Source organism: Budorcas taxicolor, chromosome 22, assembly GCF_023091745.1.
Source record: "Budorcas taxicolor isolate Tak-1 chromosome 22, Takin1.1, whole genome shotgun sequence".
Classification (NCBI taxonomy): Eukaryota; Metazoa; Chordata; class Mammalia; order Artiodactyla; family Bovidae; genus Budorcas; species Budorcas taxicolor.
The window spans coordinates 2,598,758-2,721,361 of NC_068931.1; the positions used below are offsets into that span (position 1 = coordinate 2,598,758).

At 52.7% G+C, this 122,604-nt stretch overlaps 1 protein-coding gene across 4 annotated transcripts; it reads left to right on the forward strand.

Annotated features, from left to right (window-relative positions):
• The first annotated feature begins 33,986 nt into the window (after positions 1-33,986).
• MBP (myelin basic protein) lies at positions 33,987-116,743 on the forward strand. 4 transcript variants are annotated; one of them, XM_052660308.1, is made up of 9 exons: positions 33,987-34,044; positions 54,979-55,063; positions 82,889-83,319; positions 89,665-89,742; positions 105,563-105,670; positions 106,642-106,677; positions 107,104-107,136; positions 110,764-110,883; positions 115,379-116,743. In XM_052660308.1, exons 1-9 carry the CDS (start codon positions 33,994-33,996, stop codon positions 115,421-115,423), a joined length of 987 nt encoding a protein of 328 aa, XP_052516268.1. In that variant the 5' UTR covers positions 33,987-33,993; the 3' UTR covers positions 115,424-116,743. The 4 variants fall into 4 exon arrangements, with proteins under 4 accessions (XP_052516268.1, XP_052516269.1, XP_052516270.1 ...); XM_052660309.1 differs by lacking the exon at positions 107,104-107,136; XM_052660310.1 differs by lacking the exon at positions 89,665-89,742.
• Positions 116,744-122,604: the final 5,861 nt, after the last annotated feature.

The following is a 122,604-nucleotide window of genomic DNA, read 5'->3' on the forward strand; positions in this document are numbered from 1 at the left end:
TCCAGTCATTTAGGAGCCTTCAGATCAAAAACTGAGGTTTATTGGAGAAAAATGAATTTTGTCTCCAGACCATCAGCTTTTGTCTGCTGGCCTGGAGACTTACCAGCGCCCACAGTCTTGTGACCCAGTCCTTGAAAGAAATCTCTTTATAGCTGACAGATGGATCCATCCATTGATAAATATCTCCATCTCTTACTGATTAGGTTTCTCTGGAGAACCCTGACTAATACACTTTTCCACGCTCTTTTGTTGTTCAGTCACTTAGTACTGTCCGACTCGTTGAGACCCCATGGACTGCAGCACGGCAGGCTTCCCTGTTCTTCACCATCTCCTGGAGTTTGCTCAAACTCCTGTCCATTGAGTCGGTGATGCCATCCAACCATCTCATCCTCTGTCGTCCCCTTCTCTTCCTGCCTTCAATCTTTCCCAGCATCAGGGTCTTTTTCAACGAGTCAGCTCTTCGCATCAGGTGGACAAAGTATTGCAGCTTCAGCTTCAACATCAGTCCTTCCAATGAGTATTCAGGATTGATTTCCATTAAGAGTGACTGGTTTGATCTCCTTCCAATCCAATCGACTCTCAAGAGTCTTCTCCAGCACCGCAGTTCAAAAGCATCCATTCTTCAGCACTCAGTCTTCTTTATGGTCCAGCTCTCACATCCATACATGACCACTAGAAAGCATAGCTTTGACTATGCAGACATTTGCCAATAAAGTAATGTCTCTGCATTTTAATATGCTGTCTAGGTGGGTCATGGATTTTCTTCTAAGGAGCAAGGGTCTTTTAATTTTATGGCTGCAGTCACCATCTACAGTGATTTTGGAGCCCCCAAAAATGAAGTTTGTCCATGTTTTCATTGTTTCCCCATCTATTTCCCATGAAGTGATGGGACCAGATGCCATGATCTTCGTTTTCTGAATGTTGAGCTTTAAGCCAACTTTTTCACTCTCCTCTTTTACTTTCATCAAGAGGCTCTTTTGTTCCTCTTCACTTTCTGCCATAAGGGTGATGTCATCTGCATATCTGAGGTTATTGATATTTCTCCCTGCAATCTTGATTCCAGCTTGTGTTTCATCCAGCCTGGTATTTCTCATGATGTACTCTGCATATAAATTAAATAAGCAGGGTGACAGTATACAGCCTTGACATACTCCTTTCCCAATTTGGAACCAGTCCATTGCTCCATGTCCAGTTCTAATTCTGGCTTCTTGACCTTGAAGTGAAAATATCTCCTGCCATAGCAATAAACAAGAAATGTCACAGCCATCAGCTATTTCTGTCCTCCAAACGTGACTGTGGGCTCCCCAAAATGCAATCCAGAGGATGCCGCTAACCCCCACAATGATTGCTGAGGAGCTGGGGGAATGCAGACCACTACCTCTGACAGTCCTCAAGCTGAGCAAGGAGACGGGATTGGTCCCAGATAGCTGAGGTGCATTTGAAAGGAGCGAATTCAGTGAGCCCAGAGGCTTGCACCTTCCCATGCACAGAATGCTAAACTCCTTAATTTGGTATCCGATCTTTGATGTTCAGACTGCCTGCTCCTTTTGTTGCAAACTTGCATATAGCCTGACTCCCTCTCCTGCCTTCTTGGAGCAGTTTTCTCAGCGCTGCTGAGACACTGTCTCCCGGGCTCAGAGTCCTAAACATTCCCACCAAATAAAGTAACTCTCTACTTTCAGGTTGTAACTATACTTTTTAGGAGACACCAACTAGCGTCACGAACTTTAAGAGGTGGCAGAGTTGAAAGCCAGAAGGAACCCTCATTCAGTAAATTCTCCTGGATTCCACTTATCTTGCACAACTGAGCCAGAAGCTCCAAATACAACATCTTTTCCCCATAACTGGTGGGGTGGCGCGTGTTTTATAAAACACGCCCAGAAGCAGCGGTTTTCCCTGGAGCCTGATGGGGTATCTAACGTGTCTCGTAAGCCCTAGTCCCTAGTCACTTGGTCTCTGAAGACTGAGGTCGTAGGAACACTAGACTCTGGGTCCAAGGAGACACAGAAACGTGCAGAGGAGGACCGACAGGAGGGGTTGGGGCCTCGTTTTCCATCAGGGCTTTACCTGCCGGGACCCCAAAGCTGTCAGGGGCAGGTGCCCGGGAGTGATGGGGCCAAACTCCCTCCTGATCGCAGAGAGGCAGCTCTGAGCGGTGGGTGAGGTGAGATCTTAATTCCCTGCCCAGGAATGGAGCCTGGGAAGCCTGGGTGAAAGCCAAGATTCTGACCTCCAGACCCGCAAGGGCTAGAGGCTAGCTTGCCCCCAGTGACAAATGCAAGTTTCATGGAGGCAAAAGCTGTAAATGCAGGTACAGTTTATTATTAGAGACCCAGCCTAACAACAAGCAGAAGCGCACGCAGTTTGTTTAGACGAGACAGTGGCAAGGCAGAGAGGACATTGGAGAGGAAGGGCGTGGCTGTGCTTCTCCACCCTGGGGAGGAGCACACCTCCCCAGTGCCGAGGAGCACGGAGAGGAGGCGGTTAGGCCATTTATATTCATCAGTTCTTCCAGGTCTTTGTTGACCTTTTGCCAATTATTTGGTTTCTTTTTCCACACCTGATCTAACCTGGAACCCTCCGCAACATGTGTGCACACCTTTTTTCAAACATGGGTTCCTGCCCAGAGGCCTGTGGGATCACGGATGGAGTGGTGTCCCCTCCGTTTTGACCCCTAAGGAGCCTTCCTGTGCATGTGAAACGTCTCTGCTGCCCCAGTGATGGGAGATACAGGACCTCCTGATCCTTTTCTCAAAGCTTAGCCTCTCTCTGTTCCTACCATGTTGTTCAGTCGTTCAGTCGTGTCTGACTCTAACCCCGTGAACTGAAGCATGCCAGGCTTCCCTGTCCTTCACCATCTCCTGGAGCTTGCTCAAACTCATGTCCATTGACTCGGTGATGCCACCCAACAGTCTCATCCTCTGTCATCCCTTTCTCCTCCTGCCCTCAATCTCTTCCATCATCCTACCACTGTTCCCTTCAAAGTGTCCTCAGGAGACCTTTCCCATGAGCAGACAGGAGGCTGATTGTAAATACCTATCCTGGAGCCCACCTAGCCCATTTCAGGAAATGCAAACAGGAGGCTGGCCGTAACTGTCCAGCCCGTCTTTTCTTGCCCCGGGAGACGTGAGCAGGAGGCCAGCTGCGAGCGCCTGGCCCGCGTCTGTCTCTGGCCTCACTCCTGCCTGCGCCTCACTGCACATTCCTGGTCCAGTGCTCTGTTTTAAAAAAGTGAAAGTCTCTCAGTCGTGTCTGACTCTCTGTGACCCCATGGACTATACAGTCCATGGAATTCTCCAGGACGGGATTGCCTTTCCCTTCTCTAGGGGATCTTCCCAACCCAGGGATCGAACCCAGGTCTCCCGCATTGCAGGCGGATTCCTTACCAGCTGAGCCACAGGGAAGCCCTTCTTAAAAAGGACTGGCAAATTTTATAGGCTTTGGGTCCCATCGACCTTGGGGACACCCTTGTGCCCATAAGCACCAAAGAATGTTAAAGGGTAGATGTTAATTTTAGAAGCTTACTGTCTTTGGTTGGTGGTGATTTAGCTGATCAGTCGTGTCTGACTCTGTAACCCTGTGAACTGTAGCCCACCAGGTTCCTCTGTCTATGGGATTTCCCAGGGAGCAATACTGGAATGGGTTGTCATTTCTTCCTCCAAAGGATCTTCCCAACCCAGAGATCGAAACTGCATCTCCTGATTTACAGGCAGTCTCCTGAATTACAAGCAGATCCTTTAACAATTGAGTCAGCAGGGAAGCCAAGAAACACTTTCAAATGTGAACATAGATAACAAGGGATCCTTCTTTCTGAACGATTCCAACCAGTGTTCAAGTATGCTGTCCATTCTCTCATCCTAAAATATGACCCTTTCTTTCTTCCCCTTTACACAAACTCCCAGAGGGAGTGCCAGCCCCCACTGTGGCCAGGCTGTCAGCGCTGGGTTTGGGGAAGGTGCAGCGACCCTCTCCCTGCCCTAAAGGCCTATCCCCCAGGCAGCTCTCCACCACCCCTTCTGCAGAGTCCCCTCCCAGACATCCTTCCCACCCCTGGCTGGTCCCTGCTCAGCCTGGTCTTCGTCCTGGTGGGGTGAGTCCTCAAATCCTTTGTTCTCCAGCTTATTCCCTCCCCAAGCGACCTCAGTCAGCCATTCTCCAGATTCATGAGGCACCCATAGAAGAGACAATCCCCACCCCACAAACCGTATTTCCCACCCTGACCACTGCCTCAAACACAAGCACCCACATCTGCTTGGACACCTAAGAAGCAAGACTGAAAGACAGTGTCTGACCTCCCCCTTGTCGGGGCGACATCACCCTTTCCGCTGCTCGGACCAGTCATCCTGGCCCTCCATGTGCCCCCCGATGCACAGTGAGGCCAGACAAACCGAAGCATCAGAGTCTGGAGTGGAGAGAGGGTTACTGCAGGGTCATGCAAGGAGATGGGTGGCTCAAGCCCTAAAGAGCCTCCAGCTCCCCAAAGGGTTTCAGCAACGCATTTTTAAAAGCCAGTAAAGTGTGGGGCGGGGGGCGGGAGGTGTGGTCTCAGGGTTTGTGATCAGATAGGCACAAACCTCTACTTGGCTGATGGTGAGGGAGCAGGGTGTGATCACAAGGATTGAGCTCAGTCCTCAGGCTCCAGGAGGCCTGGGGCTGTGTGCTCACTGTCATTGAGCAGTTACGATCTCCTTTGGTGGGGGGTTTTCATGTCTGGGAAACCACTCAGGAGATGTGCCTCAGATATTATTATCGTCCCTCGGAGGGGAGCTGAACAGAGGCCGTAGGGGAGGGTCTGACCCCGGAAGGCCCACCAGGTCCTGCTCCTCCCTTGCCCTCACCCCACCGCCTTTCAGCCTGTCCCTGCTCTGCCTGAAGGAACACCCCGCACCCAGCATCTCTCAGCACCGGCTGGTCTCCACCCTGGACCACCGCACTGGTTTCTAACTGGCTTCCTGCTTCTGCTTCTCCCCACTCCAGTCTCCCTCCAAACGTCATCTCCCAGAGTGGCCACAGTGGATGGTAAGGCCCTCTGTGTGCCCCCCCGCCGCCCCCCGCCTGACTCAACCTCTAACCTGTTTCCTAACATGCTCCCCCTATTCTCGTCCCTGCAGCCCAGTGGCTCCCACGGTTCTCCGAACACACAGGCATCCGGCCACCCCAGGGCCTTTGCACTTGCCACTGAGTGTCCTGGAAGGCACGCCCCCTCCCTCGAGACAGGCACAGCAGCTCCCTTCCTTCCAGGTTGAACTGCACGCCTTCCCCTCCAACACTTGCTGCCCTGGTCCCCGCCTCCTCACCCTGTCACCCCTTACCTGTACTTCCTGTCTCCTTCTGTGCCTGCTCCCACTGGCTGTTATTAACTGAGACAGAGGCAAGGCCTTATCTCCAGGCAGACCTCGCTCCTGCAGTGTTTCTATCTGGCTCCCCACCCATCCTGGCACGCACACAGCAGTGAACAACGGGCACTAAGGAGACGAGTCCTCGCAGGGGGATTGGGGTGGGAGGGAGCTGGCACTGTGCAGGGGATCCCGGAGCTCCACTGAGTCCCCACAGCCAGCAGCTGGAGCAGGGAGGATGAGGGCGGAGGCTGTGCCCCGCTGGAGAACGTGGCTGTTATCTGGGACTTCCAGAACCCTGCATGCAGCCTGACCTCCCTGCTGTCCCCATCAGACCCGCACATCATCTGCCGCCCCTCATCTTGGTCAGCAGCCACCAGCCACCCTGCCAGAGGTCTGAGTGTCCCCCAGAGCCCTCCCTCTTCCTCAGCGCCCCTCCCTGCCTTCCCAGTCCAATGGGCACTGCCTGCCCTCTGCGGTCAGCAAAGAGGGAAGTACGTGGGGTCTGCAACTTCCGAATTCTGACTCCAGCCCTTTCGACAATGGCAGCAAATATTAATCAGGGGCCCACCAGCCGGGCACCCCTCCAAGTGCTTGACAGGCAGGCAGTCATTCGTGGTAACAGGGGTGCAGGGCAGGTGCCCTGCCGCGTCCACTCCAGCTGGCGCCTCGGGCCGCCAAGAACCTGGGGGCTGCGGGGATCGGGGTCTCATCCCAGAGCTGCCCTGAGGCTGGGGCTAAGGCAGGAGCTCCCTGCATGCTGCTGGCGGCACCAGGACCAGCGGCCTCGCCGCCCCGCCCCCGGCGCCGCCCCGCCCCCCGGCGCGGGCCCCGCTGGACCCGCCTCTGCTCCGGGGCAGGCTGCATTGTCCCCTCGGGCTCGGGGCGAACACGTGGCACACGTGCGTGTTCGGCACACGCTGCCCCGTCCTGGCTCCTCCGTCCTCACCCCTCTGTCAGACCAAGCCCTACAGCCACCAGGCCGCTCCCTTCAGAAAGCCCCCCAGACCCCCACCGCCCTGCCTCATCTGGGGGCGCTGCCCTCCTCCGGCGCTCAGCCCCTCTGATCTCCTCCTTTGTCTGGCTTTAAGGGCACAGCTGATATAAGTGCATCGTAAATAGTCCTGAAAACGTAAAAGCGAATGAAGGGGTGAAACACTTGATCCGTAACTGTTGCTCAGTGAGACCCTGGCCTTCCTTGAGAAGGAGCCGGTGTTCATCTCCTAGAGGCGAAGTAAGCTGCAGGCTGGCTGGTGGCCCCCACGCCTCACCCCCTCACCCCTCATCACCCCGGGGCCCCGCCTTCCGTCTGTCATTCTGACCAGCCTTCCAGGCACCACCAAGGCACCCGACTTCCCAACCCAGTGGAGCAAGGCCACAGTGTCTCTGAGCTCCCTGATTCAGGGTAAGGAGTTTGGGGAGCACTCGGGGAGGATGGCTGCTTTCTGCTCCTTGAGGCCTGGGAGCTCGACCAGGGGGACCCAGAGGCCAAGGAGATCCAGGCTAGTTCCCTGCTGAAGGCGCTGGCGTGTCACTAGGCCGCCCTTGCAGGACAGGGGCTGGGCTCTGAGAACGCTGGCCTGGAAGAGGGGTGCACATGGGCTCAGCATTGCTGGGACCTCACTGCAGAGGTGCAGAGCCTGACTCCTAGGGCAGGACATCACAGGGGTGCACCAGGGTCAAGGACAGGGACACACATCCCCTCTTCTCCATGGCACTGGCAATAAAGTTACAATGGAAGGAGAACGTGGGTTTTGTGGGTTTGCAATGGCTGGGGGCCATCTGTGGAAAATACACCTGCCACACGGACACACAGCTCATAAAGCGTCTGCCTGTCAGTGCGAATGAGCCCAAGAGCTCAACATGGTGTTGAAAACACGCCATTCAAGGTTGAGATCTCACCGGAGAACAGAAACTCTAGACGCAATTAGAGTGGGAGGATGATACCTATTGTGTGTGTACACATTTCCTTCAAAAATATGCTGAATCCAGAATATCCTTCTGTAGTTTAAGAGTGACTGGGTCTTATGGAAAGCAGTTTGCTTTTATTTTTATTAATAAAATTAAGCTATACTTAAAGAAAAATGCTAGATACATATGTATATATACACACACTTTTTGTATAAATACAAAAGCAACAAATTGACGGTAGAAAAAGGCATGAAAGATGTTTTTTGTTTGTTTTTTCCCACACAACGAAAGTTGTACAAATCTCCTTGCCTTTTTATTTCTTGGATAAAAAGAAGTGACAGGTGGCTTGTGTGTGTGTGTGTGTGTGTGTGTGTGTGTGCACGCATGTAGTCAAGAGATCTCTCTCAGATGTTTTCCTTGTTTACATAACTTTTTATGTTACACGTTATGGAATTCATGCACCTAATTTTCTGGCACTCACATCTACAGTGGAGTCTGTTCGGTTATTAACTGGAATTTATGGCAGAACCGTCAAGCCTCAATAGTGTACAAGTAGATTATCTACTTTGTGGGTATCGCCAGCAACTATTCATCACAAACCAGAGATGAAAGTGATTCTAGGTCTAAGCAAGAATATAATTCCAAAGATACATCCCTTGATGAAGGGATTTTTTAACTCACGCAGTCTGGTCTCCTGGACATTATTTAGATTAATTTCCTGACTTCCTTCAGTCTGGGTAATTTGGAGATTTAACTGGACTGAATAAAAATGTACTGAGTGTATGCCATGCAGGAAACTTTGTGCTCCCTGCTCCAACATGAAATGCGGAAGGCTCCTTCCTCTCATCGTATGAAGAGCAGTGGGGGATAGGGGGAGTGGTCATATGACTTGCTCAGAAATATCAGAGACAATGAGGTTTGGATAGTTTATCTTTTACCTGTCAAAAGACCCATTTCAACTTTATTGAAATTAGTAACATAAACCTCTGTCACTGTGCTCACAGACGCAAGACCATCTTCATGTGAAGTGTGACCCCACAGCCCCAAGGGGAAGCGGCCCCCTCTGCCTCCTTCACGCTGGTTCCTCCCACCAGCACAAGGGGCCCTCCAAACACCCATTCATCACTTTATCGTGTTCCTTGCTCCCTCATGTACACTGTCCTTGAAGTTCCCGTGAATCAGGGGGCATTACATCCCCCAAAACATGCATGGTGGGATTTTATAAACACTATAAGGACAATGTTAACTGGAACTTGGCAGGACTGCCATTTGCAGAGATGGCTGCTGGCATCTGTGAAGTTTCTACAAGCAGGAAGCAGGGCAAACATTGCTGTTTCCCTGTGGCCTGGAGTCCCCAGTATTCAGCCCTCACTGACCTGTGCAGGTCAGAAGGCCATCCTCCTGTTTCCTGGTCACTCCAGGAAGACATCTGGGGGAAGAAGATGAGATGTGGTTTGTGATGCTAAAGTGAAAGTCACTCAGTCATGTCCAACTCTTTGCAACCCCATGGACTGTAGCCCAGCCAGGTTCCTCTGTCCGTGGGATTTACCAGGCAAGAATACTGGAGTGGGTTGCCATTCCCTTCTCCAGGGGATCTTCCAGATCCAGGGATTGAACTGGGGTCTCCTGCATTGCAGGTGGATTCTTCACTATCTGAGCCACCTAAAACTGACTTCCATGTGGAACCTAGTATATATGGGGGGAGGGGGGTGGGTTGCATTTTAAGAGTGACTGGAGTCAGGGACCTGGGAGTCAGGGAGCTTCTGGGGTCTGTCAGTGCCCTGAGCATCCTTGGATTCCTCCGGGTCCCCTACCCGCACCCAGCCACCCTCTACTGCAAGGAGGGAAGGCCCCACAGAAAACCGGGAAACAGGTAAACTTCACCTTCTGCACAGCCCGCGTCGCTGCTCGGTTGTCTTCCTGACCTCCCATCTCCAACTCCAGAAACCCCCAGACGAATTTTTTCCGAGGAAAGAAGCAAATGTTTCTGCGATGGTGGACACCGTTCTGGTGGCATTACCAGCCCTGGAACGTGGTTCACAGACCCCCGGTTTGTGAGGGCTGGCTGGGACAGGTGGCCCTGAAGCCACACTGGGCGCTGGCTCTCCTCGCGCGCTCTGCCGCCCAGGAGACCCGGGTTGAGCCTTGCCAGGGGTCAGACTTCCGCTCCCCCGGGTAAACAGTGAGGGTCCCCGCCGGCTCCCGGGAAGTATCAGATCAGACCCCTGACCTGGAATCTAAGTCGTGAGGACTCCAGTGTCTCCCCCAACGCCACCTACTTTTCCACCATCAGGAGGTCGAGAATCCGGGGTGGGGGTCGGGGGAAGGGCCATCTGACCGTGTGCAGGTGACTGACGTCCAAAGGACAGTCTTCCTTCGGACCAAGAACGCGACACTGACCGCAAGCCAACAGATGCTCAGGCCGCAGACCCCGGGGCGCGCCCTCCCCCTGTGGCGCCGCTCTCCGGCGGAGCACCTGTCTGTAGGCTGGATGCACGAGGACCTCCGGGAGTTCTCAAGGGGCCAGTCTTGCGGCGGCCCTGAACCCCGAGCCGGTGCAGCAGAGTCAGCCGGGCGGCCGCGCTTGGCCCCTCGCCGCCCGCGGAATGGGGCGTGGAGCCGATGCTATCGCAGGTCCCTCCCCGCGCTCGGGCGGGGTGGTTCGGAGGCTCAGCCGCGAGCGGAGGCTCTAGAGCCGCAGTTCAGCCCGGGTCGGAGTCCGCGCCGCCCAGGGCAGCCCCGCGCGGGGCCCGCGTGCGCCCGGAGCCCGCGAGGCGGAGCCGCGGAGAGGTGGTCGGCGCGCGGGCGGCAGGTGGGAGGCCCGGCTCCCGTCCGCAGTGTTTACCTGGCTCGCAGGAAGCCCGGGAGGCGGGGGAGGAGCGGCGGGCGCGCCCGGCCCTCGGAGCAGCAGCCAGACTGCGCCGCCGCGCCAGCGAGGACGAGCCTGCGGCCCCGGCGACCGCGGCCCCGACCCCGAAGGCGGCGCCGGAGCCCCGGGACCCCGCGCGCTTGCGGCCCGGGAGGCGGGAGGCGGCCCGGACCCCGCGGCGCCCTCGGCCTGGAGAGACGATCGCCGCGCGGTGGGTGACCTCGCCGGGGGCGGGCGGGTGCCTTTGTCTGCGCCCTCGGAGCGGGGACGCGGGAACGGGGCGCGGGGCTTCCCCGGGCGGCCGCGCAGGTGGCGGCAGGTGGCACCCGGGCGGCCACTCTGCGAGGGGTGAGCGCGGGTGTAGACGCCGACCCGGAGCGGCGGGGCTGTCCCCGACGGGTGTCCAGGTGTGGGCAAGGCCGGGTCGGGGGCCGGGGTCGCGGGCAGAGCGTAGGAGGCGCTCGGGGTGGAGTTTTGGGTGGGAGGTGGCAAAGGTCAAGGAGGCCACCCTGGGCGGTGCGGGACCGCTGCCTGGGCGAGCTTCAGGGCAGGCCGGGGTACCCGCCGCTTAACGTGCCCCGTAAGGATACGTCTGGAGCCTACCGCTCCTGCCTGCCCCCTCCCCCAGCCCGGGCGAAAACCAGTTTCCCTTTGAGCGCCGAGGGCGGCGACAGGCGACGCTCCGGGCTTCCGCCTTCCGGAGGCCTGGCCTGGCTCCGCCGCGCCGCCGCGTCCACCTGCGCCCACCTGCGCGCCTGGCGCCCGGGTGTGAAGCCCCCCTGGGCCCGGGACTGGCCGGCGTCCCGAGGGTGCCGCGTGCTCTGCACGATTCCCAGGCACCCGGTGGCTCTGGCTCCTCTGGACTGCTGGGGGCACTGTCTCGTTTCTCCCAGGCTCTCCTTTCTCCTCTCCTTTCAGAAGGCAGAGGGGGGTTTGGAGAAGCCTTAGAGTTTCTCTGGGGATCTCAGTAGGACTCTGGCAGGAAACAAGCGCCTTTGGGTTCCTGGTTCTCTGTTTTCCAGTCGCGACAAGGTGAGGGAGTCCATACCGTGAGTTCACAGCCTCTGCAGCGCAGCTGGAGTGTGTCTGGGGAGACCCAGACCCGGTTGGGGGCGCTGGCTGTTCTGACAGGGACTCCACACCTGGGCTGGAGAGATGCTCAGAGGAAGGGCGCTTTAGGGTGTGTCCCATTTAAGACCTGTGGCTTTTGGACAAGACCCCCCAGCTCAGGGAAACGGTTTGCAGAGTATGGCCCAGGAGTCTGGGACACCCCGAGAGCCGGGCTCCATCCTGCCCCCGGCTCCCTGGCAGAGTCACACTGGAGTGCTGGGGGCCTTCGTGGACGTGGGGAGCTGAGTGGGGTGCAGACCCAGCCGGAGCTAGGCCGGAGCAGCCCTTCAGGAAGGGATGGTCAGCACTGGATCGCAGCCTCACAGGTGTTTCTCCCAGTTCAGGGGAGGGGCCGTCTGTCCTCCAACTTTCTTTTTTTTTTCTGAATGGGATAAACCAAAACCTGAAAGGAGGGAATCCAGTTAAATATTACGTAAAATGGTGGCTGATAGTAGCTCCCAATGGTTTACCTGTTCCGAAATGACTACCTTTACTAACTCAGGGTTAAACAAAAGCTATTTGGTTCAAATTCACTTTAAAAACTTTCCAAACTATCCCATTTCTGCCCAAAGACAAGAACACTTTGAGTCACTTGTGCTGTGATTTGGTGTTGAACCGCTCCAGCCTGGTTTGGGCTGGGAATGGCTCTGGCCACTTGCTCTGAGGAAAGGCATCCGTGAAGGCGGAAAAGGGCAGAGACCAAGGTTTCTGGCGATTCTTCCTTTTTCCTCCTGAATTTTTAAACATTAATGGGAGGTTACGTTGTTTGACTTTTAGTTTCTCTCTCGAGTCTTTAAAAATCTGACACTGGATCACAGCTGTCCCCGGGCCTTTTCTCCCCAGGTATCCAGGTAGCGTTTCTGACCACTTCGCAGTGGCCAGGCCATCTTCTGAGAGCTGCATATCATTGCATTAACAGGTGTAACACCCTAGGATGCCCTCATTTGATGTAACTAGCCTATTAGAACCCTCATTTTCACTGAGTAGGAAACCAAGGCACAGAGACTCCCCGGGGGCGCCCAGGGTTCAGTTCCAGAAATCTGACACCAGCCCCTGTTGCTGCCCTGCAGGGCGAAGAGGGCAACTTGCAACACCCACCGAGCTGCCTTCTTCTTCTCTGGCTTCCCTGGTGGCTCAGAGGTTAAAGCCCCTGCCTGCAGTGCGGGAGACCTGGGTGTGATCCCTGGATCGGGAAGATTCCCTGGAGAAGGAAATGGCAATCCACTCCAGTATTGTTGCCTGGAGAATCCCATGGATGGAGGAGCCTGGTGGGTGATAGTCCACGGGGTCGCAAAGAGTCGGACACGACTGAGCCTCACTTCACTTCACTTCTCTTTAAAATCCCACCGCTAACGGGTGGCTACACCCAGCAAAGCGTGCTTCCTCTTCAGGGTGGTGGGACTGGAAGGCTGCTGTCTCATCTCTGTTAGTCACCTCTTCCCTAACTTCCTCAGCAAAGTTGTCAATAAAGAGGTAAAGACAGGTCTCTAATGCCTCAGCACGGTTTTTAGTAAGTCATCACAAGCAGTGAATCACTTCCACTGGTCCTTTAGAGCCACTGAAGGAGGCTTAAATCAGCCTGAGCTTGGGGGCCCCAGGAGGTGGGTTTAATCAACACTAAGTGTACAGTAATTTAACCGACAGTAATTATAATGATGCTGAAGCTCCAGTATTTGGGTCATCTGATGAGAAGAGCTGACTCATTGTAAGAGACCCTGATGCTGGGAAAGACTGAGGGTAGGAGGAGAAGGGGACGACAGAGGATGAGATGGCTGGATGGAACCATTGACTTAATGGACAGGAGTTTGAGCAAGCTCCAGGAGATGGTGAAGGACAGGGAAGCCTGGTGTGCTGCAGTCCATGGGCTCGAAAAGAGTCTGACACGACTGAGCGACTGCGCAACAGCAGCAGTTATACGTGGGGAGGCCCTGCTGGTCAAACGTCCTCCTAAACACGTGGCCTCAGGCTTCAGCCACAGAAGCAGAACCAGCAGAGACGCACACGCATGACTTAACGTGAGAGGCCTGCAGGCCTCAGGCCGGAGCTCTCGGGCGTGAGCTGAAGCTGCCTCCAGAGAAAGAGCCAACCTCACGTTACAGCCGGGAAAAGATAACCAGTAATGCATATTATGAAGCTCTTAGCAATGTCTGAGAGTCAATAACTGTTAAAAATTCATAAATATGGGTCGGAACTCTGAGCATCACTGAGTAAGTGTGAGGCTCTATTATAATAATAATAAAAAAGATGGATGCCCGGAGAGTGAGGATAGACAGACTCGGGTGAAGTATCTGGAATGTACCAAACATTCTAAGACTCAGCAAATAAAACAAACCACCCAAGAGGAGAAGTAACTGAGCAGGCTGGCCCAGAAGAGAAAGCCCAGGGGGGCTAGGAAAATGGGAAGGGATGTTTAACCCACCAGTTCTCAGAAGCAGAAATCACATCAATGGGATAATTTTTCATACCCATTTGTAAAGATCTTACCGTCTGTGCCAAGTATTGAGGAAGATAAGGAGAACTGAGAACGCCCATGGTGGTGAGTATAAATAAAAGCAGACACTTTAGACAAGAGCCCAGAAAAGCTGAAGACAGATGTTCCTGTGACCCAGTGCTTTCAGTTCTAACTGCGCCCTCTAGGGAGAACCTGGGCTCAGCTACAGGGCACATACAAAGGTTACTCCCAGAAGCAATTTTTTAAAATATATATTTATTTACTTTTATTTATTTGGCTGTGCTGAGTCTTAGTTGCAACCGCTGGGTCTTTTAGCTGTGGCATGTGGGATCTAGTTCCCTGATCAGGAATCGAACCTGGGCCTCCTGCATTGAGCGTGCAGAGTCTCAGCCACTGGACTGCCAGCGAGGTCACCTGGAAGCACTTTTAAAAACCTTGTATTTTGAGATCGTTGTAGATTCACATGCAACTGTGAAAAATAATAGAGCTCCTCATGTGCTTCATAACATCTTGCAAAACTATAGAAGATATCGTAACCAGGAAATTAACGTTGGTACGACCAATCAGAGGGGTTGAGATGTCAGATTTCACCAGGTGACATGCTCCTATGCATCTGTGTGTGGTCTGTGTAATTTTATCGCACGTGGATCATCACGTGACCACCCACGCAGGTGGGACCATTCCATCACGAGGTCTGCAGGCTGCCCGTTGTGGCCACAGCCAACTTCCCCTTCCTGCAGCCTATGCCCTTCGCAGCCACTGCTTTGTTCCCCATTTTCTGTAATTCATCACTTTGACAATGCTGTTTAGGCGGAGTCATACAATATTCCCCCTTCTTTTTCACTGGCTTTTTTCACTAAGTGCAGTTCTCTCGAGATGTCTCCAAGTTGTTCAGTGTCCAGACAGCTCGTTCTTTTTTTTATCACTGAGTAGCATTCTGTGGAACAGATGCCCCCCACCCCCTGCTCCTCTAGTTTCTTTGGTTTTAACCATCCACCCTTCGAGGGTTTCCAGCTTGTGGCTATTTGAGGGCACCTACTATGACGTACAGGTTTTTGTGAGAACACGGTTTTTGGTTTTCACTTCTCTGGGATAAATGCCATTGCTGAGTCATAAAGCAAACGCGTGCTCCAGTTCACAAGACTTTGCGCTCTGTTTTCCCAGAAAGTTTGCAGCGTTTACATCCCACCAGCCAGGTGTGCGTGGTCCTGGGTCTCCACGACAGCATTTGGCCCTGTCTTTGCTGGGTATCTGAGCTGTTCTGACAGGTATGCGCTGAGACTTCACCGTGACTGCGGTCTGCGTCTCCATCACAGACAGCGATGCCCGTCTTTCCACGAGCATGTCTGCCATCTGCGCATGCTCCCATGTGCTTCCATGCTCCCATGTGCTCCCATGCTCCCATGTGCATGCACATGCTCCTGGGGAGCAGCCTGGTCTTGCCTTTGCCTGCTGTCTGATTGGCTTGTTTGGTCTCTCTAGTTCCTTGTAGATACGCTCTGGAGACGGGACTGGTGGTCTGCAGTTCCTCAAGCAGTGTATCTTGTCTTCAGCCTAACCACGGGTGCTTTTGCAGGGAGAAACTTTTTCATTTTGAAGAGATCCATTTGTTGATTTTTTTCTTTGTGTCTTGTGCAGAATCTCAGGCTACTGAGCCCCACTGAACTGAAATCTGCATTGCTTATTTATCTAGTCTTGGCTGTGATGGTTCTTTGTTGCTGCGAGATCTTCCTCTAGCTGTAGTGAACGGGGCCTACTCTCTTAGGCGCAGGGTTCAGCTTCTCACTTTGGGGGTTTCTCTTGTTGCGGAGCATGAACTCCAGAGCATAGACTCAGTAGCTGTGTTACACAGTTTAGTGTAAGCCTAAGTTACACAACTCAGGCTTAGTCGCTCCGCATGTGGAATCTTCTTGGACCAGGGGTCAAACCCATGGCCCCTGCTTTGGCAGGCAGATTCTTAACCACTGGACCACCAGGGAAGTCCTAATTTTTTTTTCTTTTATGGATTGTGATTTGGGTGAACCCTTTGCCTAGTCTGGAAGATTTTCTCCTGGCTTCTTTTTTTCCTACAAGTTTTATACTTACAGTCTACACTGAAGTCAGTTGTCCATTTCCAGTTTTTGTATGATGAGTGAGGTTTAGGTGGAGGGTTTTGGTTTTGGTTGGTTTTTGTTCCTACCACGGAATGCCACCTTGCCCAATACTGTTTGTTGAAAAGATGATCCTTCCTCCATTGACTTGGTTTTCCATCTTCATCATAAATTGTGTCCACATTTTTGTGTGGGTTGATTTCTGGGCTCCCTGCTCTGTTGCCGTGATCGAGATGTCTGTCCAGCCACCCGGATCACACTGTCCTGCTTGCCAGGGCTGAAGGGTGAGCCTGACCGTCAGGTAGTGTGAGCCCTCTCACTTCCTTCTTCTTCATCAGAATCCTGTTAGCTGGGCTGGCTCCTGTACCGTTCTGCACATTTTAGAGTAGGCTTTATCGTGTCTACAGAACCCCTGCTGGAATATTTATAGTGTGTGTGTGTGTGTGTGTGTGTGTGTGTGCGCGCGCGCACGCGCGCCTAGTCGTATCAAACTCTTTGTGACCCTTTGGACTGTAGCCCGCCAGACTCCTCTGTCCATGGCATTTCCCAGGCAAGGATACTGGAGTGGGTTGCCATTTCTTTCTCCAGGGAATCTTCCCAACCCAGGGATGGAACCCACGTCTTCTGCATTGACAGGTGGATTCTTTACCATCTGAGCCACCAGGGAAGCCCCTGCTGTTTCATACGTGCATGCGTGCTCACGCATGTGTGTGTGTGTATACTCTTATGACGTATCTAAAAACCACTGAGTGTTAATTGCTCAGTCGTGCCCGACTCTTTGTGACCCCATGAACTGTAATTCTCCAGGCTCCTCTGTCCATAAGATTCTCCAGGCAGGAATACTGCAGTGGGTTGCCATGCCCTTCTCCGGGGGATCTTCCCAACCCAGAGGCTGAACCTGGGTCTCCTGCATGGCAGACAGATTCCGTCTGAGCCACCAGGGAAGCCCCCAAACCACTGAGAAGCCTAACTAATCTGCCCTGCCACCCAGACAGACTGTCCTTCTTTCTGTTTTTATAGTTTTCAGTTTTGTTTTTTTTGTTTTAATTGAAGTATAGTTGATTTACAGTGTTATGTTCATTTCCGGTGTACTGCAAAGCAATTTCCTTACACTTATATTCTGTTCCATGTTCTTTTCCGTTATAGTTTATCACAGGATATTGAATGTCATTCTTGGTGCCATACAGTAGGACCTTGTTTATCTGTTTTATATACAGCAGTTTGTATCTGCTAATCCCAGGCTCCTAATTTATTTCCCCTCTCCCTTCCCCCTTGGGAACCATGAGTTTGTTCTCCGTGTCTGTGAGTCTGTTTCTAGACAGACTTATTTTCTGAAAGGACACAGGAAAATGAAGTGATAGTGTCCAGACAGGCTCCGTCAGCATCCTGGGGTCAGACCATCCCCCAGGGGGTGGGGGCCCTCCTGCCCCCTCTGCCCCCCGCTGGGGAGCCAGGTGTAGTCTGTGGCTCATCGCTGTCCCTCAGCGACACTCTGAATGAGTGGCGTCTTCCTCTCATTACAGGAGAGGAGACATGAATTCTCAGGGGTCAGCAGACCTGGGAGGTCCTGTGACGCCCAGGGCCTCCTCTGCTCTGTCCGGTGACCGTGTGATAGCCAGCGACGCTGCGCTATGCTCCTGAGGGCTCAGGAGCACATTCCCAAACCCAGGCGTCCCTACACCCACATCTAACCACGTGGACCCGAGTCACTGTCCCCAGGGAGGGAGGGACGGTGGGCCACCTCCTGGCCCCCGTCAGCCCCAGGCCCCGTCCCCACGCTGCTCACGAGTGCTGGGAACCAACCAGAAACCAGGGGCTGCTGTTTTAAAAGGGGCCCACTTTTGAAGGAAAGAGTCGGTATGAAAACATGCAAGAGCAGCGTCTCTCAGTGGGGATGTGACGCCCATACCAGAACTGCTACCGGTTTTGAAAAGCGGTCAGTGGTTGAGAGCTGGCGACACGGGGGTGCCGCCCTCCAGGGTGCGAGGCAGCATCTCCGAGGCCCAAAGCCACAGCCTTTCACAGGAAACGAGCTTCTGCTCAGAGCCCCGGGCGTTGCTCTTGGGGAGTGACGCTTCTCCGGGGTGCTGTGAATTTCAAGACCCAGGACACAGGAGCTGTTTGGCGTGTTTTAGTGAACACACTGGATTTTAGTGTTGTGCTAATGCTAATTACATGGTAACTAGGCTTGGATTTGGTTTATACCTCTGAGGTGTTAAAAATCTAGAAAACGGTGAGTGGTGGTGATGCTTCTTCTGAAAGTTGACTTGGTGGCTTATTGCGTCAGGTTTTGCTTTGATCGGTGGCCGACGTTCATTGCAGACCACCCCGTGGGCAGCTCTGAGGGACACTCCGGGATGCCAGGTCCCGCCCTGGGCCCTGCAGATGACGGCTGAGCACCGAGGTCCCAGCTGCCGGGAGCCCCTCAGCCAGCGGCCCCCCAGCGGGAATGAGACTTCCTGTATGTGGAGGTCAAAAAGGCAGGCAGAGCCGCTAGGTGACATGCCCCGCTGTCATGGGGTTTTCCGAAATGTTTATTTCAGAGCATGACTCCTGCAGTCAATTTCCCCTTGTTTCATGGGACGAGGGGGTTGGGAGGTGGAAGCTGGCAAGGGTTTGACTTGTCAGAGTGTGAGGAGCCTGGTGGCCCCATCCTCGAGGTTTTCAGTCAAGAACGGGCTCCCGCTGGCGCCCTCACCACTAATAACTGCGCCCACAAGTGTGGGCCTCGCCTTTGGGGTGTGTCAGTGACAGAGGGTCTCACCCAGACACATCCGGCACCCTCTCCTGCAGTTTGTGGCTCCCCCTGGCAGGAGCAAAGAGCCAGGGGCAGACAGCTCCTCCAGCAAAGATGCCAGAACCTCAGCCTCCCCCACAGCGGCCGCCAGCCTCCCCAGAGACGGAGGACCTCCCCCCGGAGTCTGATCAGAAACCTGCCGGAGCAGAGACGGCGGGCGGGGACCGAGACTGGCTGGGAACAGGTTAGGAGCACCCCAGCAGAGCACCTGCAGCGGCCAGAGCCGGACCCCGAGTCTCCTCGGAGGCTGTGGACGAGGATGACACCCAGCGACCACGCCCGACCCGGCAGCCACCTGTTGGCATGTCGGCCAGAGTGCTCATTAAATGCAGAGTCCTAGGCCCTGGTGCCTGGACACCACCTCCAGTCTTGGGGTCTCGGCCCAGGAACGTGTGTTTCTAGTAGTCACGAGGCCCACTGCCCAGTGAGAGGCAGAAACGGGTGAGGAGGGCCCCAGGGGCGTCTCGGCGACACAGGTTCACCTGAACACACCTGCACGAGCTCCCGCTCATCCACTTCAGCACGATTGAGAAATTCTATTTCCTGGTAAATGACTTTCTGTTCAAAGAATGATTCACGGAAAATCACACCCTGTACTGGCGGTGTGTTCCTGTGCGTATCGCTTATTTTTGATACTCTCTCCATTTAGGGGGTGACATTCTCTTTCGTGCCTCTGAGCGCTGGCGTATCTGACAAGGAATATTTATGGATATTCATCCTCTCCATCCGGTTTCCTGGAGAGTTGGAACCTAACATTTTTGCTAAATTGCTCTGAGACGAAAGCTCCAGAGCTGCATTATAGGCGCCCAGATGGGGCAGCTGCACAGTTTAAATTCCCTGATTCTCCAGGACACTCAGAGGCCACCCCAAGCCCTTCCAGAGGCCCTGCATGAAGGAGACATGGCTCTGGCCCTGAAGACTGAATCGTAGTGTGTCATCAGGGAGCTTGGGGTCCTAAGATAGGTTCCCCAAGGCACTGCGTTTGCGGAGCACCTCACAAGATAAACAAAACCTGTACAGGATTCCTGACGAGGGGCTGTGCCAGCAGAGGGCCGCTTCTGACCCTCCTAGCAGCCCTGCACCCCCCTGCCTGCAGCCTAGCTGGGGGTGAGTTAGGATGAGGGCTGGGGTGAGGATCTGCAGCTTCTTCAGGGCTCTTTCTAGGATGCCCACCTTCCCTGGACAGCTGTTCACAGCAGCAGCTCCGTCCCCTGGTTCTGATCACATTTAGTTTATAAGGGGCTCAGCACTCCACCCCGCACTTACTTTCTGGGAAATTTAGAAGTTTTTCTCATCTCCCACTGTCCACGTAGAGGTCAGGTTGGTGTCTGCTTCATCTCCGATGGCTGGTTCCACTAACCCTGATCATCACCATCCAGCTGACACCCAGAAGGGTCTGAATTCTGCACAAGTCACCTCCAGTCCTTTGGCAACCTGATGCAAAGAGCTGAGTGACTGGAAAAGACCCTGATGCTGGGAACGATTGAGGGCAGGAGAAGGGGATGAGAGAGGATGAGATGGTTGGATGGCATCACCAGCTCGATGGACATGAGCTTGAGCAAACTCCTGGAGACAGTAGAGGGCAGGAAGCCTGGCGTGCTGCAGTCCATGGGGTCGCAGGGAGTTGGACACAATTTAATGACTGAACAACAGCAACAACCACCACTGTCCAAGTCCTCTATGCCAGCCAGGACGTGGGACATCCTGTGGGACATCAGCTCACTGTGTTGCCTTAAAGGACCACGTCAAGCAGGAACCTAGACACAAATGATTCTCGTATTTTAGGGGCTAGGTTTCTCAGAGTGTGGTGGGGGTCAGGGTGTGCTTCAGTTGTTTTTATTCTGGTCCTTTTGGATATCTGAAAACAAAATAACCCTGGACTGACAAGCTAAGACCAGGGGTTTACGAGGTGGGGTCCCATCTGGCGCCGTCTTGCTGGAAACAGAGGATAAATTATATTTCAGACTCAAGCCCAAAGCATCACTGGTTTTGAAGGATCGTTTATACTGCTGTATGGAAGATGCTGTCTGTTTTAAAAGGCAGGTGATGATTACTTTATTCTGTCATTATCTCTGTATGTCAAGATTCATTTTTAAAGAGAGAAGGATTTGAACCAGGTATTAAAAGCTAGCCTTGTTGATTTCAGACAGTGTTTGGAAATTGTTATGTGAAGAGAAAAAGGACATAGCAGTACTGACTTGGCAGATGGCCTTCCTGAAAAGGCAGTGAAGGGTCATGTTTAAAGCCACATTAAGTAACAGTCCTAACAGTAAAATATGTGTATTTATATGGAAATTTTTACATAGGATTAGCAACACCAAAGTAAAGTGTGTGATGGGAACTTAAAGCAGATTTTAATGTGAAGGTAGATGAAAACCCGTACAAATATTTATACTCTTTTTTAATAAAACTTCATTCGTTCATGAAGACAGGAAAAGCCCCAGGTGTCATTTCTGTGGGCTTCTGTGGCAGAATCACCTCAGAGCCTGGAACCTCTGAGACTTAACTTCATTGCTTTCACAACATGTGGGCTTCCCAGGTGACTCAGGGGTAGAGCATCCGCCTGCCAATGCAGGAGACACAGGAGATGCAGGTTCGATCCTCGGGTCGGGAAGATCCCCTGGAGAAGGGAGTGGTACCCCACTCCAGTATTCTTGCCTGGAGAATCCCATGGATAGGGGAGCCTGGAAGGCTACAGTCTATGGGGTCGCAAAGAGTCGGACACGGGTTAGTTGGACACCAGGCCTTCCCTGGTGGCTCAGCTGGTAAAGAATCTGCCTGCAGTGCTGGAGACCTGGGTTCGATCCCTGGGTTGGGAAGATCCCCTGGAGAAGGGAAAGGCTGCCTACTCCAGTATTCTGGCCTGGATAATTCCATGGACTGTATAGTTCATGGGGTTGCAAAGAGTCAGACACGACTGAGCGACTTTCACTTCACTAACATACGTATACACACACACACACAACATGTGTTGAAGAAGAATTTGACAAATGTACCCTGGACTCAATGCCGCGTTTGTTCCTGGCTTTTTCTGCCTGGAACCGCCGTCGGTGACTGTGAGGTCTGTGACCTGTCGGAGCTCTGCAGGGTGGCGGTCCCAAACCCCACTGTTTCCCCATCCGTTTTTCAGGTTAGCCTGCCCATTATGGAGTTTTCTGCAGGCAGCTCATGTGGGTTTCATGACTAATTACAGGTGTTCCGGGGTGCGTGATGCAGAGCCTGGGAGGCAAGTGTAAACGCAGAGAGGAAGGAGACGGGGGGTGTCACTCACCCCTCACAGCAGGTGAACCCGGACCCAAATGGGTGCCGTGGGCGCCGTGAGAGAGAGACCACTAGGCTGTCTCTGGACTGCATAGGCCTGGCTGCCTGTTGAGACCCCGTGTGTGTAGCCTGTCTGCACAGCTAACCAGGCTGGAAATCAGTAACCGAAAGGCCAGGCACTGCACCAGATGCAGTGTGGACTGCCCTGGGCTCAGCGGTTTCTATTCCACCCTTCAGTCGCCTCTCCCATTAGAGTGTGGTTCACAGTTAGCCCTTTGGAAAGGTGAGTGGCAGCCAGGAGACACTCGGGTGACAGCTTGTCCTGTCTCGTTTGGACCCGGCCCCCAGCTTCGGGAACCCAGCCGTCTGCGTGTCCGACGTGGTGCAACAGCTTCACTCAAACCTTGTCTGGAAAGGCTCAGTTTTCAAAGCTTCCGGGGTTACCGGGCAGACGTGTGGTACCATCCTGGAGCAAGTCGGTGCAGCCCCGCCCCCAGCCCGCCGCCTCGCTTCCCCAGGACAGCAGAGCCGGTGACCTGTCCAGGGCTGCCCGCTGCTGCTGGCAGAGGGGACTAGACTCAGGCTTCCTGCCCCACACGCCCTGCTTCAGTCACCCTCTTGAGCCCTTCAAGTAGGTCCTGAGCTGTCTTTGGACGTTACCCCCTTTTTACCCCCTCTTGGCATCAAAAACCATGCTTTGGGGGGAGTGTGAGTGATTAAGACCCTCGAGTACAGTGTCAGCGTGGTCACGGTTGATCAGATAAACACAGTATTGTAAGTGCTCTCTGCCAAGATGCTTTCAGTTTTCATTTATTTCCTGTAAAAGGCTTCTGAATAATCGTAATCGTGATGGAGAAACAAAACCATAAGGCCTCCACCTTGTGGTAATAAAGCATCCTTCTTAAAAGAAATGGCAACCCACTCCAGTGTTCTTGCCTGGAAAATGCCACGGACAGAGGAGCCTGGTGGGCTGCAGTCCATAGGATCGTAAAGAGTCGGACACGACTGAGCACACACACACACACACACACACACTCACGCACTCTGAAAGGATACTGATCCTTTTAGACCTTAAAGAGGACACTTAGAAACTAAAAGGCAGGCAGAGCCAGGTGAGAAGTTCAGGTTCAAACCACAAGCTTGTTGGCAGCCTCATATTCGTCGCATCTGTTGTGCTCTGTAGATACTTGTTATTTATTCATACAATTTAGTTAATACGATTTTTCGGTAACAGAGTTTTTTTAAAAAGATTCACTTGTGGGCTTCCCTGGTGGTTCAGTGACGGAGAATCCACCTGCCAGTGTAGGAGACACATCTTCCCTCTTGGGGGAGATCCCGCATGCGGCGGGGCAGCCATGCCCGGCGCCACAACTGCTGAGCCGAGCTCGAGCCCTGAGCACGCGCTTTGCAGCCAGAGAAGGCCGAACTCCGCAGTGAAGAGCAGGCCCCCCTCGCTGAAACTAGAGCAAGCCCACGCTCAGCGACAAAGGCCCAGCGCAACTGAAAGTAAATAACTGATTTTAAAGAAAGATTCACTTGTAGGATATATTCCTATAATGCTCCACCGTTCACTGCTGTCTGCAGCGGGGAGTGACATCGTGGGGAACAACGGTCAAGGCTCTGCCCAGGTTGCTGTTAATGAGCTTTGAGCTGTCAGAACATACATTAAAACATGTGAAGTAAAGAAAAAAGCTGTGCCTCTGTCCCCCAGGCAGCTCTGATTCCCTAATAAACCGGAGGCTGCACGCATCAAGGGTCCTTTTCCTGCAGAAATTCAGCGCCCTGCCCAAGTCGCTGGGTCAGCCTTGAACCTGTGACTGTGAACTTGTGTCACCCAGACTTTCCAAACCTCGTGAGCCTCATCGTCTGTGAAAGGAGGAGCTTTGGAACAGCACCCACCTCTGCTTAGACGGAAGCAGGTTGGGAGGATGGACGTCTGGAGAGGTCCCTCCCGCCCGGCACGCGGGCAGCACCATCTCACGGGCCGTCCTCTCGAGCCTCCCGCCTTGGTCGAGCCCTGTCCACTGAGTCCCGCTCTCCCAGAACGTCTCCCTCCCTTTGCTTTATCTGTACCTGCCGCCAGCCCAAGTCCCTCACCCTCTGCAGTCCCGCACACCCCAGTGACCAGGCGGAGCCCTGACATCAGCTCTGAGCCCTGTGCCTGTGGGGCCTGATGGGGTGATGACCACACCTGCCTTCTTTTCCCTGCTCAGCATCTGGAAGCTTGTGGGAGGAGCTCACCTGGGAAGAAGGTGCCAGGTGGGAGACTGACTCTCTCCCTGGGACCGCCGTGGGGCTGCTGGTCTGAAGCTGGAGGGGTGAGATCGGCAGTCCCAGGATTCACGTGTCCTCTGTGTTTTCAGGAAGATGAGGACTCGGGCTGTAGGTTTCTTGACCGCAGACCTCACACCAACCTGGGCCCGAGCAATATGTTCCCTCCCCACGCACAGTTATCAGGAGCCGTCACGTCTGACGCCAGAGAACATGAGTGGTTCTGGAGGTGGATTAAATACACGAGTTCCTTCCCATGCAGTTATCAGGAGCCGTCACGTCTGACGCCAGGGAACATGTGAGCTGTTCTGGAGGTGGATTAAGTGCACGAGTTTGGCACGCCCCCTGCCCTTTGCTCGCTGGCTCTGGCCTTGTGCAAGGCCCACGATGTCCGTGCTTCCTGTCTCCAGCGCCAGCGTCCTGGTCATGGGCACGCCGGTGCCTGTAACAGCAGCACGCACGTGGCCCCCACTGCACTCGGCTAGTAAAATATTAACTGGTCATTTCCACAGCCCTCCTGGAGTAAACATGTACCCTCCGGGACCAAAGCCTCAGAGCAGGCGGCAGAGAGCCTACAGGAAGGGGCACCCCAGGGACTTGAGCTCTGGGACTGTTTCTCTGGAAGCCCCACCTGCTGGCCTCCAGGTGGGCAGCCCGGGCACAGCCTGACCCAGGGGGGTCAGCCGGGCCCGGCCTCCATGCCCACGACTGAGTTAGGCCCCTGGACGGGACTGTTTGCCGACGCCCCACCTACTGCGGAAGGTGTGTGTCCTGCATCTGCCTGAGTCCACTTCCCGACCATCAGAGAGCCTGTGACTGCAGGCCTGGCGGGCCGGGGCCCCAGCAGCCCAGCTTCCTGGGAGCTGCTGTTTTCACACGGAATTTCCTATCTTCCTGTTGTTGTCGTTATTCACTCAGTCATGTCTAACTCTTTGTGGCCCCATGGACTGCAGCACGCCAGGCTTCCCTGTCCTTCACCAGCTCCCGGAGCTTGCTCAGACTCATGTCCGTTGAGTCAATGATGCCGTCCAAACATCTCATCTTCGGTCGCCCCCTTCTTCTGCCCTCAGTCTTTCCCAGCATCAGGGTTTTTTCCAACCAGTTGGCTCTTCACATCATGTGGCCAAAGTATTGTAAGAGCTACAGAAAGCTAAACATGCTGGCTAACCATATATGTGTGAATATATTTATAAGGCTTTCTAAAAGTCACCCTAACTTAAGCATTGATGAACTACTGTTTGGTTTGCTGCTTTTTTTCCTTCAAGGAGATGCTTTGTTGCCACTGAGAAAGGTGATGTTATGGTAGCACCTGGAGCCGGGGGCTCCAGGATGTCACTTGCATCCTGTTCTGGTGACGACTTTCCTGCAGAGTCAGCTGATACCCGGGACCAGGCACAAGGAACCACAGTCAGACTCCACAGCGCCGTCCTTTTGCCGTTCTGTGATTTCTTTTTTTAAAAAATGGTTTTTGAGAACTTTCAGGCAGTGTTCGTCCATGGTGTAAATCTGATAAGCCTGGAGAAGATAGAGAGTTAGTTGCTCAGTCATGTCCAACTCTTTGCAACCCCATGGACTGTAGCCCGCCAGGTTCCTCTGTCCGTGGGATTTCCCAGGCAAAAATACTGGAGTGGGTTGCCACTTCCTTCTCCAGGGGATCTTCCCAACCCAGGGATCGAACCTGGGTCTCCTGCATTGCAGGCAGATTCTTTACCAGCTCTGGGACTGTGAACAGTAGCTGTGGATATTATGTGATAACCCAGCACAAAGTGTCCCATCCTCTCAAATCTAGAAGCTGCTTTCTTCTGATACTTCCTATGCGAGACCAGAGGTGGTCTCGTGCTGGAAGCTTGAGGGTGCGAGGGAGTTTGGGGGGAGCCCGAGGATCTCAGAGGTCAACATCACACGCGTTCCTGAAAGCAGGGTGGCTTCTTGGGCATCCCGCCCCGGTTCCCATCCTAAAATGGGCTTTCGTTTCGTCTCGTTCACAGGAGTGTGTGGGGGTTTATTTGGGGTGGTTGTTCTGGTGATGGCGGTAACTGTTTACTGTGTTCTGAGCACAGGGTGTTACAGGAATGTTTTTGACCTGGGAAATAAAAATTATTGTCTGCAGAAAGCTGGCATGAGCCCAGGGGTCCTGGTGGAGGGAGGAGGCAGAGGGATGGGGGTGGGAGGGGAGGAGGAGGACAGCCCCCAGCGGGGTAGGAGTCCTCAATTCGTCTCACTCTTCTCTGTTGGGCCCTTTGGTTTTCTACGTGAGCTCCTTGCTCTTTCACACGTGCTCTCTGGGTTCTCCTTTAAAGGTCAAAGGAGCAGGCCTACTGTCTGTCGTTCAGTCTCCTTGCAGCCCCCGCCCACCTCTTAGGGGGCTGGGATCTGTGCGGTCTGTCAGGGTCCACATCCCAAGACAGGCTGTGCCCAGCACAGAAGGGCGGCTGGGAGCAAGCCAGCAGCTGCCGCTTGTGGGGTGCCAGGCGGGTGCAGGGGGTGTGGGGGAGGCGGAGGGCCCCCCTTCAGCTCCGCATCACGTTCACCCCGCCTCGCATCAGCGGCTCCCAGAAAGGAAGCGCGGTGCCCCTTGGGCACCTCGAAGCCCCTTCAGCGTGTAGTTCACAGGAACTCGGGGCTGCGAGTCATCTGGATCAGCTCAGAGGTTAGGCACACAGCGTGACGGTAGCGAGAGCAGTGAAGTTATCACTTTACAGTAAGCCTGAAAGCCTAATAGGAAGCTGAGGCTCTGATACTTTGGCCATCTGATGCAAAGAGCCAGCTCACTGGGAAAGACCCTGATGCTGGGAAGATTGAAAGTGAAGGGGTGGGGGGTGACACAGGATGAGATGGTTGGATGGCATCATTGACTCAGTGAACATGAATTTGAGCAAACTCCGGGAGATAGTGGAGGACAGAGAAGCCTGGCATGCTGCAGTCCACGGGGTCACAGAGAGTCAGACACGACTGAGCAACCGAACAGCAAAAATGCTAGGGCTCCACTAAGGGTTAATACCAAAGGACATGGAATTTTGAAAGCGTTGCTTTAATGATGTTGAAAAGCAGAGAGAGCAGAAGTTAGCCCCCTGGTGGGGTTTTAATCCTGCTGCCAAAGCCCATGTGAATCCTCTCCCGGCTGGGACGGCTGTGCGCGGATTCCAGTGGGTAGATGTTAAAACACGGACTGTGGATTCGGTGCTTCTGCGGTTTCACACCTGACCCACGTCTGTGATCCCAGGTGACCTCAGCCTCTGGGTCCTTCGCAGCCCCTCCCTGCAGACGACATCCTGCTGTTGCTTGTACCGTCAGTATTCACACATATGCAGGTGCAGACAGGACAGAGAAAAGCTATGAATACTCTGAGCTACTGTACGTGAAAAATTGCACCCAAGTCAGTTGAGAAAGATGAATGGGCTTTGGCTCTCTCCTGATTATGAGGCAATGTATTCACTGAACATCTTTATTACAAGCAAGTTGAACTTTGACAGTTAAAATATCTGCGGATGATTGGCCCTTCGGGGTCATAATTAACTCCTTATTTGTCTCATTCTGCTGCCGGCGTCTTATGTAACATACACGCCATTCTCTAAGGGAGGGAAGAGAGGTGATTATGTTGCCAATGGACTGTCAGGGGCCCAGGGAATCTGAGTCTGTTACCTTATTGAATCCTCTGCAGATGGACTGCAGGTATTATGATCTGATTTGACAGATGAGAAATCGGGAGCTCAGAGAACCAAATTTCTAAGCTCTGCAGTAAATAGTAATTGGTGGGCATGGAGTTAAAACCCAAATAATTCTTTGCACATACTTTTCACCAGCTGTTGTTGCAAGATATTGGGCAGGAAATTAAAAAGGTGCCCTCATTTTCCTCATTAAGCTTGAGGATCCACGTACAGGTGTTCATGAGGACCACGAACAGGTGTTGTGTAATGCAGCCGTTTTCTCAAGGTGACTTGTTAGAACAAAGTCTTCTCTTTATCGCGTTGATGAACAGTCTAGAAATGGATGAACACTTTGGATTGAGACCTTGTCTCTCCCACAGTGAATCTATGGAGACGATGATTTCATGACAATCCCATCGCCTATGAAAATGCACTCAGTTACTTCAGAAACAGCGAGCTCAGCCTTTTGGTGTCCGCAGCCTCCCCTGGGTCTCAGTCTCCCCTGCTTCTCTCTTCTTGCCGCCCCACCCTTCACCCCCCAGTCTGGTCTGGACCTAGGAGAAGTCGCGCCGTGTCCTGCGCGGAGCCATCTTTGATGGAGAAGAGTCAGGGTTAGGACCGAGCAGGAGCGTCGCTTCTGGGTTCCTGAGCTTCTCACCCTTTTCTCCTCCCCTGACCTCAAAGTTTCAGCGCGGATGTCCACAAGTGCGAGAGCCCATGTCAAGGGCTCTACGGAAGGTGTGCGATTGTAGACAGCTAGACGGCTGGAAGATGTTTCCTCAACCAGTGAACACCCACCCTGGGGGTCATGCCACCACTCCCACCACGATGACACAAGCGTGCGTGATCATGAAAACAATATGGAAATTCTCAGTCATCCCAGCGGCTGCTTAGAAATCTCACGTGGGCCTGAATTTGCACCTAAGGAGTACGGGCAGCCGCTGTCACCTGGAATACACCCTGCTCCCAGCACCGACCCTCCTCTTCCCCTCCCACCGTGTTCCTTTCATATTATTTCACAAAAAGCTTCCTAATAACCCAGTGATGCTTCCGGCCTGAGTTCCAAGCGCATTCCACATGAATTTTCCTCTTTCTCTCTGTTTGATTAATTACAAAAATGGAATGGAATAGAGATGACCTCACACGTCCAGCTCTTCTGCCTGCAGATGGCTCTTTGCAGCATGTTACAGAGACCAGCTGCGGGGCGCCTCCGTAAGCCCACCTCCTTCTGTCCCTGGCGGGTGGGGCCCGGTCACCCAGAGTCAGGTCCAGGACCCGCCGTCGGGGCGACACCGCACGCCTCACGTCCTGATGGCACCGCTGGTGAGGGGCCCTGAGCTGAGAATGGTCACGAGGCTTTTCCTGTCTTTCTTTTCCTGCCAGTGTGAAATGTGCATTTAAGGCTAGAATCTGCCTACTGGAAATGATGCATAAATGCTCTTTCTGTTCATCTGAGACCGAGGAAGAAGTTTGTACACGCTTAGAAGTCTGACCTGGAACGTTTGTTTCTATCTATTCTGTGCCCAGTAGTCTTGAGTTTTAAAAGTACTGATTAATGTATTTCGCAGACAGTCCTCTGAAGGACAACCTAAAGTTATGCTCCGAGGGGTGATGAAGCTCTGGTCAGAACACACGGCCTGGAGGCGGCCTCCCGTCCACAAGGGGCAGTGCGGGGGTCTCGTGCCTGGATCAGCTGTGCTTCAGAGCATTTGGTCCAAAGACAGCACCTCTGTGTCCAGAAGCAACGCTCTCCCCGCCCCCCGATACTGACACGTCACACAGTATCCTGTTAGGTTAAATCCTGAGGTTTGTGTTCTGGAAGGAGGGGACAGGGAGTCAGGATTTGCCTAATACCTGCAGGGGAGGTGACTGAGGAGGCGAGAGAAAGACGGAGGCCAGAGGAGGTGCTGCCAGGGGAGACCATGGATGCCAGTGGGCGGTTCTCTATGCCAGGGCGGGGAACCCCAAAGTCCAGGCTGCCAACTGGAGAAGAAGTTAACTATTTTGCCTGTGATTAATTTCAAATACAACAACTCTGTTCTTTTTTTTTATTTTGGAAATAGCTATTTATATGTAATTGAAAAAGTTTTTATAATTTTATCACTTTTATATTTGTATAAATTGAATAGTTGCAAATATATAACTATTTATATATAATTAGATATAATTCAAGTATAGTTGTTTACAATGTTTTAGTTTCAGGTAATACAGCACAATGATTCAGATATATAGATATAGACAGATTCCTTTTCAGATGCTTTTTCCTGGTAGGTTATTACAGAATTTTAAGGGCACTCCCTGGCAGCCTCTGCACTTTTACTACTGAGGGCCCAGGTGCCACACCAGGTCAGGGAACAAAGATCCCACAAGCTGCATGATGTAGCCAAAAAATATATATTGAATAAAGTCATCCGTGCTATACAGCAGGCCCTTGCCCTCTGTCTACTTTGTATGTAGCAGTGAGTATCTGTTAATGCCAGCCTCCTAATTTATCCATCTCCCATCAGATACACCAGTTGTTATTTGTTAAACAGAGAAATGGATGCGCAGATGTTCGATGCATTGTATTTTATGTATTACATACACCACGCTGGTTATCAATACTCACGACCCCGCGTGGGGGCACAGAGAGCTGGAAGTCCAGAATGACCCCGGCTCCGCCCCTGCGGTTCAGACTGCCACCCTGCACAGAGAACACACAGTTCTGTGCTTCAACTGCAGTTCAGGCCCCAAGGGGACAAAGGCAAGTCCCCTCCTCCCCGTCTGTGCCCGTCTCATGGAGCAAACCACCGTGGGTGCCTCAGACCTCCATTTCCCCAGTGAGACGACCCCCATAGAGGCATTTTGGGGAGTGATCCGTGTGAGTGAATTGGGAGGGTGGATGATAGAATACTGCAATTATCTGCAAAGGTCAACTTGCATTTTTAAAAGCATCCATTTTATTTATTTTTTAAAAGCATCATTTTTTAAATTTAAAAATACTTCGTTGCTAAAAAATGTCAGCCATCATCTGACAATGCAGAGTTTCCACAAACCTTCAATTTGTAAAAAAGGCATCAGCGACAAAGAGCAATAAAGCAAAGCACAATAAAACGAAGTCCGCCTGTCTACATTGCAGTGCTCTTAACTGTAGCCACCATGTAAACTCACACATTGAAAGCACAGGTTTTTCCACGCGCATGTCTTCTTACGTGATGCATTCGTGTGGTTCCCCTAAGTCAGCAGTGTTTTTATCGCCACTAGGGCCCTGGCTTTGATTTACCAGAGCATGCTGTCCCCACTTGGATCTACGTTCAGCACTTAATCTGAAATTCAGATCTTGAAAGATCTACCCTGGGTTCCACCTAAAAAATATGAAGACAGGAAGAGTTTCCACTCTGCAGGGACTTGGCTGTGTGTGGTCTCCCGCGGCAACAACCCACTGCTCCCCACACATAGGAGGTGACACTGTCAGATGCTATTGCCCCCTTTCTCACCAGTCGACCTGGGGAAGAGCATCCAACAACCTTCACAGTCACCGAGGAGACACTCAGAAACACGGGAGGCTTTGGGGAAGTTCAGATACTGATACTGACACGCTTCTCTAAAGAGTGTCTTTGCACAAACGAAACTTGCCTTTCATTGGGTGTATGAAATATTTTAGAAACCCTCCCCATGTTTAGAGGACAATTCATTTTGTTGCTTTTCAAGGGGCGTTGTTCCTTGTTCAGCTAGAAGCTGGTCCTCACATGTTCTTTGAATCATCACAGGATGCGGGTGACAGAGGGTGAGATGGCTGGGTGGCACCACTGACACAATGGACATGAGTTTGAGCAAACTCCGGGAGATGGTGAAAGACAGGGAAGCCTGGCAGGCTGCAGTCTGTGGGGTCCCAAAGAGTCAGACACAACTTAGCGACCAAACAAAGCAATGTGATGAGTGAACTTTGCAATGGTCTTTCAAGACTGGTCACCTGAGCCAGGGGACAGGTCTAAGGTGATGGTGCAAATGGTCCTCATGGTTCCTACGGGTCCAGGGATGTGAGTAGGTCGAGGAACCTGTGTGGAATGAGTTTGGCTGAATTCTTCAGTTGTGTACCTTTCTGGGGGAGAAAAACAGTACATTTGCTGCTAGAAAAGTTTGGGCTAGAAAATACACATGAGGCACATGGGCTTTTTTTTTTTAAGACAATTTTATCTTCCAAGTTTCAAGGCAAGTGTTTGCTTTTGCAGCACGGGGATTGTTGGATAAGGTCTGTGTGCGTTCTTTTCATGTTCCAAAGCTGTGACCTTCATTTCGTATTGTTTTTGGTTGATGTTGATTCAGTGAATCATGTCACTCCTGAATGTGGACTGTTGGGCTTCAAGGTTGAAACTCCGTGTCTTTGAGATCCTAGATGATTCAACCAAGCCCTCATCAATCAGATTTCTAAATGAAGAAGTCATTATTTGTAGAAAACCTAAGATTCCCTCTCCTTTCTGTACTTTGATGTATCTTAACCTCCACAGTTTCTAAAGAAAAATTCAAGAACCAGGCAAAGAAATATCATTGGAGTTTCATACCAAGAACTGCCTGAGCGAGCATCAAAGCTCATTCAGGTATCTAATCTGAGTCCTAATTTTACCATTGGCCAGCTAGGGGAATATAGGAAAGCTACACTCTGCAGGGTGTTTTGTATACTCATTTCATTTTGGTTTTTGGTTGACTCAGGACCTTAGAAGGAAAACCAACCATAGCAGCTAGTAATCTTTCAAGCCTGTTGCTGCTTATAAAGCATTCTCAGGAACAATAAGCAGAAACCCACCAGACTTGGAAAAGATACGATTTATTTTATCTGAAATTTTTACAATATATGTGTTGGGTGCTTTTGGTTTGGAATCTGTGGTGGCTTCATTTTAAGTGGTCTCTAGTGGTGAAGAGAAGTACATGGGGGGCAGACAGCTGTGGGGTTCCTGAACAAAGGGGGCTTTAGATCAGGGCTCCTTTGGATCAGGGGCTAGTGGAGAGGCCCCTTTCTGGATACCAAACAAGCACAGGAAATCAAGGAAAGGATGACCCAGGTTTTGCTACTTGGCTTCATGACTGTCTCCATCGGCCTTCCTTGCTCACCTGCGTGTCCTGGCAGCCCTCTCACAGAGCCCCTGTACACAGGTTTGCAGAGACCCCTGGCAGATAGGGTAGAACCAAGACTTTCTGGGCCAGGTATCCTTTCAGAGAAAACTCAGCCTCCTGCCAGCTCTTCCTGGGCGGTGTTTCTGTGCTGCTTTATTTGAGGTTGCAAGTACCTGGAAAAGAGAAGCAGATGTTTTTCAAGAATGTTTATGAAACTTCTGTTTTTAAGGTGCACATTAATGGGGCCCAAACTCTTGCATTTGCAGCTCACTTCGTGAGATTATGTATATGTCCTCTAGAATTTGCTTGGGCAAATCTTTATCCATGGGCATTGGAAACCCCTTGGTTTCTGCACTGAAGCCATTCTAGTCTTGCCAATGGCCCCACTCCAGTACTCTTGCCTGGAAAATCCCAAGGACAGGGGACCCTGGTAGGCTGCAGTCCATGGAGTCACTAAGAGTCAGACATGACTGAGTAACTTCACTTTCACTTTTCACTTTTATGCATTGGAGAAGGAAATGGCAACTCACTCCAGTGTTCTCGCCTGGAGAATCCCAGGGACGAGGGAGCCTGGTGGGCTGCTGTCTATGGGGTCGCACAGAGTCGGACACGACTGAAGCGACTTAGCCACAGCAGCAGCAGTATCTTCCTACAAATTCTGCCGATCCTTGGGATGCCTGTCTGATAAGCGGCCCTTGGTCGGGTCTGCTCTTTCTGTGCTCGCGGGATTCTCAACACTGCAAGCGTCCTGTGTGTGTCTGTGCAGCGTCCACAGCTCCTCCCCATGTCTGTCCGTCTCCTTACGTCATCGGGCATGAAGTATGACTCTGTCCGTTGGTTGGGACTTGCGCCGGGTCTGTGAGCGCACTAGAGATGGGCTGATCTTCCTGGACGAGGAAACTCGCTGAACCGTGCGTGTCCCTGGACAGAATCCGGGTCTGGATTTTTGCCAGAGATTAGAGGACAGAGACGCTGCCTCAGAGACTTCAGGTGCCCCTTGAGTTTGGGGGCTTTCGTTTTCTCTCTTCAGAAACAGATGTCGCATTCAGAACGGGATCATTGTTCTGATTGAAAAACCATGTTGGAAACTCTGGAAGTACCACTTCCAAGGCTAACGGCCTCTCTTTCCTTTCAGCATCTGAAGACTCGGGGCTCAGGATGGGGAACCATGCAGGGAAGCGGGACTTCGGTGCCGAGAAGGGCAATAAGGTAAGGAATGAGCCACCCCCAATCCTTCAGGTGCTCGTATGCCCTGTGGCTGCCAGAGTTTTCCCCTAAAGCCACTGGCTTGTTACTTTCCTTCCCTGGAAACTTCTAGGGCTGAGAATGCTAGTCCTGCACACAGACCAAGACCCGAATTCCTCGGCCAGGACGCCAAGCCCACTGCAGTCTCACTGTGGCTGGTCGTCCGGTGGCACCTGCCCCCACGTCCCTTTCCGCACTGATGGTTACGGTGTTTGGAAGATGCAGGAGAACAAATGGGAAAAAAATGCAAGTAAAAACCATCGGAATCCCTCCAGCGACTCAGAATGAATCCTCTGTGGATTTTTAGGCTCGGATTTCCCATTCTCCACCTCATTCCACAGGCATTGGCTTCCCTGTGTGGTGAGGAGCCTCTAGGGATGACCTCTGGGTCCCCAGAGTGTCTGAGCCCCTTAAACTGATGACCCATCACCGGGGCACCTCTGTCCACCGAGGAGTCATTTCAGATCATGAGGAAACAGCCCTGATGTGTGTGTGTTTCCGCTGTCCTTTGTAGGAGGGAAAGCTTACTTATCCGTTGTCTTTGGTCCTTTAACTCAAGACTAGGGGAGAGTTCACAGAATGTCATGATGCTGAGGATGGACCTGCATGTGCACAGAAGCATTTCATAAATGTCCACTGGATTGAGTTACGTCATGCTGCAAACCCCAGCCCTCTTTGTCAAGAATCTGTAGTCAGGTTTCATTTAAGAATAATGAACTTTCTGCCATGGGTGCTTCTCTGATCTATATTTGGACTCAAACATTTCTGTATCAGCCAAGTGGGTAATTTTCCATAATCTGCCTCCATGCCATTCATGTAAATACATGATTACATAACTGGTTTTGTTCATATTTCATCAAGTGTTTCAAACACTTGAGAGAAAACATTGCTTTACCTAAAACAAAGTCATGGCGTTTCTTTCCTAATGATTTCAGGCCCAAGGCAACTAGAAGGGGTTTACGTTTCTACAGTGTTGTTGGTTTGGAATTCTCCCCTCCCTGTTGAAAGGAGGACCCGTGTTCTCAGTGTGTAAACGGTCCGAGTAGATACTGACTGGGGACTCCTGGTATTTCGTGTAACTCGCGTGAGAACTGCCTTACTGATGCTCTCCCTGTGAAGATAGTGGTGACTCTGAATGTTCAGTTACTGTGAAGACGGCTCTGGGCGGTGTCTGCCCCAGGAGCACAGAGGCCCCACTGAGAGTGAAAGTAGAAAAGCAGCTCTTCTCAAGAGAGCCCCATCCTGTTAACACTTGGTATTTTAAGGCTCAGAGCAACTGATTTGCAAGTCTGCTTCTAAAAACCTCAGTGGCTTGCAGTTTCTTTCCTGTTGTTGGACATTGTAAAACATCAAAACATCCTTCTCATTGATTTAATTTTTACCAAAGTCAGATTTCTGACCAACAGGAGAGCCCATACTTAGGCTTTTGTTATCTGAAAGCTAAACTTTAACATTCTGATGATTTTTTAAAATGGTCGTTTTGGACCCATGGCTTCTATGGGACGTTGTTACATGTAACAGCCCTCTTCTTTGTGGTTGTTTAGTCGCTAAGTCGGGTTGGACTCTGCGACCCCATAGACTGCAGCATGCCAGGCTTCCCTGTCCTTCACCATCTCCCAGAGCTTGCTCAAGCTCATGCCCATTGAGTCGGTGATGCCATCCAACCATCTCATCCTCTGCTGTCCCCTTCTCCTCCTGCCCTCAATCTTTCCCAGCATCAGGGTCTTTTCAAATGAGTCAGCTCTTCGCATCAGGTGGCCAAAGTATTGGAGTTTCAGCTTCAACATCAGTCCTTCCAATGAACACCCAGGACTGATCTCCCTTAGAATGGATTGGTTGGATCTCCTTGCAGTTCAAGGGACTCTAAGAGTCTTCTCCAACACCACAGTTCGAAAGCATCAATTCTTTGATGCTCAGCTTTCTTTATGGTCCGGCTCTCACATCTGTACATGACTCTTCCTTTAATTTTTTGTAACTTGATGGAAAATGCCTCAGGCCTTTTAGGTGGAGTGGTCTGTGGTGTTACTTAGCATTTCAGCTTAGAAAAGAAAAGATCACACGCGCTCATGCCCTGCTGTTTACCGTTCTGCATGTTTCTGCAGTCATTCTGGGAGGCTTTCTTTTCACTTACGAGACAGTGGACGGATGAGAGCTTGTCCTGGGAGCAGTTGTTGACCCGTCAACAGGCAGGGGCTGCAGGGAGAGTCAGCCCGTGCATCCTCCCAGCTCTGGTTCTTTGCCACCCCCTCTCCCCACCAGCGCCGCCACCACCATCAGCTCCGTGTCCGCAGGCCCCCTTGGGCTGCTTTCGTGGCCCGCAGGCCTGTGCTGGGCGCGGGAGGCAGGGGCTCCGTGTGACAACCCCTCCCATATCAGGCACCCACTGCCACCCCCAGGGGCTCCCTGCCAGGAGCATGCGACCTCTGCCCCCAGGCTCCTCCCCGTGACAGCCCACTCTTGGCTCACTGGTTCCTCTCGCCTGACGAAGCTGCACCAGGATGCAGGGAGGAGCTCAGGAAGGAAGGGGCTGCGGCCTTTCTCTCCCTGTTTCAGCCTCGCGTGTCTGCGTGTGGCAGGGTCCCCTCTGGCAGCGAGGCGGCTGTGAGCGCCCTCCTGGCCCGTCAGGAGCAGAGTGAAGCTGGCAGGGGGAGACCTGTCCTCCAGGGGGACCAGAGGCCTTCAGGCAGGAAGGCCGCCTGCTCGCTTTGGGGTCCTTGTTTTCCTGCGTGTCCTGGGGGACTTGGTTTCCAGAAAGCTCCCCTCACTAACCCTTACTAACTCACCGGCTCTTTCTCGGGCAGAGCGCGGAGTGTATTTACAAGGTCGTTTGGCAGAACTGGGGAAGCACTCAGCCGGGTGACCTGTCCCTGGGGACACACAGTTCTCAGCGGCCCTGCCTGCAGAGACTCCAGGAGGAAAAACCGGTTCCTCAAGCTAAAAATAGCACCGCCTACCCCTTGAGAAGGCTGTGCGGGGCAGCCCAGGGCCGGAGCGCAGGTGGACGTGACTCTGGGCCCCTCTGGGCCCTGGGGAACGGGCATGATCAGAGCCAGCCTGCTTGACCCTCGGCAGAGCCCACCAGTGCTCAGGTCCAGGCCGGTCCCTGAGGCTGCTCTGCCGTCTCGTCTAGGGTCGCTCTGACCGCAGGCAGTCTCTCCCCGGTGGGTCTTAAGATTTGTTTAACTCTCTGTTTTGAACATTAGCCCCAGTCACGTGGGGATCAACTTGAAGAAGGAGCTCTAAAATCGCATTATGTCTTTTTTCTCGTATGAAACTAGTGAGGCTGTTCGCTGGTTTACAAGCATTGATGTTCTTCAGTCGCTAAGTCGCATCCAACTCTTGTGACCCCATGGAATGCAGGGTCCTCTGTCCATGGGATTTCCCAGGCAAGAATACTGCAGTGGGTTGCCATTTCCTCCTCCAGGGGATTTTCCCGACCCAGAGATCAAACCTGAGTCTCCTGAATTGGCAGGTGGATTCTTTACCCCTGAGCCACCAGGGAGGCCCAGTTAGAAGCATTACAACCAGGAAATGTGAGAAATAAAGAGCACTTTATCTTGGCATTCCCACATTTTTTCCAAAATGATGAAATCAAGAGTTGATCCATTCCAACTCTGGAAAATCTTACACTAATAATTTTGAAAGCCTGTTCTTCACCTGTGGGATCTCCATACTATTCCTGGCAGTGGTATCTGGCCCACAAAATTTCCCCAAAGGTTCCTGGCCATGTTTCTGGATTTTTCCATTTAATCAACTTAAGAAAAAAGATACCATGCTGAGAAACAAGGTCGAGAGCAATTGCAGAATTCAGATGCCTGTCGGAATTTTACAGCAGGGAGTAACTGGTTAGTCTGTTTTGTGTTTCCAATTAAACTGATTAGCTCTTTGAGCTATTCCTCCAAGCCCAGAGCGTGCTGGCCGCCCCTCCAGGGATAATCATAGCCCTGGGGAAGCTGTTCGGTATTTAATCATCAAACCCCACTGTCTGATGAGCCCTTGGGATGCTGTGCCAGCGACACTCTGAGAAGTGAGAGACGGAGTTTGCAAATACATACAGAAGCACCAAGCAGCTCAGCCCTCCCCACCAGGGCAGAGATGAACATGTAAATTTGCCAGGAAAATAACTTTCCTGCAAACCTGCCACATCCCTGCTGTGGGACGGGTTCTCCCCCCGGGGGTTTGTGCCTCAGTGTATTCCTTTACAGAACCGTGATCCAGCATCATCTTGCCCCAAATGTGGGGTGCCGTCAGTGGTCTCTCTGATGCAGGAGGCCCCATACTTGCCACCCCGGCCTCCAGAGGAAGCTTTCTACTTGAAGCCGTCACTTGCTGCTGGGTCCCCGCCGTCCTTTCTCCACCCACACGGAAACTAAGAGCCCTGAGGCTTCACTCGCAGATGTGTGTGTCCTTGCCCCAGCGGGTGCTGCTCTTGGGGGGATCCAGTGCGCCACACACCCCCCACCCACACTGCCAGCTCCAGGCCAGCACTGTTCACCTGAGGGTCCCAGCCCCGGGGCAGGATATCGTCCCCGCCACCTGCCCTGAGGATAGCACAAGTGGGGCCTTTAAACCCCAAAGCCAGGGTGTTTTCTCCCCACGTCAGGCTTCCTCCTGCGGTTCCTCCTGAACCAACCACTATCGCCATGACTACCACACTGCACGGGAAGCGGGTTTGCTAAGAGACTCTCCCATCGGGTCGGGTCGCCCAGACCCACACAACAGGGCTGCCGTGCCTTCGAGCAGGGAGCCATTGTTCTGTGCTGGCAACTGTCAGCCATATTCGGGTAATTCCATTGTCTCAGGTGAGAACTGAATAACTATTTTTGGAAAACTCAAGTAGTTACTAAGCTAAATAAGAGATGTTTTAAAATTTAGAGGGCAGAAAAATAGAAAGTATTTCCCTGAAGACACTTACCAATCTAGTCTGATACTCAGATATGCGGAAACACCTAGTCAGCGTCTGAGAAAGCCCTAGATCGTGAGATACGGGCACAGTTGCACTCGGATCTGTCCGCACCGGTCCCAGAGTCCTCCGTCTGCCTATCTCCCTCCATCTCCGCTCGTGTGCCCATCTGTGTCACACACACATGCACCTATCAGGAATCCCCCTTCACCGCAACGGTGGGGCATTAAACCACCTTCCAGGCTCTGCTGGGGGCTCACGTGGTTGGGAATCTGCCGGCAATGCGGGAGACCCAGGTTCGATCTCTGGATTGGAAGGATCCCCTGGAGAAGAGAATGGCTACCCACTCCAGTATTCTTGCCTGGAGAATCCCATGGACAGAGGACCCTGGCAGGCTACAGTCCAGGAGGTTGCAAAGAGTCGGACATGACTGAGCGACCAACACTTCGCTTCACAAACCACCTCCTGGTGGGCAGACGGCACGCCATCCAGTAGCTGCCTTGCGTCAGTTCCTCACCATGCAGACCTGCAGGAGCTGCTGCCCTGCGCCCCAGCCACCCGGTGGGCAGTCACATGACACGCATGGCTGAGAAGCACATGGTACAACCCAAGAACCAAATCTTCAATGTTACTGATTTTGAAAGGACTTAGATTTTAAGATCCGCATGTCTCAAGGGGCAGTGTGGTCCCACTGTGCTTGACGCGCCTACCCTTTGTTCCAGCATCCCCAGAACCTGGCAGGCTCACATCAGCTCCTTCTTGTCAATGGCGAACACCGGGGCCTCTCTCAAAGTCATACGATTTTGTACAGCAGTGAATATGGAGTTCAGAAGGTAAAGTCCTCCGAAAACACACCCTCATAAGTACCAGCAGCTGCAGAGGTCAGCGCCGTGAGCTCCAGCCTCAGACCTCGGCCATGAAGGTCCCCCGTCCCCACCCAAGGGGGCCACCTGCTGCAGGACTGGGAGACGCACGTGGCAAACAGCATCCATGCGTCTAACTGCTTCCGGGTTTCCTGCACTTCCTGTAGAAGGCTGCCCGCCTGACTTGCTTGGTGCTAGAACTTCAGTGAGCTCTTGAAAAGAGAAATAAAATCATGTAGAAAATGCGCCCTTTCAAGGAGGCCTTCCAAAATCTGTGAGTGATCAATAGTCTCTGATTCGAGTCGTGGAGAAATCAGCATGGGATCTGTATCTGACTTGAGGAGGACCCACAGGGGTATAAAATGAACGACCTCGTCCAGGCCGAACTTGTGAAATCGGCACTGAAGGACCCAGGGCCGCCTCTGAAGGGGGTGTAGTCTCCCAGCTGTCCTCTGGGCCCCAAGGGACGGCAGTATCCCCAGGGAGGGTGAGGAACGTCGCGTTTGAGAAGCAGCGCTTCTCAGCAGCAGGAGAGCGCAGCCTTGCTGAGACTTCTGAGCTCTCACTTCACAGCCGGGCCTGGACGTGCGGGGTCAGCACCCGCCTGCGCTCCAAGGGGAAGGAAGACAGTCTGTCGTCGCAGTCTTGGGTGCCGAGCACAAGCCTACGCTTGATTCTGATTTGTAAGGACTGTGAGGGGGCATTTTGTTGCCTCTGAAAAGCTCAGAACATGTACACGAACAACCAACCTTTGTTGTTTGGGCAGCCATGGGCCTCACAAACAGACCTGAGTGAGGCGTGAGACACGGGTGTCATTAGTGAGCAAACCGCCCCCTCAACAGCCCTCATAAAAATAATGAGGCAGTGACGAAGTGGTGCCCCAGGGAGCATAAACCCGCAGAAGGCAGCTCAGCAGCCCTGATTCATGACCCCACCTGGCTGCGTTCCACCCGAGCTCGGCCCCAGGCCAGCCCCACCCCTCCCAGGATGGCCTCATGGACCCCTGCCCAGGGGCCCTCCCTGCAGTTCACTTCAGTTCAGTTCAGTCACTCAGTCATGTCCGACTCTTTGCTATCCCATGAATTACAGCACCCCAGGCCTCCCTGTCCATCACCAACTCCCAGAGTTTACTCAAACTCATGACCATCGAGTCAGTGATGCCATCCAGCCATCTCATCCTCTGTCATCCCCTTCTCCTCCTGCCTTCAATCTTTCCCAGCATCAGGGTCTTTTCAAATGAGTCAGCTCTTCGCATGAGGTGGCCAGAGTACTGGAGTTTCAGCTTCAGCATCAGTCCTTCCAAAGAACACCCAGGGCTGATCTCCTTTAGGATGGACTGGTTGGATCTCCTTGCAGTCCAAGGGACTCTCAAGAGTCTTCTCCAACACCACAGTTCAAAAGCATCAATTCTTCGGTGCTCAGCTTTCTTTATAGTCCAACTTTCACATCCATACATGACCACTGGAAAAACCATAGCCTTGACTAAACGGACCTTTGCTGACAAAGTAATGTCTCTGCTCACCTGCTAAGCACAGGCCCTGAGGGGACCTGCAGCCCCCAGCTGAGGGTTTAGGGCTTGAAACCCCAGGGGCGTGGAGTCCCCTGCAGTGCACATCTTTTGTGTCCTGTCACCCTACCGTAGGGCTTATTAGGGTTGAGCACACTTAGCTTTTATCAGAAACCACGAACACATTTGCAAAGAGCTGACTTTGGGCCGCAAGAGTCGTTCAGTAGAAGTGACACACTGTCAGACATTTCTGAGATGGATCATAGATTCTGTATTGCACGTCCTCCACCTTGCCCTGCCCTCAACACACACGCACACACAGACACACACACACACACCTAAATGGAAACAAACAAACTGGGAAACTATTTTAAAGAAAAGTGACACACTGAACACCAGTCATTAACTATAAACAACGTGACAATAAACTTGTCCTCTGGATGAAACTACAGCAGAGCAGCCCACCCCCGAATGGCTCTCGGATGTCCAGCCCCACCCCTCCCACCCCGCCATGAGCCTTCTCTCCTCACAGTCACGTTCTTGGGCGCCCAGCAGCTGATCACACAGGTCAGGAGCCCGGTGACCTACGAGGCACCTGTTTATCTTCTTGTTTTCAGCTGGCCTCATAGGCGTTCCTTCTGCATTCCTTCGCTCCCTGTCCCAGCCCCTGACTCCTGTGTTCCTGCGTCTATGACACTGAATCATTTCTGAGAGTTGACGGGACAGGGCAAGGAGGCCAGAGACGTTGGCCCGTCATCAGACACGCAGCACGGAACAAGCTGAGGCAATGCTGACTTCAGTGAATAGTTTGTTTTCTTTCAAGTTGGGGAAGTATTTGAGCTCGAGATGGATACACTTGGCCTGAAAATCGTATTCAGGTTCAGTTCAGGGTTTGCATTGGATTGAGAATATAGTTGCAAGCGTGGCACCGCAGACAAGATTTCGTGAATTGTTAGGGACTTGAATTTAAGCAGGAAGAGGGCAGAAGAGTTAGATTGCCCAGGAATGGAGAGTGTACTGAGCGCCCTCCTTTAGGGGGTCCGGGTGGACTGGCTGGGGAGAGGGCGTGGGTGGTACATGTTTTTAATCCCCAGTCTCTTTTGGGCTCGCCACTTGGGGTGCCCACGGGCAGCTCCCGAGCTGCTGTTTCTGACCCTCTGCCAGGTAATTTCAGAAAGGCCACCGTGTCATTTTATCTTTGAGGACAAGTTTATTTCCAACTCTGACAGTGAAAAGTGTGTCCTTTCGTATCAAAAACTCTGCACTTGCTTTGTTATTAAGGAAAAGCTTTTTAAAAAATTAATCAAACACTCTTACAATGTTTTAAATGAAGCAAAACCTAAAAATCTAGATTTTAAAGTGATGCTTCCTGTCCTTTTCACTCATGACTAAAGCAATGTGGCTTTAAAGTTTAAATCTGAGAGATTTTAGAGACCGGAATACATTAATGAAAATTTATCTTTCTGTGTGTGTGTGTGAGGGTGGGGGACATTTTCTCGTCCACCAGCCTCCAAACTGCAAAATACCCATTGGCAGCTGTGTGGACATCTTCTCAGGCTCAGCCCGAGCTCTGCACTCGGACGAATCTAACACACGATGGTCCTAATTGAGATTTGATATGCACATTAATTTAATTGTCATATGGTTAAACAGAAGTGTAGATAAACTTCATTATTGTTTCCATGACTTTTGATACTTGAAAAACAAAGTCTCTTATTTACTATGTCCTAAATTATGCTGTTGCACATGTCATATGTAACCAAATGTAAGTCGTGAGCGAATAAATAAGGCAAGTTGTTAATTACTCTAATTCCCCTTGGAGAGTGAGGGTGGCTGCAGCCCGGGCTATTCACAGACGTGTGTGTGTTCACACTTGACCTTCTCCGAGCTGAACTAAATCACAAAAAAACAGCGTCTCAGAATTTTAAAATAAACTGTTTCTGAGTGTGTTGGGGGGACAATGCCTCTTTCCGACTCAGTCTGCAGAGTGTCTTTGCCGGCACACTGGGGACCTGGCCCCCACCCCCGTCCCCCCCACCTGCACCCGCCACCCTCCCCCCCTTGCTGCAGACCCCCTCTTCCAGCTGCTCATCGTGTGCCCCTCAAGCTGGTGTCCACCCACACCCCTGGGCTCATTCTCTTTCCCTGGCTGGCTCCCTTCCACCCTGCAATGCACACCTTGTGGGAACGAAGACTGGCCCGCCTGTGCCCACACCTCCCGGGCCCCTGGACACCAGCATGGCCAGCAAGTCAGCAGCGCTTCACCCCAGGGCCAGCTTGGGTGCGGCCTGGTCAGTGGGAGGCATCCAAGCTGACCTCGGTAGTGAACTTCAAGCCCTGCGGGAGCCCTTACTTTTGCTAGAAATACCTGAGTGTGCATTTGCACAGTGTCAAGCACACACTCTAGACGGAGCAAGGGATCGGTCCCAGTGGTCTTGGTGATCGACATCCGTCACCTGTGTGTATCAGGTTCTTGAGAGGCACTTGGTTTCTTAATCAAGTTCAGGTGACTCATCTTGCTCTTGATCGGGTGGAAACCAGCTTCGGTCTGACTGTTCCTCTGATTCCTGGAGCGAGTCTGAGCAGGTTCTCTGTTTCGGGGATCCGCCTGGATGATCGTGCGTATGGAACTCAGCTAGGAAGAAAAGCACCACAGAGGCAAGTGGCAATTCCATTTTGCAAAACAAGTGTGTTCCTTTTGAGCAAGGGAACCAGAACACAGGCGCAATCTGAGTTCTCTGTGAAATCTCTCTTCCGTTTATTTCTCAATCTTGTTGCATTAACAGGCACATTAAAGCTTGATTTTTCCTTATGAAGATTTTATTTCTGCCTTTACCAAAATGTGGGGGAAAAAAAAAAACAGAAAATGCATATAGTAAAATCAGTAGTGATGAAGTCGAGCAGCGACCATACTAGCTGAGGGTCAGATTCTGTTACAGTCACGGCACGTATGGACTATTTCATGTTCAGGATAATCCAGGAGCTACATGGTGTCATTATGCCCATTTTGTGTGGAAGGAGGAAACAGAGGAGGCAGAGGTGAGGCTTATATTCAGAAAAATGGTTGGAACCTGGTACATCAGCGTGTTTGTCCTTTAAGCAAAGACGCATCTTCCAGTACTAGTCTTCCGCGCTTCATCCTGTCTCCATCAAGGAAGCAGCTGAATACCCACGTGCAGGCTCAGAGCAACAAGTTCAAGGAGAGTACGCAGGAGAGGTCTTCATTCTATGAAACTGAATGACGTGAGTTCACCTTCAGATGAAGAAAGTCAGAATTTTCCGTTACCTCGTTCTGTTTTCAGTTACTGTAGACTATCCGTTTGAGCTAAATGAATGTCCTTCTGTGAGTTAGCTTTAAGTGCATTTTAATTAAACTTTCTAGTCACCCAACCATCAAACTCTTTCAGTAAAAGAGCTCCGCTAAAACCCACCTCCCTCTCTCCCCCGAGCCATGCCTGCCCTGTGTCGGCGTCCTTCTCATGCTACTTAACCAGCCGATAGAGCGGTGGCTTACAGAAATCAGCAGCAGGATACCTGCATCCCTACAGCAGATGGTAGCGTGTCCAGTTGCACAACAGGCCTCAGTCGGCAGTTTTACTGCGACACTCGTTAAGATTTACGCTGCTCTGACTTCTGACAGTCGGTGATGAAATAAAGTCCCGAGCTCCTTTCTTTGCATGGCTTATTTACACAACACTGCGGTCATAGTTATGCTACTAAATGGTCTTCCAGAGAGGGTGGCTTTAAAAGTAAGTAGTAAAAGGATCATTTCCTAATCCGAGATAATAGGGCCGCAAGTGCCTCAGACGTGCAGTGCTGAATTCCTTTCAGTGCTGTGGCAGTGTGTCCTTAAAACCACCTGCAAAGCATCCATGCTTTCTAAACATCTCCACTGAGATGTGCTGCGCGTGCCGTACAACTCGCCTGTGTAGTCTGTACAGTTCAGTGATATGTTTTAGTTTCGTCATAGATGTGTGGGACTCTCACAGCAGTCGATTTCAGAACCTGTTCCTCACCTCAGGAAAGAATTGTTCCCTTCAGGTGTCACTCATCCCCCCAGCCTCCCAGCCCCTAGCCGTACGTGACCACTGCTTCTAGATTTCTGTACTCTGGACATTTTGTCTGAATGTAACCATTTAATATGTGGTCTTTTCTCTCAGGCTTCTTTCAGGCAGTATGACATTTTCAATGGTCGTCCATAGTGTAGTCTGTGTCATCCTTTTTAAGGTCAAATAAGGACTCATTGGAAAAGACTCTGATGCTGGGAGGGATTGGGGGCAGGAGGAGAAGGGGACGACCGAGGATGAGATGGCTGGATGGCATCACGGACTCGATGGACGTGAGTCTGAGTGAACTCCGGGAGTTGGTGATGGACAGGGAGGCCTGGCGTGCTGCGATTCATGGGGTCGCAAAGAGTCGGACACGACTGAGCGACTGAACTGAACTGAACTGAACTGAATATCTTTTGTATGGATATTTCACATTTTATGTATCCATTCATCCACCGATGGACAGTTGGTTTGTTTCCACGTTTTGGCTACTATAAATAACAACCACTATGAACAAAAACTCACAGACAAGTTTTAGTGTGGACATATGTTTTCGTTTTTCTCATATAGCTTCTTAACTTTTAAAAATCCTAGATTTTTTATATACTCATATTATCAAAAATTATTCTTATGTTTTCCAGGCAAATCTAGGAAAGGGGCCCTAGATTTGAAGTCTCATCTCATTGAGAGTCATAAGGTCAGCATTCTTTTCCTCTGGAGTCCACAGTATTGAGCAGGAAGCATTTTTGGTGCCTTTAGTCATAAATCTATTCAAGTTAATCACTCTACCCATCCCCCCACCCCCACCCCCCGGCCCCAGGCCACCACTAATGTGCTTTCAGTCTCTATAGATTTGTCTGTTCTGGACATTTCTTATGTATGTAATCATATAACGTGTGTGTGTGTGTGTGTGTGTCTCACTTCTTTCACTGACGTAATGTTTTCAAGTCTCATCCATGTTGTAGCACATGTTGAAAGGTTGTTGTTGAATCACGCAAAGACGCCGGGATTCTTGGCCCCCGGAGGAGAAGAATTCAATCCGGGGCCAGAGACGAGGCTTGATCACTCAGAGCTTTTGTGTAATAAAGTTTTATTAAAGTATAAAGGGGATAGAGAAAGCTTCTGACATAGGCATCAGAAGGGGGACAGAAAGAGTATCCCCCTGCTAGTCTTCAGCTGGATGTTATATAGTCACCAGCAGTCTGTTAATGACAGAGAGGAATGTCTTAAAACTCAGAATGGCACCAGACCCCTCACCCATAAGATGCATTTTGGGATAATCTTGGCACCAAATGGTTCATCCTGGGCCATAAAATGATTAACTTGAATCTTGAAGAAGGGCAGATCACCATACAAATAGTTTCATTTACATAGATTAGAGGAACAATATCTGAGTGTAACATACTGGTTTGTCAAGTAGGTTCTGAGCCAAAAGGCGGAACCAACTTGAAGACAGAGTTTGGGGTAAATGCATAGTATTTTAGCATAGCTTAAGATAAACATTTCCATAAGAAAAAGGCATTGGTTATCTCTAGGTTTGAGAATAGTTAACTTCAGGTGAAACCAGGTGTTATTATGGCAACACAGTATTTTAAGAGAAACCTCCTTTTAAATTTGTATGCTGCTGCTGCTAAGTCACTTAAGTCGTGTCCGACTCTGTGCGACCCCATAGATGGCAGCCCACCAGGCTCCCCCGTCCCTGGGATTCTCCAGGCAAGAACGCTGGAGTGGGTTGCCATTTCCTTCTCCAATGCATGAAAGTGAAGTTGCTCAGTCGTGTCCGACTCTTAGCGACCCCATGGACTGCAGCCCACCAGGCTCCTCCATCCATGGGATTTTCCAGGCAAGAGTACTGGAGTGGGGTATAGTGAAGGAAAAAATATAGCTAGTTTGTTTCCTCCTGCCACTTAAGAGAGAGAAAAAATGTCTGACACTTGCAGGCTATTTCCTCCGTTTGGAGACCCCTGGCCTTCCTGCCTGTTACCCTCTCAATGTCAGTACGTCATCCCTTTTTATTGCTGAATAATATTCCACTGTAGGAAAATGCCATGTTTTACTTATCCATTCATTGGTTGGTGAACATTTGGGTTGTTCCCACCTGTTGGGATTGTGAATCGTGATGCTATGAACATGTGTGTGTGTGTTTGCATGGACATATGTTTTCCATTTCTCCTGGGTGTATACAGAGAACGCACGTGCTGAGTCAAATAAGTAACTCTGCTTCTGAGAGGCCAGCCGACTCTCCCACAGCGGCTGTGCCATTTTGTTACCAGAGTAAGCAGTTTTCATTTTTCTTCCTAGTTTTTACTTTGATCCCGTAAGCTGTCAGTGTTTTGCTGGTATCTTCTGTTACTTGTCCAAATCCAGCCAAGAGCAAGAATAAGACTATGATCCTTGTTTATTTTAAGAAATAAACCAAAAATGCTGAGTAATAAGCACAGAGTAATCAGAAGTATTTTATACACTTCTTAATAGTTTGCTAACAATATACAGTTACACATCCATACTCACAGGCACGCACACACTCAGACACACACACGTACACAAACACACACATGATTTTTTCTGGTGCTTGTACTTTAGTACTTTAATGGTTTCAAACAAAGTTTATCACCAGACTTAAGTAACAGGAACATGTGGTGGTGGTTTAGTCGCCAAGTCCTGTCTGACTCTTTGCACCCCATGAACTGTAGCCTGCCAGGCTCCTCTGTTCATGGGATTCCCCAGGCAAGAATGCTGGAGTGGGTGGCCATTTCGTTCTCCAAGGGATCGTCCCAACCCAGGGATCAAACCCAAGTCTCCGGCACTGCAGGTGGATTCTTTACTAACTGAGCCCCCAGCCCCTAGCCCCCAGCCAGAAGGAACACACAGGACTTTTCCACCCACAGAAAACACCTGTAGATTCCATCCTCCCCGCCTCACTCTGGTCCCTGGAGCGCCCACACTGCCCTGGCTGGCTGGTCGTCGGCCGGATGGTTTCCTTGCTTCCCTTGCCCTCTCTGCTGGCAGCTGAGGTCTCTGAGAAGTGACTGAGAGCAGACGATGGGAACTGAAGCTAAACACGTGCGCGGCCAGCTCTACGGGGCCTCAATTTATTCTGAGTGTGAAAGGAATGATTTGCTTCTTGAATCAGAGAGAGAGAGAGTTTCCCTTAGAGAGAGTCCTCAATTTTCCTTGAAAACACAAAGTGTTTCTGGAGCCTGGGCCTGGCTGGTTAGCACACTGCCTTCCGCCCCAGGTGCCTGCCTGACCCCCTTCACAGGTCGCTGCTCCATGGGCTCCTCTCTCCACCAGCAGAGTGCCTTCCTGGGAGGATCCTGGGTGGGGAGTGTCCTGGGTGACCCCAGTGGCCAAGCCCACGCCAGCTCCTGGGAGTCACGGGCAGCTCAGGGGTATCAGAGGGCAACCACCCTGGAGAGGGGTGACATTCCAGCTCCAGGGATGCAAGTCAGCACTCAGGATTCCCACCAGGGACATTCTGCCTTCTTTGACCCTGGAGCTGCGTCCACCCTCTGCTTGAGGCCTCGGCTGGACATCCAGGGAGAAAACAGCGGGAAGAAGGCTCGTGTCAGAAAGCGCACATGAAATCAGTGACCCCAGCAGAAGACAGTGTGCAAAGACGCCCCCTTGTTCCCGTCACTCTTTCTGTCTCTGGGAATTATCGCCCCAATGTTATAGGAAGTCTTCTCTACCTTTCCTCTGATGAAACAGGAATATTTTAAAAAGTCCTCTGTTCATAGGAATTTCCTAATCACACAGCTAGAAACCTCTGCGTCATGATGTTCCTTGCACACTCGAGCAAATGAAGTAGAGGGAACTTCAATTGTTTTCCAAAGTTACCCATGTTGGGGTTGAGGGGGCTGGATTCAGGTACAAGAAATGGTCCTCAGAGACCCGGTTCTTAGTTTTTGTGCAAATCATGATTTGGTACAATCAAGACCTGACTCATTGGGAAAGACCTCGATGCTGGGAAAGAAAAGGCAATAGGAGAGGGGGAGGTGGAGGGCAAGATGGTTGGATGGCATCACTGACTCGGTGGACATGAATTTGAGCAAGCTCTGGGAGATAGTGGAGGACAGCAGAGCCTGGCGTGCTGCAGTCTATGAGGTCAGAAGGAGTCAGACATGACTTAGTAACCAAACAATAAGAACAACACCCCCTCCACGATGACTAAGGTCAAAGATGCGTGTGGCACCCTGAGACTTCTCTGATGAGGGTTATAATGCTGGATGGTGACTGGTACCCAGAGCTCTGTGGCTCCAACCAGGCTGTGTTCTGTCAGGCAAGCCTGAGAGGCTGAAACGTGGATGCGGAGTGTGGCGAATGTGCCGCTGCTGAACCTGTAATGAAATCTCTGCTGGGTTTCTTCTTTCTGTTTAAGACGATGACATCAGTCAAGCCTAAGATACGGAGGGAACATCATGGGAGAGGGAGGAGTGGGTGACCAGTGAAACTTACCTGGCTCAGCATCCGAGGAACTGAGTGTGGTGGATCACACCGTGCATTTTTCCTAGAGTATCTCCGAAAAAGTAAGCGTGATGCTCACTCAGCAAGCTGGCTCACCCAACCCAGGACCAGTTTAAATGGGGCTGATCTGATAGGGACTGGCCGGATGGTTCTCTGGTTTTCTTTTTGAATTTTGTCTGCAACATGGGAGCTCCCCACGGAGGCCCACGCCTTCACACTCCTCACATCCTCGGCTCCTGCGACAAGGTCCTCATGGGAATCGATGAGTGAATGGGAAGATAATTGAGGAAATAAAACCAGATAAGACTTCCCCTGCATCTAAACCCATGATGCCCACTCAAGTGTCGTGGCAGTTCAGGAAGTGTCTTTTTTTAAGGGACTGCACACTTCTCAAAACCATTTCTCACTTCTTTTTTTTTTAAGCAATCTATAGTGGACCATGTCTCCAAGTCTAACATGTACCTGGTTTTGCAGTTTAGAATGTCACTTTATAAATGTCTCAACACCTTTCCTGTCCTGATATGTTTTCTAGTTTGAATCAGAACTTTTATAAACTTTTTAACTTCTAAAAAATGTGCCTGCAGTGGGTTTTTTTTACCCCTCCCCCAGAGCTTTCTTGTTATTTGTCAGAAGTTTCTATAATGATCAGCAGCTTATCCTCTGGGTCATTCCTCCTAAAATTGCCACCCTGAGACTGTCAGTCTTATAAAAAGGCTGGGCTGACAAAAGGCAGCTTTTCCTCCATAACTGTGTGTGTGTGTGTCAGTAGCTGTACCAAGTAGAAGAAAATCTCTAAAAATGACACTTGAAAGGATGGGGCCTATTGCCAGGGAATTGGACATGATGGTTAGGAAGCACAGCAAACTGCTTCAACTGAGATGAACATTGTGCCAACGTTGTTGAATAATGAATCTCCTTGGTGATCATGGGAGTTTTGCTTGTTGTATTTTCCCCTAAAATTCACAGGGGAAAGTAAGTGGATTCTTACACTGTTAGGCTGATGGAAGGGGAAACTGCCACAAATATTACAAAGAAGTCCTAACAGCTTGAAACGCACTCAGAGATTTACAGTCACAGACACAACTTAAGAATCGGGATGCACTGGGATAAGGACACTTGGGGTCTGCATGTCCTGGGCCTGACCCTGTTATAGGCTGAGCCCTTTATCACATTTTATAACTTACAGGAAGCTCTTCTTTATCATGAAAATTTCGTTCCATTTGAGACACATCACCTTTATTTTCTTTGTGTCACCTGTGGACATTTTGCTAATTGAAAGTGTGTTCTTTATAAGGATGCTTTTTATACTCACGAATAGCAACAGTATCAGGTCTCGGAAAGAAGTTCTTTTCTTTGGACAGAAATTAGTCAGTAAATTTCCCAGGGCAGCATGTACTTTCCACACACCTTCGTGCTCCATGGTGTGGGGGAGAGAGGTTTACTCAAGTAGAGGGTTGGTACGGAGAAGGGAGAAGGTGGGGGCAGAGGGGGAGGTGCTTCCACAGTCCTGCCTGTATCACTGCTGGGGGCAGCACCTGTGGGCGCTCTGATGGAAGGGCGCCCTGTTACGAGAGCCCAGAGGCTGCTTGAGGCATGGTGTGAGACACGAAGCATCTCTTCACCACGATGCCACTCCAGCCTCACCCATGGATGTGAGGAAGCTGTGTGACCATATCATAAACCTCCATTCACTGAAAGCACAATGATTTGCTTGAAATATCAAGCTTTTCCTCTGAACCATCATCCCTGACCCTCAGCACTGTTTTACTGAGTTTTACCGAGAAGGAAAACGCCGTCCATTCTAGTTAGAAGACATCATTGATTTTGCAGGAGCAAAATTCCTGATTTTAAAATGTGGAAAAAAATATCCACAATGATTTACAGTAACAGCTAAATTGTATTTAATTAACCCCTTCTCCAATAAAGCTTATTATTTTGTAGTTAGTGAAGGATATGATATTGATGGGTTTCACAGGTGGCACTAGTGGTAAAGAACCCACCAGCCAATGCAGGAGAGATTCGGGTTCCAACCCTGGGTGGGAAAGATACCCTGGAGGAGCAATCCACCCCACTATTCTTGCCTGGAGGATCCCATGGACAGAGGAGCTTGGCGGGCTACAGTCCATAGAGTCTCAAAGGGGCAGACATGACTGAGATGACTTAGCATAGCACAGCGCCTGATATTCGTACCAGCATAGAAGGGAGACGTGAAACCAACACAGATAACAAGAATTTATAGCTGATGAATGAATCTATCACAAAATTCTTTCTGTTCCAGGTTTTACTCTCTTCTAAAAATAAATAGGTAGATATGAAAAAATACATACTACATTGGCTCCCTCTGCTAAAACAGAACTTAGCCATTTAAAACTAGTCTTCAGTTCAGTTACTCAGTCGTGTCCAACTCTTTGTGACCTCATGGACTGCTGCACACCAGGCTTCCCTGTCCATCACCAGCTCCCAGAGCTTGCTCAAACTCCTGTCTATCGAGTCAGTGATGTCATCCAACCATCTCATCCTCTGTCGTTGTCCCCTTGTCCTCCTGCCCTCAAGCTATTCTTAAACAGCATAAAATTGAAGTTTTCTCTCCAGCACTTGTGGGGGACCAGGCGCTGTGCCAGGTTTGGGGCTAGAAAGATTTATCAGGCAATATCCCATCCTCAAAAAGTTTACAGTGTTGGTGGGGAGACAGGGATGGGGCATATTGGTCTACAGTAGAGACCAGCTCAGATCTACAGGATGGAGGGAGGGGGGACACAAGAAGGGGACTGGAGACAGGGAAGCCACTGACGTTGGGGTGGGGCTCAGTGAGGGCCTGAACCCCCAGGTCAGGTGGAAGGGATGATCTGAAAGATAGCGACGCGAAGCGCGCATGGAGGCCAGAGAGTGAAGCAGCAGGGAGGGGAGCTCGGCGAGGCAGGCTGCCCACGGTCTGGCCAGAAGCCAAGTTAGGCACTGTCTTTAAAAGATTACGGTTTGACTCTTTCAGCCTCCAGAAATGTGTCTTGTGCAACGTTGAGCAAGCAAGCAAGGAGTAAGGCAGCATCAGTCATAACAGGTCACAGGGTCCTGGGCTGGAGCCTGGTCACCTGGGAAGAGTGACGCTGTGATGCAGGCTAGGTCCCTGCTGACCAGGACAGAGTGTCCTCAGGGACACCCTCTCCAGGACTCCTGGTTCAGTGACAGAGCAAGAAGCAGAGCCATATCCAGAGTGTGGCAGCATTTACATAAACACAAAAAGGAGGAGGAAGGGAGTGAACTTGGGCAATGGCTGAAATGAGCCCAGGCTGTTTTGAGGAAGACAGAGGCTAGAACCTCACCCGCAGGCAGGGTGGCAGCTGGGAGGTGCCCAGGGAGCCTACTCGTCTCCCCGTGACCTTTTCAGTGCTTTTTGAATTTGATGTCAAGCTCAGGCATTCCATAGGAAAATAATTAAATACCATAAAATTGATTTAAAATAGGAACTGAACCACATCTATTCTGTGCACTTAAATTTTAAAATTCAAAAAGCACCCTGGGGGGAAAAAAATTTGACATAAACAAGAAAAAAGACAAGGAGTCCTCTCACACCCGAAAAAAGGCACCATGGTCTTCATAAAAGAGCAGAGGGAGTGGGGGAAGGGAGGGAAGAAACTCCAACTCTGAGGGTGCAGGTTCCCAGAGTAGACAGGATGGAGACCCAGCCAGCCCAGCCCCTCCCCTCAGAGGCCCAGGTGGGTTGAGGACATTAGCATCAGTCCTGCACCCTGGAAGGGAATCTCCCCCAGGGCTGCTGCTGCTGTCCAGTCGCTCAGTCGTGTCTGACTCTTTGCGACCCCATGGACTGCAGCGCGCCAGGCCTCCCTGTCCATCACCAACTCCCGGAGTTTACCCAAACCTATGCCCATTGAGTCAGTGATGCCATCCAACCCTCTCATCCTCTGTTGTCCCCTTCTCCTCCTGCCTTCAGTCATTCCAGCATCAGGGTCTTTTCTAATGAGTCAGTTCTTTGCATCAGGCGGCCAAAGTATTGGAGCGTCAGCTTCAGCATCAGTCCTTCCAATGAATATTCAGGACTGATCTCCTTCAGAATAGACTGGTTGGATCTCCTTGCAGTCCGAGGAAATCTCAAGAGTCTTCTCCAACACCACAGTTCAAAAGCATCAATTATTTGGCACTCAGCTTTCTTTATAGTCCAACTCTCACAACCATACATGTTTACTGGAAAAACCACAGCTTTGACTAGACAGACCTTTGTTAGCAAAGTAATTAGTCTCTGCTTTTTAATATGCTGCCTAGGTTGGTCATAGCTTTTCTTCCAAGGAGCAAGCCTCTTATAATTTCATGGCTGCAGTCACCATCTGCAGTGATTTTGGAGCCCCCCAAAATAAAAGTCTGTCACTGTTTCCATTGTTTCCCCATCTATTTGCCATGAAGTGATGGGACTGGATGCCATGATCTTAGTTTTCTGAATGTTGAGTTTTAAGCCAGCCTATTCACTCTCCTCTTTCACTTTCATCAAGAGGTTCTTTAGTTCCTCTTCACTTTCTTCCATTAGAGTGGTATCATGTGCATATTTAAAGTTCTTGATATTTCTCCTGGCAATCTTGATTCCAGCCTGTGACTCATCCAGCCCGGTCTTTCTCATGATATACTCTGCATATAAGTTAAATAAGCAGGGTGACAATAGGCAGCCTTGATGTACTCTTTTCCCAGTTTTGAACTAGTCAGTAGTTCCATGTCCTCTTCTCTCCCAGGGCTACCACTGGGAGAAAGTTAGAACGCAAGGGAATCCGTTTTGGTATCAATTCCATCCCATGGTTTCAGCTCACAATCAAAAACAGGAACCAAGTAGTCACATTCCTGAGATACATGGGATTATGTCTAGCTTATTTAATTTAATCATTTCAGTTTCTTCTGTATGGAAATACATCCTCCAGATGCTTGCATGCTCAGGCAGAGAAAACAAAGCAGAATTCCACATCCTGTACAGAAATCCACACCCTAAACTGAAATTCCACCTCAGACCTTGAGGATGGATGTGAGAATTTGTTTCTCAGCTCCAAAATGTGTCAGGAGGAAAACATGTTATTTTAAGAGTTTATGTTGTGTTTTTTTTTTCCCCCCCAGGACAGTGAAACTAACAGAGAATATGAAAAGAAGAGAAACACTCGTGACCTTTCCCGGGAGATCTCGGAAGACAGTGATGTGTTTGGTATGTAATGTGAAAATGAGAACATGTGATTTCCTATGGTGATCCTGGGCAAACACATTCTCATTTGGAGAAGGTCTTACTTTTTTAATTACATGAGTGAACTGTGAATCTGTTCTCCTTGTTAGAAGAGCAGGCTGTGCAGAAACCTGGAGGCTAAGTACCCTCCACCCACCTCCTGAGAACACCCTCGCGTGCTCCGCCGCCATGAGACTGCCCTGGCCACCCTCAGTGCCCGTCTCCGTCTTGCTTGTGCTCTTGGCTGGGTTTCACGTGCTGTTTTGTGCCCACAGACACCAGAGATTCCCCAGGTTTCCCCTTGCTATACGCTGTTTCTCCAATCACGTATTTGATCAGTTGGGTGTGGACATCAGAAGTGGTCACAGTGCGCATAGGAACTATCTAACGAGGAAGAGCGGTAGTCCCAGGACCTGGACACGCTGGAGTTCATGGTAACTGCCAACAGTGACTCAGGAGGTGTTGGGAAATATGTTTTCTGTAAAAGTTTACTTACTCGTCGCCCTAGAGACGGAGGTTGCCTCTCAGGTTCCCACCGACTTTTGTGCGTTCACTCTTGGTCCCCTCCGCCGCCTGATGGTGGGCCTGGTGGCTCGCCCAGGGCCACAGGCTGAGCTGGGACTCGAGCAGACCTGGCCTAGGTGTTGCTCCTTGCTCCACGTGTTTGTATTCCTAGAGGGCGGCTCCTGGCGGCTCGCTTATCAAAACAGAGGGCTGTTCTCTGGCTGCTAAGACATACCTTAGTCACAGAGCGAGGCCTCCCCTCAGGGTCTGGCTGGGTCTCTGCTTATTTCCAAAAAAGAGTCTCTTCACACTTCACTTATCAGGCAGGAAAATCCACCCCAGTTTTGTTTGTTTGTTTGTTTTTAATTTTGTTCCCGATTTATCTGCTGTATTAAAAACACCCTTTCCTTTTCTGCAATCCCATCATTGTTGAGTGGCACACAAGAAGGGTGGGACTAGGCAGACTACCACTGCCCCACTTTCTCAGTATCTTAAGCGCCCGTGAAAATCAACCCAAAGGCCCAGAGATGAAGTCCTGAGGATTGGTGTAGGGGAGTCAAGATAGGCAGGCGGGAGAGGAGCCATTGCTGGGTGCTGATTTGCTTGGGGTTTTCTTGGGGCCTGAACAGCCCAGCACCTCTTGGTGGTGGGGTTTGCACTCCATGGGGGAAGAGGAAGGGGGAGAGGGGGCAGCCTGCCTGGAGAGCAGCCTGCGTGCCTTGGGGTCTAGAGCGGGGCACAGTCTGTGAGTCTGTACAGAGCCTCTGAGTGTCAGTGACTTTAACACTCAAGCTGCCTGTAATCCTCTAGATTAAAAGGTGTCTTTAGCCTTCTATTCCAACTGCATATGTGTATAAATACATAAAAGAAAGTGACAAAACAGAAGTGTCCAATTTTAGGTTCTACATACAAAGAAGAGCAAGTTTTTAGAGTTGTTTCGGCTAAGCTCGCTTATTTTTAAAGTAAGCATCATCTTTATCATAATTCTGCAGATTAATTGCTTTTAGGATTATTCATAACGACATCAGCCTTCTCTTTTGCTATCAGCATGCCCACACACAGTTTTATTGATATATACATGTGTATAATGTCTGTATGACATGAAAAAAATCTATTATAAGCCTTTTCCTTAAGTTATAAATGTGGTATAATTCCTGAAGTACTTTGAAAGGAAGCCCTCTTTAACCTTCTCAGATCCATCTGCAATTTGGAGAGTTTTTTATTATCTAGAGTTGAATGTGAAAACCAGCGGAAGTGCAAACATCCCAGTACAAAGCTAGATTTGCTTTTTACTGGGAAGAATCGTGCCATCAGCCAGCTTCTGCCTGTCTTGTCGACTGTGTGCTCCCAGTGCCTTGAACAGTAAGACCAGCTCAAATATCTGCTGATCTGAGGTTCTGCTCACAGGCCAGGCTCTCAGCCCATCAGGATGACTGGGGAGGAGTTCCCTGCTTGTCAGCCTCAGGGCAAGAGCTGCCGTCACCGCTGAGTCACGGCAAGGGGGAAGTGCGACCGTGGATGGGGTGGCCCGGGACGGGACCCCCCCAGGCTCCCCGGCCTGGTGCTCTGCTCTCCTGAGTCATGCAGAGTGGGCCCTGCGGAGCTGTCAGATGTCTGCTTTTGAACTTCATATAACCTCCCGATCCTAATGCCTTCCTGGGGGCCAAAGACGCCCAGTCTAGAGTGATAAGGGGGAAAGAGGCTGAAATAATCTTGGCTATCAGTCTTGACTGTCTGCTCTTGGGGGGCGTATATATGAATTCTTGTCAAATTCTGAAGTGTATACTAATGTCACTCCAAAGAAATCAGCAACTGGGTCTTTCCCTGACCAGACAGAAACTTCCTAAACACAAGAAGAAGCTGTGCTCCCGTGATGGTCTGTGAGCCACGAGTGACCAGCAGCCACTTAACCATGCTCCTCAGGCTCCTGGGCATCATTTTGTCCACATGTCAGAGAACTCGGGGGTGGGTGAGGTGTGCGGGGAGGCCATTAGCCTTTTCCTAACCCAAGTCTGAGGAATGCATGTCCTCAGAGTCCCAGCGGAGGTCAAGCCAGCTCTGTGAGAGTCCTACGTAGAGGCCCGACAGAGAGTTGAGAGGCTCTGACCGGCACTGACCGCACACAGGTGCTGAGTGCCAGGCTCACATGCCTCAAGCCACGAGTTGCACAACTCAGACCAGAGGGACTTCCTCTGTCTCTGGGGAGTCCCTGCAGACTTTACTGGGCTCAGGCGTGTTGGACTCTGCAGCCCCATGGACTGTAGCCCACCAGGCTCCTCTGTCCATGGGATTCTCCAGGCAAAAATGCTGGAGGGGGTTGCCACGCCCTCTCCAGGGGATCTTCCCCACCCAGGGATCGAACCTGGGTCTCCTGCATTTACCACTGTGCCACCTGGGAAGCCCCAGACTTCCTTAGCAGTTGTATTTACTTTTTCATTTCCTGGGAAATTTTTAGTGAATGATTTAGATCTAAGTTAATAACTCATTGGCGCGCTCTTGGAAATCTTTCTGTAGTTTGTCTTTGGGCTGCAGGTGGATACACTTGGGACTGTTTTGCCTGGTCACCCAAAGAGGAAGAAACAGTTTAGGACTCAATCACACCCTGTGAGAACCATGAGCTGCCTGGGATTTGGGGAACCAGGCTGTTCTGCGGTGGGACAGTTGAACCTCACACCCACACACTCGGCACAAACTAGCCTTGTGGTTGGAAATCCAGGCAGGAGGGAAGGTAGACACTCACCCCAGCCCCTCCCCCAGAGCTCACTAGTCAGGGGACTAAAGCAGGGCAGGTGGTTCAGCCAAGGCGGGCCGAAGATTCAGGTCTCCCTGACGATGCCCAGAGGACAGAAGTCTCCAAGAGAGGGCAGTCCTGCTCTTTCCAGAGCGACCGTGGTCCCTTCCAGACATGCCGCTCATCTCCCAAGTCAGAGCAGCGGAGTCCTGTCGCCCTGGATGGACGCTAGTGCAGCTCACAGGCTCATGGGATCCTGAGGAGGCCGAACTGCGTCAGGTCAGATAATGGACATAGAATTGTCCAGGTTCAATGTCTAGGGGGAAAGTACTCATATTAGAAACATTTGAGTATATGTATATAAGGACTTCCCTGGTAGCTCAGCCGGCAAAGAATCCACCTGCAATGCAGGAGACCCAGGTTTGATCCCTGAGTCGGGAAGATCTCCTGAAGGAGGGCATGACAACCCACTCCAGTACTCTTGCCTAGAGAATCCCATGGACAGAGGAACCTGGCCGGCTACAGTCCATGGGGTCACAAAGAGTCGGTCATGACCAAGCGACTAAGCACAGCACGGCACATATAAGTATAAAGTTATAAAGCACATAAATTATGTATTACTAATATATGTATATATTTTAAGTGGCACGCATGCATACTTAGTTGCTTCAGTTGTGTTCAACTCTCTGTGACCCCATGGACTATAGCCCACTAGGCTCCTCTGTCCATGAGATTCTCCAGGCAAGAATACTGAAGTGGATTGTCCTCCTGCAGGGAATCTTCCTGACCCAGGGATTGAACCCACATCTCTCATGTCTCCTGCACTGGCAGGCGGGTTCTTCATCACTATTTTAAGTGGGTAGAAGAATATATACATACATATATATATATATGCATATATGTGTGTTTTTATTTTACAAGGCCAGAGTTAATTTACTCTGAGAAAACACACAAAGAAATGAAACATAAAAAAAATCAGGTGGAGATGAAGTAAGGCCCCATGTACATTTGCTGACTGTGCAGCAGTTGCTGCAGTTGAATTTGACACTTAACCTGGAGCTTCCAGCTGCCTGATGGAAGTGAGACCTCATCAGCTTCTCCTTGTACACGGGAGGTGGCATCAACTCGCCGTCCCCACCTTCTAGCCGTGTGGTTTGGGGCAGTGTCCGTCCTCATCTGTCTGTGTGTCGGCCTCCTCGCCAGCACGGGGCGGTGACAACAGAACCACCGTGAGTGACAAGCGAGCGGACACCTAGGGGCTTGCAGGCGCCCCGCCCCCGTCTGCCGCAGTGACAGCTGTTGTTTTCAGACAGACGTCTGCGTGTGCTCCTCGAAGGAGGCAGAGCTGTAGTTAGCACACTGCGCAGGTGTTTTCCTGTTTAAATTGTTATCACAGGCGATCACGTGGCAGTCAGTGACCTCAAGATATTTTTATGGCGTGTTGGTGATTCGTTTCATATGCAAACAGTGATCAACTGGATAATGAGTTTCCTTGAGGCTCGAGGTGCCCTTGGTGCCAGAGCTCATGGCAAGCGGAAGCAGGCTCCCCACTGGATGGGGAGGACCTGTGAGCTCTGTGTGGCCTGAGATAACGCCCAGCCAAGTTTGGAAGGTACTCTGCCACAGACAGATATTGCCCTGAGAATCTTCATGTAGCATTTAAAAAAAAAAGTTGCTTTTTTTTTTTAAATTTCCAAGAACCTTCCACAAGGAAATCTTTTTGAGATGCTATTTAAGTGATACTTAATATGCTATGATGATCAGATTGAGTTATAAAATCCGTAAGCAGCAGTCATTACTGATCTAAAATTCTATCTTGGTTCAGTAACAGCCGCAGGTGAGGGAGCCACTCTGTCCTGCCTGGCAGACGCGGCTCAGTGCGTCCCAGATAGAATCCGACTCCTTCAGAAACGATCACTGCACAACCTCTTCCCCGGAATATTTGAGGGCAGCCTTAATAAGCTGCTGATTATGAGCCAGCTGCTGCCTGAGGCCTTTACTTCATACCTAGACCAGCGATAGAATCAGGATCCTGTGAGTGCACCTCCTGGGTGGATAGAAACCATGGAATCAAAGTCACAAGCGGAGAACTTGAAAAAGTGTTAGAAATCATCCTGTCCACTGGCTCACTGTGTCCATGAGAGTCTGACTGCCAGGACAGGGAAGACAGAGGAGGCGGGAGACACAGGATGGCAGCCCAGGGACCCGCCCTGCTCTGAGCCCCACCGGGAGAACAGGGGCTTGTCTGGGACGGTCCTTAGGGAAGGAGGCAACGCCCATTTGCAGATTTGTTAGAGCAGTGAAACATCCTAGGGTATCACTTCTCTGTGCATTTGACTGAATAAGATGATACCTTGTGTCTCTAAAGTACTCAGTTGTGTTCAACTCTTTGCAACCCCAGGAACTGTCGCCTGCCAGGCTCCTCTGGCCATGGGATTCTCCAGGCAAGAATACTGGAGCAGGTTGCCATGCCCTCCTTCAAGGAATCTTCCTTCCCAACCCAGGGATCAAACCAGGGTCTCCTGCATTGCCAGGCGGGTCCTCTACCACTGAGCCACCTGTGAAGCCTGCGGTCTTTAAAGCACTAGTTTCTCCTTGTAGTTCCCAGACAGTCCTCTGGGGGCAGTCTCCCCACTCTCAGTTGTATTTATTTCTGGCTGAAGCCCCCCATCGGAAAAGACCCTGATGCTGGGAAAGATTGAAAGCGGGAGAAGGGGACAACAGAGGATGAGATGGTTGGATGGCGTCACTGATGCGATGGACACGAGTTAGAGTAAACTCCGGGAGTTGGTGATGGACAGGGAGGCCTGGCGTGCTGCGGGTCCTTGGGGTCGCAGAGTCAGATGTGACTGAGAGACTGAGCTGAACTGAACTGAGGCCCACAGCTCCCCAAGGGGCTCGGGTGACGCCCTCAAGGTGAGCGTGGGTTTGTTTTGTGCCTGTGGGGTGTCAGGTCTGCTCCGCCGCCTCTACCACGAGCTGCTGGATCAACGTCCTGGCTTCTGGGATCATCTTCTTGAGTGAGGCTGTGTCACCTAGCGGCTGGGAGTGTGGAGCAGACCTCGGCGGGGGGCGGGGTGGGGCTCCGCCTCTGTGGGCTCCAGTTCCCGTGTGGAAGGGGCTCCCAGCACCGCAGGGCTCCAGGCTGCCGTGGGGGGTCATCGGAGTTAAACAGTCCGTAAGAGGCTAGGCCAGTGCCCAGGGCAGGTGCTGAGCCAGGCAGGCAGTGGCCCTCAGCCCATCCATCCGGGTGGCCGGCCTGAAGCCCCCATGACCTTTGACTGCTGCTGCTGCTGCTAAGTCATTTCAGTTGTGTCTGACTCTGTGCGACCCCACAGACGGCAGCCTATCAGGCTCCCCCGTCCCTGGGATTCTCCAGGCAAGAACACTGGAGTGAGTTGCCATTTCCTTCTCCAATGCATGAAAGTGAAAAGTGAAAGGGAAGTCACTGAATCGTGGGAGTGGGGTGCCATTGCCTTCTCCGGACCTTTAACTAGTCCACATACAAATGTGGTATTCAATCACATGTACAATATTTAAATTAAATGGGTGTGGCTGTGAGTCGGCTCCCTCTTCTGGGTTTTCTGCTCTGAGCCTCGTTTTCCTAAAGATGAAGTAATCATCAGAGGAAAACAGCAGAAGAGAAAGGAGCGTTTAGCGATAACTCACCGACGTCTCCAGGAGTCTGAGCACCGGCTCGCTACTGTGTCCCTTTCCCGCGGGAACAGGGTGGGCCGTGTTGCTGGTGTGTTCTATGCCGAGAGCACTGATCTCCAGCCTCCAGCGTCCGCATTAGCTCGTCCTACTTACTCCCTGTGCTGGGTGCTAAGTCACTTGGCCGTGTCTGACTCTTTGCGACCCTATGGACTGCAGCCCACCAGGCTCCTCCTCCATGGGATTCTCCAGGCAAGAATACTGGAGTGGGTTTCCACACCCTCCTCCAGGGGATCTTCCCCACCCAAAGATCGAAGCCAAATCTCTCGTGTCTCCTGCACTGGCGGCAGGTGCTTTACCACTAGCGCCACCTGGGAAGCACTTACTGGCTGGCCGGCACTGACTTGGCACCTGTCAGGGCACGTGGTCCAGGCCGCCAGCACGGCTCACCTGGATGCCTCCAGGAGCCCGGCCTCCATCCTCAGCATGCCCCTCTGCCCTCATCGCCCCTGCTCGCAGGCCCCCCAGCCTCCCCACACCCCTGGGGCCCTGCAGGCCAGCACTGCCTGCCCCGCCCCCACCTGCTCCTGGCTCCTGGAGCTCAGGGCCTTTGCCGGGGCAGCCCTTCCCCAGGCCTCCGCACCCAGGTGACCAGCCCCCTCAGAAGAGAGCGGCGCGGGGACGGGGGGCTGTGTCAGCCCTGAAATGGGCCCTCAGAGCTTGGTGTCATGACTTGAGCTGTGTGACACCCCACTGAGGGTAGGCTCCCTGTCCGCAGGGACTCCAGGGCGGTGGGCAGCTTCTACCCAAGGGCTGTGACGCGAGAGGGGACAGTGCCCTTCGCTTGCACTGAGGGTCCGTGGGCCCGCTCTGGCTGCAGCCCTCCAGTGGGGGTCGGCATATCGTGTGTCCTCTGCCTCCCACAGCCTGACCCGTGGCCCTCGGAGGAGCTCGGTCACCTGGTGGATGACAGAGGGGTGGTGGGACCCGGGACCCCGCCCCCCGCCCCCCGCCCCTTCTCTCTCTAAGACACCTTTGCAAACTGCGGCTTTTCACTGAGGATGCCGCAGCCAGTGTGACAGCCCGCCTGAGCCCTCTACTCCTGAGGCGTTCTGCCCCTGGGCCGCGGCTGAGCAAGCAGCTCCGGAGGTGGGCCCGGACTTGGACCCGGCAGCGGGGGCCCGGACGTGGGTGGAGCCGGGGCGGGGGTGGGGGTGGGGGTGGGGGTGGGGGGCTAGACGTGGGCTGGGCGTGGGCGGGGCCGGGGCGGGGGCTGGACGTGGGCGGGGCCGGGGGCTGGGCGTGGGCGGGGCCGGGGGCAGGTGACTGCCTGTTTGCTGAGATGGCTGAGCACGCCCCCTGGGGACCTGCAGCGCCAAGACCCCCGTGAGGACTGTGGTCCAGGCGGGAGTGAGGCCCCCTGTTCCGCGGCAAGCTGGCGGTGCCTCGACTTGCACTGGTGGTCAGACGGGCAGACCAACCTCACCCAGCCGGCTGCCCGGGCGCTCCCCCGCTGGCCCTGGCTTGTGGAATAGCATGTGCTGCTCAGAGTCACTTGAGGCCATCAGACTCACAAAAGGACAACGGGACCACTTCCAGAACAAAAAGGGACACAGGCCGCGCCGGCACAAATAGCAGCTGTGAGGGCCTGGCGGGCGGACGGCCCCACGTCCAGCCAAGGTCCGGGGCCTCAGAAGCCCCATGGCCCCCTCGTGGCCCCTTCCCCTCATCCACGCCACTCTTGTGACTGGTGAGCCTGATGGGTCTCAGGTCTCCAGCTTGAAACCACCACATTTGGTTTCCATCAGGAAAAGGGACCATGTCCAATCTCCACCCCAACCCGACCTGAACTCCTAACGTGGCCTCAGGAGCTGGAATGCGGCTGGGGCACTGTCGCCTCCGATTCCCAGGTTAGCTGGAGACCCTTCTCCTCAAGGCCGAGTTACCAGCGGGACAGGGCCAGTTCGCCCCTCTGGGCCAGCTGTCCTCCTCCCGCCAGTTCGGGAGGTGGCCGTGGCCTTGTCTGTTCTTACTCCTGTGGGGGAGGGGGGCCACGTCCTCCAGGATCCTTGAGGGGTGGGTGCGCCTTCCCTCTTTCCCACAGAGGCTGTTACGTTCAGTTCAGTTGCTCAGTCCTGTTGGACTCTTTGTGACCCCATGGACTGTAGCCCCCAGGCTCCTCTGTCCATGGGATCCTCCATGCAAGAATACTGGGTAGCCATGCCCTTTTCTAGGGGATCTTCCCGACCCAGGGATGGAAGCTGCATCTCTTATGTCTCCTGCACTGGGGAGAAGGGTGGTGGGTGATCTCACGCGCTCTCGCAGGACTGGCTGTTTTGTTCGTGCTCAAGCGCGTTTCCATCTCTGCAAACGTTCAGGAGGAGCCATTACACCAGCCTCACTAGCAGACAGCTCCAAGGCTCCTAGACACCAAGAGACGCTGGATTTTTATTTCATATAAATGAGATGTGATATTTAGGAGATACACACACGTTATCATCTGTAGTTAACTTGCTATCTGGCCCAGCAACTTGGATGTGCAGATCATTAAGTGTCTTGCACATTTTGTTAACAGTGTGTATCAGTGAAGTGCTGTATGTCCCTGACACAAACGTTAGATCTGTGCACACGCTGGCCACCGACTCCTGCTTCAACTCTGCTGCTGGATTTCTCAAGCGGTACCTTCCTGCCCCGTGTACTTTTAGTAACGTGTTCTTTGCTCCCTCAGAACAAATGTGTGATTGTTTTCAGTCCTTGCAGTTGGGGAACGTGGGTCTCCCGTTTCCACCCACTTGCCATCACTCAAGCAATTTCACTCTTTGTGCTTTTTCTAATAGAAAAAGAGATTAAATTCATGAGAGTAATTTTTTAAACTGAAGATGGCCTTGCTACAGAAGAAGGAACATATTGAAAAGTGTGGGATTTTGTGATTGCTTACCCCAGTGATCCTAGTCCTTATGGGAACACTCTAACCGGCAGAGGTTGGCAGAAGTGACCCCAGAGGTCGGAGGTCAGTGGTCGTGGTGTGGGCGCTTTCTGTTAGGAAACCTGTCGTTTAAATGTCTGCACGGGGCGACTGTCCTCAAGCCATGCTGCAGCTTGCTGTAGTCAGATGCTGCCAAAGCTGATCAGTTAACGCCGTGCTCAGCGTTGCCTTGTCCGTGGTCTCTGCTGTGTGTGTGGAGGTTGGGGAGGCCAGACCAGGGCCCCCTGTCTGCCGGCTCTTCTCAGAGGCTGCTTTGTCCCCAGCTCTCACCTGTTTCCTCCAGCCATCGCCGTGTCCCTTCTCTAGTGAGAAAGAAGAAGCAGATTAGCTCCCGGCACGTGAGCTGATTACTTAGAAAGCAAACCACGGTTGTAATTATCAAGAGCATATTCATCCACTGATCAATATATCCAGAGGCATCTTGTTACAAAGGGCATCCTTTAACCTTGGGAGTGCGTGTGAACACCTACACACACACACACACACACATACATACACACACAGAAGATGACAGCAACAACAACAAAAATACAACCATCATAACCACCGTTGCTAAGGAAACAGACATTTCCATTTCTTCAAAGCATATTTACTTAAAAAGAAAAAAATTACAACTCTTTTTAATGAATGTTTTTCTTCTCTTCTTTTAGTTTAACTTGATTTTAGCTTTTCAGATCTGATCTTGTCTATTGACACAGCACATAATCCCTGGGTTTTCTAAGGTGTGAATGAGCAAGAACCCCCTCAGTGGGGGTGCTGCAGGCTGGGTCGGGAGGTGAGCACAGCACAGCGGAATGGAGGCCGCCCCCCACTCCAGGGAGGGTCCCAAGTAGAGAGCTGACCTCTATGGGGGGCTCCATGAGTCCTGGGGTCTCCCTGAGCCATCCCTGCAGGGTCAGACCAGTGTGGCCATTATGGGGTGTCCCCTCTGAGCAGCCTGGGGCCAGTAGGCCGTGCACGGCAGGGGCTGGGGGCTGGATGCTGTGAGCAGAGCTGTCGGAGGGCGGGGGGCCGACACTTGGAGCGCAGTGGAAAGACGAGTCTGCGTGCAGTTTTCGTTTGGCCTTCGGCTCATCAGCAGTGGGTGGGCGCCGAGGTCCTCTGTCCTTGAGGATCAGAGAGGGCGGCCCTGGGGTATGCCGTAGATCCGCGACGAGGCTGCGGAGCTGCCAGCCGCAGGTGGAAGCAGCTGTGAAGGCAGGGCCGGCCCTGGCTCCTCGCACTTGCATTTCCAGACATTTCCAGGATCACACAGGAACCACAGTCCCAGGATCTCGCCTCCCTCTCTGCATCCTCCAGTTGCCCTCTCTGTCGGTTCCCTGGGCATCGCCCCGGGTCAGCGAGGTGCTGGCCCTGCAGCATCCATGGGGCCAAGGGGCAGGCAACTTGTCCTGAGGGGTCAGGGAAGCTCATCGAGGTTAAGAGCCTGAAACACCTCCGTCACCTCGACTTAAAACTGGGCAGCATAGCAGGTGCGGTTAGCATCTGCTGGTGTCCAGGGAGGGAACTCACCCTGGCGGGGTGGGGCTTGCGAGGGGAAGGGACTCACCCCCTGGTGGGGTGGGGCTTGCAGGGCCACAAGGGTGGCATGAGGAGTGGCAGAGCCGGGGATTCGGAAGCTCGGTGTGCCTGACACCAGCGGTGCCAGGCGGTAGTGGGAGTCAGGGTCAGGGAACGTCCAGGGTGCTGACTGGGCAGGGTCTGGACCCGGGACCCCACAGGAATGGTGCTGGTTGACCTGTGGGATCCTTGGCCCCAAGGTCTGGGCGTGAGAGTAACACATGTTAACACAGGGTCTAGACAGATGTGGATGGATCAGCCCCCGGGGATCCGAGTCCCTCCTCCTTCTGCTCAGGGTCCCCCTGGAAAGCCCTCAGATGAGCTAACACCCCTCACACCACAACACGGGGCAACAGCTCACTGCTTCGCCATGTACAGAGCATTCACAGGGATTAAAAGCTTTGTCCCTAGCAGCCACTTTCTAAGGATGACATTTCATGCACTGCATTTAGACATATGCAGAGATTCAGGCCAGAAGGGACATTGCCGCCTGCTCCAGACCTGCTTGAGCAGTGCTGGCCTGGGTGATCACAGGTGATGAGGATGCTGGGTGATCACAGGTGAGCATGGGTGTTGGCCTGAGTGACCACAGGTGAGCGTGGGTGCTGGGCTGGACAGGTGAGCACAGGTGCTGGCCTGGGTGATCACAGGTGAGCGTGTGTGCTGGCTTGGATGATCACAGGTGAGGTGCTGGCCTGGGTGATCACAGGTGAGCGTGGGTGCTGGCCTGGGTGACTACAAGTGAGTGTGGGTGCTGGCCTGGGTGATCACAGGTGAGCGAGAGTGCTGGCCTTGGGTGATCACAGGTGAGCCCGGGTGCTGGCCTGGGTGATCACAGGTGAGCCCGGGTGCTGGTCTTGGGTGATCACAGGTGAGCGTGGGTGCTGGCCTTGGGTGATCACAGGTGAGCCCGGGTGCTGGCCTGGGTGATCACAGGTGAGCCCGGGTGCTGGTCTTGGGTGATCACAGGTGAGCGTGGGTGCTGGTCTTGGGTGATCACAGGTGAGCACGGGTGCTGGTCTGGGTGACCACAGGTGAGCGAGGGTGCTGGCCTTGGGTGACCACAGGTGAGCCCGGGTGCTGTCCTTGGATGATCACAGGTGAGCATGGGTGCTGGTCTTGGGTGATCACAGGTGAGCGAGGGTGCTGGTCTTGGGTGATCACAGGTGAGCGAGGGTGCTGGTCTTGGGTGATCACAGGTGAGCCCGGGTGCTAGCCTGGGTGATCACAGGTGAGCGAGGGTGCTGGCCTGGGTGATCACAGGTGAGCGAGGGTGCTGGCCTTGGGTGATCACAGGTGAGTACGGGTGCTGGCCTGGGTGATCACAGGTGAGCACGGGTGCAGGCCTGGGTGATCACAGGTGAGCCCGGGTGCTGGCCCTGGGTGATCACAGGTGAGCCTGGGTGCTGGCCCTGGGTGATCACAGGTGAGCACAGGTGCTGGCCTTGGGTGATCACAGGTGAGCGTGGGTGCTGGCCTGGGTGATCACAGGTGAGCGCAGGTGCTGTCCCTGGGTGACCACAGGTGAGCACAGGTGCTGGCCTGGGTGACCACAGGTGAGCGAGGGTGCTGGCCTTGGGTGACCACAGGTGAGCGAGGGTGCTGGCCTGAGAGATCACAGGTGATGAGGACACTAGGTGATCAGAGGTGAGCGAGGTAATGACAGCACCTGGCTCCGTGGGACCCACTCCCCGACCTGGCAGATTGCACTGTTCATTGTTCTTCCAATTCCTCAGAAACCAGGGTCCCTCAAAAGTAATCCAGGACTTGTAACAAATGATGCCAAATTGTATCTGAGATGAAAATGTTAAATGTCACAGTGAGATTCAGGGAGATCAATTTTTCTTCAATTTTGCAGAACTTGGTAATACACCCAGGTGTATGTGTATGAATTTATTTTCATGATATGGAAATGTTGACTTTCTGCATATGGTAATCTCCTTATGAAATTATCAAATCATTCAAAGTTATACCACATAATATAGATTATCATAAGCAGCTGTTTTGTTTAATTTCAGAATTTTCAAAAATAAGTATTTTCAAGTGTCTACCTTTACTACATGAGTAGGCAGGGAATATTTTCTGTTTCTTCAGATACTTGATAAAATGTACATGGTGTTTGATTATGTGATCATGATAAATTGTTTTAAAACAATTTCTGAAAAAGGAGCTAAACAAAGCAAAAAGCCATGAAACTGTTAGCACACCCTTAACTAAAACAATACGTATCTGGGAACAGTTAAAGCAGCAGATAAAGACAGTTTACCTGAGACCATTTTTATAACTGGTATCTTGGAATGTTTCCTTTATTTCCATTTATCTGTTACATCACTTTTCTTCAAGTGAAACATCATGTCTTATTGCCTGATGGGGTTTTTTAAAGTATTTCGCTGACCATTTCTTCCCTTGCAGAGTGTTCAAGTTATTTTTATCCTTAAAAAGAGCAGTGGCTGACACTGGCTGGCATCAGACTGGCGCTGGGAGGTGCTGGGAGGCGCCTGTGAAAGGCAGGCGTTGTGCGAGGCACTGCCATCTCTGCCGCTAGACGTTTGACACCATTGTTCCCTCGGCTCCCAGAGACCGACAGGGCAGTGGGGCAGATCTGTGCCCGAGAGGAGACCTCGGCATCGTGCTCTCAGTTACCGAAACGCCTGAGAGCAAACCTATCAATTGTTGCAGAGTGAGCTTTGGACGATGCCGGGCCCCTAGGCTCCTGGAGGCCAGTCACTGGACCCTCTGGGTGGTCCTTCCATTTCTAAAGCCAGCGACATGCTCCCCATCCTTCCTGTACCTGGATGTCTCTCCCTGGCCTCAGTCTCTGTCCCCAGATGGAGAAGACTCTGCCTTCCAAAGGCTCCTGTGGTTAGTGAAACAGTCCCAGAGAACCTCTGCTTTGCCATAGATACACCTTGTCATGTTCACGGGTTCCACACACTCAGAGAGGAGGGATTATACGAGGGGTGAAGACTGGGACCCATGCTTAGCATTCTTCCCACACAGGCATGAAATGAATATTGGATGGATGGATCGATAGATGTGTGGATGTGTGGACGGATGGACGGATGAATGGATGGGTGAATGTATGGATGTGTGCATGGATGGGTGGATAGATGGATGGTAAGTGAATGTCTGGATGGATGGGTGGGTGATGTGTGGATGAGTGGATGGATGGATGGATAAATGGATGGATGTGTGGATGGATGGATGGGTGTATGTGTGGATGGATGGGTGGATAAATGGATGGATGTGTGGATGGATGGATGGGTGTATGTGTGGATGGATGGGTGGATGAGCGGATGTGTGGATGGATGATGGATGGATGGATGGATGTGTGGATGGATGGGTGGGTGGATGAGTGAATGGATGGATAGGTGGATGTGTGGATGAGTGGATGGATGGGTTGATGGATAGATAGATGGATGGATGTGTGGATGGATGGGTGGGTGGATGAGTGGATGGATGGATTGATGGATAGATGGATGGATGTGTGGATGGATGGGTGGGTGGATGAGTGGATGGATGGGTTGATGGACAGATAGATGGATGGATGTGTGGATGGAGGGGTGGGTGGATGAGTGGATGGATGGGTTGATGGATAGATGGATGGATGGATGTGTGGATGGATGGGTTGGTGGATGAGTGGATGGATGGGTTGATGGATAGATGGATGGATGTGTGGATGGAGGGGTGGGTGGATGAGTGGATGGATGGGTTGATGGATAGATGGATGGATGTGTGGATGGATGGGTGGGTGTATGTGTGGATGGATGGGTGGATGAGCAGATGTGTGGATGGATGATGGATGGATGGATGGATGTGTGGATGGATGGGTGGGTGGATGAGTGAATGGATGGATAGGTGGATGTGTGGATGAGTGGATGGATGGGTTGATGGATAGATAGATGGATGGATGTGTGGATGGATGGGTTGGTGGTTGAGTGGATGGATGGGTTGATGGATAGATGGATGGATGTGTGGATGGAGGGGTGGGTGGATGAGTGGATGGATGGGTTGATGGATAGATGGATGGATGTGTGGATGGATGGATGGGTGTATGTGTGGATGGATGGGTGGATGAGCAGATGTGTGGATGGATGATGGATGGATGGATGGATGTGTGGATGGATGGGTGGGTGGATGAGTGAATGGATGGATAGGTGGATGTGTGGATGAGTGGATGGATGGGTTGATGGATAGATAGATGGATGGATGTGTGGATGGATGGGTTGGTGGATGAGTGGATGGATGGGTTGATGGATAGATGGATGGATGTGTGGATGGAGGGGTGGGTGGATGAGTGGATGGATGGATTGATGGATAAATGGATGGATGTGTGGATGGATGGGTGGGTGGATGAGTGGATGGATGGGTTGATGGATGGATGGATGGATGTGTGGATGGAGGGGTGGGTGGATGAGTGGATGGATGGGTTGATGGACAGATAGATGGATGGATGTGCGGATGGAGGGGTGGGTGGATGAGTGGATGTGTGGATGGTTGGATGTGCAGATGGATGGTTGGGTAGGTGGATGGAAAATTATGGGTTTTTACACAAGGTAATCCCAAGCTAGTCTTGCAACATAAAAATAATAACAACACTAACAAAATGCCCTGGCATTAACAACATGTTGTTTTATGCTCCTCGCGTGTTGTCAGAACAATGACATGAGGGGGCACCACATATCTGTTCAGTGTTGCAAATGACACCCAAGGCTTTAGGAGCTTAAACCACATGGCCAAGGTCACATAGGAGGTGGCGGGACCATCAGTCAGAGTCTGCTGGCTTTGACCCCAGCAGACTCCAGACCCTGCACCTCCAGTCGCCTTGCCCGCGCTGGAGTGCGTCTGGCGGCTAGTCTGCTCCTGCTGACACGGTAGTGGCGCCCATGGTGTCGCCTTCTCAGGGCTCCTGCAGCCTCTGGCGCCTGTGCAGGGTCACCGTGAGGCCCCCCAGAGGCTGCACGAGGAACGGAACCCTGTGAACATCGGGCCCTTCGGAGTCTCACTGTCTGACAGCAGCTGGGTTTGGGGAGCTGGGCGTGCGATGGAGGCTTGGGGAGGAGCCCGACCGCCCGCTTCTGCTCCAGCTCTGCGTGGGGCTCCCTCGCCCGTGACCCCATCCCCGCTGTGGGAGGGTTCCAGGGGCCAGCTATTTAGAGTAAATAAAAACTGTATGTTCTATGTCCACAAAGGAGGCATTCGTGTGAGGTGGGTGGGCTGATAAGACGCGTTTGTGGCAGAGTTGTCAAGAAACCTCTGCGGGCGGCCGCGTGCCTCTCATAGAAGCAGAGTCTGCCCCTGCACGGCCACGGCCACAACCATGGGCCTTCTTGTTCCTCCACCCTCCCTGGTGACCCCGAGCACCGAGTGCCAGGGACAGAAGTATTCCACAAACAAGGAGAGTCCTCTTCGCCCTGGCCCACACTAGCAAATTCCAGGATCCTCAGGCCCTGCCAGCCCCACTGCAGGAGCGGCCCAGTCCCATCAGAGACACACAGGTGCCTGGGCCCGCCTGCTCGCATGGGCAGCCGGCCACACTTGTCTGCTGCCTGTGAGGAGCAGCTCCCTCCTGCCCTTCATCCCTCTGGACCACATGCTTGTCCCCATCATTTTCACCTGAGGTACTGTCCAAGGCCTCCTCCTCACAGCCTGGTTTGTGGCCATCAGTTTAAGGCAGCCCCTGGCAGGACAGGAACTGAGTGCCTGGGCTGAGCTCCGGTACAGCCTGGCAGTCTCTCGGGCAGAGCACATGGGCTGCTCTGTGAGGCCAGCACCTGGGGGCCCATCTCAGGGCAAAAGGGCGTGGCATCTGTGTTTAACCCAAGCCCAGCAGGCCCCACGCCTGGCGGCCAGGGCAGTGTCTCCACTCCCACCAGGATGGAGAGGGGCTGGCGACCCACAGGCGGGGTGGGCAGGATGCTTTCTTGTGTGGACAATCCCGTGAGATGAGACGAGATGTTCTTCTGTTGGATCACGTGTATCAGCAGGCCGGGTGTTAGCCCCACTCAGAGCAAAGTGACCTGGACATTTGAGTAGTTTCACACCATCAACCGTCATCTGGCCAGGGCCCAGGTCCACCAGATGAAACCACGTCTGCCTCCTTTACAGTCGCTTCCCTGGACTCTATTCTGGAGGGACGGACACCTGCGGAAGGAGCCTGGGGTTCTGAGTGGTCCCTGCTGGGCTGGAGTGGGGGGTCTGGGGGTGGGACTGCTCATCCACAAAGCTCTGCAGTGAGACTCCTGCAACAGCACGTCCAAACCGTCCTCCCACCACTTGAAGCCAGTGGAGAATCAAAATTTATAAAGACCACTTGAAGAAGTCATGTGGTCCATCAGTTTCGATTTCTGAGCTTCTGCTTGGTTTTTTCTGGACTGTGGGAAACCTAGTCACCTTCTCTTGGTTTTGGGGGATCAGAAAGTGAAGAGGAACTAAAAAGCCTCTTGATGAAAGCGAAAGTGGAGAGTGAAAAAGTTGGCTTAAAGCTCAACATTCAGAAAACGAAGATCATGACATCTGGTCCCATCACTTCATGGGAAATAGATGGGGAAACAGAGGAAACAGTATCAGACTTTATTTTTTAGGGCTCCAAAATCACTGCAGATGGTGACTACACCCATGAAATTAAAAGACGCTTACTCCTTGGAAGAAAAGTTATGACCAACCTAGATAGTATATTCAAAAGCAGAGACATTACTTTGCTGACTAAGGTCCGTCTAGTCAAGGCTATGGTTTTTCCTGTGGTCACGTATGGATGTGAGAGTTGGACTGTGAAGAAGGCTGAGCACCGAAGAATTGATGCTTTTGAACTGTGGTGTTGGAGAAGACTCTTGAGAGTCCCTTGGACTGCAAGGAGATCCAACCAGCCCATTCTGAAGGAGATCAGCCCTGGGATTTCTTTGGAGGGAATGATGCTAAAGCTGAAGCTCCAGTACTTTAGCCACCTCATGCGAAGAGTTGACTCATTGGAAAAGACTTTGATGCTGGGAGGCATTGGGGGCAGGAGGAGAAGGGGACGACAGAGGATGAGATGGCTGGATGGCATCACAGACTCGATGGACGTGAGTCTGAGTGAACTCCAGGAGTTGGTGATGGACAGGGAGGCCTGGCATGCTGCGATTCATGGGGTCACAAAGAGTCGGACATGACCGAGCGACTGAACTGAAGTGAACTGAATATCTCTTCTGCAATGGGCTGGAGTGTTGGATAACTTGTTAGGTTCCTCACCATCTCTGTCTCCCATAAGGTTTTCTTGGCTCTCAAGAACAGCCTATGACCTCAGGTGGCCCGCCCCCTCGCCTTCTGATCCAGGTTGCCCACCCTGAGGGACCTGACCTAGGGGTCACACGTTCAGCAGGTCACTGTCCCAGTGAGAGAACTGCGATCTTTGTGCTAACCTGCATTGTACAGGGGTGTCAATGGTCTCAGGAATCTTTAAGAGAATATTTGATGAAGGAAATATGGAGGAAAAGTGTAAGTTGTAAAAAAAGTGTAAGTTGTAAAGCATGAGTGTAAAAACAGCAAGTGGAAGACCAGGTCCCTAAAGATTTCCTGCACTTTTGTGGATTCCACAGTGACGGCTGCTGTCACCTGCTCCACTCTGGTCCCCTTAATGAGAAACAAAGGATTCGTATGAACAGTTACGACAGCAGCACCTTGTGGTTCACTGGGGCCTGTGGATTCATTTCTGGAGAACACTTCCTAACGCGACTGTGAGCTAGGAGACCAGATGGCGAATCAGTACAGGAGAAAACCGCCGCGCCAGGCCAGGGGCCTCCAGCCACTCTGAAGCCCTCCTTCGTGCATTGAGAGGAAAATGCCCCAGAGCCCTGTGCCCACCCCAGCCCAGGAAGGGGGGGAGCCGTTCCACGCAGGGTCACCGTGTGATCTGTCTCCAGGTGGTTTCTGCCTTGGGTACCTCGGACATCACAGCAGGGTGGGGATGGGAGGGCGGGGTCCCTGTGACCTCAGTGGGCCTCCCAAGCGCTGCCTGAGCTCCTGGGAACCCTGGTGCCAGCAGCTCGAATGTGAACTGTGTGGACCTCAATAGCTCCTGAGACATGGTCTGCATGCACCTGCACTCAGGCCCCATGAGGGACACCAGGGAGCCGCTGCGGTGGGGGGGGAGGGGCTCTCCATGGGGCGTCCACAGGGGACTGCACGTGGGAACGCTGTGTGTGTCAGACCCACCAGGGAGAAAGGGCGGACGGTGGAGACCCACAGTTCCGAGCCAGAGAGACCTGTGCTGGGGCACACGTCGAGCAAGGCAATTCTGTTGTGACTTTGATTTGGGGATTTTTTTTTTCCTGTAATTTAACAAGTGACCCCATGGACTGTAGCCTGCCAGGCTCCTCTGTCTATGGGATTCTCCAGACAAGAATACTGGAGTGGGTTGCCGAGCCCTCCTCCAGGAGATCTTCCTGATTCAGGGATCAAACCTTGGTCTCCTGCAATACAGGCAGACTTTTTTTTCCCTTCTCTTTCTTTCTTTTTTATTTCTATTTTCCACTATCTGAACCATCAGGGAAGCCCTAGAATAAGAAAGTAAAATCACAGGTTACAGTCTGGGCTGTAAACTTAATTAGATATGCCACCTAAAGCTACTATTTTGAAAACCAAGGCCAAAAATGTAGGTACAACCAGTGAGTCTGAGCCCTAAAAATGAAGGAACAAATTTTATTTTCTATCTAAATATCTGAGGGATGTCATATGGGGAGAAAGTACATGTATATTATACGTGCCAAAAGCTCCTCTCTGGGAAGCTGCTGGAGGCTAGTGGCAAAATGAGGACTGTGGGTTCAGAGTAGAGTTCAGGGTTTGGGACTCCTGCACAGCAGGAGGGAGGGTTGTTGGGACTCTGGGACTTCCTGGCGTGTCCAGGCCCTGCCCAGAGGACCAGCAGCAAGGCTGGACTACAAGCCTCCCCACGGTGAAGGCACTTGTGGACAGACACAGGCTCTCGGCAGGAGGATCAGAAAGTGACCTGAATGCATCCCTTTTGTTCTGAGATGATGCCTTTCTTGTTCTTTTCTTGTACTTTCCCAAATTCCCTTTCTTCCTTTTGTGTAGGCTGCTGCTGCTGCTGCTAAGTCGCTCAGTCGTGTCCGACTCTTAGCGACCCCATGGACTGTAGCCTATGAGGCTCCTCCATCCATGGGACTTCCCAGGCAGGAGTACTGGAGTGGGGTGCCATTGCCTTCTCCATCTGTGTAGGCTAGTACATGGTAATTCCTTGTTTTCTCTTAATGTCTTGTTCAATCACTAAGTTATGCCTGATTCTTTGAGACCCCATGGACTGCACCACACCAGGCTTCTCTGTCTATCTCCCGGAGCTTGCTCAAACTCATGTCCATGGAGTCAGTGATGCCATCCAACCATCCCATCCTCTGTCATCCCCTTCTCCTCCTACCTTCGAGCTTTCCCAGCATCAGGGTCTTTTCCAGTGACTCAGTTCTTCGCATCAGGTAACCAAAGTATTGTAGCTCCAGTTTCAGCAATAGTCCTTCCCACGAATATTCAGAGTTGATTTCCTTTAGGATGGACTGGTTGGATCTCCTTGCTGTCCAAGGGATTCTCGAGAGTCTTCTCCGGCAGCACAGTTTGAAAGCATCAGTTCCTCGGTGCTCAGCCTTCTTTATGATCCAACTCTCAGAGCCATGCATGACTACTGGGAAGACCACAGATTTGATGAGACGTACCTTTGTGTCTTAGCAAAGGTGAAAGCTTCCCAGAGTTCTAGAAAGGCCAGTCTGAAGACCTCACTCCTCATTTTTGCTGTTTGACTGCTCCGTGAAGCCGGGGAACCGCCCTTGAAATGAGAGTGATGCGCGTGAATGAACCCGCAATGATGATGTGTGGTGGGCTAAGCCTCTACCATGCAGTTTTAAAGTATATTCTTGGCAAAACCTCTAATTAGCTAAGCGATGATCTTTTTTATTGTCTCTAGCTTCATTAAAGATCTGGTCAGCTGTGAATATGAAATTTTGTTAAACTTCCCTGATGAAATTATAGTTGCATGATCCCTTAGGTCTTATGTTTCAAGCTGTCTAATCACAGGAATTAAAATGTTTTTAATTAATTATAGTGAAAAGAAGCCCACCATGACTCACATCTTGTCAACAGAAGGTTTTCATTTTGTTGTTAAATTTAATAGACGGACTCGCCTTCACAGAGGGGCTTTCTAGGTGTGTGTTATTCTAGTGAGAGGAGGGATACAGTCCTGCTCTGACAAACAGCATGTACTCCCTACTCGTATGAACCTGAGCTGCTGTGTGGTGCCGTTACTAAGTCGCGTCCGACTCCTTGCAACCCCGTGGACTGCAGCACTCCAGGTTCCCTCTCCTTCTCTGTCTCCCGAAGCTTCCTCACACTCACATCCATTGGGTCGGTGATACCCTCCAACCATCTCACCCTCTGTGGCACTTGAAGATGTAGGAAAACTCAGAGATGAAGCCACAGCCGTCCTCAGGCTGGCCTCTCCTGGACTCAGGAGGCTGTAAGCGGATCCCAGGGGGTAGAACAAAGCTGCCACCACGTCAGCCCAAAGCTGGGAAAAGCCGTGAGTCCCAGCCAGACCAGTGCTCTCCCCGCAGAAGAGAAAGGTGCAGCCTTCCCTAAGAGCCCAGAGGGTGGGATACAACAGTGCCTCCAGGGGCTCAAGGTCATGAGCATCTCTGACGCTGACCTTCCCTCGTAGTTACTGGGCACGGGGGCGTGGGTGAACAGCAGGTGTCACTGGACGTGTGCGGTGCTGGGTTAAAGGGTCAACCTGGTTATTTGGAGAAGGAATAGCTCCCTGGCCACTCCTCTCCAGCCTGTCAAAAAAAGAGCAGAATTGGGGGCTACCCTGAGCATTCTGCCTCTGGGTCTGGGGTGTGGCTTGGCACCTGTATTGCTTCTTGTATGTTTACACACACACACTCACACATAGGGTTTTGATGCAAGTCGGCAATGGAATATAATTTCCAGGAGTGTGATGGAAAACAGCATAAGGTATACAATCTAGGTAAAAACAGTCATTTAAATATAGAACAGCGCTCACTGAGTCATCACGGTTTATTTGAGACCATCGTGTATGAAAATGTGATGTATGTCATTTTCTGGTTACAGTGAGACGATGGGTGAGCGCCAGTTATATAAACAAGCAAGGACTCAGAGCTTCCGCATGGTTGCAGGGAGACATGTCCGCTGTCAGAGCTGCAATGTGATTTTCAGGACCCCTTAACTCGGCCTTTCTGAGTGTTCAACAGGCATTAGCACATCCTGCCAAGGACAGCTGGTGTAGTAAAAATTGTGAGCGGATGGTTATGCATGCCCGTGGGGTGGGCAGGAAGGGGGTGTGTGGGGAGGCAAGGCAGCCGCTCCCACCCTGCAGAGCGCTGGGGGACCCGGGGCCCTGTTGCTCGCAGAGGAGGCTCTGGCTGGGCTCTGGGAAGCCCTCCCATCTCTCCCGGTCAGTGCCTCTATTAAACAGAATGTCTCAGCTGTTGGCCATCTGCAGTTAATGTCACCCTGAGAGGCAAAACCTAGGGCCAGGTAAAGGCAGTGGGGGCCCGCGTGGAGCACCCAGAAGTGGGGGTGGCCGGCAGTTGGGGCCTCAGAGTGAGCATCCCCTCCTCTGTGGAGCCCTGCCTCACTTGCTCTGCCTCGGTTTGCTCACCTGAGCAAGTGGGCTCGTAAACGAACTGCTCTGTACAGTTGCTGGTCACACTTATAAAACTTCCAGCGAGAGCTCAGCTTTCCCTCCTGGACCATCACCAGACGCTGCATCTGCGGAAGGGGCAGCCCGGGTAGACCCCCAACATGCCCAGTCCCTGCGTGTGCCACTCCAGGAGCCTCAAGGTGCCAAGGACAAGCGTGCGGCCCCACCTCCCTATTCATGACCACAGACACCACCGGAGGCTCGGGGCCCTCGCTGGTGGGCAGGGGGTCAAGGTCAGCCTCTGGAGACCCTCCTGGCGACACCTTGCATGTCCTGACCCTGCACACGTGGCATCCGGTGCTTCCTGTGCCGTCCACATGGTCTGGTTTGCTGCAGACAGCGCAGAACACAGGTGGCTGAAACGGCCTGGGAGATGAGCCCCGCCTGATGGCCGCACTCCACGTGAGGGGCTCGCCCAGCGCCTGCACTTGGCTTTGCACTTGGAGAAAGGCAGGGCAGGGTCGCTAAGGGCTTTATCCAGAACCTCAGAGCCGTGATGAGGGGTTTCTCTGAACCTCCGCAAATGGCCAGAAAGAATTCAGTTGTGCAGGTGAATTCATCTGTAAGCCAGAGCTCTCTAGACCCTGGCATCCAGCCTTTTGGGATGGAAGGAAATTCTCTGTTAAAAATGGTGGAATAGCTGCCATGCTGAGAACTAAGTTCTTCCAGCTGAGAAGAGAGAGCGGAGTCTGGGTTCTGTTGCTTGCTGGTAGAGTCCAGCCTGGGAGACAGCACTTCTGGGTTCAGTACCTCGTGCCAGCCCAGTGACCCAAGGGCACAAGTCTGGCAGGGTCCCCACCTTCAGGGACGGTACTGCCAGCTGGGAACAATTTAGGTGGACCTGAGGCGGTTCCTCTGTGAGGCTGATCGCGTAGAAGCTGGGTCGAGAGAAGCTCGGTCCAGCAGCCTGGAGCAGACCTCCCAGTGGGTGGGGGGTGGGGGGCAGGTGTCAAGGTCAGGGGGAACAGGGGGCGGAGACCAAGCACATGGAGCCGGGTGCACCGCGGGGCCTGGGGGAGCACTGAGAGGCCGGGGGAGCACTAAGAGGCCGGGGGAGCACTGAGAGGCCGGGGGAGCACTGAGAGGCCGGAGCAGCCCGTCCTGGAGGGCGGGGGAGGATGCTCCTGATGGCCGAGGCAGGGTTGGTCCTGGGAACCATCAAGGCCACAGTCAAGGTCATGGTCACGCCAGAGCTGAGTGCCCAGCAGCTCCCGCTCCATGAGCTGCAGGGCCCAACAGGGCCGTGAGCAAACTCGGCTCAGGGGTAAGTAAAGGAAGAGGTGATGTGGTCAGGGGCGTCGGGAGTAACCCGGGAGAGACCACGGACTCCGACCCTGGCCTGCTGGTGGCAGGTGGTGGGGGAGGGGAGGGGCGGGATGCCAAGGGCCCATAGGCCAGGTGGTCACGGCGAGACCCTGGGCTGGAGCCTCCCCGGGGGGTGTGACTCTGGTGAGTTGCTCCAAACAGTCATCACTGCCCCGATGTCACCATCCTGGTCTGCAGTGTGGTCTGTGCCCCAGAAACCACCTTCCAAATTACTAGGGCCTCAGCTTCTCAGAGACATTTGTGAGTTTAACACCACCACCCTCAAAAGTGCACTTCCCTAAGTTTCCTGGGGTGGGTTTACCCATTAGACAGAGGTGTGATTTTTTTTAAGACATTTTCTTGCAGTTTCCTGTAGAATCTGAACAGTAACTGAGAGAGGATTATAAATGTCTTTTGGGGTCCTGCCAGATCCGAGCCACTCATGTTGTGCACCAGAGCTCTGCTCCAGAATTACTGTCTAAATAAGAACTCTGCCCCTTCGATGAAAGCTGTTATGAACTGACAAAGTAACACTGCACTTGTCCTTACCCAAAATGCTGCGGATCCACAGATTTTAGCTTCTCCCTGGGCTCCTTGCATCCCGGGAGAAGCAACTTCCAGGACACAAACGCCCTTCTCTGTGCCTCACAAATAACCATATTCAGGGACACAAAGGCTGACTGTTGTAAAAATATTAGTATTCAGATGCGCTTGTGTTTCGTTAATGCATTTAACCACGTATAATATAGCGATTGTTAAGCACAGCGAGAAAAGCAGACCCTTTCTGTTGCAACCTATAAATTAGCTCTGCGTCCCTGTAAAAATCTACAGCCTGGTGCCGGCCACAGCATTCTGCAGGGTGCTTTCTCAGGACGGTGCGAGGTGGTGAGGGCCTGATATGTGATAGATATGAGTGCTTTCGTGTGGTTCATTTAATCAGTGTCATAAACGATGTGCCACGCTCTAAGTGATGGGTTTGTAAGGCTTGTAGCGTGGCTGGCGTAAGGCACAGTTGACACCTGTGTGCACCGTCTTAGGAGCAGGAAAGAGACCCCAGGACCCCAGGGCCTGGCTGTTTGCCTGGTACTTGGTGTCCGACAGACATTTATGATGTCCGTACTCCGCTTTGGGAACATAGGTCAATATGTTGACTGCACAATGAATGTCACCCATGGGACAGCCTCTTGACCCCTCTGATTTTGTTAAAGGAGTGTGCAGCCATTCAGTTTTTGTGATTTGTATTGTGAAATAGGTGTTGTAGATGTAAAGCCTCCCCTGAATACGTGTGATGAAAGGAGAGGCCCTCCATGCAACCATCACCCAGACTGGCCGACCCTTCCTGACACCCCCGGACACGACCTTGGCCCTGCCTTGACTTAGCCCCTCCTACCTGTGCGCACCCGCACCTGTGCTCAGGCTGAGTCTTCTTCTCTCTTGAGGTCTGTTCCCGCCCACACCCTGTTCCTTGACTGTCTCTGGGCACTTTCTGGAAAAAAGGGGGAAAAAAAAATCCATTCATCTCAACCCCTGAAGCCTGCACAGGCTGGCCGGCCTGTCTCTTGAAGCATCCGCCCTTCAGCTCCCCCCTGCACCATCCCCCTTTACCTCTCCCCGCCAGCCTCCTCCCCACCTTCCCCACTGCATCCTGCCCCACCATCACCCCTTCCAGCCCCTACTGGCTGCCTGTCCCCCTCAGGCCTCACACCTGCCCCCTGGGGCTCCAAGCCTCCCTGCTCCCGAGTGAACACGCCAAGCTCCTTCCCGAGGACTGTCTCCCGGGCATTCTTCTCTGCAGAAGCACGTTGCCCCCCACCCCCCGCCCCCCATCCCTGAGCAGCCCACACTCTCACACTGTCCCCTCGGTAGGTCATCCTGACGCCTGTATCCCGCTTCCTTTTATGTCGTCACTCGACATGACATCACACACTGTGTCTGTGTCCTACGGCAGCCACAGCAAATGACCGCAAACAGGACTTGAAACGGCAGGGAGCTCTCCTGTCCCGGCTCTGGAGGCCAGAAACCTGCACGGGGTGTGGGCGGGGCAGCGCTCTCCCTGGCGTCTGGGAGGGGCTGCCCTGGGCCTCCACCGCCCTGAGTCCTGGAGACCCTGAGTTGTGGACACACCAGGCCACGGTCTGCTTCCGCACCACGTGGCCTCCCCTCCGTGCGTCTGCCTCCGGATGCCCTCTGCTCACAGGGACACCGGCCACTGGGTCACAGCCCACCCTACAACAGTGTGACCCCATCTTGACCTGATAACATCTGCAAAGACCAGAGGTCCAGAGAGTTCACACCCATGGGCGCTGGGGGTTAGGATGTGGGCACACCATCTAGAGGACGCTATTCAACTCATACTGTTCATTCTCATCTCTGTTCATGAGACAAGGACCGTATTTCTGCTGAATTAGTGCAGCACATTACGTTGCTAGGTACTCGGTAAGGCTGGGTGGATGGATGGATGTGTAGGTAAGTGCATGGATGGGTAGCTAAGTGGATGGATGGATGGATGAGTGGATGAGTGGGTGGGTGGATGCTGTTGGTAAATGTCAGTGAATAGATTGCTGGGCAGTGAGATGGATGGACGCTGTTACAGGAAAGTGTGAGTATACCCACAATTTTTGTCGACGAGTAATAAACTCTAGAGAGGAATGTTCAGTTATACCCACCTTGGTAATTGAGGGCAAGATGAGGTCCTGCCATTCTTAAGAGAAATGCTGTGTATTTTTGTGAAAAGCTAAGGGAGAGTGGTGGGCAACACGAGACCCCCCTTCCCACTCAAGTTTTCTGACTGTCACTGCTTGCAGAGGAGAAGCTCAACCAAAATATCCTGAATAAGCAGTTCTGTCCTGCAAGAGGCCTCTTGTGGGTTCTGGGAAGCAAAGAATTCTAAACACCCCGTTTCTTTAAGGCATGAATTGCAAAAGACGTGGGAGGTTCCATTTTTACTGAGAACACTAAAAATACCTTTTGCCAAATACGTGCTTCCAACATGCTTGGCTTGGGCACCACTGGCCTTTTAGGTGATAAATGTGCCGTCAAGGTGCCCAGAACCCTGGAGCCTCCCAGGGCAGGAGTGGCAGCACCCAGGGGCGATGATGTGCACGGCTGTGTTTGCTCGGGGAGGCCTGGTGCCCAGTCTGGAGGCCCTGAGACAGTCTCCAGGGCCCCTGAGATGCAGAACCGCCACCGAGAGAGAGGCTCGGGCCGGGCGGGTCCTTCCCAGGGCGGTCAGGGGCCACGCAGAGCTGCATGGCGCCCACACCCTCCGCGGATTCTGCAGGAGACGGCCAGTTCGCCAGCCGGGAAGAAAGCGGCATTGTCCGCGGCCCGCTCTGCACAGCCGCGTTCACTTCTCGCTGTTGTTTGCAGGAGCGGCAGATGTGGTCCCGAACAATGGGGCCCCCCCGCAGGGCGCGGCGGTGACAGACTCCAGGCGCACAGCGGACCCGAAGAATGCCTGGCCCGAGGCCAGCCCAGCTGACCCGGGGGGCCGCCCCCACCTGGCCCGCCTCTTTTCCCGAGACGCCCCGGGCCGGGAGGACAACACCTTCAAAGAGCGGCCCTCGGAATCGGACGGGCTCCAGACCATCCAGGAGGACAGCGCGGCCGCTCCCGGGGCGCTGGACGCGATGGCGGCCCGCAAGAGACCCTCCCAGAGATCCAAGCCCCTGGCCTCGGCGAGCACCGTGGACCCCGCCAGGCTCGGCTTCCTCCCCAGACACCGAGACCCGGGCCTCCTCGACTCCCTCGGCCGCTTCTTTGGCTCGGACAGGGGTGCGCCCAAGCGGGGCTCAGGCAAGGTGAGCTCCGAGGAGTAGAGCCGCCACACGGGCGCCCCCGGGGCGGTGAGTGCGGCGGGAAGGGGACCCGCGGGCGGGCTCAGCCCCGAGAGGAGGCGCAGCGTCTTGCTGGACATGCTTCCAAGCCCCTGGGTCTCAGCTTCTGAAGTCCCCACCCTCCTCCCCCCCACTCACCAGGGATGCAGTTGGAACGTGGCTCGGGGTGGAGAACATTCTGAGTGTGCCTCTCTGGGGTGGCGTGGGTGTGGGCGCCGCAGAAAGGGAGCCCGGTGCTGGGGCCTCCTGTGTCTCGCGCTTGGGGGCTTGAGTGCTGGTTCCGCTTCTGCGCCCGCGCTCCGGGGTCAACACGGGGCTAAGCGGATTTGTTCTTGGACTCAGTGCCGCTAGCGTCGTGTTGCTTTGTAACAATACTGCAATTGAGGACTTTGGGACAAATTTGAATTCGCCTTGAGCAGACGTTGTCTTTTGTCTGAGTCGCAGAGGGGAATAAATGAAGTGTGTCTGTGAATCAAAACTATGATTTTGTTACTCCGTTTGAATATAGAGTTTGCGCTTTCATTATTTAAATGTTCTGTAGATAAAGATGTTGTCACAAGAGGAAATTGCTCCTATTGTGGTCCAGGTTGCAGCCGTGGCTACTGGACTTGATGGTGAATAGATCTTTTATAGGTGACGTTTCACTGAAGAGCTAATCCCCAAGTGACAATCAGATAGCAAATACAGGGCGTGCGTGGCACCTGATTTTAGAGCGTTGGATACCTGGGGGTTTTAGGAAAGAGTGAGGCTTTCCATAAAAGCCTCTGGTTTATTGGGGGTGCTCACAAAACTCCTACGATGCCCTTTGCTTCTGGCTGTGTCCTGTGCTTATTCTGAAAGGCCCAGTAAGGCACGAGGCTTCTGAGCCGAGTGTGGGCAGAGGCCCTTGATGTCCTGGTCTCATCCTCAATGCTGGGACCCTGGGAGCGCGGGAATTTCTCAGATTTGCTTCAGTCTCTAGCTACAGTTCTTAAAATGACTGGCGATCCTGATGTTGCTGAAGATAAACAGATGTCAGCTGTGCCTGTATGGTGTCAAGCTGCACGGAGGTTTTCGGGCACCTGCTTGGAGCTGAGATCTGTCATGTGGTCTAGTGAATAACTCAGTGTACCTTCTCGGCTTCTAGAGTTTGTTTCCTGATGGTTTCCTTCTGCGTCCTGTACTTCGGGGCAGTCTTACCTCCCCCTGAAACGTGGGTCAGCTGACCCATCTCTAATGCTATTTCAAGCCGAGATGCTATCCAACCACACCGGATCCTGGCTGCCTAACCCAGTCTTGCTATTATGCAAAGCACCCCACATGCATGCAGTCTCACCAGTTTCGAAACCGTAAACTATGCTGCTTAACCCAAAGGAAAAATACAGGTGCGCAGACTAAACAGGTGGAGAACATCTCTTATAAAACAAGCTTCATTTCAGGGTGACAGGTTAAGCTAAAATCAGACTGTGAAAGCATTCATTTCAATTGTTGTGACCTTATCTCAAAATGACTGTATTACACATACATGTTTTTCTTCCTTTGTGTAAAAGTTCAACATTGATTGCGTAAGGTCTCATATTCCTCAACATTTTCAAAGAAAAGATGCCTCAGAAGTGGACATCCATGTCGCAAACCAGCCTGGCTAGATTATCAAGGAGCTAGATCAAAACATTTTCACAGGATTTAAAAAATAAAAACAGTGTTGAACTAACTGATTTAGTACTTTTAAAGTATCAATTCTGTTCACGCCTGGGTCTTGAATAAAGAAGATTTTTAAATGAACAGCTTTGCCCTTTGATGCTGACGAAATCCATTAGAATTTGAATGTAAAATCATGTCTGTGATTGCTTATTACAGACACTGGCTAGGATACATTCCTGTCCAGTATCTTTGCTGAAATATGCAGTGGGGCTTCCTGGAAATACTTTTCAGCTCACCTGTTTTCCTGTGGATATTTTGTTCACTTTTAAACTCTGGAGGTGTGAGCATAATACACTCTATGCCCAATGATACACTTTCAATGCCTAGAAGCCTGTGGTTTTTTATGCGTGTGGGTTTGTTTCTTGGTTTTGATTGTATTTTTGCTTTGCTCTGTTGATAAACCAGGAGAACCCTCACCTTATTAGATGCTAGAAAGGTCTTTTGGACTGAAGCATGTGAAGCTGAATGGAGCCCTTGGCTCCTGGAAAAGGGGCTGTTTGTCACCTGCCCCCCTCCTCTGAGGACATGTTGGGGGCCCCAGGGTGAGCAGCACCCCCAGTCCTGGGAATGCACCAACACACCCACCCTTTGTGCGGCTGGGAGTTGGCATTCAGGGAAAGCACACACAAATTCCTTGAGGAGGCATATTCTTTTGAGAGCCTTAAATGAAAAGTGCATTCATGGAGACCACTCGCCTTTGTTGCAGGAGGAAAGAAAGACGGAGTTGTTGCCTTTGAGGAGCAGGTTTCCAAGTCCCTGGACAGTGGGGCCCTGTGAGGGCCAGCGCTGTATCCTCAAGCTTCACCCCAGAATCATGACCCCTTAGCTTGGACAGTATCCAAGGTGGCCACCGTGACCTGGGCAGCCCCCTGGAGGGGCTCGAGGAGGCCTGTGCCGCCTTCCTCCACGCGAGCCCGCCCTCCTGCAGGCGCTGTAAAGCAGGCTTAGGTCCTGGCCGTTAGGCCTCTTTCCCGCTGCTGGCTTTGCGGTCAGAGCCGCGTGGACCACTGGTCTCGGCGCCCATGGCCGTCCGTGTCCAGCCTCCCCTCCCTGCCTCTGGTCTTGACCATGAGGGGTGAGAACCTTTGCTGCCATTTAGTGCCCTGGGGACAAGCAGTCTTGGAAATTAGTCACAGTGTTCTGTTCCCTGCCTTTTCCCCACTGCATTTTAACTTCACTCACATTTTAGTTGTACAGTAACTGCTAACGCTTCATTGTTAACAGGGTACCCTAAATGCTGGAGATGTGTTCTGTAACCCCCGGAGAGGGGCTTTGGAGGGTGACGTGAAGGACACGGCAGGAAGGGTCTGGGTAAGGTGCCCTATTCCGTGTGAGTCTGGCCCCGGGCTTGGGGCCAGCAGAGCTGCACTCATTCACCTCTGCTGGGAGTGAGTCCGCTCACAACACAGAAACCGTGAATCTCAGTGTCACCCACCGAGCCACGCAGCACGTGGGTTTGCCAAGAGATTTGGCCAAAGACCTTTCTAGAGAAAAATCTCTTTATGCTGGGTGTACTTCTTTCCACACCCAAAGAAACACTTGCTGAGATTTAATACAGGAATTCCTTCTGAAGTATTAATGTCATTCTTCTGATCGATTATGGATCAGTTATTGATTGGCTCCCAGTACTTCGCTGTGTCCTCCTGTGGCCTCCACACCCTCAGCACTCCGGGCGAGAGGTCGGTCAGAATGTGACGTCCCTGTGTGGGCGGCCATGTGCTGGTACTCCAAGCGAAACGTTTGTAAATTGTGTTGATGTATTTAATGCTGATTACCTTCTGCTGTCTGTATTCTGATTTGATTTTGTGATGACCTTTTACCTTTTATATATCTCTCCCTTTTTATGCATTTATTAAACATTTTAACAGACTAATTCATTGCACGTGAGTTTTTTAAGTTGCCTTTTTTTTATGTCCCTCCCTTACTAAGCACATGTGTGACTGGCTTCCTGACAGCAGCTGAACAACAGGTGAGTCTGGGGCCTGCGCACCCCCTCTGCACTCAGCTTTCAAGCATCAGCTTTCTGTTCTCTGATCCTTCTGTGAAGACGGTTCTCACTCTGCCTGACGTTGTTAAGTGTTTCTCGAAAACGCCGTCCTGCACACGTGGCGGGTGGGGGGAGTGTCTTTACCGTCCTATGTGTCTGGGACACGGAACCCTCAACAGCATTTATTGAGTGACTGAGCACAGAAAGACAGCCCCCAGCTGGACTCCCGGGAGGGTGCAGACCAGGCGGTCATATCAACACTGGAGAATCTGAGGTCAGAGTGTGAGGCAGACAGTGACTATGCCAGGTGGAGTGCAAGCTGGGAGTCTTGGTAAGCCGGAAATAAACACGTGTGCTGTGCTAGGGCACTTCAGTCGTGTCCGACTCGTTTTGCGAGCCTGTGGCTCCTCTGTCTGTGGAATTCTCCAGGCACGAATACTGGAGTGGGTTGCCATTTCCTCCTCCAGGGTATCTTCCTGACCCAGGGATCAAACCTGAGTCTCCTGCGTTGCAGGCAGATTCTTTCCAGAATGAGCCACAGGGAACCCTAGAAATAAGCATAAAGGCATGGAATTAATTTTGGTTTGTCTTCCATTCATCTGTACCCATACCCTGCCACCAGAACCTCTGCTTAACTCATCTCCTTCTAAACTCACTTCCACTTTCTGGTGTCGATTTCCATCATCACTGACTCCTTTTGGCAACAGGAATGGCCGATTCTTACTGGTTGACAGAGAGCTCCGCTTGATATCTGAGAGACTGTCTCATCATGAGGGAGAAAACACACCCTCAGTCTCTCGTGCGAATCACTGAGGTGCGGAGTCAGCATCCCAGAACTGGAGAAGCCTCTTGTCACTCTGGTTAACAGGTTATCTTCGAGTTTTTCCATCACGGACGTCACCACACTCTTAAGTGTCCAGAAATCATCCTGCTTCATTGGAAGCAGTAAAAGGTGGGGAGGAGCAACAGGTGACGCCTTCCTGCCTCTTCTCCCACCTGGGCTGGCACCCCCACTTCTTCTGCTGGAGATAACCTCCCCTTGACCCTGAGCATATCTGGACAGGAGGAGGACCCACCTCAGCTACATCGTCCCTCCTGCTGCTGCGGGAGGGGCCGATCACTGGGGGGTCGCCCAGGGGGCCGCCCCGTCTCAGAGCCTCAGGCCAGCATCCCAAGCTCTGTGACCAACACTCAGGAGGCCAGGGGTGGCAGTGGAGGCCACTTACCGCCAGCCCCCAGAGCTACCTGAAAGTGCTGCAGAGACAGCATCGTCATGGAGAGGGACGCGGTCTGAACTAGAGGACCAGAAAGTTTCCTTTGTCTGTGGACCAAGTGCCAGCGTGGACTGGCCCACAGGCCAGTTTTGGGGGGTTTTCACCCTCGGTGGGAGCAGCCATGCCTCTTAGAGGCAGAGAATCCTCAAGCTTGTCCACCGAGATGTGATGCTAAATAAATACTCGGTGTCTTAACTCGTTTAAGTACCCAGTGCCCAGTGCTTTTTGCTAGCACAGAGCATGCCTCTCACATGCGCAGAAGACTGAGCATGAGGAACCCAGCCAAGCACAGGCTCACCGCGGACTTGCCTCTGGGAATTCTCTTCTGTTCACTTTGCAATAATAATTCTAGAACACCGTGATGCTTTCCCATGTCACAACTACTGCTTAGTTCCATGCAGAACCAGCTATTCACGCCATTTTTAAAAATCCATTTCATCTGTCGTCAGTATAAGACCTCTTGACATCTGTTACACTGCCTTCATCTCTTGACGTCTGTCAGGCGTCCGCTGTCTCTCTTTCTCTCTCTCTCTCGCCATTTTGCCATCGCCATCAGAGGCCCTTCCTGCAGGCCCCTGTCCTTAGTCCTGTAATAATATTCTCTAGCGCACCCCTCAAAGTTGCTCGATTCCGCAACCATCTCACAGGGAACAGAACAGGAAAAATGCAGATACCATTGAGGAAGATGTATAGCAAAGTTTACGTTCGTTTATAACTCACGAAGGACTGTTAAGTCCTTTTAATATTAGGCTCCCAGATGTCACCAACAGCAGAGAAGAATACGCAAGTGGTCTGCCGGAGGGACACTCTGTTGCCCTTACAATGACCTCTGTTTACTCCGGAGCAAACCGAGAGGGTCCAGCGTGGCAGGGGTCGCAGTGATCCCCACAGAGCAGGGAAGACGTGTCAGTCCCGTGCAGAAGCTAACACACTCCCTCTGAAAGGAAAAGAATGATAAAATGCCTCAGCGTGTCAAATCCATTCCTCTGCGGACTTGGAAAGGCCCTTTCAGCTCTTCACGTGGAGCTGTCTTGGACCCACGTGCCTGGTGCCGGCGGGGTGTTTAAGAGAAGGTGGCCACAAAGCTAGCTACAGCCCCGGAGTAGGCGCTAGGGCAGAACGCGCCCCTGAGCCTCCCTCTTGTCCTGTCTCTCTGTGGTCCTCTCGGGGGCTGCCTCCGCTGTCTTCTCGCTCCGTGTGTCCCCTGACACCCAGCCCCCGGCTGGTCCACCGCCCACCCTCTCGCCAGGCCACGTCTTCCCATCCTCACCCTCGCCAGCCCTCCTCCCCACCCGGGCTCCGCCGGAGGACGCGGGGCCCGGCCCGGGTGCCCACGCGGACTCAGGTGCCACTCTGTCCCTCTGGCAGGTCCCGTGGCTCAAGCAGAGCAAGAGCCCCCTGGGCCCCCATGCCCGCAGCCCACCCGGGCTGTGCAACATGTACCAGGTAAGACAGCTCCTCCTCGCGGCCCCGGCCACACGGCGTCAGGGCCGTCTCGCTCCCGCCCCAGGAGCCTCGGAGAGGCAGCTTGTCTCCCCCGCAGGGCGGCTCCTGGGGAGGCGCGGCAAAGGAAAACTCAGAGACCAAGAGGAGGGGCCTCGCGAGGGAAGCGGGGCCTCGATTCTGGGTGGGGGCGCCCTGCAGGGCCGCGGGCGGGGTGAGGGCAGGGAGATGCCCGCGGCAGGCCTGGCCCACCCAAAAGCGGCCTGTGAGATGGCCCATCTGCTTTAAGAACCAGCGCCTAACAGACTGTGTATGCCCACCAAATGCCAGGTGGATGAGCCCTGCCAGGCACAAGCCCAGTGAGCATCCTTGGGCAGAGGAGGAGCCTGTGGTCGGTCCTCCAGAGTCTCAGCTGACCCTCAGAGCGCAGGACGGGGGGCACAGGGACCTTGGGGTGAGCCCGGGGAGGTGCAGGGTGCCGTCCGGCTGAGACGCCGCTCTCCGGCCCGTGGGTCCCAGTGGGCACCATGTCCCAGCGCCGGGCTCTCCACCCTGGGACGATACGTGAGGAGGACGCCTGGTGCTGGAACAGGGCGTGGGAGGGCCCCAGTGGGGGCTCAGGGACCCTCACTGTGGATCTCTCTCCACAAACGCACGGGCCAGGGGAAGGAGCGGGAAGGAGGCGGGTCGGAGGGGCGCCCACATCTGCTGAGACCCCAGAGCCAGGAAGACAGGTTGTCACCCTGTGTGATGGTGGGGCACAGACCCCAGACCCGGCGAGCCCCAGAGGAGGAGCAGGCATGCCTGACAGACGGCTCCGGAAAGCCGGTCCAGGAAGGTGGGCAGGGTAGCCGCGGAGGCCAGGGACAGGAGGCTCAGAGGCACTGGGCCCCTGGGCAGACACTGGGCTGCAGGCTAAGTGGGAGGCACTGTCGTCAAGCCCCCAGGGGTGAATGGACCCTCCACTCCAGGCTGCAGGGGGTCGGAGGAGTGCCACCCCCAGAGAGAGGGGAACTGTGTTTCAGGCATGGTCGCCGTGCTTACTGCGCAGACAGCCCCCTCAGTGGCTCCTCAAAGCCAGGAGGAGCTCCTTCCCCACCCCCAGGAAGGCGGTGTGGGCCCGACCCCCTAGAGGCACATGTTCTCTGCAGCCCTCGGACCTCGGCTGGTTCAGACTTGGCCAGGAGGAAGCCGGGGCTGGCCCTAAATGCATTCCTGGGGTGAGGGTGTGGGGGCTGAGGTACACAGTCACCCTGCGGCAGGGATGTGGGGGTCAGACAAGCACCCCCTTGCGCCCTGAGCCCTGAAGCCATCTGGAGCCCTGCGCTTGCCTCCACGGGTCACGTCACCATCAGCAAGCAGACACACTCCAGCAACAGGCAGAGACTTTGCCAGAAGCCCCAGACCCAGCACAGAGCGTGGGGGCAAGAGGCCAGGGCTTCGGTGCTCGGGGATAAAGAGCAACCTTCAACAGGGTGTTTGGTTTTTCTCTTTTGTTGGAACAAAGGCATCAGGCCCGCCCTCCACATCTTCATGCCAGATGCACTCTGCCCATGTGTACAAGCGGGACGGACGTGCATGCTCTCACACCTGCAGGGGCGCCGTCCCCAGCCTCTGCGGGATGGAAATGCATGCTCTCACACCTGCGGGGGCGCCGTCCCCAGTCTCTGCGGGACAGACATGCATGCTCTCACACCTGCGGGGGCGCCGTCCCCAGCCTCTGCGGGACGGACATGCATGCTCTCACACCTGCGGGGGCGCCGTCCCCAGCCTCTGCGGGATGGACATGCATGCTCTCACACCTGCGGGGGCGCCGTCCCCAGCCTCTGCGGGACGGACATGCATGCTCTCACATCAGCAGGGGCGCCATCCCTGGGCTCTGCAGACACAGCCCTGGGGCCGGTCGTCAGGGCCTCCAGTGACAGGCCTCTGCCTTTGCCATCTCTTCACTACGTCTCCCCCTGGCACGTCAAATTCTTTATTATTTCAGGAAAGAGATTAGATCAAATTTTTTAAAATCCAAAGGTTTATTGACTTTTCTTTATTCCCTTAAAAAACATTAATATAGCAACTACTTTCTGGACTAAAAAAAAAGAGGTTATGTTTATTGGTGAGGAAACAGCACCAGCCATGGGAAGGGGCTGAAGCGCCCGGTGGCACTAAATGGTTTTCAGATACAAGAAAGGGCCGTGAAAGAAGCGTGGAGGAGACAGAGCCGCCCGCTGGGGCCACGCTGGGAACCGTGGTGCCAGGCCCAGCAGCTCAGCACCGAAACCTCCCCCATCCTCCCCCCGAGGCTCAGAAACTCAGCTGGTGAGCAATGCCAGGCTGACATCCTACACCCAGACCTTCCAGAACATTCTACCTTCTGTCTCTCTGCACAAACTCCGCAGGAAGGGTGAGAAAGCCCCACTGGCTGTTTGTCAAGAAACAAGCAGGCTCAGCGCCTTGGAGGCCCTTCCAGAATGGGGCTCCCACGAGGAGCCCTTCGATTCCAGGAGACGCATCACTTCTTAGTTCCACCCCAGCCTGACTCGAGGGTGGACCTGAAGGTGGCGGGGAGCCCACGTCCACGCAGGAGATGACGTTGGAGGACCCAAGATGAGTCTGGAAAGCACAGGCGCCAGGGGAGAAACGAGGAGCAGAGGCATGTACAGCGGGGAAGACGGCTCCGTGGGGGATACAGGGCCTCCTCCTCCCAGCTCCCCATCAAGTCTCCCGACCCTGCGCGGCCGGGCCTCCAAAGGCCACATGGACTAAGGAGGCGGAAAGGTGGCCCGGAGAGGGCAGCAGGGAGCCGCGCCTGGCTGGGCCCTGTCCCGCCTGCACCTGCACCTCTGGGCCTGGAGACGCAGGCAGAGCCGGGGCGCCCTGCTCCCACGCCCGGCAGTTGCTCTTACCGGCTTCCTTAAGCCCCTGCCTGCCACTCGCAGCCCCTGGGGGCCCAGTCCTTAAGAGCCTGCAGAGGTCACTGTGGGGCCACCCGCCTGAGGGGTGGAGGGGCACCCAGAGGTCTGTCCAGAGCCGACCTCCCCACTCTGAACCTGCACCAACCGTCCCAGGGGCTGGGGCTCACCGAGTCGGGCTCCTGGCACCTGGAGAAGCGCGGAGCATGCATGGAAGCACGTGCTGAGGGTCTGCTCTTCCACCTGCAGTGTCTGCTCTGAGCCTCCCTCCCCAGCCACTGGCAGCGACGTCAGAAACAACCATCTGTCCTGCCGACGCCCCGGGACCCCGGGCTGATGGAGGGAAATGGAGGCACCACCCTGGTGCTGGTAAACTGGGCATCACGGGTGCAGCAGACACCCCCCTCCCCGGGGTCCCACACCCCAGCTCTGGCTGCAGCCCCTGCGCTCCTGCCCTCGGGCCTCAGCATCTCAGCTGGAGAGTCAGAGTCGGGGACTGCAAGCATCTCTGTGGGGACGGACCCATGGCCATTTCCTCCTGTCTCAGGCCCTTTTGCAGCCATGTGACAAGCATAGCCCCCTCCAGCCCCGAGGCAGGGGCTCAGGGACGACTCTGCGTGCCTGAGGCATATAAGACCTTGTTCTGCTCAGTGGACAGACCTCTGTCAGCTCCCAGCCCCAGGCATTGTGCTCACACGGAAAGCCTTCCAGACACTTCCTTCGTACTCCGTCTCCAGGTTTTCTGAATCAATTTCTTCCTCATTTCCAAGGAAATGGCTCGGACAAGAGTTGGGTGGTCTTAACAGGCCCTGACGGTCTGGCCATGGGGACCAGAGCACATTAGTCTCCCTGGGGGCCGCACTGACGTGGGGCAGGCCGTCTGGGTCTCCGGGGGTGGCCCTCTCAAGGGGTCAGGCCGGGGTCATGCCTGGGGTCTATTCCGCGCTCCGCACCCTGAGGGGCTGCCTCACAGCGCAGCCACCCAGGGGCCCGTGGTCTTCAGTTGCAGGAAAGCCCGTTGCAACTTGGCTTTTCCTCCCAAAATAAGCCTTCCAGACTCTGCATCCCTCACACCGCCTGCTGCCATTCTGCATAAGGAGACGACTGAATTCTAAGCCAAGGAAAGGTGCCCTGGGAGACTTTGGTTTACGCAGCTACCAAGGCGTTAGCAGGATGTTTATGCTGGGAAGTCATGTGCATACTATAGACACACTGAGTTCTTCCAAAATGGGAGCAAAGAAATAAGTCGGAACAGTTAACGCCAACTTCCAGCCCTGCCTCCTGCGGACAGGAGACAGGGAAGCTTGCACACCCACGTTCAGGAGCATCGCTGTCAGCACCAGCCCGCCGCCCTGTTTGAGAAGCAGCACTGAGCCGCTCCTCTGGAGACCTTGAGCCCGGGCGTCTGGCGGTGAGCTCCCCAGCGCTGCCCGAGACAGGAATGAGGTCTGGCTCTCGGGACAGTGAGGGTGGCCCAGTCATGGCAGAGGGACCCTCCTGGAGGCTCCATATCAGGTGATGCGAGACGGGTAGAAAACACAACCGTGGGCGGCGTCCTCATGGACCTGACGGCAGCTCCCAGCTCCAGCCGGGATCCCCTACACGGCTGCCTCCTCCCCCTGCTGGTCCACTCCCCGGGGTGAGAGCTGAGGCCAGCCTTGAAGGCCTCCACCTGAGGCTAAGCCCCCATCAGAAGCCAGGCAGCCACTGCGTGTTCACAGAACCAGCGGACATGTCGGCTGTACATGTGACACCGACTTCCCTCCAGGGTGGCCTCACACCCACAGCCTGGAGATTTCGTTCCGTCCTTGCCCGGAGGCCTCTAATCCAGTCCTTGCATGGACATCGATGGAGGCAAAGACTTGGTCCAGAAGAGGCTGGGGGCTTTGATTCCCTCGTTTCAGGTGAAACATCGCAGAGGGAAATAGGCTGATGTGCCCTCCTTCCCCCTACTCCCCACTGCCTTTAGCTTCACAACTTGCTGAAAGTAGAAACTCTCCAGCTTGGAAGCCAGGCCCGCCTATCTCGGCCCAAGCGACAGTCCCTCTGGGCAGAGTATGAGACAGCTCCCCACAAACACAGACCACCCTCCGGCCAAGGAGAAACGTGTCGTGAGAACAGGCAGTAGGCCACCTAAAATCTCCACCTAAACGAGAGCCCTGCCTGTGCTGCTCCTGTAACTGAGAAAAGCCCACTGCTGACACAGCATGGCTCTCTCTAAAAGAGAGAGAGGCCACTGCTTTAAGTAAACTCCGCCGAGCCGAGGATTCAGGAGCAAACACATTCTTTAACTTGCTGAGGGTGAAAACGCAAGGGCAGACTGCAAGGATCCTTCAGACCAACAAGAATTCTCTCCCCAGATTGCACAATCGAAATGCAGCAACCTTGCCAGAAAGCATCTAACGCCCTCCCCTGAGGCATACCAGGGGGCTGGTTGATCAGAAGTGGAGCAATCGCTTCCTCTGAAGAACTTACATAAACAAGATCGGCCTCGTTGTCCAGTGGTTTCTGGGAACAGCCGGAGCGTCGCGGGGTCAGGATGTTGAAGCAAAAAGCTGCCGTGGTCACTGGGGCCAGCTCTGAAAGGGGGCGCATTGCGGCCGACAGTTTCCAGCAGCTGTGTTATCTCTTCTGCAGGCCTGTGACCTTCAGCTCACATGCTCTAGGAGATCATATTTTACCGGCAGCTAACTCAGAGCCAGATGCCACAGGAGCACGAAACTGCCACGACCCTGCCTTGCAAAGACGGGCCGAGAGACGGGACTACCGCAGATTGGAGTCTTTCAGCACAAGGTGTTGACAATGCTGCTTTTTTGGAAAATCCTTGAGGAGGACTTCCTTTAGTCCTCGACTCTCTGTAGTCACCAAAATGAGATTTCTGGGGGAGTTTCGTAAACCATCCAAAGAAGTGTGAGGCAAGAGGAAAAGGGCAGGAAAAGAAAAGCCGTTCCATCATGACTACATTTCCTGGTTTTCAAATATAAAGACGACAGTGTGGAAGAAGCATTTTTGGTTTTCTTAACACTTTCCCAAGAAGCAGCTCTCTTACTGATCCCAAGTCTCACTGCATTGTTCTGCCTTACCGTCGGCAGTTCAGGAAGACACCCACACTGTTGGAGCGTGCGGTTCCAAGCAGGTGAAAGAGACAAGCCGCTGGATCTGGGCTTCCAAAAAGCCAAAGGGGTTTTTATTTTGGAAAAATCAAAATGCAAATTACAGTTTGAAAAAAGCAAAAGGCAAATTCCTTCACTCTCTAGACCACTGATGGAACCATCTACTGAAGGTGCGTATCCCTAATGCCGCTCTGTGGGTGCAAGCGGAATTCTACCACGTTCAGCCTGTAAACTGAAACACCAAGGGGTGTGTGTGTTGCACAGCTGCTTCGTTGGATGCTTTTCACCCCTTCACACAACCCCTTCGAGCAGCTATGTCCACATTTGTAAAATGAGGTGAAAACAACCGCACGTCCACCCCATAAAACACGGAGGAGCCGCTTTCCCAGCTCCTCCCCTGTATCAGCCCCGGGGACACAGAGGGCTGCACGCATTGCCTGACTCCCAGGATCGACTTGAGTAAGAAAGTGCCAGAAAGAAAACGGTCCTTCTTTCAGACTCGGGACGACCATCTGGACATGGCGGAGGCCGATCCACAGAGAGGACACGCTGGGCTGCGTCCTTCTGGCACGGCGCCTCGACCTGTCCCTGAGTGCAGGACGTGGGCCTCGGTCACCTCAAGGTCCCCATCACAGGGTTAGGGGCTTGTTGATGGGCCGGACCCAGAGCACCTCGGAGGTACCCATCACAACAGACCCGCAGATGGTGTGTGAGGCACCCTGGCATGAGGGTACCTACGCTGGTGACCTCCATGAAAATGCTCAATTTCAAGTTTTAAAAAGGGCAGCAGTTTCCAAACAGCAGCTCCACAAAGAGCTCACGTCCCTTCCTACAATGCAGAAAAGACGGAGCAGATGTTACCAACACTCGCCACCCAACACGCGCTGTGACTGAAGGACCGAGTTCCCCACCGCAGCGAATGACACAGAGGGCAAGCGCAGGAGCCAGAGTGCCTCTCGCTACCGCCTGAGCCCAGAGGGAGCCGGCGCTCTGTGAGGGCCAGAAACGCGCTCCCCTTGTAACACACCGCAGGTCAGAGCCTTGCTCTCCAAAGTACCAGGTAGAGCGCGGGTCCTCTAGAGGCTCGTCTCTCCTGTGTGACGTCTGCAAGCCGTGAGTCTGCATCTGAGCAGCCCTCAGATGCCTGTCTGCCTGGCATTTATCACTGCTCTCCTGGCCCCTCCTTGGCACCCACCTAGTGTCATCCATCCGGAGAAGAGGCCAGCAAACTGAAGCCTGGGCAGAGAGAGGGGAAGCAGCCCAGCTCTAGGGTCCAACTGTCCTCAGGACTGACTGGTTTGACTGCATCTAGAGTGCAGAGCTCAGCAGGGTGGATGCAGTGGGGAGACGTGTCCCAGACCGAGGATTCGCTCAAATTTCCGCCACTGGCATTCTAATGGTGGATCCTGGTTGTTCAGTCACTCAGTCATGTGCAGTTCTTTGTGGCTCCATGGACTGCAGCACGCCAGGCTTCCCTGTCCCTCATCGTCTCCTGGAATTTGTTCAAACTCATATATACTGAGTTGATGATGCCATCCAACCATCTCATCCGCTGTCACCCCCTTCTCCTGCCCTCAATCTTTCCCAGCATCAGGGTCTTTTCCAATGAGTCAGCTCTTTGCATCAGGTGGCCAAAATATTGGAGCTTCAGCTTCAGCATCAGTCCTTCCAATGAGTGTTCAGGGTTGATTTCTTTTCGAGTTGACTGGTTTGGTCTCCTTGATGTCCAAGGGACTCTCAAGAGTCTTCTTCAGCACCACAATTTGAAAGAATCAATACTTCAGGAAAGATTTTAAATTCTTCTTGCAGACAAGAACTAAATCAAGCTCTAGGGCTCTATTTTCCCCTGAGCACAAACCCCAGACACAGTGGGTGTTCATTTTTTCAAGCTGCAGCGTTTTCTTTTGAGGGAACAGTTCCATCCCTTCGTCTCTAATCAAATCCAAATGCAAATAACGATACAGACAAATGCCTCGACCCTATTTTCATAAAACAGCCGTCAGAGTCGAGGGAAAGAATCTTTACCCAATCTGACGACCATTGATCTTCACTGTGTCAGGCGAAAACTAATCTCCCCTGATTACTTGCAAGTTTGAGCAAATTGGAAAATAGTTAAAAATCCTTCATGGTGTCTGGAGATGGGACTGGCAAGCCAAGTGCACGAGCTCCCCCTGCTGGTGAAGTACACATTATCACAAGTTGGGGGGGAAATTAATCATAATTTTTCAAACAGGCTAATGAAAAAGGCAATTTATGTTAAAAATTAATGACCGGTTGTCCTTTATCCCACGGCTTTCCTTCCATCGTATTTAGATTTTTAGCATAACGTTATTTTATTTGCCACCAAGAAGTTCGTTATTGTTTTCATTGTTACGTCAAGAAAGAGTAACATGTCAGCGGCATGGAACCCTGCACGCGCTGTGATCGCGTGCCAAGGCCCTGTACCCTCACATCTTCCCGTGTACAGAAGGCCAGGTCTGCCCGTGGTTCATCAGCACATGGACAAAGCACAGCCCTGAGTGGCAGGATTTCTTCTACAAACTTCTCTACTTTATTTGAAATCCCTGTGTAATAAGCGCTATTTTTCTGAACAACTGAAGCTTTCGTTTTTAAAAAACTGGACTAATTTTCTAACTTCGCTTCCCAAATATTCAGCTCTGTGTACTTTAGAGAGAATGTGTTGACATCCTGCCCTCACGTGTAGACCAGTGTGGTGTGGGGTGGGGGTCCCCACCTCCGGCCCTTTTTCCTTTTCTGATCCCTCAGGGTCGGGGTGACTGCCGCTTGCCCCTCGCGACCTCCTCCGCCCTGGCCTGGCTCTTATTTTACAGCAGGACCGCCCTTCAAGTTCCTCCTTTGCCTTTCCGTCGCCTGCAAAGTGGGCGAGCTACTTGGATCAGGATCAGTTCAGTTCAGTTCATTCGCTCAGTGATGTCCAACTCTTTTCAAGCCCATGGACTGCAGCAGGCCAGGCCTCCCTGTCTATCATCAACTCCCGGAGTTTACTCAAACCCATGTCCATTGAGTCGGTGATGCCATCCAACCATCTCAGCCTCTGTCGTCCCCTTCTCCTCCCGCCTTCAATCTTTCCCAGCATCGGGGTCTTTTCCAAGGAGTCAGCTCTTTGCATCAGGAAGCAGGATAGATGCAGACAAAGAGATGCCAGTCCTGGCAAATAATTCAAAGTGTGAGCGGCTCTGGGTTTTCTGTGCTTTCTGAGCAGAGAGGGGAAGCGTTCACCCCGTCCTGAGTCAGGAGCCGAGTCCAGGGCTTTCCCAAGGGGGATACGTGTGCGTCACAAGCTCAGAGGCAGAGGCTGGGGTCCCCAGGGTGGGGGCAGAGGTGGGGTCAGGGGACTGGCTGAGGCTGCGGGGGCGTCAGCAGCCAGGCCGCACCCCCGCGTCCATGTGGGGCTGTGAGGCTGCAGGGCCCCCTGGGCGCCTGGACAGCCCCACCGTCTTCCCTCCTCCCCGGCCTCCCATCCCCCCACAGGACAGAGCAGACCCCCTTGTTTATGGCAAGGCATGAGGAAAGCAGTATCTGCTCCCCGCGAACTGTGAAATGTAACAAGACAAACCATGCTGTCTTTAAAGCACGTCTCCAGGACCGCCAGGGGCTCCGGCCCTGCCTGGGTGACTAGGGCTGGCGCTGCTCTGACCGCCAATGGCACAGACCGCCAGTGGCCTGGCCGGAGCCTCCCCGCCCAGCACCCCCGGGCTGGACGTAGCCCCTTCCTCCAGCACGGGCGGGCCTTCAGTGCAGCCGCGGGGTCTCAGCTGCCTGGCTCACAGAGAGTCGGGGCTGCACTTCAGGCCTAGGGAGAAGCAGGCTGGGCCACACCCCCAGAGCCGCCGGCACCGCAGGGGCCGAGCCTGGCCAGGGTGGGAACAACCACGTGTCTGTCAGGGGGCGATGAGTGAACAGAACGCGGTTTACAGGCCCCAGGGATGGCATTTGAGCAGGAAGGAAGTTCGGACGCAAGCCATGCCTGACAGAGAGGAGCCAGTCCCCAGAGAGCAAGCACTGGGTGATGCCCCTGGCCAGGGGTCCCTGGCGCCGCCAGCCACAGGGGGCCTAGGGTGGGGCTTTCCGGGAGGCCAGGACCGGTGAGGGGACCCGGCATCTGCGGGTGCCGGGTTGGTTTGGGAAGATGGGAAAGGTCTGGAGCTGGATGCTGTGATGGATGCACATCGTAAATGTACTTAATGACACCAAAATGTGCAGTTAAAAATGGCAAAATGGTAGGTTTCATGTTAGGTCAGTTCAGTTCAGTCACTCAGTCGTGTCCAACTCTGTGACCCCATGAACCGCAGCGTGTCAGGCCTCCCTGTCCATCACCAACTCCCGGAGTCCACCCAAACCCATGTCCATTGAGTCGGTGATGCCATCCAGCCATCTCATCCTCGGTCGTCCCCTTCTCCTCCTGCCCTCAATCTTTCCCGGCATCAGGGTCTTTTCAAATGAGTCAGCTCTTCGCATCAGGTGGCCAAAGTATTGGAGTTTCAGCTTCAACATCAGTCCTTCCGATGAACACCCAGGACTGATCTCCTTTAGGATGGACTGGTTGGATCTCCTTGCAGTCCAAGGGACTCTCAAGAGTCTTCTCCAACACCACAGTTCAAAAGCATCAATTCTTCGGTGCTCAGCTTTCTTTACAGTCCAACTCTCACATCCATACATGGCCACTGGAAAAACCATAGCCTTGACTAGATGGACCTTTGTTGACAAAGTTAATGTCTTTGCTTTTGAATATGTGTCTAGGTTGGTCATAACTTTCTTTCCAAGGAGCAAGCATCTTTTAATTTCATGGCTGCAATCACTATCTGCAGTGATTTTGGAGCCCCCCAAAATAAAGTCTGACACTGTTTTCACTGTTTCCCCGTCTATTTGCCATGAAGTGATGGGACTGGATGCCATGATCTTTGTTTTCTGAATGTTGAGCTTTAAGCCAACTTTTCCACTCTCCACTTTCACTTTCATCAAGAGGCTTTTTAGTTCCTCTTCACTTTCTGCCATAAGGGTGGTGTCATCTGCATATCTGAGGTTATTGATATTTCTCCCGGCAATCTTGATTCCAGCTTGTGCTTCCTCCAGCCCAGGGTTTCTCATGACGTACTCTGCATAGAAGTTAAATAAGCAGGGTGACAACATACAGCCTTGACGTACTCCTTTTCCTATTTGGAACCAGTGTGTTATTCCATGTCCAGTTCTAACTGTTGCTTCCTGACCTGCATACAGATTTCTCAGGAGGCAGGTCAGGTGGTCTGGTATTCCCATCTCTTTCAGAATTTTCCACAGTTTATTGTGATCCACACAGTCAAAGGCTTAGGCATAGTCAATAAAGCAGAAATAGATGTGTTTCTGGAACTCTTTTGCTTTTTCGATGATCCAGCAGATGTTGGCAATTTGATCTCTGGTTCATGTTAGGTATGTTTTACCAAAATTAAAAAAAAAAAAATGTAGGGTGACTCAGACACTGCGGGCCCCTCCCCACCTCTGCCTGAGGGCGTCACTGCCAGCAGCCAGGCGAGCTCTCAGTGCTTCTTCCTGTGCTTACCACAGAACCTTCTAGTGATGCATAAAGAGGGTCAGGACCAGCCCCAGGGTGTCAGCAAACAAGCCCCGGACACAGAAACCCTTCTGGAGAACTGGCTTGCTTCCCTCAGCTGCTACTCTGAGGGGTTTAGTTCAGTTCAGTTCATTTTAGTCACGACCCCATGGACTGCAGCGCGCCAGGCCTCCCTGTCCATCACGAACTCCTGGAATCTACCCAAACCCATGTCCATTGAGTCAGTGATGCCATCCAACCATCTCATCCTCTGTCGTCCCCTTCTCCTCCTGCCTTCAATCTTTCCCAGCATCAGGGTCTTTTCCAGTGAGTCAGTTCTTTGCATCAGGTGGCCAAAGTATTGGAGTTTCAGCTTTAGCATCAGGCTTTCCAATGAATATTCAGGACAGATTTCCTTTAGGATAGACTGGTTTGATGCCCTTACAGTCCAAGGGGCTCTCAAGAGTCTTCTCCAGTTCTTCAGTGCTCAGCTTTCTTTATAGTCCAACTCTCACATCCGTACATGACTAGTGGAGAAACCATAGGTTTGACTAGATGGACCTTTGTCGGCAAAGTAATGTCTTTGCTTTTGAATAAGGTGTCTAGCTTGGTCATAACTTTTCTTCCAAGGAGCAAGCATCTTTTAATTTCATGGCAGCAGTCACCATCTGCAGTGATCTTGGAGCCCAAGAAAATAAAGTCTGTCACTGTTTCCACTGTTTCCCCATCTATTTTCCATGAAGTGGCGGGACCACACACAGTGAGACTACTTGTGTACAGTGTGCAGGTCTGTGAATTCTCACACGCACATGGCTGCCACCACCATAGGGACGCATCGCCCCCAAACCTCCCTCCCAGTTCACACCACCACCTCCCTCCCCCAGCCCTGACCCCGGCCAAGCCCCACTCTCGTCACCCTCCCCGTAAGACTGTCATGTGTGTGTGAGATGACACAGTATGAAGGCTTTTTGGAACGTCTTCTCTCACCGAGCGCAGTGCCTTGGAGACGCCTCTGAGTTGTCAAGTGTATCAAAGTCGCTCCTTCTTACTGCCGCGTAGTATGGCTTCACATGGACACGCGATAGTCTGTTTATCACCTCACTCATTTGCGTCCTTTACAGAGTTAGTGATTATGAACTGAGCTGCTATAAACATTCATGGCCAAGTTTTGTGTGATTGTAAGTTTTAAGATTTAAATTACTTGCATCAAAAGAGCAGAGATGAATACATTAATTATAAAAATCACTTCCAAAAACATGTAATTTTTCTTTTCTCATTCAAAGCAGGAAGTAGGATTGCTGAGTCATATGGTAAGTGCATGGCTAACTTTATAAGAGACTCAAATTGTGTTACAGAGTGAGGATGCCATTTTGCATTCCCACCAGCAATGCATGTGAGGTCCAGTTGCCAACATCTTAGCCAGCACCTAGTATTGTCAGTATTCTTTACTTCAGCCATTCTAATAAGGGGGTAGTGGTGTCTCTGGGTGGCTTTGATTTACATCTCACTAATGGCTAATGATCTTGGGCATCTCTTCATGTGCTTGCTTGCCTGCTGCTCATCTTTTGCAATGAAGTATTTAATCACTCATTTTGTCCAATTTTTAAACCTGGTTGTTTGGGTTTTTTACCATTGATTTTTTAGAGTTCTTTGCATATTGTGGTTTCAAGTCTCACATCATATATGTGATTGCAAATATTTTCTCAGTCTGTAGCTTCTTTTCATTCTCTTAAAAGTGACCTTTGCAAAAGTTGTAAATATTGATCAGGTCCAATTTATCAGTTTTGTTTCTTTCATGGATCATGCTTTCAGTGTCAGATCTGTAAGCTTATTGACTACCCTCATGTCCTGGAGGTTTTCTTCTCCTATGTACTCGTTATAAAAATCACCAAAACAGACACTCTGTTTCTTTTAGCATTAGAAGCTGGTGTGTGTGGTTTGGGCGTGAAACATTGTTACTGTCCACATAACACTTCATTAACTACATCACAGCATAAACAAGTTTAACAATATCAGATCTGCATGATACTACTGAACATTTATTTAAAACCTTTTCATAAAGTTTTAGAAACTTTCTTAGTTTAATCACGGAATGGGCCAATCAAAGTACACAATGTTTCTGTGATGAAAATTCCAACACATCCTGCAGAAAAATGGTGTATAAACACCAAAGTAAGCATGCATTCATTAGCTCAATCATGCCCAACTCTCTGCAACAGCATGAACTAAAGCCCACCAGGCTCCTCTGTCCATGGAATTCTCCAGGCAAGAATACTGGAGTGGACTGCCATTTCTTACCCCGAAATAAGCGTTAGTAGTGCAAAATTCTGAGCTGTGTTCATCATTTTGGGCCATTAAGGTGCTATTCAACAAATAACTTCACTTGCCAGATACATTGGATATTTAGACACAAAGATATTTTTGTGTCTAAACACAAAAGATATTTTTCTTGAAGTGAGTAACTTAAGGAAGATGCCCTGGAGGAGGGCACAGCAACCCACTCCAGTATTCTTGCCTGGATAATCTCATGGACAGAGGGGCCTGGCGGGCTACAGTCCATGGGGTCACAAAGAGTCGGACAAGACTGAAGTGACTCAGCGCATATGTACAAGTAACTTAAACAGTTTCCTAGATCATCTGTTTTCTTTCTTAGTTCTTGGCTTCACATTTTCCTTCACTGGAGAAGAATGTGTAGGGCTGGCCAGCGGTGACGGAGTCTGATTGGCCCTGGGTGGCAGACAACACAACCCAGGGAGAAGCAGATTATGTGCCTTCTGGCGGCACCCACAGAGAGGATGCCTTAGCGCCAGGAGGGCGGGGTGTCTCAGCAGTTCCTGAAACGCTGCAGCTCGCCCCCGGGCCAACGGCTTCAACTCAAAAGTCCACTGCATCGGCCTCCACCCACGCCATCATGCCCACACGCTTGAGTGCTGAGTTGCTCAGTCATGTCCAGCTCTTTGCGACCCCATGGACTGACTGTATGTAGCCTGTCAGGCTCCTCTGTCCATGGGATTCTCCATGCAAGGATACTGGAGTGGGTTGCCATTTCCTTCTCCAGGGGAACTTCCCGACCCAGGGATCAAACGTGAGTCCCTTACATCTTCTGCACTGGCAGGCAGGTTCTTTACTACGAGCACCACCTGGAATAACACAAATCCCTGGGTTTCCTGCACAGGGAACCCGAACACCATGAAGTTCCCGGCCCCATGCGGGGAGGGAGACTCAGCACGTGACCCCCAGGCCTGGCTCCATCCTCCGAGGGAGGCTGTGACTGAGCTGCACAGGAAACAGGTCACTTGCTGAGCCTGCGCAAGGGAAGCCGAGAACTGCAGCCTGCAGGACGCATGGCCGGGGCATCAGGGAGGTGGGGTCTGGGCACAGTGGGGAGAGGCAGGGGAAGCAGGGAGCCTGGGCCCCCGCAGGACCCGCAGAAGGAAGGACTTAGAACCTGAGGGGCGAGCAGGGCGCAGAGTCACAGAAGGAGGACTGGAGGGCCCGTGGACAACTCGTTCAAAAGACAGAGAGGGACTGGACCACTCAAAGCCAAGACAAGTTCTCAGAAAGTGGAGAACGCCTGGACGTGCTGTGTGGTGTAAGCTCTTAGCTTGCTCCTCCCGCTCCCCAGGCTGCAGAGAAGGGGTCCAGTTTGTGAGCAGACACAGTGGGTGGCTGTGGGGAGAGGGGGGAGGACAGGAGGCGCGGGGCATCCTCTCTTTGCAAATGAATCTGGGCGGGAAAGGGTGGGAAAGGGAGGGGCCCTAGCAGGGCTGCCCCAGTCTCAGCTTTGCTGTCAACGTGGGGCTGAGACAAACGCAGGGACTATTTTAAAGAAAAACCTATAAGGGTTGTGAACAGACCCGAAGGGGGAAATAGAGCAGAGAGAGAGGCCAGGATGACTGCAGGGCTTCCGACCTGGTGGATGGGGTGGGAGGACGATCTGCAGAGTCAGACACTGACGGAGACGCGTGTGGGAACATGCCCCTGTAACTAGTGCCAGTGACCCCAATGCCAATCCAGACAGGAGTGCGAATCCCAGCAGCGACACTACGCCCATTAAACGCGCTGAACTCCCGAGAAGCATGCTCTAGGCTTGGTGACAACAGCATCTTGTGAGCAAGAAGCGTCCTTCTGAACCGCGCCCCGAGCTGGGGATGGAGGGGGCGTTCGCAAGGCTGCGGCTCACTGTCCCGGTGGCTTTCAGGAGGTCCCCGTGAAGATCTCCTCTGACCTTCCAGACGTCTCCCCCTGTCTCTCAGGATGGACACCACGCGGCCAGAACCACCCACTATGGCTCCCTGCCCCAGAAGGCGCAGCACGGCCGGCCCCAAGATGAAAACCCCGTAGTGCACTTCTTCAAGAACATCGTGAGTGTCGGCATGGGGCTGGGGAGTGGAGGGGTGCAGGGCGGGGGTGGGTGAGCGGACGGGTGAGGGGTGCCCAGTCATGCCCCTGCCCAGGAGAGCCTAAGTGTGTCCCCAGGTGACACAGCTCTAATCCAGGGGGGAGAGATTTGAGTATATCCCCGGGGGACTCTAAGCTCTGATCCACAAGGGGTCTGAGCACATCCCCAGGTGACAGCTCTAATCTATGGGAGGGGGGGTCTGAGAATATCCCCATGGGACACAGCTATAACCCTCGGGAGGGTGGTCAACTGGCTCACCAAATGGACCACACAGAAGGCAGGGGGTGGGCTGTGCAGAGGACAGTAGGTCTTGACAATGCTCTGCAATTACTGTGCAACTTTTCAAGAAACCTAGAACTGGCTCTAAAAAAAAATAAAGTCTTAAAAACAAAGCAAAAGCACAGGCTCTCTTTATAGACCTCCTTTTTCATGACGATGAGGGCTTTAGGGACCACACACCTGAGGGCTTTCCTTTCGAGGCTCCTAGTATCTGGGGCCCTTGACTGCTGACCCCAGAGAGGGTCTCTGTGACGCTCGCCCTCTGCATCAGCGTGTGACAGGGACTGTCCCTGGAGCACCAGCCACAAGGGCTCGCCTCGCTGAGTGCAGGGCCCTGGGCCTGTTCACATCCTCCCAAACACTTTCCGAGTGTTCTGGACGATCCGGGTGCCACTGGGTGCTTTCAGATCCGCAAATCCTATGCTTCTCCCTCACCTGGGACAGAACAGGGTCGCTAGGCAGAGACCGATGGGTGGCTTCTTACACCATTGGTGCCAGACCCTCCCAGCAAGCAGCTGCCTCTAGCTGGGAACTGGAAACGAGCCGGGTGAACACAGGGGTGACAGGTGGCCACAGGAGGCCCTCTCGAGGCGGTCAGGGCCGCGGTGAAGGAGGGACCACGCCCCAGCTCCTCGTTCTCCTGTGTCTTTGCAGGTGACACCTCGCACACCTCCCCCATCGCAAGGAAAGGTAAGCGCTCTGCAGGCACCGAGCCGCCATCGCTTCACCCGCCCGGAGCCCCTAAATGGGCCAGACGGCGGGCTGGACTCTGTGTTCCCTCATTTCCCCCCAAAATGTTTTGCCACGTGGAGCCCACGCAGAACTAGAATGGGCTGAGAAACGCTTGCCCCAGGCAGATAGCACTCCCGTCCCCGCCCTGCCTGGATCGGAAGTCCTCGGGGCGGCTCCGGGCGGCCGCGGCCACGCGCAGGGATGCGGCCACGTGCAGGGATGCGGCCACGCGCAGGGATGCGGCCACGTGCAGGGATGCGCTGTCTGAAAAAACCGGTTTCCTGCCTCAGCTCAGCGCTGTTCTGACCGTGTCTCCTGTTGTGTGAAGGAGCGCCGGGCCTGCACTGACCCCTGTGTCACTTTCTCTTTCTCTTCCTCACGCAGGGGCGAGGACTGTCCCTCAGCAGATTTAGCTGGGTAGGTGCCGCGCGCCCCGCCCTCCCCTCCGCTCCGCTCCGCTCCCCTCCCCCGTCCTCTGCCTCTCGGCATCCACGTTCCTTCCATCCTCCCGCTTGTGCCCCAGCTGCTTCCCCCCACAGCAGGCCCTTGCTTCTAGCTCCGCCAGCGCTCCTGTTCCCTCGCCCCGGGACCCACGCACCGAGGGGCTCCTAGGAGACTCTGCTGGACTCTCCCCAGGAAAGGAGGACCCCCGTCTTTGAGAAAGTTCCTGACTTCCTTCCAAAACGGTGGATGAGAAAGTCCAGTCCCTGCAGGCTGCCTGCGCACCTGTCCAAGTAGCTAACCCCACCCTGCCGGGTGTTGACATTCTGTTGAGAAACAATGATTCTGCTGACAAGACAAAAGGCTGCTGAGTTCAGTTGCTCAGTTTATAACAACCTAACTGATCCAAAAGATTTTGGTTTGGGTTGTGATTTAGTAAAAACTAAAGCTTAGATACCAAGCCATCCAGAAAAACCTTTTTAGGAATTTCTGAGAACAAAGTGTCCATGAAAATTTTAAAGGGCTCACTTGTTCAGCTTCTAGTAAAATTTGGTGTCTACACCAACTTCTAATGCTGATCTGTATTTTAACCAAATTACCTTCTAGTAAAGGCTTCCCTGGTGGCTCAGGTTGGATCCCTGGGTCTCAGGAAGATCCCCTGGGGGAAGGCATGGCAACCCCTTCCAGGATTCTTGCTTGGAGAACCCCATGGACAGAGGAGCCTGGTGGGCTCCCATCCATGGGGTCTCAGAGAGCTGGACATGACTAAGCAACCAAACAGCAGTATTTACCAGTAAATATTAGATACAGTCTTTACTTGATCAGACTTCCAGAATAAAAAGAGACCCACTAACCTCTAGGCTGGGAACTGTGTCTGTCTTGGAGACAGAAACACATTCTCCAGTGTCCTTGGAGACACAAGATGTCTCTCCCACAGAGCCTGCATCTCAGTGATGCACAGTTAGTAGGCAACACAGAAATGAATGCATGAATTTAGAGAGAAAGAAAGAAGAAAGAGAAGAGGGAAGAAGAAGGAAGGAAGGAAGGGGAAGGGGGGAGGAGGGAGGGGAAGGGGCAGGAGGGACTGCAGTACTGTAGAAGTAACGCACAATTCTGTAAAGCAATTACCCGTCAATAAAAAGTAAATACATTTTTAAAAAGAAGGAAGGAGGGAGGGAGGCGTCCACCCTCAGAGAAAAGGCAGAGGAAGCTTCCGGGAACCGCTCCAACACATGATGACTGCAGCGTGAACTGAGAGGTTGCTGGGACATTCATACAGATACACGTGAGCCTATTTCCGATCTGATGAATTTGCAAAGAGTGCCGATGACGTAGAGAACTGACGCGGGCCAGCAGCCACAGACAATTAATGAGAGACTTCTTGTGCCAGCAGGAGAAAAAGGTGACACTGAGGAATGAAATCCATTTCTGACCCAGAAATCTTACTTCAGTAACTACTCGACCTGCCTCTTAGCTTTCTAGGCGTGGTGGACCAGGGCAGAGCCGCTGATGACTGGGAGTGATGGGGGGAGGAGACCTTCTTTCTTCCCCGTCGTTTAAGGCCCCTCCAACCCGGCAGCTAATAGAATGGCTTTGCGTGCCTCTCCATGTCTCCATTTTTGTTCCCACTAACCCGTTAATTTTCTCTTTTTTCCAAAGCAAAATTCTGCTCTGTGTTCCGTGAGTCGGTCTGTTGGTTTCCGAGAACCGCATGACTGTCTTCGTTTGGAGATCCTGAAATTTTCACGAGTTTTCTAACTATGTTGTATGTTTTTCTGGCAAATTCTAGGTTGTCCAAAGATAAAAGTGACCAAAAATTTGAAAGGAGAAAAATTAAGCAGATTATCAATCTGAAAACCAATCCTTGAATTTTATTCTCAGAAGCACTTTATTCTGGAGAAAATCAACAGAGTTAGAGCATGACAGGCTCGCGTGGGACAGTGCGGCTTTTTCCCATGCTGGTCTATCCTTCGGCACAGCTCTCTTTAACTGTCCTTGGCCCTGAGACCCTGACCAAGGGGGTGTGTCCCTGGAAACTGTGGGTGCGAGGGCAGCAGTGGGCGCCCCTCGTGTGTAGTGCCCAAGATTCACGCACTCGACACCCCTTGAGACCAGATTTTCATGGGAAAGTGGTTGCCTCATTCTGAGTGGCCAGCATTTTTCCCAGCATCTGTTTCTGGCTGAAAGCAAAGGAACCCGCAGAAGTAGCACTGGGGCAGGGCGGGGGGATGGTGGGGGCCTAGACAGGTGGCCCTGGTCCAGCTTCAGTCCAAACACGAGAGAGCTGGCCTGCAAGATCCTTGAAGCTCCTGGAGCCCACCTCCAGCACCTCTGAACCAGATGGATGGACTCTACGCTTCCCGAGCTCCCTCCAGCCCCGCAACACCCTCCTGAAACCGAAAAGGACCACAGGCTGAGGCCAAGGGCTCTAGAGCTTGATCAGAGACGGTTTTACTTCATTTGTAGAATTCTCAGGAGAGGCCCAGGCAGAGATAGTCCCGCTTCTTGTTGGCAAATTGTGAAGTGAGGTCCCAGAGCCTGTCCGTTGCATGAGATCTGAGCGAGGGACGTGCACCCCAAGGCGCTAACGTCTGAGCCCCAGAGTCCCCCTTCCTTCTCACACTCACAGTGCAGGGTCCCTTTGAAACTAGAGCTTATATGAGTGCAAACTGGCCCCAGAGACACACGCCTTTACATTGCAGTAACTGTGTGTCGTTGCTACCTGCAGGAGGCCAGCTTTCTCCATCTTCCCCGAAGTGAGAGGGGTCCCCCCCAGAGAAGCTGGAGGCGGAGGTGGGGGCTGCCTGAGGAGCCCCCTCAGCAAGCTTGAGAGTTCAGAGCCACAGGCTCCAGTCTCAGAGCAGGTCGTCCATCATCTCATCTCCCTGTTACAGAAGAGGAAACTGAAGCTCAGAGAGCTTCCGACAGTTGCCCAAAGTCACACAGCTAGGGAGTGGGGTTGCTGAGACCCACCCCAGTTGCCGGCCCTGGGACGGTGCCCAGGTGCACAGCTGGGGAACATGGCTTCCAGCCCACCCCCCTCCCTCTGTGGTCACCAGCCCGCAGCCCAGAGCCCCTGGAAGAATCCTGGTCCATCCACACTCAGGGCACCCACGGCGCAGCCAGGGGAGCTGGTTCTGGCCTGCAAGAGGCCTCTCCAAGCTGGAGAGTTGGGAATTGTGTCTTTGCCCTTTAAAAATGGATGAGCTCCCAATTCCCGAAGTGTGAAGGCTGCTGAGCCCCGGGGGAGCTGGCATGAAGGGTCTGTGCCAAGGACCAGAACAACCCTGGGGCCGGGCGTTGTCTCTTGGAATCCTGTCAGGGGCGTGGCCTCGCCCACCCTTCTCCAGCACAGTCCCAGCACCCCTTCCCCCAATGCGTGCAGATGAAGACTCTGGAGAGTGTGTGTGACTCTGGCTAATCCACCCTGGGACCCGCTCGGCCAGGAGAAGGGCAGACACTGCCACAGGGAAGGTCCCACCCCCCGCCGGAGGCACCGGGCGCCCAGTGTGTCGCCGAGCGGCCGCTGAGGCCGGATGGATGTGGACCGGGGCAGGGCCACGGGCCATGGGCACAGACCGCGAGCCTCACCCTCTCTTGCAGGGGGCTGAGGGCCAGAAGCCAGGATTCGGCTACGGAGGCAGAGCATCTGACTACAAATCGGCTCACAAGGGACTCAAGGGGCATGACGCCCAGGGCACGCTTTCCAGAATCTTCAAGCTGGTAATGTACCTTCTCCACATGGGAGGCGCTGGGAGGGGTCCGGGGATGAGTCTGGGACGGCCTGGGGATGCCAGTCTCCAGCCCCTCCACCTGCTGCTTCTCAGGAGTTGCTCCTGCACATCCCAGCCCTGCCAGGCGGCCGTTTCTGCAGAGCTCACCTGAGCAGGTGCTCTACCAGGTGCTAGGCCAGGGTTCCTCAGGAGCTTGAGGACAAGAGGGGTCGTGCTGGATCCCGAGAGGCTCAGGGGCCTGGAGGGCACCAACCCATCTGGAAGGTCAGGTGGCTCCCTGGCCGGGGCAGCAGCACTTTGGGCCCTGAGGGTGACGAGAGGGAAGATGGTTGGATGGCGACAGACCCTGGGAGCCTCAGGCATCTGTCCTGCTGATTCACAGTGGAGCTACACGTCAGGTCCCCCGGCCTCCCTGAGGCTTCGTCTCTCCTCTGTGAGACGGGGGGATGTGTGGGGAGCTGCTCTAACAGGAGGGGTACCGTGCTGTCTGCCCGGCTCCCTGCCCAGACCCCCTCAAAACAGCTGGATCACCAGTGACACATCAGCCCTGCTCAGAAACCTGAGATCTCAGGAGGGGCTCTGATGGGGGACAAGGCACAGCGCCCCCAGGCCTGAGCAGACGGAGGACGGAAGGGAAGGCTCTGGACTCGGGAGGGGCAGACCCCAGGCCCCTCAGACTCCTTCCTCCCACAGCTACAAGCAGGCAGAGCTGCCCTGGGGTGAGAGGAATGGTGTCCCAGGTCCAGTGGCCAAGCTCACCTGTGAGGAGATGGAACACCCTGGAGACAGAGGCCCTGGAGCCAGGACCCCCAAGGGCTGGTCCAGGCTCTAGTCTCCTCAGACAGAGTAGACACGGCTGCCCCAATGGGCAGGGCCCAGATGCCCAGACAGTCCTCGAGAAGGTGGAAAGGGGCAGCAGGCTTAGAGCGGGAGGGGCTCGGGAGCTGAGATGAGCCTGTGGAGCCACAGCAAGCCTCTCGAGCAGCTGGGGCCATTTCCACAAAAGATTCGAGGCTCCCGGGGGGCCTCTCATCCCTGATAATGGAACCGCATTTGCACAGCGGCCTGGCAGGAAGGAACAAACGTCACCAAATCCCGATCCCACTGGTTTTCTCATTAGAGCATCAGGCCAGCCGCTAGTTTCACTGACTCTTGACCCAAATGAGGCCATGACTTCCCTGCTGACGTCCAGCTACAACTGCAGTCCTGACTCTTACAAGAGTCCAGTCAACTCCCCTTCCAGCTGGAAGACGTGTCATGAGGAAGACAGACACCAGCAAGGAAAGACACAGTCCGTGTGCTAAAGCAGGAGCGGCCGCGTAAGGACGTGGCACTCACGGTGCCCTCAGGGCCGCAGGACCGCCCTGCACCCTCAGGCATCGCGGTGCCGGCTTCGCTGCCCTGCTCTCACCCCACGCGGCGGCTTCTTCCACCCGTGCCCCGGGCCAGCAGCCCCCCGGGGGAGACCTGTGTTTCCATGGACTCCTGTCCCAGGCGTCCGTGGTCTCGGATGAGACCAGGAGTGCCTCCCGAGGTTCACCCGCTGGCTTACTGCAGGTCACAGCGTGATTTCACCTGAGAAGGTCCTGTGGTCTGTGGCGAGGCTATGTCACCAGGAGACCAACAGCCCCATGCGCCCCATCCACGGGCTCAGGCCCCACCAGCAAAGCGGGATGGCTCCTCAACCCCACTCACCTCTGACCTGCAGAAGTGTGCTTCCTGCTAAGCTCATTGAAACGTCGCGAGTTTACAATTTACGGTGAAATGGTTTGGTCGGGAACACAGAGACTCGTAGGTTGGTCACCTAACTAATTCTGCATCAAATCCCGTGTGTGTGTGGCACGTCCAGTGGTTGGGGTACACAGACGGCCGCGACAGACACAGCGACCCAGGCTCTGAAAGGTGCTGGACTCTGAAGGTGATGAGAAGCAGGACTCAGCTTTGAGGAGACTAAGTCTCTTCAGGAAGACATTTAAATACATGAAGTACGTGGTGAGCGACCCGCTGCTAAGTTGGCTGGTGTCAGACTCAATGTGGGCAGGACTCAGTCTTCAAAATATTGATCCTGAGGCAAATCTGATAAGGAGATAAATACTATCCCAAATGTCCAAGAAACAGAGAGCCTTACGATATACGTGTCTTGATTCTGAAATGAGACGGCGACGACGCATGTCCTGGCGGGGCTCTGGGTCTAAACCCGGAGCTGCAGTTTTCCATCAGGTCACCTGCAGTGTCCAGACCATTTCTGATTCCCCAAGACTTCTGGACCAGAGCGACCAAGGGCAAAACCCAGATGTCTGCAGCTGGGACGATGTCCGTCCTCATCAGAGTTTCTAACACCAGCTCACCTCTGCTGGCTGACTTTGGGGAAATGACTCAACCTCTCTGAGGAGCTTCAGCTCCTTCAACTAGCAAACAGGGATGCTAAGAACACCCACCCCCCTAGGCTGACTTGCTTGTTCACAAGATGAAACAGATGTCAGAGGTTTAGATCACAGTAGATAATAAATCGTAGGCACAGTAATCGAAAAGAAAAGCCATAAATCTGCCATCTTTTATTCAAAAGTTGCCCTCAGGGTGTTCAGGGGTGTCTCAGGTAAGGTGTTTGGCAAATAGGGTAGGAGGGGGACTAAGCCCGTCTCAGCGCGCATGTGCTTGATCAGATGGGGCAGCGGTCTGCTCTTGTGCACGACTGATTCGCACTTTCCAGGAGGCGCTAAGGTCAATCTCTGAAATTCATGACAAGGAGGGGCCAGTGCTGCCTTGCTCAGGGCTACTCCTGGAGCAGCTCTGAGGACCAAGTACCCAAAGCCCAGCCAGACTCACCTGGGACAAAACCCAGGTCCCTGCTGAAGGGCTTGGCCCCGAGGCTAGGGAACAAAGCCCCTTTCCTGCAAGGGGAGTTATCTCTGAATGATGCCTGACACCTCCAGAGGCTAGAATTCCACAGACTTCCCCACACGTGAAAATAAAATGCGTCCAGTGAATCAGCAATGGAGGAATGTTTTGGGGGAAAGCAAAATTGCAAGAAATCAGAGCCATCGTCTTTCTGTTGACCAAGTTAGCTATAAGACCTGGGGCCTTGTGTTTCCATTGCCTAATCTCGGGGTCACGTGGGGGACACAAGACGTGGACGAGGCCCGTCTGTCATCAGATCAATAGCGTATTTCATGTTCATCTTTCTTTCTGGGGGCTCACAGTCTCAAGGAGATCTTTGAGAGATCAAGTTTTCATTCATAACCTACGAGAAAAGGGAAATCCAAAAAGAGACTAAAATTTGAATAAGAATTCAAATGCAAAAAAGAAAAGCACCTTCCTCCAAGTTCGTCTAAGTGGCACCTGGGGTGACAGTTGCCTTCTCGAGCCAGTGCCTGGACAAGCTCCCTTGTCTCCGTCTTCCCCACTCGCTCTCTCCACTTCCACCACTGCCAGCTCTTCTGCAAGCTGTATTTGTCCAGAAAACACGTCAACTCTTGTTTTTTTAAGACCCTGAGGTCAGAGTCTGTGGAAGGCTCATCTGGGAGGCTGGTTTCCTTGGTGATGCAGGAGAGGGCTCGAAGGTGGGGTGGAGGCCGCTCCCCGGTGAACCGACTGGGGCTGTGCTCTCAGCATCCCAGCCTCATGCAGATGAGCCCATCCCGGGCATCGTTCATGGACCACTTCCCGCAGTCCCTGGGAATCTCTAGTCTCAATGTCGGGGAGTGTGTAATTTCCTCGGTTCTGTCTCCTCACAACAAAGATTTGAAGCAACGGACATTAAAGCCTTCAGCGCATCATAGCTCTCAGAGAGTGTTACAGTGCCGTATTACAGCTCAGTTTTATTTAGAAAGTAAAGGAAAATACATCCTCGCGAAGAGGGGAGAGAGACCGCTGGCCCTTTGGCTCCTCTTTTTATATGTCTTTCCCTCCGCCTGGGCCTGCCCTGTGTAAACTGGGCCAGCCAGGAGTGTTGTTTGTTTTACCTGAGATCCTCACTCCAGTCCTCAGACCTTCCTTTGTTCTATTTTTACGGGCTTTTCCCTTCCTTGTCTTTCAGTCACCGCCATCTGGACTCCTTTTTCCTATTCTAACTACCTAACGTTCCCCCCTCAAGAGATGGGAGGCCAAATTCTTTGGGAATAGGGGCGTCGAGGTCTTTCTGGCTACTTCCTGCTGAGCTGGGATGGTGAGGGGAATTGGGCCTCCCATCTCTTGAGGGGGGAATGTTAGGAGAAAACAAGCCCTCCTTTGAGACATTTAATGTATCAGTTGAGTTTTTCACCCCCAGAAACGCATGGTTCTCAGACGCAGCGCCCATGCGCCCTGTCCTGTTTGCCCAGTGGTACTTGCATGTGCAATGAGATAAAGGATGCTATGAGACACGGGGTTAGAGAACAGCCCCACGCAGCTTCATTCCTAGAGACAGACCCCGAGGGGCGAGGCCCTGCCCCTGGTGACCACAGGGCTCTGGCTCTCCCAACTAACTCTCTGTTTCTTTTTCTCAGGGAGGACGAGACAGCCGTTCAGGGTCCCCGATGGCAAGACGCTGAAGCCCAGCTCCCCTCCCGGAACCCCGTCCCCAGCTTCTTAATACAACCGCCTCGACACTAACCATTGTCTAAATTCCCTAGTGCAGCCAGCGACCCCCCAACCCTGCCCATACGCACGTCCTGCGGGCTCCTGGCCAGTGGCTCAATGGAGAAGACGGTGCAGCTGTCAGCTCACCCTTGGAGATCAGCGAGGTCCCCGAGGGTCCAGGGTGGGCGACCCTCCACGCCCACCCTCTGCCCTGGGACGGCCGTGGGAGCGGCCCTGGGGACCCTGCTGCCGGGCCCCCACGCAGGATGTGGAGACCGACCTTGGCTCTGAGCTTCCTTTGGTTTCTTTCCCGCCTCCTCTCACCTCTTAAAGCACTTCCTTTCCTAACCGATCACAGTGGAGCGGCTTCGCGGCGGGAGCTTTGGTACGTGGCAGGCGGGCGGGCAGCTGGGAGTGTCCCGTGTGGTGGCCACGGCTCACACCCCGGAGGAGCCGGATTGGCGCGTGCGGAGAAGGGACGGGGGGGGCGAACTCGGCCGGGCCTCGGGGGGGTCCCGCAACGGCGCAGGCGCGCGGGGACCGCAGCGGCGCCCCCGACAACCTGCTTCCTGCGGAGCCCGGCCGGAGGGCGGAGGCGGCGCAGCTCAGAGCGGTGGCAGGACGTTCCGGGAGCCTCGCGGTGGCCGCGGCCATCGCGAGCGCGAAGGTGACAGGTGGCGTGCTCGGCACGGCGGTGCGCACAGCGAACACTAACCCTTGGGGAGAGATAACCAGCCCACCCGCTTCCTCCCAGAAACCCGCTGACCAGCACACTGGCTTTTCCCGAATCGCTGCCGGACTGGGTGCAGGCCCCAGTGAGGATGGGGAGGGGTCCTCTATCCCACTCTTTTCTAACCCCAGCTGATATCTCCCATGCTTCCCGCATAACCTACTGATTCCCACCTTTTGATTTCAGCCTCTCTCCCACCAGACCCCCACGAAGTCCCCACACTGGCGTCACAACCCCCCTTAGGATGAAAATGAGGCATAGTCAATGTAACGCCCAAACGTGGCTCTTTAATCCCCTTCTAATTCTGAATATTTTGCGTGGGTTTACTATAATGTCTATTAATACGTAGCCTCAATGATGAGAGGAAAAGAAAAAAAAAAATTTCAGAAACAAAATCTCCAAATTGCTCGACACACACACTGCGTCTTTGAGCTGGTTGTGACTGAGTGACCTCCATTCGTGGCCACACCCAACAATGAGAGCTGTGACCACAGGTCTCAAGGAAAGTATGCGCTGTTCTTGAGTATTGAAATAAAGTAATACACTTTTAATGGTATCTGCATGGCTTGTCTTCTGTGACTTATTCTGGTCTGCAGAACGTGAGTGTGTGTGCTAAGTCACTTCAGTCGTGCCCGACTCTTTGCGACCCTATGGACCCACCAGGCTCCTCTGTCCACGGGATTCTCCAGGCAAGAATGCTGGAGTGGGTTGTCCTTTCCTTTTTCAGGGGATCTTCCCGACCCAGGGATTGAACCTGTGTCTCTTAGGCCTCCTGCATTGGCAGGCAGGTTTTTCCTGTAGCCACTGGGAAGCCCAAGAGGTCTGCATCACCACAAAGCTGCAGGAAAGTTCGTTTCCAGGTGGAGCTGTGAGCGGGGGGCGTGCCAGACCCCCAGCCGCACACACCTCCATCTCTGCGTGCTCACCTGCGGACCATCCCACCGAGTCCAGAGGTGCCAGGAGGGTCTATCTGATGAAGGAAGCCTCTTCCCACCAGAACAGAACAGCACGGTGATCACGCTTTCTCAGATACTCCGTCGATCCGCCCAGCCGCCTCTGCACCACGTGGTCCAGACCGAGAACCGTCTGTGGGTTCCTGTCTGCTCCCCCGCCCCGCCACCCGGGCAGAGGACGGTCAAGGGGCCCCAGCACCAAGCCCTGGGAGAGCAGGCCAGGTCAGAGGTCAGGAGCAGGTCAGAGGTTAGCGGCGAGGATGTCGGCTCCATCTAGTGGGCTGGCTTTATAAACCAGGTGTGGGCCGTGAGCTGGGTTTGGGGTTTGTGAGGAGAGAAAATGGGCCTGAGAAAAACACTGAAATGGGCGGGGGGGAAAGCCTCTGAAAACGAGAACGCCAACCCTTCCAGGAGCCCTTGGTGCTGTGTTTAAGTTGGGGCTGTCGTAATACGACACCAGGACTGAGGGCCTGAAACAATGCACGTTTTATGTTCTCGGACTCTGGAGCCTGGACGCTCACAGCCAAGGCGCCAGCAGGGAGTTTCTGGGGAGACCCCTCTCCTTGGCCTGCACACACTGCCTGCTCTCCGGGGCAACGACACACCGTGGTGTCTCTCCTTCCTTGTCAGGGCTCCAGTCTCACCCTCGTGACTGCGTTTAAGCCGTACTTAGCTCCTGGAAGTGCCATCACATCAGGAGTAAACACCCCAGCAAATGGATCTGGGGCACCAGGCAGCCCACAGCAGGGGTGTGTTTCTCCTGCAATGACAAAGGTTTCCTAGACACCCCCAGTTGGCAAGAGTTTAATTAAACGGCAGAGCTGAGGAGAAGGATGAAGCGGCAGCCAGGCAGGAGGGCTGGGTGCCAGGCGCAAGCCTGCACTGGGTCAGCCGCGTGGACTTCGGGCAATGCTGGAAAGCCATCTCTGGGGAAGAGTCTAGGAGGACTTCTTTGTTCTACTCTTGCAACTTTGCTAAAAGTTTGAAACCGCTTCAAAGAGTTTGCACAAAAAGCATCAAGAGTTCAGATTACTAAACTTGAGAAAGATAATTCAAACTGAGCCTAGAAAAAGTGCGTGGTGAGGAGTATCTTGGGGAAGACGGCCAGCTGCTGTCCATCCTTCTCCAGGATGATGGAGGAGCTGGCTGAGGCTACTCTAAGAAGAGCTATTTTGTGCTAATTTATAAGAATTTTTTCCCCTGAAGCTGGTTACCAGGGTAACCTACAATTACTTTGTTCTGATGCTAAAATAGTGTCATAGAACCATCTCTTTTGCTTGAGTCAGGATTTAAAAATCAGGGAAATATCTGTATATTGGCAGAAAGGAGAGTGTGGGGCCATGGGTGTGGGCATAGAAACTACCGTTTCTCCATTTTTCCTTAGAGACTAAAGGGATTTAACACGTTCACAGTACTTGTTTTAGTCACTTAGTCGTGTCTGACTCTCTGAGACCCCATGGACTGTAGCCCATTAGGCTCCTCTGTCCATAGGATTCCCAGGCAAGAATACTGCAGTGGGTTGCTATTTACTTCTCGAGGGGACCTTTCTGGCCCAGGGACTGAACTCATCTATTGTTTTTCAGGCAGATTCTTTACCACTTAGCCATCTGAGAGGCTCCTTTAAAGTTCAGTTCAGTTCAGTCGCTCAGTCGTGTCCGACTCTTTGCGACCCCATGAATCACAGCACGCCAGGCCTCCCTGTCCATCATGACAATAAAATCTCCTCAGTGATAGAAATAACATTATGGATGATGCAGAATAAATTAATCATTGGCATTTGTAAAAGATACTTCTATTCATATGGTGGTGGTTTAGCTGCTAAGTCGTGTCCAAATCTTTGCAACCCCATGGGCTGCAGCACGCCAGGCTTCCCTGTCCTTCACCATCTCCCAGAGTTTGCTCAAACTCATGTCCATTGAGTCAGTGATGCCATCCAACGATCTCAACCTCTGTCGTCCCCTTCTCCTTCTGCCCTCAATCTTTCCCAGCATCGGGGTCTTTCCCAATGATTCGGCTCTTGGCATCAGGTGGCCAAAGTACTGGAGCTTCAGCAACAGCCCTTCCAATGAATACTCAAGGTTGATTTCCTTAAAGATTGATTGGTCTGATCTCCTTGATGTCCAAGGGACTCTCTTCTCCAGCACCACAATTTTAAAGCATCACTTCTAAGATGCTCATTCTTCTTTACAGTCCAACTCTCGTGCTTTTCAGCTCTGCCCATGCACAGAATGCATCGTAAACTCACGCCCTTACCTGTGTTTAAGTATCAGCAATCTTACATCATCAGAAAGCCGAACATTCTGGAAAAACTCAGCTGGGCCGTTTTAAGTAGCTGAGGCAATCCATGGTAGAGGCAGCAGATGAGCCATAATCTGGTAATTTCTAGAGAACAACCCCCTCTCCCCACCCGCCGTACTTTAAACACCAAAAGAACAATATTCCTCCTACAGACAAGGAGGAACAGCAGATTCCTTACCATTCCCTCTGAGCAAAGCCTGGGAGAAAATAAAAACCACTTAGCTATTTCAGTCAGAAAAATTGCATGAAGTGCCCACTCTGTTCTAGGAGTAAGGTGAACAAAGAAAAAAGTTATCTTCAATTCTCTACTTTAACAGGACAATGACTATAAACTATGAATTTCTGAAAGTTTGGAGATGCATCTTTAAAAGGGACCAGATGCTGTAATATCAACTAACTCCATTGGTGTTTCTGGGAAAACCCAATGTCCTACATGTCTACATGAATAAATAAGTTGATATTATGATTGATTTTCAATTATCTTCAACTACCTTACAAATAAGGGAAAAAGTGGAAAATACCCTCAAGGGTAGCAAGCAAGATGTCCTCAGACTGTTTGAGCCCCGTGGATCTGAATTCATTGCAAATTCAGCATCGTATTTTGTTAACATGCTGAAAATGTTACCTAGAGAAAATGTCTACCTTTAAATGCTTATAACTCACCCCAAACCCAAATAAGTAAATATATAGGAGTTCTAAGATAATACAAAAGTAACTTTATTATTCTTAAAGCCAGCACAGTGACTTTTGGAATAACTATGCATTCCTAACACAAAATTGTATTAAATAAATGTCATCCAATGCAGAAATAGACCATGGGACAATTCTGAAGATTGAAAAAAAGGACTCTCCTGTAAATTAAAAACAATTAACTTTAAACATGTCCTTTAGTGGTGAATCAAGAATGAATCACTGTCATTTTAGAAATTTGCCAAATGGATTATAAATCTTGACACAAAAGCCTTCATGCTGTGAGGCACTACACATAAAAATGATTAAATAGAATATTTTATGATCACTACCTATTGTTCCTGTCACTTACTCTTTACTTTTTTATGCTTTAAGTATTTTATTAGTCCTCCATACAAAAATCTGCCGCACCCCTCCATGTAAGTAAGTGAGGGGCAGTGGGTGTGAAGGGAACGGGGTCAGCTGAGACAGAGGGTGAGCTCAGATGGGACAAACGTGGTGGGTTTAGGGGCCTCATCCAGGAAAGGCTTCAGGAGGCTGAGGCAGGGCTCTCGCTTCAGCAAGGTGTTTGCCTCCACTGTTATAAACAATGAGATGGTTTTAAAACGCTGCTTTTCAGGAGTATTAGGTAGAGATATAGTGGCTCCAAATGTGTACCGAGGCACTTTTGAAATTCCTTTCTAAAAAGTCCAAAATGCCTACATTACATGAAGAGAGATTAGGTGGCAAAAAGAGTGGTCCAGAAGTATCAGTCATGTAATTTCATCTTTGCCTCACTGTACACAACAGATTTTAGAAAAAGAACAAATTAGCAACAGTTGGCGCCGGGGTGGGGTGGGGGGGGAGCAGGGAAGAGAGGGCACAGTACTGACTTTGAAATAATCATCTGAAAAAACTAGGTAAAAGGCAGGTATAAAACATTATTAAAAATAACCAGAAGGCAGTGCTATACGTATCTTATCTACGCATGTGTGCCCAACCACTTCAGTTCCATCTGATTCTCTACGACTCCATGGACTGCAGACCGCCAGTTTCCTCTGTCCACAGGATTCTCCAGGCAAGAATACTGGAGCGGGCTGCCATGCCCTCCTCCAGGGGATCTTCCTGACCCAGGGACGCAACCTGTGTCTCCTGCACCTTCTGCGTTGGCAGATGGATTCTTTATCACTGAGCCTCGGGGGAAGCCCCATGTCTTATGCATTTTCTTAAGATCATGTTATTCACATAAATTGGAGTGATCCTCTTCTAAACAATGTGTTTCTCTGTGAGTTATGAAAGTCTTCTGCAAGGAGGAAAATCCACGGGAAGCAGCGAAGCCCACCTCCTTTTCAGAATCTCACCCTGTACTACCATGCGCCTCCTGCCCACGAATACTGGTGTGACTGTAAAACTCAGGCTCACATTTCCTTACAAACGGTTATGGACGAGGGTGCAAACCACTGTTGTGAAGAGACTGACATGAAGAGACACTCGCTGGTTAAACGCTGAGATCGGATGGAACGGAAATCCGAGGGAAGACAGGAACTTTGTTAGGCCGGGTTTGTCACGTTCTGTCAGTAACTTGTGGTCAGAGCTCGAGGAGCTCCTTTCCGCTGGACCGACAGCCCAAGCTCCCTCCATGCCCAATCCTCCAACCACAGGCCTGTCCAAGCTGCCAATTCCTTGAGGGGCCGAGGGAAGCTTGTGGGGAGGGGCTCTGGAAAAGCTGCTCCATTTTCACCTGCTGCCCTTTGTGCAGACATGCCCGCCTTTGCAGCGAGCATGGATGGGGCTCCACACACCCTGACGGCAAAGAGTCCGCCCGCCACGCAGGAGACCCGGCTCCGGCCCCGACCCCCCTGGAGGAGGGCACAGCAGCCCCCTGCAGTATTCCTGCTGGAGAACTCCACAGACAGAGGCGACAGTCCATTGTGTCACAGAGGGTTGGACACCACTGAGCACTAACCCTTCCCCTCTCCACACCCTCCAGCTTCCCCGCCCCAGCACCCGGGAACTACACCCAGCTCCCGGGGCAGCTTCCGAGGGAAGGGGACTCGTCTTGCAGCGGCCCAGAGCTGCCCAGCTCCTTTACCACGGGACACAGCTACAGGCGGTTGCAGCCTCTCTACAGGCACCTAAGTGACCAGGGTGGCGTTTGTTATGGTCAACGGTGGCAGCAACGGAGGCGCTTGCAGCAAACGCAGATGGCAGGCCGGCCTCAAGGCACAGCCTGCTTTTAAGTAGGAAGCTCTTCATGTGGCCCTCACGAGGGTGGCGCTCGTGTGTGCTGCACGGAGGCGCAGGAAAACATCACTAAAGTTCTTTTCTGTGAAAACATATCTGAATGCATGCGCCAAACTATCTTACAGTAAATATTTTAAAAGAAAAAAATTAATCACATTTCCTAACTTCATTTTTTTATTTATTGTTATTCCAAAGCAGATATGCTATGATAGATATTTTTTAAAAATACAATTATCTATCCTCAAAACCCTGGTTATGC

Bases quoted from the DNA above. Each gene is read 5' to 3' on its own strand.
- MBP (XM_052660308.1), top strand. From the start codon at position 33,994: ATGGGGAACCATGCAGGGAAGCGGGACTTCGGTGCCGAGAAGGGCAAT. The intron at 34,045-54,978 runs GTAAGGAATGAG...TTTCCCCCCCAG, and splicing joins GTGCCGAGAAGGGCAATAAG to GACAGTGAAACTAACAGAGA. The intron at 105,671-106,641 runs GTGAGTGTCGGC...GTGTCTTTGCAG, and splicing joins TGCACTTCTTCAAGAACATC to GTGACACCTCGCACACCTCC.